Here is a 144,179-nt window from a genome sequence, read left to right on the forward strand (position 1 = left end):
ATCTTAATGTAGGGGATAATGTCAGTTTGTAATTACAAAAAAAAGAGAGAAAAAACGGGGGCCGGATTGGATTTGTGCACTTTCTGCCAGAGAGCCCCGTACAAGCCAATCAATACTGTGAACATTAACAACGCTCTCCAAATGCTCGCTCGGAGATGTTCAATTAACATCGAATGGAAGACAGATTTTTGTGGCCGCAAACTTGGTGAGGATTTGTACCTCCAAATTAGTTTTTACTTTTTTTTTTAATTACATCCATCACTTGTGAATAAAGGAGTGTGTTTGCCAGCACAACGTTACAGCAGTACATCAATTTATTTTTCCATTAGAAGTCATAAAGTCAAGGCAATGTTTTTTGTTTTTTTAATTCTCACCTGAAGTCATTAATGAAGATCCAAGTATCCTAAGGCAAAGGCATATATCCAATCTGCTGTGAACTGATATTGCAATGACTTTAATGTAGTGATAGATAAAAAAAAAAATCCATTGTTAAAATGTTCAGTCATATTTACAGGTTTGGAGAAGGTAGAGGAGGAAGTCGACAAAAAAAGACCATTAAATTGATTTTAGGCTGTAAATCTGCATCATCATGAGAGAAAATGATGCTGTTTGTGAGAGAATGAACAAAAAGAAGAAAAAAAGACTGAAATAATTACCTTATATAAAGTGTCACTGTTTGACATGTTCTCTGCGGTCCACACTGTGGAACACAAGAACAAGAGACTTTCACATGTTTCTTTTTTTACACAGAGAGAACATGCATGCTGGGCTTCAGCTGCAGACTCTCCACCAAATAGCAATGTCTCTCAGCATGAGGCGTGCAGCCCTCTGGTTGGATCCTTCCAGCACAGACCCAAGGTCACTTGAAGTACTACAGTAATGTCATATCCGTGCAAGAGGATTTACAGTTGGTTGGACTGCTCTCTGGTGGGGAAGCTCCTTCTCCATCACCTCTACATCATAAAGGAATGCTGACAGAGAGATCGCATAGCCTTCGCTATTATGCATGTAAAGCATTGCTCTCATTCTGACTGTTGTCCAGATACACGACTAATTACACCTATGGATGCCAGGATGCATTTTTGGCTCCTCTCCAAAAGATGGGTCTTACACCTCCACCTACTCATATTTTTCATCCTTCCATTCTTCAACAGTTTATAATCAGGGAAGTTTGACTCATGTTTTGCTTCCTCGTGGAAATTTATGCCCGAGATTTGAAATAGAATGATCACTCTGTGAGCAGGAATGCTAAAAAAAAAAAAAATGGTGGAGAGATCCACACAGAAGCGTTTCCCACAGATTATTGTGGAGGCATGTAAGCTTTGTTGTCATGACAATGAGACATTACATCAGATAAGAGCTTTCAGATAATCAAGCAATGGCAAAAAATACTTAAGATTTGTGGATACTGTAGAAAATAAATTAAAGTCTGTCGTATAATTAATTGCGTTATTGACATGTTGTCATTTTCTGGTCCTGCAGCCATGGCCAATTAGGATTACACAGTGTGGGATCTGGAGATTTGAATGATGCAGGCCTAACTGCTGCGTCTACCAGCTCAACAGCATCTCCACATTTGTCTGAAGAACCCAGGAGTACTTTACAGAGCCGATGATCCATTTTACTGCTTCTGCCAGGAGAGAAACTCTCTCCTTTGGGAGATGTTGTTATTTCAAAAATGTGTCCAATTATAATATGCTCAGAGGGGCAGTGCATGTACCGGTATGTGACTGTGCGTGCATGTGCATGCAAATCATTCAGGTTTACTGCGCTGGCTCGAGTGCAGGACACCCGAGTGCCCGGGATGTAATAAAGAGGAGTAAGTGTTTGCAGTCTGTGGAGAAATAGTTGGAGAGCTCTGTGGCTGCTGAGGAGAGAGGAGAAGAGGTTTCTGAGCGGGGTGTCGGGAATCTGTCGTGTTGATGAAAAAAAAAAATCAAAAGCATGAAGAGTGCCGGGGTGAAGCCTGCAGAGTCCATTTAAAACAGCAAGAGCCGCGTCTTTGTGTCATCTTGTGAAAATTGATTCTGCGGCGCCCTCACATTTTGATCTCGGAGTAGTTTTTACGCCTGCTGTCGATTTGTCAAAGTGCCTCAGCATTGGACGACAGCGGATGAGTTATCGGCATGGCGTGACACTTACTACGTCTTTGCCTCTCTGAGTCCCGATCGGGCGTGTAGCGGTGCCTTATTGTTTACAGCAGAGAGCAAAGTTCACAGAGACAATGTCAAACTGAAGCAAGAGGAAACGTCTGGCTAACAGAGGCAGCGGCGCCTAAACCAGATTAGGAGTATGAGCAGCATGGGTTCATCAAAATCAAAAGGATTGATCCCCTGGGAGCATGAACGCAATCATAAAACGTCATGATAATCTGCCAGGTTAGATTTAGAAGGCAATTTCTTGTATGGGGGGATATTTATAAATTATAAATTATGGTGGTGCTAAGAGAGAGCTAATGATTGTTTATTATCCCTCAAAGGTCGCAGGTGGTGGTGAGGTAAACCTGATAAATGCAGCAATGGAAATGATAGCATGATGTAGAGCTAGTTAATTCCTGCTAGCTAAACACAGACATTGGTGTTTGAGATACTCCAAGTCACCTTCTTGAATTAGTGATGGCATAAGAAAAAGAGGAGAATCACTTTAAATGATCTCATTCCAACCCACTGGGAGGATGAATTTCACCAGATGTGGCGATCCGGTAGGGGTGCTGTTGGAGGGACGGCAGGATCAGGAGGTAATTAAATCTGTGGATCATTAATATAGAAAATGTCACAGGAACTTATCTCATAGTGTGTTGAGATATTTCAGGCCGGAGCAAAGTAGAAGGACCAACCAATCTGTTTAGCCTCCATTCTTTATAAGATTAAAAAATGAATAATTAATTCATCCTTGGTACGTGACGGGGGGGGGGGGGGGGGGACTTGGGAATCGCTGCTGAGATGTAGAATGGGCTGTTGCAAGAAAAACACGGTCTGCTACTAATTGGGTTGCATTTAGGCAGCAGATATTCCTGTTTTATCATAAGAGCCAAACAAGATTATGATTCGTCTGTCATGACAAAAAAAAATATTTAAAAAAATGTGTGAAGGTATGATGACTTACAGTATCATTTATCTTTTTAGGTTCTTCTAAGAAATTAGATAAATGTGTTGAAGGTCATTCCGAGTATAGGCTGCATCTTGGCATATTATTTTTCCAGATAACATTTTAGTTACCTAAAGACTGGATGCATGTATTTGCTCAAACCTATGGTCAGTATATAACTGATCTCTATGGGTCTCTATTCCATTGCATGATATATTTGGGCAAAGGCGATGCTAGTTAATTGAAATGATGCGTCTTCATTTCAAACATTAAGACTTGTTGAACTCAGGTTTGTTTGTCTTCTGTTGTAATTACGATACAATATTCACACAAATCAGTGTATATTCTAATTATGATTGCTTTGCTGACATCAATCAATGACAAAGCCTATAAAACCTCTTCCTGCCAGCAAATATTCTCAAACTGTACCCTCAGAAGGAAAGCGGTTTCACATGCATTTCTGGCTCCCCTGTTTGATTTAGCTCGTTCTGCATTTGTGAAAGCCGGTAATGATGTGTCAGGATGTTCTGTCTTTTAATTGTGTGCCTTTCTCCACGCAGGAGGTTCACGAGGCCTTTAAAGAGCAACATCCCAGAAAACCTTCAGGACCTGATTTAATTGCTTACAGTACTGACTTGTCAAATCAAAACTTGGATTTGATGTGATAGAATGCAGATCTGTGAATAAAGTCATTTAACGTACATTCTTAAATGAATAACTCTTCAGTAGCTTATATTCATTTTCCAACGCTTTCTCGGCGGATCAGGGAAGTTGCCAGAGTCCGTTTCAGGGGAGAGGCGGAGCTCTTTACAGCAGACCTCTCTCTCTGTCGGCATGCCGACGCAGACGCCACAGAAACACCAAACACATGACCAATTCTCGAGTTGTCCCGGCGATTCTCATCTCCATTTTCATCTCTGGCTTCTTCCTCACGCCTTCGCTGACGCTGTGGTTCAGACTGAAACGGCTGAACGTAGTAGAAGTACATTCTTGTGTTTTTAGACCGATTTGTCAAAGCCAGGGATCGTTTTAACTGACAAATGTCATTTTTATTATACTAAATATATAATCAAATAAATGAAATATCAATAAATCGAATGATCAGAATCAACGTCTCCTTTGTAGCAGCCTAGATTTGCTGTCCTGCCTTTGTGGAAACGGCGCTGTCATTACCACTGAGGTCATTTCTTCTGATCATTGCCAGATTTGATATGAAATGAAATATCTGAAACTGATTTTCCATCCTATGCATTTCTACACTATGTAGAAAGACCAAATAAAGCATTTTATGTCTCCCACCGGCTTGATGCGAACTTCCATGTGATGAACTACAGTTACCTCCGTTATTGTTATTACAGCAAACAGAATGCAGCGTCCAAGAAGCTCACTGTGACAGAAGAGAACCGCACAAAAAACAACACTGTGGGGATCCCGAGTCGAGATGCCCTCAACTAACCTCCATCCCCCCCAGCCTACTTTCCTTTCACATGCTCAACTTTCCCCATCAGAGCACACTGGTTTTGCTGCGGTACTATCGGCCGGGCTCTTTTTATTTGCAGCTTGCCAAGAACTTCAAAGTGTGTTCAACATGCACACTTGGGATCCCAACACTCGAAGCAAGCGTGTCTCACACTGAGTCCAGAGGGTGCTTCTTAAAAGCTCTACACTATTAACATTCAAAGAAGCTTGCACTTTTGCTGACTGTTACACGGTCCCTTTGAATTAAATGTGTGTCATCTGTCACTGCAGCTCCTGTGATATACTGAGACTTAAACTGCAGCTTCTGACTGATGAGAACTATTCAGACAAAGCCTGTGTGTTTTAAATATCAATCAAGGAGCTTGTTCTGCCATATAATTTGGCATTTGACTCACCAGAGGCGACTTCCTGTCATCGTTGTCATGTTTTTTTTTATGATTTGAATTTCAGCTTCTTTTGAGAGAACCATTAAGAGAGCTTTAAAGTGGACTGTCCTTTCCGTAGTGTTAATTTGACATGTCTGTAAAAAGCATAATTGCATATATCGATGTGAATACATGCTTCACTGTCTTCTAAAAAGGTGCTGAGGAATTTTAAATACTAGATGGAAATGTAGTAAAATTCAGCATCTGCACATAAACATGTTTTCTCACCATGATAAAATAAAATAAAAAAGGATCTGTGGAGTGTTTTTGAGAACTTCAGAGGTAACAGAGCTTTCTCGTCTGACACCTTCCCGCTTTATCCGCTTGCCATTAGTTCTCATGCTCCTCAGCCGACTGATCGCTGCAGGGAAAATGGTCATCGGATCGTTCCACTTGATCCTCCTTTCAAACACCACCTGCAGTCTTGAATTTCAATGTGGATCTGCAGCAGATATCAGCAGGTGACGGTCATCATGTTATTTGCACATTGAGCAAAAACATGATTAATTCCTTGCAGGAAGAATCCCTTCAGTCTTACATGCAAAAACAAATGCTGAGGCAATGCAGTTTTGGTATGTATTTTATTCATAGAGTCACACTCTTGTTGTTGACACTTGTTTATACCTTTAGCACAAGATTTCAATAGAAGCTAATGCTTTGTGCATCATTTGGTCATAATAGCAGAGCAGAGAGGATTGAGCTTAACCTGACGGCTGCTGATCATAATGAGTTTTGAAACACGACCACATCCCAGCTAACTAAATCTGAAAACCCAGCGGGTGGAAACGCACGAAGTCCCCTCACCACGGGAGAACTATTCTACACCACAGAAATATTATCACGACACAGGGCGGGGTCCGTGTGACATTTTTGAAAAGGACAAGATTGCCATTAAAATCTCATTAGTCTTCCAGCACCCCTCTGTTAGTCACTGACTCTTTCTAAAAACAATGGAAGACAAAGATTTCAACCACTTTTTTTTAAAGATTTTTGTATTCAGTTGAAACCAGTGACCTTAAAGAAGCATAGGAAATAAAGTATGTTCTGCCTTTGAGTTTTACACAAACGCTGTTGACAACATTAACATTTAATTTAATTAGATAATTTGGACAAGTTCGGCGGGCCGGTTCAAAAAGACCAAAGGGCCGTATATGGCCCCCGGGCCGTAGTTTGCCCATGCCTGCTTTAAACATTTAGGGGTCCGGGTGGAAGATTCCATCAATGTTTTATTCAGACCTGGATAGAACGGTGCAGCACAAGTCATTATTAAAGACAAGACAGACACGTGAAACTGAAAAAAGGTTATATAATTGCTCTATTCAAATTACATGTGTAAAACTTGGCCCATTATTTTTCATAATGATGGCAAAATATATAAAAGCCGCAAACTCATAAGGTTAAAGAGACTGAAGAGGGAATTCCGGAATTACATTAATTTCTGGAAAAGATCGGTCAGCTCTTTGGTCAACTCAAATTAAATGCAAAATAAATACTGAAATATTGTTTTTGCTGCTCCCTCACTGTGCAGATTTTTAACCTCAATGTTGACTGTTTAAAAATGGAGAAACTCCCACAATCCCACGCTGCGTTGCGACAAGGCTCGACTATGGGGCTTGTTTTTATTACGATTTTTTGGCAGAAATGATGTTTAATTGAATGTTTTTCAAGACAGACAATATAAAACAAATCATATTTGATCAATGCTAATTTCTCCTGAGAGCTCGGCTGACTTCAGAGCTGCTTCCATTCTCTAGGAAATGTTCAAGAGTTACTTTGGAACTCACTTTGGAAGCATCTTCTCTCTCTCTCTTTTTTTTTAAACACAGTTACAGCGTTACAGTAATTAGAACAGGCTTTGGGAGAATTCAAGGCAGTTCCTCCTCAGATTCCCCTTTCATGAGAATGTCCATTACCCATTAGTGGTAATTTGATTATTTCTGTTTATCTCTTAATTCCCCACATCTGTAGTTGGGGGGGGGGGGGGGGGGGCAGTAGATTAGATGAAGGAGAATGAAGCATGGGATCTCACCATGGGTTTATGGGCGGACATCGCTGCCTGACAGCCTCAAGGGAGCCGGCACTGAACTAGCGTAGAAGAGGCAAGGCATGGGCTTATCCATCCTAAATTATACACCGCAAAGCAGAGACAACATTTAATGTGACTACTTTATCCCCTCTGACAAACACAGAGGCGATCAGACAGCAGCTTGTTAAGATCTGAGCGGAGATTCTTGTTTTTTACAGCTCAAGCATGAGGCAGCAGATCAATACAGCGAACGCTACGAGAGAATTCAATTCGATGCCATCGATTGCTCTCAAGATTGCTTGGATCCAACAGGCTAGCGTTGCCGTGTTAGCATTCATTACTTTCATTCTGTTTATTTATCTTAACGTCATTTCTTAAGGGGACAAAGACGGAGTCCTCTTCCTCGTCGTCCCTTTGCGTGCCTTCAGATTTCAGCTTCGAGGTACATGGGTGTGAAATGCAATCCCCTCGAACCGTGTAATGTTGTCACGCTGCTTGACTTCCACTTTCTTTTTTACTGGAAGAAGGCTTTGAAGCAAGACTTGCTTGCAAATAAATCATGGCTTCAGGATGAAAAACGTTTGTCCCAGAAAAATACATTTACCCTCTGCAGACCCGATGCTCACCTTGCTTCTCTATTTGATTGGAGTTGCTTCTATAAATTATTTGTCTCTCCGTTAAAATTTCCTCCGGTGCATCAATACTGCTGATTAATTATGCATCTGTACACAACTGCAGAAGCAGCCTCGACATTGCAATAATGAATTAATGATCTGTATTCGCAGATTGTCATGTATGACCTACATTTTTCCTCGTGATTGCTTCTTTCTACTTAAAGCTTGCTGAAATAAATATGTTCCTTTGTCTGCTCTTATAATAAATGCATTACTTGATAATCAATCGTTGATGTGATACACTACGAGCCGGCAGCAGCATCACTCTGAGACAAAAAAAAAGAAATCAACTCAGGGCTTGTTGCAAAACCCTCACAACAATTTACACCCAGTAGTGCTTTTGTCTGTCGACATCCTCTGCTGGCATCTCCCATCCATTTCATTACTTATCCTGATGTAATTGTCTGTTATAAAGGAGATCAAAATCAGTCATCACTTGGTGGCCTTTTTGCAAAGTGTGCAACGTGTGTGACAAATGAAATGCTGCATGATTTCTGCATGCAGCGCCGGTCTGCCCTTTTCTATCGGTGAATTTAAAGGAGCTTGCAAGGTTACGCAGAACGTCGGGGCGCAACAAAGAGGGGCGTCTTACATCAGATAAATCTTTCGCTTTCAACCTTGCCAGACCTTGAAGTGCTTATTCCCCGCTATGACTGGCAGCAAGAAAATTATCTTTGGTTTAGGATGACACCCTGAAGGAGTTGTGAATGGGTGGGCTTGTAATTCTCCAAGTACTATTTTTGCACAGTAAAGTAAAGCCTTGTGAGACTCAGGAAAGAAATAAAGTTTTTATTCAGTCTACAAACTAAAGTGATACATATATATATATATATATAACATTTCTCTCTCTCTCTCTCGCTCATCCACAACTGTCTCCATTGCCACTTTCACTTTGTGATCGTACTAATTCAACACCCAGAGCTGATTTTAGGATTTTGTTTCCCCACCTGATGAAATCTCATCAGCTATGAAAACCCTCAATAAACAATGTGAAACTTAACCCTGTACGATTCAGCGTGTGACCTTTGCTGAAGATAGAGCACCTCTCTATCTGCAGCACCGCTGGAATAACTGTATGTTGCCTACACACCCAGGGCCGTCACCATATCCGATTCTCTCTATATTGTGTGCTAGTGTGAATGAGATCGATTATAGTAAATATGACAGCATTGTCTAATAAAAATGAATTTCACAGTAATTTTTCTCCATGTGTGGACTTTGTCATCTTTTCGATCATGTACAGTATTTATAAATATAAATCACAACGACTTGCATAAATCCCTCTTCAAACTGTCCGCAGATGTCAGAGTGAAATCAGACTGTTTCACATTTATTCATTAGGAGGTGATAAATACCGGCGCTGAGAAGGGTTTTCAAAAAAGACAATTTGCTGCATCGCAGGACGAGGAATTCTTCCTTGTGTGCTGTGAGCCCGCTCCCGTTTGTGAATCCCATGTATTTTTCACTTCAGGGAGAAGGAACCTGAGATGCAATTTACAGACAGGATAGAACGCCAACACAGATGTCAGGATTGGAAAAATAGTTTCAATTGACACGTGAAAGCAGTTTCCGGTGTTGGACTCTGATGGTTCTGGCAGGTGGGCTTCTGTGCCTGCCACAGCTGGAAATCTTGCAGCCCGAGATTGTTTACTGTGAGATTTTCTTTTTCTTGGCTCTTGAAAATCCTGCAGTCCAACAGGTTGGAGGGACATGAGGAATAATGGATGTGTGGCATGTGCATAATTTATCACGATCAGAGCCGTCCCTGCCGTGCTGTTTTCCACTGCGCCGTTATAGGCAATGCATCTTCTGCCTGTAACTGCAGATTACGGGACTGACGCCGTCACGTTTAAAATTCCCTGGTATTCAAGGATATTGCATAATCAGCGCTTGCCCAGCAGGAAATGAAGAACAAGGCGTTTTCATTTCTGTGGAACCAAACAGGTCGTAAATGATTTCCATAAATGAATCAAACATCCTGAAGTATTCAGTCCTCCATCTGTCACATTCTATAATCTATTTGTTTATTTCTAATCTCCCTTGTTAGCCATCATTTTAACCCCCCCCCCCCCCCCCCCCCCCTCCATAGTGGGACATGTTTACCACGCTTAGTTACTCATTCACCTGAGAACGGTAGCAAGAAGCATCAAGTGCTGCTGCAAGTAATACATAATGATGAAGTAGCAAGGGTGACTTTCGAGGGCAAAGTAATTTCAGACACAGAAAATATCCCATCATTTCATGATGATTCTCTTGGAAAAATCCACACACAAAAAAAGAGAGAGCATGCACTTGTTTAACACAAACCTATTTTAATGGCTTCTCTCACACCAATAAATGCAGGAGAAGGTGACAGAATTCCAGTCATAAAAAATAAAGAAATAATTTTGGTTATAGTGGTGATGCATTTGTGTCAGATCTCTGGGAGCCGTTTCCTCGTCTCTGCTGTGGATTTGCTGTAATAAAAGTATTTTTCACTCCTCGCTTCCTCGTACAGTATGTTTACCTCCTCCACGCCGTTCATTTGTCTGTTTTTTGTTTGCAAGATTATGGAAAAACTGCTGAATGAAACATGATGAGAAAAATCTGAAGATGGGTCTTGGTCTAACTTCGAGCCCATTAAATTTTGAGAGCGATCGAGATACATAAAAAATCTGGATTTTCCTATTTAGTTTTCAATGTCTGCATTTAAGGTCAGAGTTAACAAGGCCCTTTATAATCATATGCTACAAAGGCAATGTGAAAATAGCATCACAATCACTTTCATTGTTAGAGTCAAAGATGCTTATAAGCCACAAAGAACCTTTTTACGCACTTACTTTTTCTGCGTACATTTATATATGTCTTATTCGTTGCATATAAGAAATTGAATTAAATAGTAACATTGTAGCCTGATGAAGTGCAATATTGGCTCTCCTTTTTTTTTGCTTCATCTCTCCTCCATAATTACACCGCTGCATGTTCTAATCACTTCATCAGCAACAAACGTCTATATTTTCCGTTCCTGGACAGGTATCGGAAAAATGGGTTCTTCAGAGCGTTTTGGTGAAGAAGCTGCTTCCTGCAGCTGTAAAAAGGATTTATAACAGCTGAGGTTGTAGCTCTTATTGTACAAACCTAGCCCTATTTTCTAGGTAAGTTTTATAATGCATCGACATCGTCTACATGCAGTGTTCTGTTCATATTTAAGATCTTCATTCAGTGCCTGCGGGGCTTCTAATGATCTCATTCTGCTTTATTTTGCACTAATGTTTTGCATTAGTTTATGGTCGTATCTATGATTAGTAATATGTGCTGCTAAATATTCTGGACTCCTGTCCTGCATTCCGTGACGTGCAGCACTGCTCTGTGATTGTCTGGTTCTGGGGTGTGTGTGTCTGTGTTCTCTGCCCTGCCTTGTCTCTAGCAGGGTGCATCATGTATCGTGAATTCTTCTTGTGGATCATGTAGCTTCTCTGTCACCTTATCAGTGATCTACTGACATAGCTCCGCGTTATCGGATGTCTTCATCCTGCCTCTATCTCACCCCGGCGCCTCTACTAGGCCTCGATCTCCCCTCAATGACTCCTTATTTTATGTGCAGCATTGCTCTTCGATTAGGTAACTAATTTTGGGGTTCGTGTGTAGGTGTTCTGCATTTACATCTTGATACTCGTGAGCATGTTGGCCTAAGGTCAATTCCAGCTGTCAGGTTCCAGTGGGACCGAGAGGGCCCTTCTCTGTCCCACTCCACCGCAAGCCGAAGGTGTAAATTTAGGTGTAGTGTGTGTGTGTGTGTGTGCTTGCTCTTTCTTACACAGGTTACGGCTCAAGAGATTTTGAACCACCCATCTGAAACATTTGAACTCCCTCACAATCTTTGCCAATTTATCCATTTTCAGTTCCAAGCCGAAAGTTAATTTTTGATTTATTTTCAATTTAATCATTTAGTTTTAGACATTGCTGCATGCATCAAGTAGTTGGTGTTTCACCGTTATCAATTTCACCAGATATGTGTGTGTGTAAACGGGCCTGCTAGCCCCCCCGATCACCTTTTTACTAAAGTAAATCTTTTAGCATCTTATCATATTTTGCAAGTTCACATATTATTCCTCCCCATGTAGATGATGGAGAGTTGGCGGCCGCCATTCTATGAATTTCAACCTTTTTAGATGCCATTTGGATTTTAACATGCCCAAACTATTTCAATAACAGAATCAGGTTTTCTTAGTTAGTCTGTTCTTTATTTATCTATTTATGCAGTTACGATTTTTTCTGGATTTTATATTTTAACCGGTTGTTTGCCCTGTCTACACTAGTTTCATAGACGTCTTTCCTTTCGGACCCCACTTTTTCCTTTATGTAAGCTCACTCCTTTGGTCCCGGGACTCAAAACCCCTAGTGACGCTTTCAGACCAAAGGTGGCCAAAATCACCCCAGAGCCAGGGATTTTAACCTGTTGCTGTCGACCCATCCGGATATGGTCTTTTTGCTCGTGAGGCCAAATTATTTGCTCACCTGAGCCCAGGGAGACAGAAAACCCTTTTATGTCCTCTTTTTTGGGCTCTGCGATATAGCAGTCCAAATTAGGATGACTGAACCTGGGACTCCAAACCCTTTTCTGATGCTTATGTGGTTCAGTGGATTAAAAGCCGATTAAATTTGTTACGTGAGCTGGCCGAAACTTGGTCTGGAGGGATTCCCAGGAGACCCTTTGCATTTCTGGCATTTACCAGACCGTTTATGTCTCGCATGGGGTCTGCCACCCAATCCAGTGCAGTTTTCGGCTGGACCGGACCGTGCCGTCAACCAACCGGACGTCACCGCTGGCCAACGCTGCCTGCACAGGCCGCGAACAGACCGCGTCTTCAAATGCTCTCTTTTTGTGCGGAGTGGGGTCGCCTTATCACCATTTCATCTTCTATTTATATAGCGCTTTCCTTATCAGTATTCAGTACATGGCAGTTCTGACCACTGTTCTCGTATCACAAAGCTGAGATGCTCAGAGCAAGTGCATATTGTTGTCTTTTTGACAATGTGACATGGGTTAGGGTTAGGGTTAGGGTTAGTGTGGCCGCCTCCCACTACCTGCGATCACACACCTGGACACGGATTGATGCCTCTACCTTGAGATCACAAACACCTGAGAACGGACCGATGCCTCCGCCTTGAGATCACAAACACCTGAACCCGGACCGATGCCCCGCCTTGAGATCACAAACATCTGGACACTGATCAGGAGCCCAGATCAAGGTTTATAGCTCAGAAAGTCACGCAAGAACTCAGGTGCGAATCAAGGTTTATAGCTCACAAAGTCACACAAGAGAGCAGGTGCGAATCAAGGTTTATAGCTCACAAAACCACACAAGAGCCCAGGTGCGAATCAAGGTTTATAGCTCACAAAGTCATACAAGAGCACAGGTGCGAATCAAGGTTTATAGCTCACAAAACCACACAAGAGCCCAGGTGCGAATCAAGGCTCTCCCACGACTCAGGCTCCACACACACACGCATTTATCTTATTCCCTGTTCCTTTCCAGCTTTTAGGACAACAATACATGTCTTACATGCCTATAGCTCTGGTACCATTCTTAAACAGTTCACTCTTTATACAGACCCACATGCTGAACCAGGCAAGCATCCGGCAGAAATTTTAGTCAAAGGTTTCTGCTTACCTTTTAGATGCGCATTACAGATGTTGCCTGGCCCAGCACGGGAACTGCCACCTCCATTGAGATCCGGGTCATGGCACCAGCTGTTAGATTTCTCCTTTTTCCCCGGTTCTTTTATTATATCTTGTGTTGGAGGTGTTTATTCAATAATGAGTCAGGATTATAAAACAAATCAAGTTTACTGAAGGTTTTCAGTAAGTACAAAGCTGGTAAGGAAACACAGCGCTGGACTCTTCAACAGACGCGGGAGCGGGACTCTGTAGAAGAGTCCCGAATGTTCTACGGCAGTGATCTTTATCGTGGGCATGAAAACACCCTCCTCCCAGGGGGTGCTTACACCCTCCTCCTGGGATGGGCCGTTAGGGCCCTAACTCATTCACATCGTGTATCAGTTAACAATGTGATGCTTTATATGTGATTAATCTATGTGTGTGATTATTACCACAAAGTATGTAGCAGAAGTCTGTATGCAAACTTTAATTGTATCAAAGAATACTTGAGTCAATTTAAAAAAACATTTAAAATAATTACAATATCAGAAACATGGATTAATGAAGATAGAGGCATGGATTTTGAATTGGATGGATATGAATTTAACTGTGCAAACAGGAAGAACAAGGGTGGAGGAGGAGTGGCTGTGTATGTGGATAAAAACTTGAATTATAAAGTAGTAGAACATATGACAACTGTGATTGATAACTTACTAGAATGTATAACTATTGAGATATGTGAAGAAAGAACCAAAAATGTAATAATCAGCTGTGTGTACAGAGCACCAGGCTCTAGCATTGAGCCATTCAAGGACTGGATGGGAGAAATGTTTTCCAGTACTAATCAAAAAGTTGTTTTTGTCTGTGGTGACCTAAATATTGATCTACTCAATCCATATAAGAACAAAAATATTGATGAATTTCTTGACACAATGTACAGCATGAGTTTATATCCAAAAATCACTAGACCTAGTAGAATCACATCTCATAGTGCCACCTTAATCGATAACATATTCACCAATGACATAGTAAATAGTCCTATAAGCGGAATATTAATCAACGATATCAGTGACCACTTACCAGTTTTTACAATTTATAACAGCAACTATCATCAGGGAAATCAGCCAGAGACAAGAACTAAATATAAACGAGTTAGGACAGATGAAAATATGAATAGATTAAAGAATGATTTGCTGGCACAAAATTGGGGAAAGGTGTGTGAAGACAGTGATCTCGACAGTGCATATGAGACATTTTTAAGAATATTCTCATCACTGTATGACAAGAATTGTCCAATAAAACAATACTTCAGGAAACAAAAATATAAAGATCGCCCTTGGTTCACGAAGGGGTTACAAAATGCCTGCAAAAAGAAAAATACTCTATACAGAGAATTCTTAAAACAAAGGACTAAAGAGGCAGAAATTAAATACAAAAAATACAAAAATAAGTTAACCTATATTATAAGAGTATGTAGAAAGGAATACTATAGTAAAATACTGTTTAATAACAAAAACAATATTAGAGGACTTTGGGACATATTAAATAGTATTATTAAAAATAGTGCGAAACAACAGAGCTATCCTCAATATTTCATTGAAAATAATATTAAACAGGAAAACATGGATGATGTGGTAAACAGCTTTAATAGTTTTTTTGTAAATGTTGGGCCAAACCTGGCAGGAAAAATTCCTGATTCCTTGTGTAAAGATATGACTGATAGTCTTATACTAAGAAATCCTAGTTCAATGTTCCTCACAGCAGTTGAAGATAATGAAATAACGGATATTGTAAATAAATGTAAATACAAAACATCCATTGATTCAAATGGAATTGATATGAATCTCATAAAAAAGGTCATTGATGGGATTTCTGAACCTTTAACATACATCTGTAACTTATCATTCCAAACTGGTAAATTTCCCAACAATATGAAAATAGCTAAAGTTGTGCCGCTGTATAAATCTGGAAATAGACACCACTTCACAAATTACAGGCCGATTTCTTTACTTCCACAATTCTCCAAAATTCTAGAAAAACTATTCAATATCAGATTAGACAAGTTTATAAACAAATATAAATTACTTTCTGACAGCCAATACGGGTTTAGAGCAAATCATTCAACATCACTAGCATTGACAGAATCAATTGAGGGGATTACAACTGCTATAGATCAAAAACTGCATTCAGTGGGAGTATTCATAGACCTTAAGAAAGCCTTTGACACAATCAATCACAACATATTAATCAATAAACTTGAACGGTATGGGATCAGGGGGATAGTATTGCACTGGGTGAAAAGTTATCTAAGCAACAGGAAACAATTTGTGAAGTTGGGTGAATATTCGTCGTCATGCTTGGACATTGCTTGTGGTGTCCCACAGGGGTCAGTGTTAGGTCCAAAACTGTTTATAATCTACATAAATGATATTTGCAAAGTCTCAGAAAATGTAAAATTAATATTATTTGCAGATGACACGAATATTTTTTGTTCTGGAGAGGACTTACAGGAATTAGTGGGGAGGATTTCTACTGAAATGGGAAAACTTAAAATGTGGTTTGACAGAAACAAATTATCAATAAACTTAAGTAAAACTAAATTCATGTTATTCAGTAATTGTAATAAAAAAAAAACAGGTTCAGGTACAAGTAGATGGGGTCAATATTGAAAGAGTGTATCAAAATAAGTTTCTTGGGGTAATTATTGATGATAAAATAAACTGGAAGTTGCATATAAAACATGTACAAAGCAAACTGTCAAGAAGCATTTCAGTTCTGAGCAAAGTAAAACATATTCTGGATCGCAAATCACTCCACATTCTTTATTGTTCATTTATTTTACCATATTTAAATTACTGTGCAGAGGTTTGGGGCAATACATACAAATGTACAACACAATCACTATATAAACTCCAAAAAAGAGCTATAAGGATAATTCACAATACCGGTTATAGAGAACACACAAATTCATTATTTTTACAATCAAAACTATTAAAATTCACTGAATGAAACAGTACAAATCATGCATAAAGCTATAAACAATCGACTTCCGGAAAATATTCAAAAGTTATTCTTTACTAGAGTTGCGGGTTATAACTTGAGGGGTGAGCACTACTTCAAACATCAGCGGGCACGTACAACATTAAAAGGTTTCTGTGTTTCTGTTTGTGGAGTCAGGTTGTGGAATGGGTTGGGTGCGGAGCTCAAGCAGTGTCCAAGCATGACCCAGTTTAAAAAGCAGTACAAACACGAGGTTTTCATGAAATACAGTGAGGGAGAAGGGCTTTAATGATCAGGTGTTTTCACGAGTGATTTATGAATTAGTTATTTACACCTTTTGACTCTATTTTTTGAAAGTATATTTGTTGTTTAATTTATTTTCTATCTTGTGGATATATCGGGTTCATTTTCTAATTATTTTCTAGCAAAATTAAATAAATAAATAATAATAAATATGTAAAATATATGTTTGTTTATAATTGCAATTTTTTATTTACTTATTTTTTGTATTCAATGTATGTATTTTAGAGGAATGGCTTGTTGAGTAGTGGAGAGGGGGTAGGTTCAAAAAAAGCTAATGCTTCATCCTACTCCTTTTCGGACATGTTTTGTTTGTATTATTATTGTTAATTTGACTTTGTTATTGTTGGTTTGACTATTATCATTTTTTTTTTTTTTCGGTTTGTTGTTTTCTATTTGTCTTTTAATTTGCATGTTCGAAATAAAGCATTCAAATCAAATCAAATCAAAACTAAGAGTGTTTGCGCAACCTGTGTATTGTGAGCGTGCATGCATAACTCAAATATCTGACAAAAGCAAATCATTCCGTGAGTCGTATTCTTTCCTGATCCTGCCGATCACAGGCTTCAATATTTATTAAATTGATTTGTTTTGTTTCTATTGCCAGTGCCATTGACGTCTAAAGACGTTTTTCTTTTCAACCCAAACATTCATTGTCAACCCTGACATTGAAATCTGCCTCTCTTCTACGGCCAATAACTCCAGAATGAAAAATGGTCGGAACACACTTTTTTTTCTGATGAAAGAGGAGACGTTAATCTTTCATTCGGAGTTTGCATAGTCATAGCAAAGAATATTCTGTGGGGCTTGGACAGGAAGTCAAAGGCACAACAGTTTGAGAGTGACAAGAGAAACCTGGAGTCGATGAGGAATGAGGGGAAATAGGGGACAATATACAGCCTCAGGAGAGCTGACTCGCCTCATATTTAGCATTTTTACTGCTTATTTCAGAAGTCCTTAGATTGTAAATACAGTTTGAAGGGTAGGGGAAACAATACAAACCATTGAATATGTAATCTTCAATTGGAAGTCAAATATGCTGTCATTGTCTCTTCAAGAACTCTTAAAGGCAGAAGAAGTGCTTCAGGAAGCAACTATTTCACGAGTAGAAGACAAGGACAAGAGGAGCCTTGAGCCGACGGAGCTGTTCGAACCAAACAAATGCGCCACTCTCTCGCCTAGACAATCAAGACAATGTCAACGATGCAACAAAAACTGCATAGACGATGTAAAACGACAGATTCACAGGTTGTGCATGTTAGGATAGTGTTTTACATTCATTCATTCATCTTTTGAACATTTAATGGGCATTATGTAAGTTTGTCCTGTTGGCTCACAGCAGGAAGGTCATGGGATCAAATCCTCCTGAGACCTTTATTTGTGGAGTTTAAATGTCCACGTGTCTGCATGGCTCAGTGAACGTGAAGGTAAACACAGTGTGTATTAATACAATAAACATTTTTGCATACATTGTGTGCCAAACAACAGAGAGATCATTAATTAAGCTTTGAACCAAACATCACTCTGGGATTCTGTGTGATTCCTTCAGCTGTTCACCGGAGTTTATTTTTATTAATTGTTTTAAACAGAAAACATATTTCAAGTTGGTAGAATCTGTTCCACTGATAATGACTACTTCTGCACCCAAGTACCGGTAAGTAGGTTAATATCTTTCATCTTTGACTTCTGCAGAATCAGCAAAGAAATCCAGGCGCAATGAAGCTCGTGTCAAACCAGAGTGAACGCAAGGGGAAAAAAAGGAAGATCCGGCACTGGAGCAGAAAGGCACACCAAGAAAGGCACCATCTGAAATATCATTTGGATGATATGCGACTATTAATTCGAGAGGTGAGGTTATAAATAATAGGGATACACTGATGCTGGAGTGCTTTAAATGTCCCCCGAGCGACAAGGCACATCCATAAATACTGATTTCATCACAAATGAAATGATCATTTGTGATGTACTGTGGAACAATATGTCAAAACTACTTGGCTAAATGCAAAAGTAAAGGTCCTCCTGTCACTTGAATGAGACTTTTTAGATGGGTGTTGTTCTTCATTATCTGATGCCTCTCCAATCCTTTTCTTATTGAATATCTGCGTTACACTTGCAGCTAAATGTGCATGCACGTGTTCATCAGTCCAAAATAAATTGATGAATAGAACTTCCTGCCATCAGTCTTAACATGTCTTTGCAGGGAATTGAAGTCAGATACAAAAAAACAGAACTAGGGAATAAGGGACAACACACAGAACAGGAGAGCCTGAAAATACCGATGGAACAGAGAGGAGATCCTGTCCAGAGAGGCAGGTCTAAAGAAGCAGGAGCTGATTAGGTGAGATGTGTAACAGGTGCGTCTCATTCAGTTCAATGATGCCTCCGCAGCTGTGCAGGGGCAGAAATCAACCTGCAGCAACAGTCACCATAGCAACCCTCACAAACAGGGTTTTTAATGTTAAAATGTAACATTCTTTGCTGACCTCATTCTGGATCAGATCCAGAGGACATTTTACATGATAGTGCATCGGGCCCCTTTGTGACTGAGACTTTTGTTGAGTGAATTGAATGCATATTTTAGATAGGATCTCGATCTAGCACGCTACCGGAACATTACCACAAAAAATAAACATTATCCACCCTGTTCTTCTTCTTCGACTCATGCAGGGGACAGAGGGAGAGCTGGACCTGCGGGAGAGTGTCCCTACACACACACACACACACACACACACGCACCCACACACACACACACACACACGGCGCAACAACGCGATTAATCTCTGGATGTAATAAACATGTTTTGAATCATGAAGCCTTTATTTTACACTTCTCCATCATCAACATTTAACACAAAGACAAATATCTTACAGCTCTGAGCTAATAGAGGCTCCATGGATTCTGATACTACAGCTAAGCTACAACAGGTAACATAGGTGGAGAGGCTCCCTTGATTGTTCACAGGCTCCCTTGATTGCTTCTTTGATTGTCCCGTTTATAAAACAGGAAGCAGGCCTCAAGATTTTCATGTCTTTTTTTTTCTGTTTCTTCTTGTCATCACTTTGACTACAAAAAAAAAACACCTCCCCATTAATGTGATGAGTTCCTGACTGCTATTTAATTAAATGCGACCGTGTTTTATCTCAAGACCTGCAATTTAAATGGCAATAATAAAAGTTACAGTGCTTTCTAATTCTCAGACAAGACTATCAGAGCTGCTTCACACGACTTTAATTAGAAAATTAACTCATTACCTGCTGCATACTGGTCGCAATTTACGCAGACATCAAGCTAAAGTATATATTGGAACATCCATTAGTGATGTTTTCAGGCATTGGCCCAAATGTGCATGTCGGGAAGACTTTTTTGTGTGTGTGACTAATGATGATTAAGGACTTAATAACAAAGGCAAGAAAGGCGATGGGAGAAATTGTGAAAATCTGAATAAATTAAACATGTTCTATTCCTCATTATCTATGTAAATTATAGGACGTTAAATCCTCAAAGGCACACACAATGTTTTTGTTTTATTTTACAAATCAATTGTTTTCTTCTATGTATCACACACACACCAATGTTCCTATGCTGCCTCCAGTGTTAAAGTTGGAATGAGAGAATCTACTTAAAAACATTCCCGAAAGTTTGTTTTTCAGCGAATGATGCTCAATTGCGCTCATCCACTACAGAGTGTAAATTATGTGATTGGGCGACATTAGGAATGCAAATATGCTGTAAAATAACAAACATCTTTCATGTGCATCCCGACTCACAAGTGAAAAGCCACTGATTATTGCAGATGCAAGAATAAATTAGTGAAGGAAAATGCCAAACTTGGAAAGATTTTATTCCCTGTCTTTTAAACCAGCGCTGAAAGGGAACAACAAGACAGAGTGAAGCTGTGGGACAATAAAAAAAAAAAGATTTAATGGTGTATTATAAGCAATATTTATCGATCAATCTATCATCCTTACAAGGGTAAAAATATAAAGCTGTGCTGCTATGCTCAGTATTAGCCCGCGTCTAGGTTGTCTAATTTAAAGAATAATTAATTCCCTGAACAAAGCATTGCAGGAAGACCCATAAAGACGAGGATTATCCAACTTCCTGCAGGGAAATGTCATTTCAATTTAGCTTTATGATATTTTTTTTTACGATAATGGGTGTAATTTTGTCACTTCATACAGATTATAATTTGTTACGTTAAATGTTCATAACATTTAATGAACTGATTTTACCCAAAGTCTAATTTCCCCAAGTAACTAATGTCTGTCATCCTTTATAACATTTGGTTATGGAAATTGGGGTAAAGAAAAATCTTTATATTATATTTTATGGCAAATAACTTTTATAAATTAGGTGTACCAGTACATTCCACTTTCCATGCTGACAAACGAGCCGCCCAGTGGAGACAAGTTCAGTCTTGTTGCATTTATATTGTTTAGCAACCCTGTGTTGGTATTACATAAGATAACGACACCTCTGCCTTCATTTAATCAGTTTATGACAGCAAACCAGGAGAACCTGAAGCCGTCACGTTATCGGTTTATCTCCGAGGACAGAATGACAGACTGACTCAGCAGGTAAACACCGTGGGGATGCTGCAGACTAAGCGGTTTGGAGCCAAACTGATGTTTGTCCACGTTCAAAGGTCATTTATTTCACACACATATATAGGATTGGATAAGGATTCACAGGCACGGTTCGTACAATAATTAATCTGCGATCAATTTCGCTACTTCGCAGTCATAGGAAAGACTTTTTATCTAAATGTCGTGCTAATTTTATGACTAATTATTTGTTAACGGTGAGTGACAAGACGTTGTGATCCATCCTGCATTCTTTTTTTTAGCACAGAGAAAGTTAATCACAGGGCAATTATTGCCGCAAATGGACTTTGCTGGGGTTTGAGCAATTAGCAATGATTTCAATAGCTTGACTCATGCTGCCTAATTCTTCATCCACTGAGAGCGCTACTGGTGAAGCATTAGAATTTTTGAAGCAATCATAAGCCTTTTCATTTAATTAGTAACTGCTCAACAATTATTTCTTCATTCGGTCTCATTTTTGCTCTTATTTATGGAGCAGTAATCAAAACTGCATGCTGCTGAGCTAAGAATTGGGCGAAAATTGGAACATATTCGAATCCCAAGGGCACAGTGTAATAACCTGAGCAAATAACACTTATCTAGAAAAACAAGAGATCACTCTCTCCCGTGTTCAGGGTCCGTCTCACTCCGTCCTCCCCATGCAGCCCGGCCAACGCCCTTAGAGGGAACACTAGACGGGGAAACAATGGAGCAGCACATCCACGGGGCCGTGTCCAGTCCCAGCTGCCACCTTTCAGAGCCACAGATGAGCTAGCACAAGATCGTTCCTGTCTGTCCTGATGAAGAAACAATCATTAGCTTCATTCAACACAAGGAGAGCCGCAGAGTGTGACTGTGTCGTCTAGTGATTGTTCTCATTCTCATGCGAGGGATTTGAGAGGAAGAGTTCCAGTTCATTGTGGTTCACGCCAAAGTATTTTCCCCTCATGACTGAAAATATTGAAATGCTCCATAGAGGCGCTATTGTGTAAGCTGCGGCACCGATTCATACGAGGTCTCATCTTTAACCAGCTCTGTCGCTCACATGAACTCACCTCCGCTGCATTCAAGGGCATCTGGTCTCCTCAGAGTGTTTCAATTTGAAAAGATTACTCACACACTGATTGCTAGATAGGAAGGACCCCTCTTGACCTTCCAAACATGATACATAACTCCAAAAAATAATAAGGTAATCATCATGTGCACTTAGCAAGGTAGTAAAAAAATGACTTGGCTTTGTCTGGGCTCTGTTCTGATTGCATCCCATAGATCAGATAGACAGGTCTGGAGCCAGAACTAAGCGAGCAAGGCCAGTTCTCCTCCATGACTGATGTGTAAATAAAAAACAAAACAATTGATGGAACCCCCCCCCCCCCCCCCCCCCCCACTACTACTAAACCTCCCACCAAACTAGTGTGATTGTCTCTGTACTGGGATCCTTGAGTAAAAACCGTGGGAAACCTGTTTATCACCTAATAAAAAGTTGTCATTGTGTGCCTGTGAGGAATGGGCTCTGCTCCGGAGGCCTGACAGGTGGCTGGCTGCGTTCACTAAAACCACGGTGACAACTCCATCAGTCATATACGATTGCATCGCCATCCATAGTGAACAGTTACTTCATCATTCATCACTTTCGCCTGATAAACTATATTACTCCACCCAAGTGTTGGAGAGGAGGGGAGAAGCCGTCTCATCCTTGACCAGGGTAGCCGTGATGTGCGAGCAGATTCTGCAACCGATTTGGTCTGTAATAAACTTTGGATGTGCGGGTTGTAAAGTAATAATGGATGTCCCCGAGAGTATATAAGGTTAGTCATTTTCAAATTTAACTCTCTCACGACTTGTAGCATTTTTTTTAACCAAATAATTGATGACAGCATCAAACTTGTGTTACATTTGCTTACCAAGCATTAAAAAAATTAGACTAGCCACTGTCTTAAAGAGATTAAATATTAAAGGTCAATCCTAGGATTGGATTATTATTTTTATTAACACCACCAGTTCAGGGAAGAGAGAAACTCGACATGGTTTGCTGTGAAGAAAATCAGCTTTCTCTGGCTCCACCTAGAGGCAATGAGAGGATTTGCATGCATCGACTGTGCTCTGATAACACAGGTCCAGAGTCAGGAGGAGTCTCTTGTGGATAGTTTCAGTATCTGCGATCTGCAGCATCATAAGGAGCTTTACCAACACAAAGCCAATCGTTGCTTTCAGGACTTAACACCTGTGAGAATCCAAACGGTGCTTCAAAAAGTGGCAAGGGAATGATGAATCACAAGAGGAACCACTTTTGATGGAGGGGGGGGGGGGGGCAGTGGTGCCTTTCTGCATTCCCTGGCACAAAGGCAAGAATCTCCAATTTCCTTTTTCCGCATTATTGGAGGTCAGTGAAGCAGTTCGGCTTCGACCCACCTGGCGCAATCGGATCCTCTGTTCCGTCCCCCCCCCCCCCCCCCCCCCCTCACTGTCTGGGCAGTTGAAAAGGTCACGACGGAGTCGCAGCCGTTTCTGGGGGGGACTGGGGTCCTCTGCCCCCCGCGGGGGGCCCCGAAGCACCACAGCAGCATCTTGGAGAAATTGCCACAAAGAAGATGGAAAGTTGTGTGGACGGTCTCAATCTAACTGGACATTTTTAATGTCGCACTAAAGACTGAAAGTCTGTTTAAGAGTCCTCATATTCTCAGACTGTGTAGGAAGGTGTCTCTACGAGTAATATTTGGATCTGCTGTTTGAGTCTCCAGGATGAAAAAGGACACAGGTCCTCAAATAGCAGCACTTTGCTGACATCTAGTGGTGATCTTAAGGTATAAAGTCATGGCTTTACACCTTACAAAACAGAAACAGAGCAGGGTCAGACTTTGACTGAGTTCACTGCACATTAATTTTAAATCATCTAAGAGGAAAAAAAACAACAGTTTCAAACCCTGTCAAAATGAAAAATGGTGTTTAGCATAGTCTTTATTTAAAACTAATACATATTTTTAATACTGTGTTGTTTACAGCTACAGTTTAATGCCATTACTAGTGTAATTAAAAACAATTGGCCATTTATCAAATAAAGGCCCACGACAATATTTTTATTGCAGAGGTATGAAAGAAAGGCACGTACACAGATATCTTGCACGATATCTTCAATCAATCCAACTGAGAACAAGCCTTTGGGGTTACGATCCTGTGACACTTGACCTTGACGTGGATGCCCTTCACTCAGATCGCTTCATTCCAAAGTGCCACTTCCAGCCAGTCCAAGTAAACAACCTTCTCTCAGCCGCTGCTGCAGCCGATTACAGCTGAGTGTAGGATGTTTACATGAACTGAGGCTGAACGACTGATACTGGGGTTACGGGCCCCAAAAACTCTAAGTCACACTTCAAACACGAGCTATCTTTGCAATCAATTACGTTTAAAAAATAACAGTTTGACAAATGAACACAAATCATTGCACAAAAGCGGCCCTGTCGTCTGGTCGGAGGAGGAGGAGGAGGCAGCAGTCGGCAGCAGTAAACATCAGACTGAAAGCTCTGCTGAGAGACAAGCTTCCAGTCGGGGATGTTTACAGCCTCAAACTACCTTCAGCGCTTGGACACCAAGTGGGCAACTCTAAAATGCACAGTGAGAGACAAGAGTTTAAATTGTTGACAAGCTTTTTCTAGATAGAATGATTAAGAACACCTCACCTTTTTCTACATTTTGATTTTTCTATTCCAGTATGCTAGAACTGTGCAGGAAGCAGCCATATGGCCGGTGGAACACACCGACCGGCACTGTGTGATGGTGTCTGAGGCTAATCCAGATTCCAGTGTCGGGAGCCATTATGGTCTGCGGACTCATTTACATTACGCTAATGCAGAGGACGACATATGTTAAAGTTAATGATTTATGAGCGACTTCTGAGGCTCCGCGTGAACTACGGGTCCTTCAGAAAACTTTATCTTCACTCGTCGCCCCGTTTCGTGAAGCGTAACAAGCTAGCTCATTAACATGCACCAATGTCATTAGCTAGCACTGCGGTTAAAGACCAGCCTGCTGCTGTCAGTGAAGTTCCACAGCCAGTAAATATTCACTGTTTCAAGGCCATGGTACTGTGCCCTTTCCCTAACAGTGAAAAAGCTAACGTGAATAACGTTTTAACCTTTAATAACGGGAGCCACGATCTGCTATAATTGAACCGACTTCGCCAGCGATCCGCTTAAAGTAACTTTGGCTTGTCCGGGCAGCCTTCCAAAGTAAACAGCGTTTATGTGCTAACTGTTAGCACTAGCTCCGGTTAGCCAACGACCTAGGCTAGCTAGCTCGCTAGCTTGTGCTAGCTTGCCTGTGACCCTAACCTTCTGCTGTCTGACGTTTGCTTACCGCCGAATAAGACGATGATTTCCAGCCAACATGAGGTCGACACCCACCGCAACGCTCTCGTTTGAAGTTCGAGTCGATCCGGTAACGCTCCGTCCTATTCTCGTCAGCCTGTTAAGTTTCCTTCCGTCTTCATTCACTTGTCTTTATTTTGACCTTTGGTTACCCGACACCAACATTGACGTCATTGTCATAGCAACAGAATCCCGCCCACCGCGAGCTCGGACAAATGGAAAAATGACATTTACATTTTACACCGGACATTTATTCACAAACAGCGTCTTACGCGTAATTCGAAGGTTTTATGCCAAAAGACAAATTACTATCGAACGAAAAGACAAAGCTGTCAAACTGATAGCAAATAAAAAATATATAAATGCAACAATTAAAGGGATACTCAGTTTTAAGAATACGTTTGGCTTTCAAACTGTAGTGCCCGACTGCAGAACTTTGAAAAAGCTTTGTTTTGTCTTTGCTTTTACTTCATTTTATATTCATATATTGCATTGTTATTTCTTCTTTCAATTCTTCTATTTTTTTTAAATTTAAAACCCATTTTACCTTATGTTATACCTATTATCATTCTTCTTTGTACACATTTCCACTAATAACAACATCAAGGGTCCATGTGTTTTTTTTTTATTCCTGTTTAAATACCCTTTATATTTTTGCTTTGTTGCTAAACACTTTTAGCTGTATTTTCTGTATGGTGTTACAGTTTGCTCATTTATCACATTCCTTGTTTATTAAAAAAAACTACAACAAACGTGCAGTGGTTTGCAAACACATATGTAGGAGGAGTTAAGTCCAAATAAAAACGGTGATTAAAATCAAAGAGGAAATAATAAATAAAATAGGTGCCCAGGTCTAATAGTAAAGATAATCTATAGAAACTATTGTGATTAGCTGGTGCTAGCCTGGTCAGATAGAGGATTGGAATTCATGTAAAATTTACATTTCTATTTACATTGTAAATAGATTGTTCGCTTTGGTGATAACCTCGAGCCGATCCCTGGCCCCTCATGGCAGCGACGTCTCATTCGAATGTCGGCCTTATCAACTTTTGATGGTACTGATTTGTTGAATTATCAGTGAGCGATCACTGCAGACATTTTGACTCTTTTTTAACTTTTGCATTTGTTTAGGTCGAGCTACTGCACATCACAATATTCTGAGCTTTTCGGTGACATTATGGATTGTGCTCACATTAATGCCTTGCTCAAGAACATATTGGCAGAGCAGAGCCTGAGCGATGACCTTCTATCACCACCAGAAAAACAAGCTAAACATGCATTTATCCTGACATGGCCCCTTTTTTTGTAAACTGCTTTGCACAGCGTGCTCCACAGGAGGTCAGGCTGGATCCGTCTGATTGCCATTGTTTGTTCACTGGAACCAATTTCACTGTAAACCCTTGTGATGGATGATGGGGTATTTATCATTATTTAAAAGTCAGTGTGCGTGAATATGTTGGCAGATTATTTAAGTACCCAAAGCTTTTGGTTTGATTTCTAAAGCAAGATCAGCAGATGCAAATTTTTCAAATTGTCTTTGAATATATACTAATTAGAATTAATTAATTCCAATTAATACGGTTTCAGGAAGGTGGAGTTCTTCGATTACGCCACGCTGCTTAGTATTTCTTAATAATTTATACAGAATATATCACTTATGTCTCATTAAAAGACCAATATAAAAAATAAAAATTCCATCCGTAACCTAACCAGGAAAATTGATTCCCTTGTCAGTCTGTGTGGTCTGAAATTGCTGCAGGCTATTATCAGAGAGACTGATTTTCTCTATGCAGTGGAGTGGAACATTTTCTCCTTGCAGAGCTTTTTTTTTTTTTTGCAAGATGTGAAGACATTCGTAAACAACAGTGCTGTTAAAGAGCTATGCTGTCATGTGCCCTCGACCAGATACCCTTAACATGGTCAAAAGCTTTTCAGCACGTTTTAAATTAAATGACTCTGAGATGAGTGTTTTCAGGGAAAAGTCCAGTTAAAGTCTTTTTAAGGAAATTGTATGTGAAGGAAACTATGCACAGCAAATCCACCATGCCTCTTAACTGTAGAAATACACTGGCAACAGTATTGACACGTGCATTTGGAAGCAAACCATCTCGGTCTAGCGCTATCCTGCCGTGCTGACCATTGTCGTATTTTTCAGGCCACAGCGTGAAAACAACATGAACATGTTTTAGGCGCTCTATGAAGCTCTGCAATCACGCCCCAAAGGACCATGGGAGCTCTTCATACAATGGACACGTCCATCCATTAAATTTGATCATTTCACATTCATGCCCGCCGTTATGCTCATTCCCTTAGCTTCTGGTCTCTTGGACTCTCCTTCAAAGAAAGTGGGTTAGGGTCGGAGAACAGGCAGCTAGAGTAGTCACTCCCAGTATAACCACACACAATCTGCTGTACAAGCCAGTCGAGGTAACAGTGCACAGAGGTAGGTGTTCAGTGAAGCACAGTCTAAGTGTAACTCTCTCTGCTTTGTCTATTGAAGTTCTTGTTGGAAAATGCACATCCTTCACCCTGTGTCTGACCTTTTAACTTTTACCTTCTCACACCTATTTATTTTGCATATTGCCGAGCTGTAGCGCCTCAAACTTTTCACAAACTTGTCAGGGAAATATTTGAAGTGCTAAATGATCTGCTCTTTTTTACAAAGCTGGTTTTGTCTGTCTGCCTTTTAGTGACAGGCAGCTTGTGTACAGCTGCCTGTCACTAAAAAAAAGCACTGATGATTAAACTAAATAAAAAAGGGAACAATGTTAAAACGCAGAGAGCGATGCTGCAGTGTCAGGTGATAACTGTAGCTCCATCCTCTGATGTACTCTCAGTGCTACAGTGATCTTCATGAGTCATATGTGATTCTGCGTGGAGGAAAATCCAAGTGCTGGGATTTATCCTGGTCTCTTCCTTTTTCTTCTCAAAGTTAAAAGTGGATCATTCTTATAAGTCATGTCAGAACAAACCAAATCCTGTCCTTAGACAGCATTTGTGTAACACTGTGGCAGTACTCACAAAGGATCACCCCAAGTTTGACTGTCTCATGACTGACTAGGTCATGTTTTTATCATCACTATGGAATCATGTCTGCTAAGAATCACAAACAATAAATAAAACACACAGCTATTAAGTGAAGGTTCTATCTTCAGACAGTTTCATCCATCCAGTAAAACAGCTATTTTCTGCTCTCGCTACGCTTCCTCCTCGCTCCCCTTCAGCCCATCTCTGGTATTTTCTACTTAGCTTTTCGGCCGTTATGCAGCATTTATTTGTCGTATACCTCTGGTTTACTGGATAAGTAATGTGCAGATCAATAGGCTAGACTTCTTATGAGACTGCATCTGGTTTTATTCACTAGAATTAAATAAATATATCACCACTTCACTAAAAGCTTGGAGTAACTCGCTGCTCATATACCACTTCTCCTCAAAGGCCTTGGAGGATTTATGTTTTGTGTTAAGTAAGGCTGAAGCTACTCATGTTATCTCACCCCATCAATAGCAAATACATTAACAATATCTAGTCGGCGCAGGCACACTATTAATTTACCACGTCCTGTCCCTACAGGGACAGAATGATTGTTGGAGGCAACGAGGTGTATCTGCTTACCCTTCCCGGGGACACAGTGTCGCTGCTGGGGGGGGGGGGGGGGATCAATGTCCATTGCGTTTGGAGGAAGATGGGCAGGAGGCAGGCAGGCAGGCAGGCAGGCAGCCAAGCAACCTTTTGGAGGAAGCCCTCAAACTCAGCTCGAGTGACGCTGTCACCCAAGAGGTCCCAGCAGGCCCTGCAGAGACAGAGAAGGACGTGCCACCTGACGCTGGAGCCATGTCCTCTCACGCAGAAACACGGGCCATCATTTCTCAGAGGTTGAAGAGGACAGAGGTAATGGATATTGCAACCTCCGGTTCATGACAGGAAAAAAACCCAGACTGCCATTTACAGTTAGTCTAATTATTAGTCAGACATATTGACATTTATCACTCGGAGAAGTGCAGTACGCATGTAGGGAAAAGGTGAATCCATATACATAAATTGCAATGCACGTGACACATGTTGATAGGAGCAGTCATATTCACCCTGATTTCATGGTAGTAAACTGATTCTTTCATCTTTTCTTATTTAGCCGTTTCAAACCAAAATAGTCCCGAACGTCAAACGTTCTCTATGAAAAGTCACAATTCCCTCTGAAGGGCCTCTGATGGTGTTGTCTTTGTCTTCCCCATTGCTCTGGAAAGGATTGGAATTCCTTGAAATTATAGTTGCAGTGATTAAAGAGAGTCTTTCAGTGGAGCTGACAGTTCTCAGGGAGAGGAGACACTGTTCATCCAAACTAATAGACTGACATGCCTCTCAATCGGGAATGGAGGAGTGCAGAAACACGTCCATTGCAGAGAAGCATATGGTCTCTGATTTAATTAACAGCAGGTTATTGTTATATGTTTATTGTATGATAGGAGAGAGATAAGTCAAGCCAGAACAGAAGGAACACAGAAAACACAGAGGTTACACAAACTCTGGAAATCTCATTCCACCGGCACACAGCACAGGCCAGTGATCAACATCTGGATTATCTTGCATCACTAAACCAGTCATCTTTATCAGCTGCTGGTTCTATAATGCTGAGAAAAGACCCAGCAGTCTCTAAATGGGATGGCATGTTGTTTGGTTGAACACACCAATTCAACAGTCATGTCTTATACCTGAAAGTATAGTACATGCACGGTATGCTATACTGGCTTAGATACTAAATGTAAAAGGTAACAGATCCTTGGTCTGTATGAAAGTATGTCTCTGAACTCTGTTGATTGGCTGGTCCTTACTTCGGGCAGATTTTTTCCTGTTTTCTGTGATTACCTCTGGATGGGAAATAAATTAATTTCATGTGAAAAAACCAGAAGGCGTCTGTGCCCCCTGATATTCTCTTCTATTAACAGTTCCTGGGAACATTTCCAATGGTTATTCTATAAATTGCTCTTCCTTCTTATCACTGACTGTAAAACCGTTTGATCTTGTGATCGTTCGCTCCCTCTCTCTCTCTCCACTTGTGTTTGACATTATAATGGCCGAATTCGGATTGATGGAACTGCTACAGGCATATCAGAACGAAAAAGCTACATGATCGTTCTTCCATGTGTAAAATCTTGTTTACACAAATAAGATAATACTTTGGAATTCATCAAAGTCATGCACATCAGAAAAGCTCTTCATTTGCATCGTTACTAATTCATCTCACATTCACTTTCTCATTGAACTCATTCATCACCAAAAGACTCAAGAAACAGACGGTTTTATACAGAGGTCACACAACAGTGCTCTTTTCTGTGACACATTATTTTTGTCACAATGATTCTGCCATGTCCCCAGTTTGAAGATTTTTTAATATGACATGCTTCTTCTTGAAGCTAGCGGCATTTTAAATAAACAATTGCTGTAATTATTGTCATATCTTCTCTTTCTTCATTTCATTTTGACCGCTCTTGATGTTGCAGGGACACAAATCAAATTATGGGTCAAGTGCAGGAGCCCAAATGCACTGATTTGAGAACAGTGAAGGTCACGCGACCTCAAATGAAGAGAAATGACCGTCTTTAAATGATTGTGTGACAAATCAAATCGGAGGAGCCCATCGACTTCAGAGACGCTTTTAACCCTTTCTCGTAAGAGCAACTCTATTCTTTGGTTTATTTTTAGTTTTCGAATTTATGAAACACACTATGTATTATTTAAACAGCTTTAAGGTGGGGAAAGTATATTAATTTTAATAACTCACTATACATGAAACCTAAGAAACCACCACTTGGACACAAACACACACACTTGGACAGGAGGAAGGAGTAAAAATATTTAAATAATGAATATTTCCATTGGAAGTAACTTGAGATACTTAAACCTACGAACTCCTCATACCTCCGTGCTGCTGAATAATGAATTATGGGTAATGATTTTCCTTCCCCTGAAGTGATTATATAGCATTACAAATACAAATAGCATTGCAGAATCGGACATTTTACAGTAAGTGGCCCCTTTATCTATTTAGACCTACAGTGAGTGAAGTTTAGTGTTGATGGCTATTGACATTTGTGGATCTCGACCCGCTAGCCTTCCTTTTCCCTCTTGGCTTCACATCAACCTCTTGAACTACTAGACCTCAATGACACTGAAAGAAACCTTAGTGGAGGCTATTCCATTGCATCTCTGCCCCCCTGCTGAGTTTTTTCTGCCTCGGTTTTAACTCATTTATACAACGGAAATTGTATAAATGAGTTATTCTTTCTGTGCGGCCCGGTAACAAATGCCTCAAGGACCGGTACCGGACTGTGGCACGGTGGTTGCGGACCACTGCACTAAAACAATGCAGCATTTAGAGCTAAGAGGACAATGTGTCATTTTGGATACTTAAAACCAAATACAAGTCAGTGTTATGGACATGTTGTGTCCATGTTCCTATCATTTGTAGGGAGATAACTGTGTGTGTGTGTGTGGGGGGGGGGGGGGGGTATTATTTAAAATAGATAAAATACATATTTGAAGGGGGCACACAGAGGGGAGAGGTGGAGACATACAGGATACTGCAAAGCCTCTGGACTAGCTGTGAGAATTATCCCAGGATTAGGTATTTGAAAGCCTGGACATTTTCTTCTGTTCTGTAGCTGTGGTAGCATTGTAGAAATATATACAGAGTATATATTTTAGATTTTGTCTTCAACTATGTGACAAATTAACACAGACTACTGCGTGTTAAAAAAATCCATGCAAAGGAGGGTGGGAGAGAGTCATGATAATTTATTAATGAAGGCAAGCAGAAAAGACTCAGACAACCTGAACACAACAGGAGAGTTAATCCATGCAAAGCAATATTTAGAGAACATCGGAGAATATTTAGAAGTGCCTCCGGCCATGGCGTGGCTGCTGATGCCATCACAGTATCATTGTGCTTGTGCTTAATCGCTGTGTCTAATGGCAGGAAACGAAATCACCCGCTGAAGACCAACATGCTTTCACGCAGAATAATTACTGATGTTGACCTTGTGCCTCTCTCTGCTATGTGTGACGCTCGCCACACACGTAGTCGCTGCATGTCGTTCGGCAGACAATCAAAAAAACACCAAAACTGGGCTTTGCGCTTTGTGTCGCGTTCTGAGCTTCGATTCATGAAAGGATCTGTGCGACAAAGCTGTGACGACAAACCACGCCGTCTATCGGACTGTCTTGTCAAGTTACAATATGCGTGCAGGCAAGTGTGATAGTCTGTCACAGCACGGGGCTTAATGGAACATGTCAGTGTATTCATGTTTCTGAATTCCCTCATTTCCTCATTCTTTTATATTCCTTGTCATAATTTTTTATTTAACTGCATTTTTCTGTTCTTGTTTTCTGACTAAAAGCCTGATTTTGCAAGCTGTTTCCTCACATATTCATGTCCACATACATTGCTATATTCTAGCAAACGTGAGCATGAATGGTAAATAGACTGCACTTATATAGCACTTTACAATTTGGCCTCACATTCACCCATTCACGCACTCATTTACACTCCAGTGGGCAACTGCTGCCACTCAAGACCCTCTGGGAGCAATTTGGGGTCCGGTGTCCTGCCCAAGGACTCTGAGAGACGTGGACTGAGCCGCAGCCGCCCCAATACACATACCTGAGAGATTGTCCAGCCAATTTGTGAAAATATAAAAGCATGTTCACTCAAGGTCAACGCTTCTTAAGATTTTAAGATTCAAGATTTCCTTTAATCATTTTTTTTTTAAATAACTGGGGTTGGGTCCAGAGACTGAGGAAAGCATTTCCTCTCCCGAGCAGCTCTTTCCAGCTTCCTCTCGGGGGGGGGGGGGGGGGGGGGGGGGGGGTCGTCAGACATTCCCAGTCTAGATTAGATAACCCCTGCAGTGATTTACGGGTCTTGCCGGTTGGGTGTGTGCAGAAATCTGACAATCCTATCCAGATGCTTGAAATACTTCAATTTATTGGTCTTTTGCAGACCCTTAATTTGGAATTAAAATTACATCCAAGATAACTTTATTCCAAGCTAACTTTATTGACAGGAAATGAAGAGTTTCAGTAAAGTGAGCTAAAAGTGATAGCTGATATTTTCATTTCTCGGAAATAAAGCAAACACATACATTTCCCCCGATGTATTTATGATGACCTTAACCAGGGTGAAATAATCCCACTTGAGCCCTGTTTTTCTGATGAAAGCCTACTCTTTACACCGGAGAAGCCTTGACTACAGGAGGGTTTATGCTTATGTGTCTGAGCGTGTGCGTATAGTGTGCGTGTGGCTCGACCTTGGGAGCACTGCTGCTGGGTGCCATTGATTTGTTTACCTGTGCGCTACTGACAGTTTCTCATTAGGTTTCTTTCGCACAACACTTCCAGAAGAGGAGACCAGGGCCTGCAACTTCCCAGCCGACAATACATGATCAATGCACCTGATAGATTGGCGCTGGCAATATAATTCTGCTGAATGGCTGTTTAATGGATGTGAGCGCTCCATTTCGTAGCCACAATAAGGTGCCTTTTGTGGCTGAAGCAGCATTGTGCGGCCATATGAGGAGGAGAACAATGCTTTGAGAGGAGAGCTTTGTTAACATCACTTTAGAAGACAAGTGAGACTGGGATTGTTTTATCATTTAGTATTTTTATTGGAAAGTGTTAAAGAATAAGAAGACAGTATAAATTAGTATCAATATTGCTGTATAGCATTATTCTTTTAGACAAGGTACTCAGTGTTTGTGGAACTTTTACACACACACACACACACACACACACGTGAACAGAGGATAAATCAAGAAAAAAAGAGGCAACACAATGACAATTTAATCTGCATTCTTCGGGGGCTTTTTTTTATTTTACTCTTATTGTGAACCTTTTAAACTATTTCATCCAAATCCCTTTATATTTTGGAAATAAAGACTGGACCTTTGGCTTTCTGTGATAATGGTTCTACCAGCAACGGTGATATGAATCGGAGTTTCAGATAACTTTAGCCAACGGTATCATTTGTTGCAAATCTTCATTTTCTCTTTCTGGCTCCAGGGATATTTTACTTGTCACTGATTTTATTCCCTTTAGTGTCTGACTTATGGAAAAGCTCCAAATCCAAAGCATTGTTTCTCCCTTGAGCTGCTCGCGTCTCACTAAATAATTAGACACGGTCACAAGGAGGCACTGTTGTCACTCTCCTAGCAATCCTTCTGCCATCAATGGCAATGTGGTGATGGAGGGAATTCACTTATTTAAGGTGTTAAAAATGCTCCTGCTATGCAGCTTTTATTGCTATTTGTCTCACAGGCCAAAAACAAAGTGGGAACACAGTGAAACCGCATTGCTCTGTAATTCCAATTCATGTTCTCTCTGTGAGGTAAAGTGATGCAGCGATCAACTTAAGGTCACATCAAGGACTAATTACTCCTCAGGTGACAAGTCACCACGTGACACTCCTTGGCTGAAACATGATTTTATAAATATTGAAAATTAGACCAAAACGTACTTCCACTTAAATCAGTCGGAATTTATTTGCGGTCAAAGGACAGACGAATACAGCTCTGATCCGAGCCCATCCTCTACTTATGATAAGGTGAAATACTGACTTTAAAAATGAAAGAGTGAATAAATAATCATAATAACAGGAGTGCACGACGCCCTGCAGTGCTCTGCAGGCTTTCTAGATCTATATGTGGTCAACATCATATTCAGCAGGCTGGGACAGGTTGAGGGACAAGAATAAGTGGGTGGGGGGGGCAGACATTTTCTAATGATCAAAACAGCACTTTGTCAGTGCGATAGCCCGCTGTTCCTCATTCCTTGTACCCACCTGACAGAACATTTCTCAAACCTTTGTTTACAGCAGGGCTGCCGCCCTTGTGCTACCCTGTGACATGAATAAAAAATGTTGCCCAGGATCAATTTTCACTGCAATTGATGTATTGCAATCACTTGGTAAAATTCTTTGAGAAAACAAGCATCTCAAGGAAGATGCATCGGTCTGTGAGTTTGATCCAAACACCAGCAACAATGTGAGGCTTTGCTGATGAAGATGCGGAGCAACAGATGGCAAGCATATCTATAAATAAGTCACTCCCCCGAATAGGAGATTAGTGCATTTGAGCCGGTTTTTAATGGTCTCCGGGAGAGATTAAAAAGTAAGCTGGTTCATATTTGCATTTCTCTTTGCAGTGAGTTACTCATAAACAACACACCAAGTCAGACAAAACTTGTGTGTCTTTAGCATGCATGATCTATTCTCACATTGCATCTGGACTGCTGGAACTCTTTACAGTCTCTTGGAGAAATATGCAAGTTTTCCACCCATTTATTTAAAATAAATATATAAATGATCACTAGTGCCTGCAGCAGTTATTCTTGAACCAAACTTGAGTCACAAAAGAAAAATAACCAATAGCTTCTTCTAAACTTCATGGCGGATTTAATGTTGATAAATATACATAAGCCTGTCTTGGTTTTAGCCTCCGGGTCACATTTTATTCAAGTTATTGAAATAGAATGAAGAAGAAGAAAAAAAAGCCCCTCAATGATATAACCAGTGCTGATCTGCTTACAGATAGCCGCCCACCTGAGGCTACCTCAGCATCCTCCACAAATATTGACAGATTTATTATCTTTTTTTTCTCCTTATTTTCAGGCAAATGTGATGCTTCTTTATAAATCCATTTTTTTTCATGCATGAAATTCCTCACAAAGACACTGTTAGCTTTCCTGTATAATTCCAGGAACTCTTGGGCTCAGGATGTCTGATAAAATTGATTTTGCAAGTCTGTGTTTTTAGATATGTGCATGCTGTCAGGATAAGTTCTACATCTGTCTATTAATATCACGAGTGTCACTGTTTCGCATCAGTTAAAAAAAACAGATAACCACCACGTGTACCTCAAGGACTTTATGCAGCAGTTTTCTGTACAACCGATTTTTTCTGATTTAATTAATTCATAAACATGGCCGGGAGAAAGGCGTGTTTGACCTATGAGAAGGTGATTGGATTTTGCTAAGATCTATTGACAGGCTGTCCTAACAAGTAAAAGCAACCTAAGGAGTCATGCAGTCCAATTGATGACAATTATGTAGCCTCCTGAGTCTCAACTGTAATATTCCTACCTGAATAGAAAAACAACATCATTTCAAGTGCAGCTAGAGTACATTCGCATGCATGATCTGAACAAAGCCTTTTTTTAAATAATAGTAATAATTTAATAACATTTGTGCATCAAAATTTTATTTCCCACAACATTGTCACATTTGCATATTTTGGGTCCATTAATTCCTTTTAAACTGGCCTTCACTTTGTATTTCTATACCTAATTAAAAACCATCTCAACAAGATGCTTTGCAACCTATCGTGTCTCCTTCACTCATGAAGGAGGTCTGAGACATTAAAGTTAATGGTACTTTACTTATCCAGTGTTTAGAGACATATGGTACTCCCAAAGGTATTCCACCATAGTGCCATCTACATCATTATCTCAGGCCCTCTTAAAAAATATTGTTTAAAAGATGAGACACAAGGACAAATTAATAGGATTTTAAAAATAAGATTGAGGATCTATTAAATTGTTGTCATCATGACAGTTTTTTTTTCTAGCACAAAATCAGCAGGTTTACTATGAGTCGCTTTTTCACAATTTGATTCTTAAATATATTTGGCACCTTGACATGAAAATAGAAAATGACTTGACATTACTATGTTTTGTTAAGATATAGTTCCTCGCGAGGTATACTTCTCTGAGCGATGAATGAAACCCATGTTACCATCACCTGGATAGAAATATCCAGGCAATGGAAACTCATTTTCAGGTATTCACAGATCGATTTTCATTTGAAAGTAATCCAAGAATTTAAACAGCTATTTTAATTTATTTTTTACTGACATGTATTGAATGACAGTACAAAGGGACTATAGAGCCACCCACTGCCATCATTGTGTATCTGAGATAATGCAGATTCGGATTCAATTAAGATTAATCCAGGATTATGTGTCATGTCCTGACATAAAGACAATTAAAAAATGCCATTTTTTGTTCATCACTCAAAAACTGTTGGTGAAAAACCCATGACTCCAGGAGCATGTTTACCAAGAAGCACATCTGAGTAAAGTGACATTATTGGGTTAGCAGCAATACATGGCGTTTATAAACAAAGGATTTAAAAGCATGTAATGTGTTTTAACAATATCTCATTTACAAATAAAAATGTTACGAGGGCAGTAACCACTGAACGCAGAATTTTGTGTTAAATTTCAAAGAATAAACTAATTCTCTTAAAGTGAGCTATTCAAATTGCTCTAATTTGATTGGTTAATCCAGACTGCTGATAACCTAACCAACAATAAAATAAATGTTTTCCAGTTATAGAAAGCTTTGCTGAAGATATCTGATGAGATTAGTCTTCGTGCCAACATGATGCGCGTCACGGTCACGGTGGGGACTCAGCACCCGCGGACAAGCGCCGGCGTGTTGCCCCGCCCCCTTGCGTGTCGCGCGCGGGGTCCAATCGCTGCCGCCGCCTCGGCTCTGCTCTGGATCAAACGGAGCCAGCTTCAAAACGCCCGAGTGCCGAGAGAGGAGAGGAGAGGAGCGGAGAGGAGAGGATACCTCACTGCGGCTCTTCTGGTTCAGCAACACCTGGATGGGATAAAACCTCCCGCCCACATTTAAAGCGTTTTGTTCTTGTGTGCCGCGCGCGCGCGCACAGAAAAATGCTCTTGTAGCGCGAGCACAGCTGATATCACCGCTGCATAAAAAAAAAATATATAATATAAAAAAAAAAATCTGGAACTAACCTGGAACCTTTTGGGCAAGTTTTTTTCTTCTTCTTCTTTTTCTTAGCGTAGAATACATTTCCAGGTGAAATGGAGAGCGAGAAGTACTTGCCGGAGCTTCTGGCGGAGAAGGACACGCTGGACGCGTCTTTCCAGCATTCCCTGAGGCTGCTGGATCAAGGTAAGCGTCACAGCGCGCAATGCTGTGGGCTTAATGCTGGTGCTGCAGGCTGCACGACTCCTCCAGCCCGCCTACTTCAAGTTATAAATAAGATGTTTTGTGGGTCTACTCACAATTTCATACTAAAATAGTATTTAACATTGCCAAGGCTGTTTAGCAGCTGAGGCTCCAGAGACATCTTCAATGTCAGAGCAGGTTGAGCTGAATACTGGATTTAACTTGCATTAACTTTTTCATTTGTCCTGGACACTCATTATCTCCGATACATGATGTAATCCCAGTTGCACCTTTGCATGAGATGCATAGCTTTCATCTCGAACAAACGTTATGCATGGATGATTTTTAAAGTTAATATTTATTCAGAATAATGCACACATTTCAACGTAAAAGAGGGAAGCGGCAGCTGTGGAAAAAGCCATAGACGTCCCACTTTGCAGGCTGCAGTCATCTCATCATCTCATCCCATGCTGACATATGTAAGCTGTAGGAGCGGAGAACATCACAGACTTATTTAAATGTACATGCATTTCTTCCTTTGAAGATGGGAACGTGACTGAAATGGAATTTCAGCAGCCACAGCAGCAGCATCGTTAGACACTTTTAATCAATCCTTTGCACCCCCCGCTTTACACACTTCTTCAGCCCCATGGAGCTCCTCATGTGGGAAGTGCTGTAGCATCCAAGTGTACCCTTCAAGTACCACTCATAAGGCTTCGTCAAGTGTCTAGCAGTGTTGTCGGTGTTAAATCTAATACAGTACTATTCTACACACTAGTTCTGTTGGAATTCCCGGATGCATCTCCTGCAGGACGCTTGTTGTTATTCACACAGTCATGTCCTCTGTTCTTCCTACTTCCCAAACTTGGGATCCTTTTGCAGCTCCAACGGGGCCCCTATCAAAGGCAGGCATGGTTTAATTTTAATATTGTTTAGTATAGCACCAAACAGAATGACTTTTCCGTGTCACCCTCTACCATCTGAATATGTACATAGGCTGCAACTGATGTTTAGTTCCATTATTGTTTGGTCTGACACGTTTATTATTAAATATGACTTCTAGTCAGAAAATAATTACCCTCACAACTTCCCAAAGCAAGATGGGAATAATAATAATAATAATAAAAGTGATCTAGCAGGCCAAATAATAATCCGTGTATCGTGTGACAGAGAGATACATTGTTTAGCTTTCACCAAGGATCGATCACATAGCTCACATGAAAGATAACATAAAAAACAATCAAAAGATTGGATTATTTCTGTCTATCAACTTTGATCAATTGGCTGTTGATCACATTTACGGGATAATTTATTCTCCATGTTGCTTTCTCTCGTTGTAAATGCAAACATCTTCCTCTCTAATGGGATTTATCTGCATATGCATATGCATATTGAAATGATTCTGGTTCACGTTTTTCCTTTGGTTCTTCTCTGCTTGCCACCAGCATCCTCAGGTTTGTGACTAATAAATTAATAATAAAGTCTTCTTTAAAGAATGCAGCATACTATACTCTAAAGCAGGGGTGGGCAATTATTTTTTCCATGGGGCCACATGAGAAACAGAAAATATTCTGGGGGGCCGGGCAAAAAGGCTGAACTCAATTCTGCACAATATAAATTGTATTTCTTTATATAAAAAAAGCAGTAAATAGCATTGTTTTGACAAGCTTGTAAGAGTATATGTTATAATTAAGCAATGAATAATTGATGTTGCCTTACAAAAAAAATTCATTTATTCAATTAAATTGCTTAAAACAATGGTAAAATAAATGTGAATGTTTTTATTTTGTAATTTCCAATTAACCTTACACGGGCCGGTCAGAGTCAACCAAAGGGCCAAATGTGGCCCTGGGGCTGTACGATGCCCAGGCCTGCTCTAAAGAAAGGACATGCATTTCTTTCCAGTCTTAATGTTTATACATTATATTTTAACAGAGTGATGTTTTAAATGAAATCCCACTATATAAGATCAACTGTTCTGCTAGTTTACACTGGAATGTATGATGGAATGTAGAGTAACTAAGTAAAATACCAAGTATTATTATTAATTCTATTGTCTGCTACTTTGCATTTCCACTCCAGTACCTTTTACAGGTACAGGTAATATATATTACCGCTGCCATAAACACAAACACTGATCAGATGAATGGTCTGGCCTCCTCTCCTTGTAAATTCACTGTCCTCTACTCATTAAGAGAATGCTGGAGTAATGGATTTAACGGTGTGTCTATCGATGCAGCTTTGAGTCCTCTTTGACAGCACGTACTTCCGTTTTCAGTTAGCGGATTCATGTGCAATGAGGTCAATTCATTCCTGGCTGTGCAGAAGATAAGGCTTTCTTTTACTCAGCACCTGCTGTTATCAGATCCTGTTGTTATTCACATCTGGGCTAGTCTTTTTCCTTCTAAGAACACATATACTCCTCACCAAGACGGGAGCTCTAAATACTTAATGCCTCTTCCTTGACACTTTCTCTTAGACTACTATATCCTGTATTGACAGAATGATGCGATAAATATTGGCGATTTCCCAAGATCAAGTAAAAATAATGGAATTCGCAGAACTAGAGATCAGAACGAGACAAAATAGAATTATAGTGTAAATGTTCCCCGGGGTTTTTAAAGCATCCAAATAGTTGTTGTAGTTCTTGATGTTTCAATAATGCTATATTGTGATATGCCTGGCAGGGGCAAAGAATGCAATTGGACACCATCATAAGTGCTAGAGTTAATCCGTGACATTTCATGAAGTAAGCAGAACAAGATTTGGCTGAAAACAGTTTTCCACAACTCCAGAACTGTAAATACTGTTATCTCTCTCTTACACAGCAGATGGAACACGATGCGGCTTAATAGAGCACTTCTACTGCCATATTGCTGATGAGCTTTGGACTTGATTATGCAATTGGCATGGGAGGCAGAGAACTGAGCTGGAGTTACTGCATGCAAGCCTCGAATATAAGATTACTCCTAGTCTGGAGAGACTTCCATTCAGGAGAAATTAGGGGAGCATTGTGCTGGAAGCTCGGGGACAGGGTAGCCTGCTTTGATAAGTTTGGTTCCTCGCAGAGCTCTATTCCCAAAAGACCTTGTCTCTGCCTCTGCGACAAGCTTCTCACAGCAAGCAGCAGACAGCAAGCAGGTGCCGGGGAAATATCTGACGCCAAAATAAGAGAGAAGCAGGACCGGTGACTCACAAGGAAAGAAAAATCCTCAGAAGCATACTAATGACGAGCTGGTACAGTACCTAGAGTCTAGGTCCTAGACATATTGGATGGCATGAGGTTCAACTTAAATAAGTGCTACCCTGTAGCACATGGAACATAAATGGTTAAAGGCAACACTTGGGTGTAAAAGTGCACTAAGGGCCAATGGAGACTAGTTTGACAGAAAACAAATTAACTTGAATGCTGAAATTCGATTATTTGAAATTGTAACCAACATTCTAACAGAGGAAATGATCTGAAAGGTCTGACCCGTCGCCTGCCCTGTTGTCTTCAGGAAATGACATGAGCAAATTATGACAACAGAGCATCTGCGTGGGGCTGTCACAACCGTGAACGTTTAGCTAATGCTCAGAAATGCAATTTTGAATGACAATATAATTGTCTTCTTCTCCTGCTTATATTTATTCCATAATTTAGAATGTTTGTCTAATCACATTTTAATAACACAAATACTCTTCACGCAGAAGAGCCATTTCTTGACATTGCCACATTTATCTTTAGACTTCAGTCTGAAAACTTATTAAGACCCAAACTGTGATAGATCTTTGCTTATTTTTGACTCAATTCTAAAATGACCGGCCTCTTTTTGTCCGCTCTTTTGGCTTCAAACCAGATTGTGTGGATTTCATAGAACGTTTTGTTCCAATGTAAACTTATTCCCCTGCAAGCAGCAGATACTTTCTGTTCGGTCAGTGTGAGGATGTGCAGCAGTGAACAGCTCACCTCTGTCCCTCATTGGGCATCCTAACCTCAGCAAAAAACGCCTTATCTGGTGCCTTTTAATTGTATATTCCAATACAGGATCACATAACAGTGTTTAGATTAAATCAGCAGCTTTATAGAATGTACTAGCAAAGAAAAGCTAGGAAATCATTTTCTGAGGCGGTGTGGGAATGTATTATCGTCATGACAGCCTGTTGTTTGTGTCATATATTTGCAGCTCATCTCAAAACAGAGGATATATTTAGCTGTGCTTGAGCTTAGCCCTGGGTGAGAGCAGTTCCAAGGTTAGGATGCCCAGCAGTGAGCGAAAATAAACTTTGTCAGAGGATCAAAGGCAGATATATCGTTTTGTTGGGGTGGGAAGCATTGCTTGATAGCGATAATAATCTGTGGATCTGCGGCTGGCCGACGCGCCGAGCCACACAGATGCGGCGCTGGACCAGCCTGAGGCTGAGAGCTGACTGGTGATTTCACTCATGGATACATTGAACTCGCGAATGAACTGTAAGAGGGCAAACAGAGGAGCACCGGCAACCTGTTTTACATTCAGACGTGCCGTGGCAGCCTGTTTTCAGAGCTCGTAGCCTGCTTTGATACGGATCCCACAGGGACAGCTGTAGGCCAGGACCGACAAAGACAGACCCCCAGCTATTAGACCGAATGGCACCTCATTTACATGATGTAACGAGTCACATGGTTGCATTGATGCCATTGCTAACGTAGGACGCATTTTTTGACTTATTACAGACCCGTAACGCTGTGATTCAGGCTCAGTCCCCGCTCCGATACGTCACATGAGGATTGTAATACCTTGAAATGTCCAATTCATTTTGAGAAGTTGTCAAATATATCAGACATGTAGAAAAGTCCAAGGTGAACATTTTATTTGCACCAATGAGAGGATGAGGAGATTTAGAAACCACCAACATTCGTGTGTTTTTCAGCAACATATCTCAGAAAGTCATGAATGGATGCAATTTAGTTGTCCGGTTGATCTTTGGTCAGGAAGAGGTTTGAAGTTGATCTGCACACAATTGCAGATTGTGGACCGTCTTGTCCACGTTCTCCGACATTGTGAGATATGTGAAGATTTAGCTGAGAAAATAAAACAAATATGACGATTACAAAAATACTTGGGCATGGACACTTCTCCACTACTCACAGTAAGTTCCAATTCAATTTATTAGTTTATTGATCTTATAAATTGCACTTAATTGTCTCCAGGTGCTGGTTCAGTGGCTTTTCCTTGCAGCTCTGCAGCTTCTCCATAATATTCAGTTCAATACCATCCCCGTATTGCAAAGGATACAGACCTGCACCTGGTGCAAACTCGCCTTGGGCTCAGCTTGTTGATTTAATGCTTGGACTGTCAAATTTCCATGTTCAACATGCTGTTTTGGTTTAAATACCGCAGTCGTATTTCAAATACCACAAAGACCTCCTCCTCCTTCGCCTCCATGCATGCATATTGCTGAGGGCCCCGCCTTGAGCTGTCTCCTAGGACGTCTGTCCAGTGTCCAAGAGGGGACTCTCAATTATGGTGGCTAGCCGAGACAGTTTAAATAATGCAACCTGCACTTGTTTAGGAGAGATTTTTGCTGAAAGCTGATATTTTGTCACAGATGAAACTGTGACAAAACAGCGGTTCTACTTTACAGTCAGCAAAAAACATTATTTTTAAATCAAATAGTTCTGTGTATTAATTGATTTAAACTGAAATTAAAATTTTAATTTGTGCAAGTTTCTGTCTTCTGATAAACCGATGCTCAGGAGACGTTTACTTCAGGTTTTGTTGTGGCCAGGCAGAGCTTTACTAGCAGGAAGGATATTCAGAGGAGCCCTTGTCCATCTTCTCTGCATCAATTACAGAACCATTAATAACCATTTCATTGGATGATAATGCACTCTGCAGTCCTGCCCAAGACAGGATGCAGACAGGCCAGGATTACGCTGGATTAGTCTGAAAAGCAGACGAAGCCCTCAGACTGTATCAATCTGTTTACTGAGCCTGAGGCTGAGAGACAATGGGAAATGGGGATGGAAAAGAAAGTGTGTTGGCACGGCTGTAGCAAAAGTAAGAGCCTCTCTCCCCAGGGAATGGTTATTTGTGTGTGTGTGTGTGGGGGGGGGGGGGGGGGGGATTGTACCAAAGTCAGTTATAAAAGGGAAAATGCAATCTGGAGGGACCGAAGGGGACAAAATGGAGGAGCGAGATGGAACGGTAGTTGAAATTGAAGCGAAAAAGCAGTTCTTGCCGTGGTGTCGTGTGTCAGTGATAAATAAGGAACGTTGTGTTTTTAAAGAAAACCTAGAAACTCCCAGTCTGGGTTCATACCGTATACCTCGATCTCCTCCTCGATGAACGCACTCGCTCTGAGTGTGTGTATTAGAGGTGGAGAACTCGAAGGAGTGGTACATCTTACCCGTGACTAAATCCCTGGTATTGATGCTGCGATGAAAGGCAAGTGTGATTTCCCACTTCCTCAAAGAAAAGGAGTTATTTAAATTCTTTGCTTATTCAAGTCTGACACAATGGAAGCTTTCCAACGACACTTTGCTGCACATGTGCACAAACATCCTTTTAGGATGAAAGTGTTTTATATTTGTGTCAAATTCAGCTTTAATTGAAAGGTACTTTCAACACAGCTCCTTATTTTCGGCACTAAACTGCATTATCAGAGTGAATATTTGACATTGCAGCTTTTTTCTTTATTTTGAAAGGCTCCCTTTTACCCTAGCCTTGATCTCGCCGTGACAGCCCTTGCTTCCTTTTCCACTCTTTTTTTATTTATTTATGTAGTTTTGTGTGGCTGGCACCTCAATAGAGTGGATTGCACTGGATTAGCTTCTCCGCCTTCCCGGCTGATCCGATCCATTTTGTGTAATCCGACTCAATTTAATTATGTTTATCGTTCCACCTCGCTGGTGCAGAGGAGCAGCAGCACACCTCTACCAAGATAAGCCGGGGGACCTTGTGCCTTTTTTTGCTGGCAGGGTGTCTGAGCTTGTTGCTTTATAAACAGATGGTGTAAGTCACCTACACTCTCAGTAAATACTGTGTTGTGTACAATATTATGAGTCACATCTACCCTTAAACATCACCGTGACACGGGAGAAAATCGGCAAGGTTGAAGAACATTATCTTTTATTTAAGGGAAAATGGTCATTTGTGTAGTCTAGCTGACTCTCCCGCCTGCCCCCCCTCAGATATTAAAAGAAATAATATGCCCACGATATACACAGTTTTCTTGAATACATCTCTGAGTCTTTGGCATTTTCAGCATTTCAAAAGCTCACAATAAAAGCATGAAGGATGTTTGTCCAAGCAATCAGTGGGCACAGATTAAGAACTCATGGCTATGTGCCAAATCGTTTTTAGTTTTTTAATTTTCCTTTCAGAATATAGCCGGCAACATTTTGTTGCAGGGTAAATCATGTATTCTTGCCACTGAGGACTGCGATCAGAATTTCTCGATGGGCGAGACATGCCTCCAATCCAGACTCAGTCGCTTGCATCCTGAATGCTCCTCGGTCCTGCACTGCCTCTGTAAAAGCCCTGCTTCATAACCCTGGGACTAATCTACTATTTTAGACATTCTATTATCAGGAAGGGTCTGTTTTCTGTTGTACTTTTCTATTATTTTCTATTCCGTGTTATAATCAGGGATGTGCAGAATAGCTTTGTTTTCCAAAGGATACTTGCACACAAAGGAAGCTACTTTATGTTGAACCTGCACATTGCAGGTTCTAAACATCACCTTTGCTTCATAAGCAGCGGTTCAGAGCAGACTAAATATTTTTGGATGTCTTTGATCACATTTAGTCATCCCTTTTGGAGTCAAAAATAATGTCATGGTGACGGCCAGCATCGGATGTGTGTTTAATGTTTAGACGATAGATGTGACTTTGTGGGCTCTTATGCTGTATAATATGTTGTCAGTCCTTCTGCTCTGCCTGAAAGGAGACTGATGTCTCTGTTTTATACAAGAAGTGATTCGTTTTACCAAGTAATATCAAAGGTAACGAGACGTATGGAGCCGATTTCCACAATCTTGCAAAATGTATTTGGACTTTATCCAGCGTTCTGACAAAGCGCTGCAGACAGTCTTTGGTTTTTCGAGCAGGAAATGTTTTCCCACAAGGAGACTGTGGAGAGACGGCCGCTCATTCACCCGCTGCCATGAGACGTTTCCTTCCATCCTGCTGTCTTGTTTTTGCGTCGTCCAACCTTTCTATTTTAAGCGTCTGATATCAATGCCTAATTGTGTTTGCAGGTTCCGTCCGCTTCTCCTGCTTGTCATTTGTGTCAGGGCATGCCAAGAAAACCATTAAAATAACAATTGGAAGCAAAGCGTGTGATCCTTTGCACAAACTGACGGATCTCAGAGCCTCGTTCCCATTAATAAAGCGCAGTGTCCAGATGGGCCGCGTTCTGTACATTGGTATTTGTCAGCCTGTTAATGTGCCACTGTGGTTGAAATTGGCCATAACATATTAATTATAGCCTTATAGACGGGGCATAAACAATGGGTCAAACAAGGATATATCGCCCTCATAACGAGCACATGTTTGCTGCCCTCTGACAACCCGGCTGATAGCCCATATGTGCTCCTTCGTTTGGCAGCGCTTCTTGTTAAAGTTTGACCTCGGATTGGCCAATAAGAGGCTTGTTAAAATTTGACCTGGAAGTGTCTGCCTGCTTGTTAAACCTCTGTCTCTCTCTGAGGCCATCATTAGACTGCAGAAAGTATCTGGTGCTTATACGGGGTCTATCGGCAAAGCAAAGTCCCTGCTGTGAGGGGCTAATGGCTCTCGCAAAGCAACAGATTTTAGTTTATGGTAAATTATAAAAGGCTTTTAAAAAAAATATGGGACAGATGTTTTGCAAGCGAAAATTGTGTGGGCTGAGAGCTTTCCTTTTATTTATATTGTCTACTGGTGGAAACAAATATTCTTCTTGAAAAATCTACATTTTGCATGTTCCAAATCTTTCTAGCAAATGCACTTTGAACAAGACATATTTGGAAATCATTAATTGGAACTCAATATGAAGACCTTTTGACTCACTTGTTGTTTTGGTGACATTTGTAAACATTTTAAATTTGACCAAAAATACTCGAGTGGAAATCAACTAGTGTTAGAGTGTATCAAACAGTATCGTGAGTGTCTATGACAGAGGATGTGGAACCACTGAACATTAAAAAAAAGACCATTGGATTACTACTACCGGTATGTTAATTACGTTATTTACTCTTAGTAAATCCTATTTAAAGAAGTAATCTAATATTTTTGTTTTTCCCTCAATAAATTCTGACTCGCCTGTCTTTATAGCACTCAGCTGCAGCGCCCGTTGTTTTCAACTGAAGGCACAAACCTATGAAATCAAGAAGCCGAAATGGGCCATATCACCAGCCTATGGAGCGGTTTCTCTCCTCGGGCTAGGAGGGTTCTAAATCCAGCCTCCAAACACCTTCACAAAAACTCATTTCAGTCTTCAGAACTGGATTATTTATTGATCCATTCATATAATTCTGTTTTTATGAGGGGGAATAAAAACATGACAGGTTTTTTTTCTCTAAGCAAAGCTCAATAGTTTCCTAAAGATGCTGCTTTAAGTAGACATAATGAAAAGAGCAACATGACTGATTTCAAGTCACACACAGTGTGTGTCTGTTCAGGGTAATGCAGAAACATGTCACAAAGATGTCGCTTACTGGTATCTTTTTAATAGGATTCTAAAAACAATATACAGTATATGTAGACCAAACTTGATTATGACTTCATGGATGGTTTTGTTTTTTTCATGGGGTTTGTTTGTAAAAAGCAGTTTTTTCCTATAAGTATCTTCAATAAAGGAGCTCACATTTTTTTTTAGACTAGTTGGTGACACAACATGTTTTATTCTTTGCAATAGCCAGCAGCTCTTTCACAGGGGTATTTATAGAGCGGGCGCTATCTAGTCGACAGCTCATTCATTAGCGATGGGATCACAAGTACCACCGCTCAATTCTTCCATGTCATGTGCAATACAACTCCGGCAAAGATGATTGTAATTATAGTGAGACCGCAGTCTACACAGTCAACACGTCCCTGAGCTGATGCATCGATGGGAGGCTGCGAGAGGTGAAGGGATAAAAATCAAGTTTATAGATCTGTGGTTCACACGCATCCAACCCTCCACTGGAGGGCCGGGGTTTTAATTGCTGTCTGACCAGCGCCGGTCTTCTGTGAAGATGTGCCACACTGATATGAGAAGGAGGTTTTTTTTCTTTCTCTCTCTCTGTGGTTGTTGTATTGACAGCTTCTCATCCTGTTGGAGCTGATAAGAACACAGGATTGAGGGGGGGGGGGGGGGAGAAGTGGATTGCATTTCAAGACTGGAATCTATAGCTATATTTTGGGGTCCCGTGTCACATCCAGCATCTTCCCTTTATTACAGTGAGAAAACACCAGAGCAGCTGGCATACTTGAGTAACGGGCCTATAACCTTGTGCAGGAAATGTAACAGCTGCATGCGAGAGGAGCATCATTTTCAAAATCAATGAGGGAAAGTGCATTGATTTATAAAAGAAAGCACAAACACAGGGGACCTTGCCACCCGCTTTGTGCTAGACCACTGTTTCAGCATCGCTTTATTTAACGGAACCTCTGCCCTGACAGACAAGGAACAGAAACAAACACACACACCCCTCCCTGTTTGTTTGTTAACCGTTTGCATTGCTGCACTTCATTAAGCAAGTGCTGAAAGGGATTATAAGACTTTTACATAAAGGTATAACTCATAACAGTTCATAAATTATACCCCTACAAGGGCCGTTGAAGGCTGACCTCAATAATCTTTCATTATTCCTGCTGGCGGCTGGAATATTGTGGGATTGTTTTATCTTTCAGAGCTTTTTTTTTTTTTTTAAAGATTTACAAATCTTTCCCCAATTGTGCCAAAAAATTAACACGTGTTGAATTATCAGTTGCATTCATTTGGTTGTGGACTAGGAAGACTTTGTAAAACTCAGATCAACAGAAAGTATTTTATGGAATCGTTTAGGTTTAGAACACAGTTCATCTGATTCATCTCTCATCTGGTCTCTATGAGTAGGATCACATCATTGATCAATATGACATATCGGGGTACAATAATACACGAGTCTATTCTTGTGTTAAGTGACTTCACTGCTAACCCTTGACTTATTGCTCTCTTTACTCCTCTTTTACACAATACCTTTGCGGCCACAGTGCCGTAAGACAAATCGCACTAGATGTGCCATAGATTTCACTGTCAGAAATACATAACCCCCCCCCCCCCCCCCCCCGAGCTCCTCAGGTCACCCAGTGAGTTATAATTGTGACCCCTGCTGAGAGGGGAAGAGTCCAACTTACAGGAACCCCCCATCAGTTCATCAGTGTACTTCATAATTAGACTGGGAGACTGAGATTTCCAATTCGGTTTCCCCGTGGTCATTGAAATTCACATCGTGCAGAAATTAAGGTATAGGATCCACAGAGGAATCGGAAACGTTAATGTCTTCTTCTGTACCTTATGGTACTTTGAATTATATCCCAGCTGTCAGCTGCATTGTCTGCAGTCGCATTGTTTATAGTAAACTGAAGTGCTTTTGGGAAAAAAGATTGATTTTTGAAGACAGCCTGATTAAATTAATCACATTTCCTCATATGTAGCTCAATACCACAATGGAAATGATGTTCTTTATAATTGCAATGATTGCCTATTACAGACTGCTACACCCGAGTAAGACAAGTGTGCCAATAGATTATGGTGTACTATTTGAATGATTATGGCCCATATACGTCTTCCCATCTATCCATCCATCTTCTTGTAGATGAGACGGTTGTCTCATCTCCAGCTGCTTCTCCACCTTATGTGTCACTGGTGTTGCTGGAGCCCATCCCAGCTGTCTACAGGTGAGAGGCGGGACAACCCGAATGCATCGCACCCTCTTGCTGTGAGGCAAAAGCACTACCCACGTTGCCACCATGTGGCCCATATTTATTAAACTAAATGAGATTTTCATTACTTACACCCTATCCATAGACGATAGTGTCAGATCCCATTGTTTGCATTCTTAGGGTAGATTCCTTAACTTCTGACGACAAAAAAAAAAAAAAACACACTGTGTACATGACTGCTAAAGATACGTCAGAAGCCGTCATGTTATCAAGCCCTTTGTTTCACTCAGCGTAAAATGTACTGGGTTGGTATGGACTTTATTTTCCTAATTCACACTCCTCACTTTGTACAGATTAAATTGTTGCATGTTAAGTACAATCACTCCCATGCTCACAGAAGAAACACATTTTCTCCTTAGCCGAGATGACTTTCCACCCTCGCTCTTCCACTCCACCTACAGTTCCCTCAGCATAACACAAATAACCCCCCTCGGTGGTGTCTGCCTCATTATCATATTTATTTAAAGTATCGTATGACCCATTTCATTCCAACATTGGTTCTCTTCGTCATGATTGAGTAGTTCCATATTTAAGGGTAGTCTCCAGAGATGCTGCTGTGCATAATGAGAGCATTACTTTTAAGTATAGTCACAGATCTGTCCTTGTCATTGAAATGGAAAGAGAAATACTTTTTAAGATGCTAACTAAGCTTTGTTTTAGATTACAATAAATGCATTATTAGAAATACATTGAAGAACGGCAGACAAAAAATGAGCCCTGGATCTTCTTTTATTGATGGAAAGATGGAAATCCAACTCATTCGATCAATGATCTGTCATGTAAGCAATACGAGATGAAATACGGAATATGTTGGCCGCTGGCTATAGTGATATAGTATATAGAGTCATGATGGAGAAAGGAAAGGGCTGCGGTGACGCCCTTTGTAATGTGACCACTCTAATGGACCACATCTGATGAATGGTCATGATGGCCCCAATAATAAAAGAAGAAGTCTGTACGATTGCAGGGTATACACATCGGTGAACGCTTGAACGGTCAAATCTGTCACTAAACGGCTTGAGCGCGGGCACGACGGCCGCTGTCCTGTGACTCGTAATGGAAAATTAATAGCAGGCTCCTGGGCCATCTCTGATGGGAGTTATTGAATGATTTCCCTTGGATACTTCTCTCAGGACTTGGTCACGTCTAGGCAGTATTGATCTGCTGCTTGCAAATTTATGGTTATGTTTCTTCAATTGGCACAGAGGCAAAAACAATGCTGTTTCGGCCGCGCCAGTGATTGACTTTCTGCAGATGTGGCTGCGACAGCAGTTCTCGGCCGTGCCGCTCCTGTCCCAGGGGGTCGAATCCTCTCCATTTGTGTTAGCCTGAATGTCATCGCTGTTACTTTATCCATGCAATTGACTGTGACCTTTGCAGTGCTTTCGTTTAGGAAGGTTTATTAATAAGGGCACTCCAGTGTTTTGACTATGTGCGCATGTGCATGGAGGGTGCAGGTATGCTGAATGATGAAGCCAATATGAGCTACATAATGTCCAGACTGCAACGCTTGAGTTTTGAGGCTGACTTTCTTGGAGATTTATAGAATTTTGGATGCCGTGCAATGTTTTCTTTTGAAAACATAGCCTAACCCACTGGGCTTGACGCCCCCAAACTTCAGTGTCAAATCGATTTAACCTCAAATTCAGATTTAACTCTCTTAGCCTGGCAAACCATGCTTCAAATTTTGTCCCCATGCTGTCTCGATTAGCTTCAATGCACAGGGTTTCATTACCGCTGCCTTGGTCATATGACTGGAAGCTCTGGACTGACATTTTAACTGAGATGTAATTAATGAGATGTGTGTGTCTCATTTTCTCTCCTAATAGAAATCTGCTGGGAACTAGTATGGGATTTAAGAGCAGCAGGTAAATGAACACAGATAAGGAAAAAAAACGCCATTTCACCTAAAGTTGCATGTTTGTGGAGGTGGAAGCCAGAGAACCCGGAGGGAACCCACTGCACCACCGTGCTGCCTGTTAAGACTATCAGCGACTGCTTAATATTCCCTGTTGTTTGCAACTTCTTGTGGCCTTGAATCCTACTGGTGTTTTCGAGAGTGAAGTATCACGTCAGTGACTGACAACATGCTGTAAAATATCAGCAACATGTTTCACTTCAATTTCCTCTCTGTCAATCAGTGCAACTGCGCTGTCTTTTTCTTATTTCTTATTTCTCTGCTCGGCTGACAGCCGTGATAGATCTGGCTTTCGGTTACTGGTAAAAAAATATGTGATTGCACAGAAGAGAATTCAAATGCATGCATGTATGGCCGTATCACCACGTCTGTGCAGACCAACACTGCAACAAACAAGACTGTCAACGAATCTTCAGATTTTGATTATATATTTTCTTATTATATAATAAATCTAGAAAGAAATGGCATACATCAAATGTTGTCTTTGATTATGTAACAAACCACACAATGGAGAAACAAATATTATTTGTGTGTGTGTGTGTGGTTTAAGAGAATATCACAAGGGTTATTAATCACAAACGGTAGAAAAGCACCTCAGCATCAGGTCTGCTTTATCCAGAGAAGAGAAACACAGGCTTATCTTTATCTGCCATGTTGTCTCCTCAGCAGCTCTTGCTCATTGTCATTTTTTCCATTTAATTGCTATGAAATTCACAAGCTACATGTTTCAACCACCGGTTTACGACAAATCCCGTGTACTCTTCATGTTGGTTTGGAATTCCGGACAGAGCCAGCTGTTGGCTGTATTTAGAGGTCAACAACTTAAAATAGAATGTAAATCAACAAGCACATTTATTTATTTATTTATTTACAGGATGACTGAACTCACTTAAATGCTGGTGTTGCCAACAAACTCGATGTGACTTTCTCATTTAAGATGTGTTTGTCACATTTATTTCAGTTGAATCATCTCTTGTTACAAAGGAAAAGTACGAATAACCGAATCCTGATGACAGCAGAGGATTCATAACAATAGAAGCTTGCAGCAGATGAGCAATTTAACAAGTTGGGTCAGTAAAATGTAACACTGTAGGATCTCAAGAAAAAAGCTTCATATAAGCAGCCATCAGCCCACCAGCCCACTGCTGGCAACCTCAGGACTAACCCGAGTTGGCAGACGAAGATCTGTGTGGTGTCAATTGAAAAACAAAAACCAGATGTAAATAGACAGCATAAGTATATTAGGTAAGTAATCTAATTCATCAGCTACATAACACCAGGGCAGCATTTGGGAAATCCAATGAAAGCACTGAACACAGCTTTTGACTTGCTAACCTTTGCCGTGTATGAAAAGCAGGATTCATGATTTCTGTCAACATGGTGGTTCCAAATAAACTCTCTGTAAATACATTTATGTTTAACAGTAAATCCTTCCCAATCTGACCAATGAGGTGGTGACTTCTCGGGCCTTCCTACGTGCCTGCTGTTGCCTCAGAGCGATTGTCATAATAATGGTGCGTCCTGGAAAGACAGCCGCCAGCATTGCTGAGTCGACAGCCCCACTGTGTCCTGGAGTAGTCCATTAGCTCTACCTGCCCCTTTTCTCCGCAGGATCCCCACAGCACTAAATGAAGCCAGGGATATTTTCATCTTCCTGACAGCCTGGCTGCAGCCATGGGAGATGGATATATGTGCCAGTTCATACACACTGTTAGCAGTGTTGTCTCTGATACCGATGCGCAGACACCTTTACAATTCATGCAGGACTTACAGATTTCATTACGGTGTAGAATGGGGGGGGTGTGTGCTTTGGTCATTTTAAATTCATCATAGCCTAAACGTTCCCTGATCCATATCCTGCAGCTACCGTATCCAGGCAACATAAGAAATGCAGAAATAATGTTCTACCGAACAGAGATATTGAGGAACAAATTTTGAAGCTCCATTGACTGCAACTTTCAAAGTGATCCATAATCCAGGATCTCTTCTGGATCGTCACCAAAATGGAATCATCTGTTCCTGGTCACATTCCCAACATGTCCAGAAGATTTCATCCAGATCTGTCCAGAACCTTTTGAGTTATCTTGCTTAACATATGGACGGACAGACACACAGACGGGTACGCAGACAGACAGACAAGCAATCGGTGGCGATTACATATAAGGTAATCACATTGAAAATCCACATGTATAAAAACTACATATATGCTGCTTTAGTAGTTCTGCATACTGTACATACTACTACGAAGCATTTTCACAACAAAAGGAAGACAAAGAATAAAGAACAACTTTCTGCACAATTTCTTTATAGATAACAGGATGTTGTAGCAGATAAACGCATCAGTGGAATTTGAGAAAAGGTTTACTTCATGCTCACCGCGAAGGAAGTTATTACAGTTTTACACTTGCTCCACTGCGTACATTTCATGAACAAATGAAAATCACAAATCATTGCATTTTTAATATGATCAAAGTTCATTCACTGGCATTTAGGTTTGTGTCTCATCTGCCTCTCTGACAGCATTATTCTCAGCTCTGCACAATGGGAGTTAACTGAGCCATCTGCTTCCACGCTAACTCTACCTCTCAAAAATGTTTGTGGAACAAAAACTCCAATCAGCAGGATGAACGCTACCCCAGTGCAAAGGCTGTGCCTGGAGTATTTACGTGCGCTTTACAGCAGCTGCTCGGGGGAGAAAGCTTCCGGAGATGTGGAGGAGTTGGAGCAGCGGCAAAGTCTTAAACCACGGTGGCCTCTACAAAGCTAGCCGCCCACTCGTGTTAAATATATATTGAAATATGTCTGCCAAAAGTGAGCCAGTGAAAAGAAAAGAATAGACACTCAAGAGCCGTACATTCACTCTTTAGTGCAGTGAATAAACCAACAGCCCACTACGGAAAGTACACTGGAGTGCTTTCACTAATAACTGAATTTATTTTCTCTCATCAAAATGTGCTAATGATCTTTCCCAACCGTGCATCTACATGCACGGTTTTTATTCTCTTTGTTTCGTTCAGTTGTGAATGAAACATTGTTCAGAGGGTAACAACTGCCACCCCGCTCAGCATTCAAGCTGCCATTGAATAGAGTTCAATCAAGCACTGCAGTTATCGCCTTTGCTGCCCTGCCTCTCTCAGTTACAGCTCCAATTTCCTCTATCATGATACCGTTCGGAGTCACGGCAAAGTTTAGCGCGGCTGTTGTGGACGCCAGGTGCCGAGAGTCAAAGCGTCGTCCCCTCTGGTGTGCGGTCGATAATGAGACGGGGAGATTGGTATGAATAACTCCAGGGAGCCTGTTTCATTTCCTTAATCCCTGCCCACAGGCCAGGCCAGTAACACTGAGTCATTATTTTCCGTCCGTTCGCCTGCTACTTGATCACATGTATCGCCTCCTGTGGGCCAGGATAAAGACGGGAAGACAAATCCACCGCACAAATGAAAAACTCTGTAATTCCATATCTTTCATAAAGACGATGAACAAATCTCCTTGTTAAGCTCCATGTAGGATTATTAATTGCAGATTTATTTGCAACTTCAAACCCACGACCAGCTTGTGACCGCCAGACCATAGAGGTAAAAGTAGCTAAGGGACAGGCGCTCCCTTCGTTTCGGGGTTTTGGCCAAGCACAAGGAGCCTCACAATGCACATTTTTTTTGCTTTTCTTTCTCGTTGTCTTTCTCTTGAACTTGTCATAGAGCTGACTCCCCATCATGGTTCTCTGCAGTATATTCTTTCACCGTGTTTGATGTGCTTCCTGTGGATTTTTGTAAGTGCTTGGCCGTGCATGTCGGGTGACTCGGCAAACATGGATTCAGCAGGTCAACACTGTCGCTCCAGAAGCAAGAGCCCGAAGCGAGGCGAAGCACTCACAATTGATGTAATCACTTAGAATAGGAGCAGAATAGAGAGAGAGTCTGTTCATGTATCCTTCCGCTTCTAGAATCTTGGCTACGTCGAAAAGGTTAATCAGATAATGCAAGGTTCATTTTCGAAAGGGACTGCAGATTAATCACTCAATAAGGGCATCCACTGGGTTGCTTAAGCACAGCAATATGCTATCTTTAGCTTCTTCAAGTGGTGTGTAAAAGAACATAAGACAGAACCAAAGAATGTCTTAATAAAAAAAAAGGTTTAATATTCTAAATAGGGAAATTAAACTCATTAATGTTCCAATTGACTGAAATGTGTGATACTGTATGGAATGACTGGGACTATGTCAGACGTCAGTGCTGTTGATGATCATGATGACTATACAGTGAATTACTAGTTGAATATGAAGCCGCCTTTGAATGAGTTATGCTGTTTTGTTTCACCTTCGCTGCTCTCATGGTGTTAACAGTGAGCAGAGTTTTGTTGTATCAATGAATTTGAATGCATTTTGTTAAAATGCAAGAGCTAACCTGAACCATGACATTTTCAAATCTTGTCTGTCAGACCAAATGGGGGAATTCTTCTGGAGGACTTGTTCCATTTCTGTTCTTTGTTTCTGTTAGAACGTAACTTTGCTCTCTTTTAATCATAATCAAATTAATCTTTGTCAGTGATTTGTTCCACTCATACGTCCTTTGTTGGGAATCTTTATTACGTTTTTCTTCTTTTTGGTAAAATGGTTTCACTATTGATTAAAGAGACTTTTGTTGTAATGTTCCAATATTCAGTGTTAATGAGCAGCCATTTGGAGTATTTTTCATGAAAATGGTCTATTATCCAGCTGTTACGCAAATTATGTTACAATTATTTACAGCCAGAATTGTATCATCCTTAATTTTCCCCTCTTTTACTTCAAGACATGCTTTTTATTAGTAAATCTCTGAAATGAACATTTATTGAGTGATTTTTGTTTTGAAGTTTATTTTATTTGTTTATATCTTGCTGTAATCTAAGCCTTTAACTGTTAACAGGATCACCATTCCTATGATTGAATTACTGATTCAATCTAGCGGTGGGAAGCATTGAGGCGGGGCCAGGCTGGGGGAATTTCCTCGCCTCAACGCTCTGTGAAGCACTCTGGAAAATGTTGAGGGCTGTAACTGAGGAATCACTTCGATGCTTTAAGACAAAAATGTATATGTGTGTGTTTGTGTTTAGATGGGTGGCGGTGGTAGTCGTTGGGATCAAGTGGCACTGCTTTTCTCCTGCACGTTCCCAATTCCTCATTATTTATTTAATCAGATTATACTCTTAAACAAGACGACCTTTTAGCACGGGCCTGTTGGAAGCAGCCTGAGTAGATATCAGCAGGCCTTAAAATGCTTCATTCATCCTAGCAGAGGTATAATGATGATCCACAGTGTCATAACCTGTAAAACAACATGCCGAGCCGTGGCTGAGCACACGACTGCAGCTGACAGTGAGATAGGATACAGGTCGGAAAACAATATGGGCTCCTTTTCCCGGCAATTAGTCTTGACTGAATCGATGAAGGGCTGGATTGTCTTGTTTTTCCAGCATTGGTCTTTGCCCGCTGATACTATTGGTATTTTCATATCTGTGAAAATGATATCAGATTTGTTTATCAAAAAATATTTTGCGGGAGATTGGGGGGGGGGGTCTCTCGAACACGCTGCTTGTGGTCAGAAGCGTAGCCTCTTAGATTAAGTGGCTCAGCTGCATGTTCACCTCCATCTTTGCAGACGTTTCAATGCCGATACAGGCTGAGACATTGCTAAAAGGGGAGGGGTGGCGATGTCCGTTTACCCAGGAGAGAGCAGGTGTAATCCATCAGCCTGGCCGCTGCCCTTTCAGCACAGCCGGCCCTCGGCTGCCTGCAGCTAACCAGCACTCCTCCTCGCCCTCTCGCTTCACTCCGTCCCCTTTTATCAACGTCTCTCTGTCCGCCATTCTTCGCCTCTTCACACTGGCTGCGGAGCGACGCTGCAGACTCGAAAAGCTTCCAATTTATCATAACTGATAATCTGCAGCAACCCGACCACTAACAGCAGCCTAAACAAAGAGGCCACACAAATATTGAATGTTAAGCAATTTATTATAAACCATACGCTGTCAAGCAGTAAAAAAAAAACCCTACATACTCGGCTTGGGTCGTATCAGGGTATTACAGAATACTGCGTTTCTACTTTTATTATGGTGCTATGCCAATGATGCGTTTGAGGTGATGTTTTGCAGGGCACAACACGAGCCACTAGAGAACAGGGATTACAGGAAGTGTAAGCAAACATTTTCACCTGGTAACCTTCAGGGCTGAAAGGCGTTTTTGTGTGTGCATGCTGCGTTGTATTAGTTGCTGTCTGCTGATGCAGCCAACAAGTTATTCCAAGATAGCACTGGATCATGAACAACAGATTGCCTTACACTTACAGAGTAGTTGCCTACTGCTCTCTGTCTCTCTCTCTCTCTCTCTCGATATATATATATAATGCACACGTACACATATAAGCACACACTACTTTACACATTTGTTTTTAAGCACCTTTTTGTGCCACGGAAGGTGTGAAAGTGTAAAACAAAAAATGTATTGATCATGTCCAATCCCAACAAGGAGAGTATCACTATGTTCCCCTTAAATGACTACATTTCTCATTGGAGAAGGTAATTTTCCCATCAACCAGAGGAAGCTATTGTAACATTAGAATGCAGATTCTCAGAATAATGTTTGAAGTCTTCGGATATTGATTAAAATGAGAACTTGGAGTGCATATTTGCAAGTAAAACAAGCCAAAGTCATTTAAATGAGGCTGCCGAAGTGCATGAAGTAATTAGTGCTACTGTAATTCCACTCTAGAATTAATGATTCATGGGTGAATGTTAAGCATCCTGATGTAGCATCCCTATATTCCTTGGATATAATCTTCCGCTTTCCAGCGATAGCCAACCACCACAGTGCCTTCTGCTAGATTTAACACCTGTGTGCCATTTTTTAGTAGCTTCGGTTTCAAAGTGAAAGGTGCAGAGAAAAGTAAACGATGCTTTCAGTGTGTGCCTGGAATAATAGAGCAGTGTGTATCAGTTTCTTGTCCATTCAAGAATATCACTTACTGTAACTCTATATGCTGTCATGGGACACTGAGTAGGCGCTGAAGTACTTTCCACTGCTGTCCAAACTGTGTCTAAAGCTATGAGGAGTAGACGTAAGGAATAATATGATGTTCTCATAAACTATCTCAGTTGGATCGATTATTCTTCAGTAAAGAGCAAAATATGGTGGCGAACGGTAGAGGGGAGCGCCGAACTGTACTGAGCAATTCAAACTTTATACAAAAGCTTCACCTTGAGAAAGTCATGCCGGATCGCTCTCTGAGGTCAAATGTCCAACATATTTTTTTTTTAAATAATGTAGCGAGAAAAAAAATCAAGTCAAGATATTATTAAAAAATGTGAGGGCCAAGAGAAATGATCACACTGGCTATATTAATATTTGATCATTGCGAAATCATTTTCATCCTCTTTTGTAATTAAACTTTTGACAGTATTTAATGGAGGTTCAGTGAATGAAATGTGGAAAATCTCGCGTAACTATTTAATTAATTCTCAAACTCATTCGAATTTCTTTTTTTTGCATATGCATTGGCTATAAATCTGATACTGAAGTGACATGTTGGGTCATTTAAATATTCAGTTTAGCTATCCCTGAGGTGTCGAACTTCAATAATTAGGTACTTATAAATAATTGTATGTCAATTTCAAGCAAATCCCCCCCAATTTAATTTTTTCCTTTTTTTTAAATGCCTACATTTACAGTTAGCAGCTTTTTCCCCCTCTCCCTGAGTCTTGAGCGTCTTGTCTCAGTCTCAGTAGAGGCAACCTGTCACAGGGCAACAGGGTAAGAAATGGAGTGTATTCAACAAACACAAAATAGAGCTGTTGGACTTCCCTCCCCTGCAGAGTTGAGTTCACGGTCAAACCATTTTCTTTCAGTAAGCATCTTTACAGTATAGTCCTGAGATTTGCCCCTCTGTGCATCCAAGGGACTCATGTCAACCTCCACATTGGAGTTATGAAATGTTTTATTTGTGGCCCTTGCTTCACCCTGAGAGACTAAAACGAAATACGTTTTACCTTTGCTGCCTTTACATAGTCATATAACCATAAAGCAATCATGCAAGTGCCAACTGGAGCAAATATCTCTGCAGGAGAAGGGATTTTCATCTCATAGGAGGCACATGATGTGTGCAACTGGTGTAAGTGACTCTGTTAAGGCAGTAGAACGTCTCTCTTCCATTCTCAGAGCCCTCAGAGCCCCATTATGACCTCCCTCATAACTGTTAGACTGCACAGACACAGTCTGCTTCCCGAGCTGCAAGCATTCATTTTCATTACACCTAAAACATTCTGACCCCATTTTTTCTTTTATATTATTATATTTATATGTCTTTTTTTATTTGCTTGCATATTACTTGCTTCCCAGAAGATGCTCTCTGTACCCGAGTAGGTCAAATATATATAAAAAAAAAAGAGAGATTTAAAGTAGAACTTTGTTGGGAGTGCTTATGAATTATTTACAATCCATTACAAAAATCTTCTTATCCACAGCTGCACACTTGTGTAAAACGTTGGGTGCTGTACTGAGAATGTGAGCAGATAAATTCACGTTAACTCTAACGGCCATCGTTAGTGTCACGAGCTACATTCGTGCACAGGTCAGAAATATTTGATGCAGACAGAGTGGGAGCGAGACTTTAAATAAATATTCAATTCATGGCTAGTTAGCCTATTGTTGTCATTTTCATTTGTTTAATACAAATGATGGTGTTTTAATTAGCCTATCGGTCTGAACAGACCCATGAAAACATGACAAATTCCTGAATAGAAAATGCTCTCAGACCATAACCACGGAGGCAATCACTGCTGAATGCAAAACCCACAATTCAGCTCATAATAAATGCATCCTTATTGGGACAAATAATTGCATTATTTCATCTCAAAAAAGCAAATAAAAAAACACTAGTCCAGCAGTCGTCCAATGAAAATAAACTGTGGGAAATATGGCCCCGGGTCCCTGCAGCAGGTCTCAGCTGCTCCTATCAGCGTCTCACAAAATCCTGCATCATCTATGACTGTTATTTTTAACTGTAAGTAAAGATATGAATCCATTTTGGAAGCAATATTTCATCATTCCCCATATAAAATTAATGTTAATGTTAATTCTTCTCTCATCTGAAAAAACGATCTCTAAAAAAAATACCAATCGTGAATACTGTACCAGTTAATCTCCCGTGAATCATCTGTGCACCTGTGAGAAGTCAGTAGATCCATATCTGTCCCTGTCTAGAAATTAGGGTACTCGCTGGAGAATATCAAGTGCCTTATTTCATTTTACAATATTGATTGTTTTCCTTCCTGAATCATTTGATGCTCCCTACTATGGAAAGATGACAAGTTGCAAGCTAGCTGATTTGGGCTACTGTACATTTTATGCATGCGATCACATCAGATTTCTCATGCACACTTTAAGTCTTGCTTAATTCTTAGGGTGGAAAACCATTTGTGTGTTTGCTAGAATTTGACATGCAGATGAGTGCAGATCCAAACCAGCATTCGATGCTTTTAAGAGGCACTTTCATGCTCTAAAAAGCATTTATCTGTGGTTTTAATTGACATACATAAAAATGAAGGTATTCTAGTCATTATTAGATATGATGATTCAGTGCATTTTGAGAATGCAGCCTCAAACGAGTACCAGATAATGATGTACATTAAGCTGCGCATTTTTTTTCCCGTTCTCCTCTTACAGTCTGATGGCATCTTTATGGGAAAGCAAAGGGATGTTTGAAACCAGTGAATATTAGTCACTGTTAATTTTGGGACAAAGTGGCCGAGCTGTGGCCCTTCCACGGCGAAGTCCAGGACGAATAAATAGTTGTGTTTAAGGTGCAACCAGAGCGATGACTTGTTATTAATGAAGGTATGATTTGTCCCTTTCAGCTCCATCCCTTTCTATCCCTCCCCTTTTTGTTCTTTCGGATGTAGATCAGCTGGCTCTGTGTTGTGTTGCATCCGAATAGCTTAATGAAGAGGAAGCGTTGCAGGCTGCACCAGTGCCCTGAATGACGACGCAAACCTTTAGTCTGAGCCCAGAGCAGTAAACAGCAGGTTATAGTGAGATTGTGTTTATCGGTCTGATGATACAATCACACAACTATAACCTGCAGCAGCGTATTCTCTTTGCGTGTGCTACGTATTCACTTAATGTTCATCAACCTGGTAAAAGCATTTCCTCTTTGTCAGCTTTACAGAGCCTGCAGGTGAAGTCGGTTGCCCCGCGTTATGCCTGTGATCGCTCCTTTGTTCACAAAGCTGACTGTCTGCACTTCTGATGTTATTCCCTGTTGAGTGAATTTCCATCTTCCTGTTTTGTGTGCACCTTCATCGTTGGCTGAGGTGAAAGAGAGGTTGTCAGTAGATAAGACTGGACACAGATCGGGTGAATAAGTTGTGAAACACATGTAAACGCACGTGGTGGTAGATGAATACACAAGTGTGTCCAACCCTCCTGAAATTAAGGGTACAAACATTAAAGATGTATTTCCCCGAAATGTTTTAATTCACTTGGCTCCCGTAAAATGTGTGTGTGTGTCTCTAGACCCATTCATGAAAATATTGCTCATAGTGCCAAACAGGAAATCTTAAATTTGTGCTTCCATTCATTTGTGAAGTCTATGTTGACAGTAGCAAAGTGTGTTTTTTTATCTTCACTATTCTTAAAGATCCCGTATTATACTCTTTTCCCACAAGCTAACACAGTTCCCAGACAAAATAGCAAACAGGTGCTGCAGGACAGCGTCCGTCATGTCTGTCAAACAGCTCTGTCAGAAACGCCTCTGAAAACGAAAACAAAACTTGCATGTGCACGCACATCTTGTGCACGTTTTTGTACTGTGACGTCGCTGTAAGAGATATTTCTTCCAGAAGCGTTTCTGTACTTGATTACAGAACTACGCAAACTACGCAGGATTGCCTGGATGGTTTATTTTGCTGTTTTTGAGTTGGTAATGACACAAACCCACCATAATAGTGTAGAAACATGGGGAAAGTGAATTTTTTTATTATATGGGACCTTTAATATCCATTTTGCATTTCTTTCCTCGTGGTTTTGCTGGATTTTGAAGGTCACATGTAAACTTCAGCCTCATTTTCCTCGTTCCAATGTAGCTTCCTGCTTTGTAATAGTGGCGGCCTCTGTGTACTATAATACAGTATGTCAGTTAGACATCTGTATTTCAACCGATATAATTATGACATGTCTTTAGCTTCTCCAATGGATCCACACTCACAAATGCACATGTTTGTTAGGGCTTGGAATCACCTCCCTGCATCCAGAAGCAGTTTGGTGTTTTCTTATCTATTGTGTGAACATTGAATATTTTATGATGAGGGATAATTTGAATTATGTATGAGGGAATATCATTAACCTATATGAGATGTTTGAGGATCAAACTTGTTCCTCATTCAGCATTTTTTTAGGCCGCAGTTTTAAATGTTCTATAGATTTACTGTGGAATTTAGCAGAGTCAGCAAGTCGTGCAGTGTGTTTTATTATAATATTCATAGACACACTGAGCACTTATGTAGTGAGTCCTATGTGATGACAAGGTCATTTAGACAGATCTATTAAGCACTTAAAGTTTATTTTATGATCAGAAGTCTTCACTTTGTCTGGTAAATAATTCATGAAGAGCATTTTTTGTCTAGATTCTTAGAAGCTCTGCGAAAATGTCCCCATCGGCCAAGAAGTCAGAATTTTCTATGAAAAGTCACTTGATTCAAGATACTGTAACTTCTATGCCTTTGGGTCCAAAGACCTGTGACATATTTATCATCTGAGGAGCAGGAGGTGGGTACTAGCTGAAAAATGATGCCCACACAAACATCCCTTTGTCTTTTATTCTGCTGAACCTCACTGCGTCTTCCTTGATGGATTGCAGATGGAGGAAGATGAAACCGAGAAGCATCTTAGAAGGAAAAAAGAAACCACATGAATTTTGATAAATGTTATTGCTGCCTTTCTAATTATCACAAACACGTTCGTTTCTCTTTGATTCATTCATAAATAATTGCTTATTTAATTTTGTTTTAACCCACACATGATGTCATGCAACAAATACAGCTCCTGCAAAATCTTGCAAGACACTCCCCAATATCTTTGTTCCATAAAATCATTTTATTGCGTCTTACTCTTTAATGCAGCCGCTCATGTTTTCATGAGTGGGGGAGGGGGGCAGATTTCTAAACCAACATCCTCTGGTGGGTTGAGAACGCTTTGATAATCTCTCCATGCAATTCATAAATGTAGCAGGTGCCAAGACAAATGCGCCCCACAACTATCTTAATGATGAGCGACTAACACAGGCCTCGAGCCTCGCTGTTGCACGGGAATGACGCACACAGCGGTTCTGGCATCGTTCAGGTGGTTTAAACCTAAAAGCTTGTGCACTTTGAACAACCCTCATCACCCAGGGGTTCTTTAGGGAACTTTAATATTCTTAGAAAACCATTTTAAGTACGTGCCTCACCCTGAGGATGACAAGAGCATTCCTGATGATGCCATGATTTTTTTTCTGCAGTGAAAACGTTATTTTGTATTTGTCTCAGGCTCAAACTATTAGCACAGAGTTTGGCGGATTAAGATCATATGAGTTTGACTTCCACAGAAATCCATGGAATCGAGTCTCCGACGAGCTGGATGTATTTATGATGTTCCACAGGCCAGATACCGACATGAAAGAGGCACCACTCGAGGGGCCCTCTGTCTTAATCCGTGGACATTATCTCTATACTGTAAGCGGGTCTTGGCTCGTTACTTCGCAGTAGAGAGCCAGGCTGGCAGGGTTGCAGCGAGAGAGGCAGAATGAGAAAGGGAATGGGGGGGGGGGGGGGGGGGGCTTGCCCAGCCGCCGAGAATGTAATCTCCAGATTAGGGGGCGAGACGAATTCCTGCTGCCAGCCTGACCTTGTCAAGGCAATGGAGAAGCCAGAGTGAAATTGAGATTTCAGGACAGGGGTGACTTCCCCCCCCCCCCACACACACACACAGACTCTCTCTTTCTTCAGTGTTTCTCTTTCAAGGGTCACCGGCTTGACACCAGGATTCATATTAAATCTGTGTGGTCACACTGGCAACAAACATAAAGTGCGTGTGGGGAAAACCGGTTCTGGCACTGACCATACTGCCTCAAATGGTCGTCATGGCATCAATGTTGCATACAGTTCTAATTTATAGAGACGTGCAAATAATACATAGAATATACATTTAGAAGTAATCTTTAAAGGCCAATAGATAATTCAGAGCCTAAACCCAGTAAAAGTGAACAGACAGAAAGGTAACTTGGCTGACGGAGGAATGAAAAAGCTTGGCTCAGAACCCGAGTTTGTTGTCTGGGCATGTGTGTTCTCAAAAGAAATGTCGTGCACTTGTAAGTACATTACAAAATAAATCAATAAATAATGAAAAATAAAAAATAAAAATCCAAATTAAGTCTAAAATATATATCTCGTAAATAAAGTCATGTGATTTTTGGACTTTGGCGAGGATGTCAGCCCAGCGCTGTGTTGTCGGCAAGCTGGCCGTTTGTATGAACTCAAAGTCAGGCAGCTGAAAAAAAGCGAGACTCAAACTGCCAGTTGCAGTTTCATATGACAGTGTCGTAGATTTAACCCTCACATGTCAGGACAGTTTGGATTTTAGATGAATGAGAACTGAGATGAGTTGACAATAACAACGGAGTTCAATGAATTTTCTGATGTTAAGAAATGTGTCCGTTGGTTAAACTCTAATATATAGATTGGTATTTAACTACAGATTAGTGTCTTGACTTAATCTTCATAATGTTAAAGTAAACTCATAAAGGTTCATGATTTACAGCCTTGAAATGTGTAAACATGTTTGCATTCTATTAACAGGTTTCCATCCTGAATGTTCTCATATTGGAGGGGCCTCTGCTTTACTCGATTGGGTTTATGCAAACATGCTTTGGTGGATAGAAACTGCAGAATGAGAATAACGATGCACCGTGTTTATCTGAGCATCTCATTCATTTGACCCATAATTGTAAAACAATAAAATAATGAGTTTGTCTGCCACAAATTGAAGCACATAGCATCACTTGCGTGAAGGAAGTGGCGGCTTGCTGCAGATGAATGACTTTTGTGCTATTTAGACAAGATTTATTATTATTGCTTCAGACGATTTCTGGAGCAGAAGAGAAAATAACCATCTTAGAATCTTCAATTCAATTATTTACACAATCAATTATACCAGGGGTGGGCAAACTTTTTGACTCGCGGGCCACAATAGGTTCTAAAATTTGACAGAGGGGCCGGACCAAGAACAGATGGATGGAGTATTTGTGTGAGCTAATATAAATGACACAAGAAAGCTATTGCATTAAAGGATTTGGCCTTTTACAGGTAGCATTACAGGGATTAGGTCAAATGAATGGGGTTTAATTATAATACAATTATATTTAATGATATAATTTGGACAAGTTTGGCGGGCCGGATTAAAAAGACCAACGGGCCGCATATGGCCCCCGGGCCTGGGTTTGCCCATGCCTGAATTATACTCAGAGGTCAGCTTTCGAACCCAGGCTGTGCCACGCTTGAAACAAAGAGCAGTGCAAATATGAATAACCTTGAGGAGTTCCGAATTGTCAGTTGTGGTGGTATATGATGTTAGAAGCAATACATTTTACACTATTTATAATAATGAGGGATCCGATCACGTGATCAGAAATCGGGCACCGATCGCGTGCTTGCAAACCTCGATCTGAATTGGACACTTAAATGCTGATCAAGACCCGGATATGTATGGATATTGATTGTCAGATTTACATACATATAAATTAGATGTTCAATAGTTTTTGCATTATTTTATTACATTTTGGCTACTAATCACAATGGCCTAAATAAAACTGCACCAAATCTTTTCTTTTTCAGATTTCAAAAGTTGGCATTGTTGAAGAAGAGAAGTTCAACACCGTCACATCTTTGAGCCCACTGCCTGTGTTGTGCTTCTCAAATGAGAATACCATACTATTCACCATGCGTTTGCAGCTAGAAGAGCAGTTCACGTGGGGGGGGGGCAGGCACATTATGCTTGTATCAGAGACCCATGTTTTAATCTGTCTTTGGAACGCTTGTTAATGACCCGTAAACTGCGGCACAAACAAGATCTTTTGAAGGAGCTGTGGTTAGTTAATTTGCACGGACTGATTCTTTGTTCAAAGAGTGAGTTCATTTGAAGCTGCAGTTTGGCTGCTTATTACGCCTGCTGATTGATTGCCGTGCCCTGCTGGGGTTCATTTGGACTTGAACTGCAAAAAAAAAAAGAAGGAGGAAAGAGAAACTTCAGAGTTGAAACACAGTCTTCGCCACAATCTCCCAACACATCAGAGTCTGCGTGTTTTCAAGACAACGCCTGCTGGAAGGAGGAAACTCCGTCTTGGCATGTTGCTAGGCGATGTATTAATATTAATGTTATCTTCTCTCAGAACGTGTGCACTCTTTCCCCCCCCCCCCTTGGGATAAACTGCAGCTTAAAGGTATCTCCATCGCACTGGCACTCATTTCATCCTCGTTAAAACTCATATCAAGGGTTTTAATTCCCCCCTGCAAATGTAACGCTGCAGAGCTTTGTTGAGAAACTGCGATTGTCTGTTTTATAGTGCAGATATGCCCAGCTAATGTCTGATTTAGTGTAATTGAAAAATGGGTATGTGCTATATCTGGCTGTGCCGTGTTTGAACATTTAATGCCTTTAAAATTTTTCATGTCCCACGTAGGACCCCAGCCTATATTTCCTGGATCTGATCTGTGCCACCTTTAGAAATCTCTATTATAATGTATACTTTAAAGATAAAGGATCATATCCATGGATTCCAATGACATACAAAAAATCTTTTGGAACATAATATGAATTTGGTGGAGATAACTGTATGCCCGCCCCCCCTGATATGCTTCTTGCTGAGGGGCTTTGTCATTCTCTCCTTGCATCGCTTTGCTGCCCTTTTTGCAAAACCGTTTTCCTGCCACTGACATGCAGATGCCATCCATCTGATTAAACGTTCCAGGTTACATCTGAAAATGCATCCGAGGCTACCCCCTCCCTAAACAGGAAGTGTGACAGCTATTATGCTTGCTCGCCCGAAGGCACTTTGCCACAGTTGTCTAATTTTTCTTTCTATGCATTTCGTCAAGTTCAGCCGGTGGGTGAGCAAAATAAGGCTTCAAGGATTTAGCATTCTTTCTCAATTGCAACAGTATTGATACCTTTTGTTCTCAATGCGAACAACACACTCAAAATGCTAAGTCAGTTAAGAGAAAAATCCATATTCATCATAGTTGGATAGCGATTCATCAATCAGGTCGACAACATCACTTGCCATACTTTTAATAGACAGATTGATTATTTTTCTTCCTTTTAATTTAGAGGTAAACTATATGACAATTTCAAATTTATCAATTAACAATTTGAAAACAACTATAATTGTTTTTATTGTATTTGTTTTAACTATTATTTCATTATTACTTTTTAATTATACATATATATATATATTTTTTTTACCCAATGAAATTACCCTTATTTCAGTTCAATTTCATTGCTGCTCTCTTCTAAGGCTCAAAGTAATAAGTAAATCATTTCAACAGGGCTCCTTAGGGGGGAAAGTACAAACACGTCATGCGTCTGACATCTCCTCGAGTCTGCATTGTATTCATTCAACTAACCATTTATTATTAAACCTTAAAATATTCACTTAAATACAGGGAGAGACAAGAAGAAGTTGTAACTCCTGAGAAATCAACCAAAGAGATTTTGCTTAATAATATTTAAAACCAACTACCATGCACACACGAGCAGCACGCTGAACTAATCAGTTTAGCTTTGTCAAATATTTCAATATCTCTTCGTCATGTCGTCACTTTTGCGAGAATAAAAATGACAATATTTTCATTGGGTGTAGATAAGTGATACTTGGTGAGCCTAAACCACAGGCTGCACCCAGCAATAAAGCAAAGACAGTGCGAAAGAATAGTTGAGGGATGGAAAAATTATATTCACACAAAATTGTTGCAGCACATATTATTATGACCCGCTTTCTGAAGTCTTGTTTTTAATTCTAAGGCAGCCTATGTTCTGACTGCGGCTCTGTAGACCAAACACAAAGTGTGTCATCTCCTGCAAAAGAAAGAAAGTGTAGTTCCCGAAATGGTGAAATATTCCTTTGATCGATAAAGGAGATATTCATTAGTTGCAGTCCCCCCCGCAACCGTTTTTCAATCTTGTGTTTATTTGCTGCTTGTCAACACCAACTGATTACTTTTCTTCTCTCGTCTTTCTAGAAATTGAAAAAATTCAAAAAGATGAGGGGAAGGAAGAGGAGAAGTTCATCGACGTCGTCGTCAACAAGAACATGAAACTGGGCCAGAAAGTTTTAATACCAGTCAAGCAGTTTCCAAAAGTAAGTGCTGTAGTACAACCACCAGAGATGCATCCAAAATGTGATGTGCACAGATAGAGCATTTCAAATGGTGTTATTTATAGATAATAAAGGCAACTACAGTTACTCTAGTTCAGATCTAAAGTCCTCACTTGACACTTTTTGTTGACGTTTTATGTTATTAGATGTAGCAAATCTTGTCGATGACGTACAGGCAGGGCGGGTTGACATAACTGGGGTGGAACTATATCAGGGATGTTACTTTCAGTCTGCAGAACTGTTTGAGTGTTTGAAATGCTGCAGCCATAATTCTCTCACTCCTCCCACATACACGCCTCTCTCTATTAGGCTGACCTTGGTCGATGATGCTTTGACGCCTCAGTGTATTAATTTGTCAATTGATATTTATGAATACCTAATTCACAGGAATCACGTCACAGTGGATGCAATTTTATCGAGTGTCCAGCAGATTTCTAAAGACGCATGCTCTTTCACGGTCGTTATTAATGTCTCGGGTGACATTACTATTGCTGAGCAACAACATATGCCACATATAGAGTCCTATAGGTTGATAAGGCTCATGATGACCTGTGCATGAAGCCGTTTTGAGCGATAGCACTGCTGCCACGTTTGGAGAGCTCTCGAGCCTCTCCCACCAAGTTGGATCCTTCACCGAGAAAGAACATTTATTGGACACTCGCTGCACGGTAGGGATTTCCCACTGGGAGCTCGGTGGGGGAAGCTGGTGTAAAAGTGTGAGAGATGCTCTTAGACGGGGGGACATCACTCAAGGTTTCACCTCAGCCCTTCAGGGGGAAGGACAACAGTAACCTGCAGTAAGGAAACACAGCACAGGAGTTTACACTGAAACAAAGAACCTTCTAGGAGCAGTTTAGTTTATAGTCTCTAATTTGAATGGCATGCACAGTAAAATACTGTCAGTCTCAAGTTAAAATACAAGGTGTGGAAAAAGTCAACTTTATATGAGGTTTTATATTAGTCCACACCCAGAATGCAATTTACTACTTAATGATAGCTTCAAAGTCCCATCATAGCGCAGTGACAGCACATTAGGTTACACGCTTCACTTTAAAATGATTGTCCCTGAAGGGCAAACCTTGTAAGGATTGGGCAGTATTTGTTAGGGTTAGAAAGGAGGAAGCAATCAAAAGGGCAACAATAGATTTTTCCTCTCCAGAAATAAAATTATAATAAAATTAATCAAACTATCCCTTTTGAGACCAGAAGCTTTGAGTTAAGTCTGACGTCAGCATGATGACGTGCTCATTACATGTGCATTTTATTGTCTTAATTTTAAATAACAATATATTCTCTAGCACAGCTGTAAGTTTGGAATGCCATTAAGTATTTTGTCATGAAAGTATTGCAACCATCAGACAAAGTTGGAATGAACATGGACTGACCACTTTAAATGTATGGCGGAGATTTCATTTGACGTCTCTCATATTAGAATTTCAGGATGGGTGCTTATTTTTTTAAGGTAACTAAGTTAAGTATGGAGCACAAAAAGCAAAGGTGTATGCACTTTTTCGTTCTTACTCATTCTCATCAGCAATGACATGCACTCTAATGAAGAGTTCACATGTGCTGTGCTGTGCACATATGTTTGTCATGTCATCTGACTGATCTGACTCTTCTAGGTTCACGGCTGTTTGCTTTGACAGCTTTGATAAGTAGAGCCACTAATGCTCCGTTTAGAGCCCAACAAGCTGCAGAAGGAAGACAAATTCAATTTGTTCCATCTGACAGGTAGGAATGGAAAGAGTGATTGGTCCAACTCAAACGGGTTTCCTCCGGAGCTACAAGCATCACCTTTTGGCTTCTGGCATTGAGGTGGCGCCGGCATTTTCCAAATAGCCATTTAAGAGCACACGGAGAGAGGTTAACTTCTTCCTCCGCAAACACAGCTTTTTATCAAAAATGAAGGGGCCAAGGACGCCACGTGGCAGGTTCCAAGCCTTTCCTCAGTGATGATTTAAAATATCCAAACGATGACAAAGTGTTAGTTTCAACGATGCTGGGGAAAGTGATGCTCCTATGGCATTTTTTCAGTGTCGCCTTCTCGTGGAATGGAAACTCGGGCCCAGCAGCAAACTGGGTCTCATAGCAGTCCACATGATGCATGTTATCCCTCTGACATACTATGGTAATATCGAGTGTTGCTCAACCAACCTTTTCATTCAAATCAACCATAATTAGTATTTCAAGATGGTGTCAATTTAACTTTTGCGCAATTTCATTTCTTTCAACTTGGTAATACATCACACTCTTCATATCAATATGTCTTTCATGCAAATTTATTTTTTGTACCTGTTTTGTAGGGTTCTGGGGTACTAGTTCACCTTCAAATTACATGCAATTTAAATGTTGTTAATAAAATCAGAGAGGACCTTACATCGTGATTTAATCAGTGTGACACAAGATACTCAAGAACCAAAAATAGCCAATCTTTTAAAGCACTATCAGCGTTCATCTGTACGTTTGTTGGATCCATCTAAGCCAGCATCTTTTGGCAGGCAGCACCACAGACCATTAGCGAGGCATAAGGACCCCTACTGGTTTTGTTCCAGTTCAGACTGTGGCTTTTCTGTGTTCAGAGCAGTCATTTATCCTTTTGCCGTCGCTCCTGTCCTGCTGTCCTCAGCACAATCCTTCTACACTGGGTCTCTGTCAGCACACCTTTCACCGGGCTAGCGGGATTACATTCAGCAAATGATGAAAAGATCTCAGATGTGCCGACCCTCTACCTACCCCCCCCCCCCCACCCACATCCTCTTCAAGCTGATCATACATACTTTCCCTACTTGCGCCTTTCAGTAATCCACGTGACACATTTTTATTTTTTGGCTTCAGATGAATATCGTGCAACAAACCAATTCCTGCGTTTCTATATTTTCAGGAGGTGCTCGTTTTTGTGCTTTACTTGTATTTTTACTGCCGCATATATCACAACAGTGCGCTCTGCAACAACCTGTGATTAAACACACCAGCTTTTCTCCTGGTGATCACAGGCAAAAGCACAATCCGCTCAAACAGTCTAATGGCATCAACCAGTAGAGGAGCTCAGGCAGTTTTTATTTTTTATTTTTTGGTAAATCACATAATCCCTTGTGATAACTTAAATATGAGCAAAACCACAATCACAGCAGGAGTCAGATGGGTTTTGATTTCTGATACTCAGCATGGATTACATTTATGAGTTCCGTGCTGGAGGTGCTTGTGCCTCTGTAAGTGTCAACTGCGTGTTAATATGTTGAAATGTCCATGGTAAGCCTTTGACATTTACTGGTATTCGGCAAAGTAAATCCTCATGATCACTTTTTAAATACTCAGAAATGTATAACAGACACAAATACCATCACATCATATAGTATGCATTATCTATAATATTGTCTGGTTTGGTAGAAGACAGTTTGAGAACAAGATATCGACACAAACAAGACCAGATTAACTGACTTCCGGGCTATATTCACCTTTTGTTCTGTTTTCTCATGCTGAAATGTCACATGATATAAGCTTTGCAGTGCGCTTATATGAGTCGATAAAGTCATTTATGAATATCTAAGCGCAATGAGTCGTAATAATGAAGGCGTAAACGAGATATAAATCTTGACATGCCGAACATTTCAGAATTTAGGCACTAACAGACTGGAGCGTTTAGTATAAAGCTACCTGAAACATGATTTTGTTTCCTATGTGATGACTGTTCACACGGTTATAGCTGTCTCACATATTACCGGGTGGTAATTAAATTTAAGAAAGAGGACTATAATCTTACCAATAAACTTTATATTATGCACTTTACCATAACTATTAAACAAGTATTACGCCAATATCTACTCACCATTAGTTGTGGCCTCAATAATTGCTTCTGTCCTTCATGTTCCCGTTTTTTGTTTAATAATTTCCACATTCTTGTCTTTTAATCCAGGGTTCTTGTTTTTTAATCCAGGGTTCTTGTTTTTTAATCCAGGGTAATTGATCTCTATGTGCAGAATCAGTTTTGAACTGTCCATTGCTCGTTAACGAAGCCAGTCAGCGGTTGATAAACCCGTGACTCCTGGTTTGTCTGTTAAAATAATTTTTCTTTTCTTGGAGGTCGTCGGCTCCTCTTCTTCTTCCTCAGTTGGACTTTTACCATTAGCAAAGAAGCTCTCCAAAGACAGATTTTTTTTCCATTAATTTTTGCTAGTTCATGGCTTATTTTTAGTGAAGTATCACGTGACCAAGAAAATGCACAGGCGAATGAAACGTTGGAGAAAATCATGTCATTTTTCCAAAATAAAACACCTTTTAGACGCTAATAATAGATACAACGGAAATTGTATACATTTGTTTTTCTTTCTGTGCCCTGTAACAATGCCTCACGGACCGGTACTGTTTTTATTTGTCCATGTGTAGAACATAGTTGGTGAACTAAGGACCGGGATATTCATACGAACATCCTGGACACCATGTCCAACACACAACCTGTCAGAAAGGTGAAATGGGTGCACAAATCTGTAGTAATGCTGAGGGAAGTCAGCTGTGTGATCTGGCATCTACAAATCATTTTTCAAGAGGTAGTACAGCTCAGTGATCACGGCTCTATTCAGGTGGAAATGATGGATGTTCCCAGAAACTTTTAAACTCGGCACATTTAAAACATTTCCTGACATCCTCTGTTCACCACGGTTATAGCTGTCTCATTCGGTGATCCTTTGTAAACTTGAATACATTAGAGGTAAGATTAATCTTGTTTGCTGAGATAACTTTAAAGGTAATTTCCCCGACCCAACAGTTTATGACCATCTCAGCACATTTAGAGTTAATTAGTGTGCAGATTTTGCAGGAGCTATTGAAATGTTTCCGATCAAGTACAAAGCGTAAAATGGACCAACATTAGCACACACTCTACTGCTAAGGTGGGGCTTTTACATCTTCATCAAGTCAGTCATAGATTTGCAGGAGGCTACATACTATATTATCTTTTGCAAGTGCAGAGTTGGGATTAGTGCCGTGGGCATTAAGTTAGGGGCAAGTGCTGAAAGGGGTCCTGTACGGTCGTAGGACTTGAGGTAATTATAAAAGTTGAATGAAAATACAGTAGGTGAGAAGTGCTGGAGTTCAGCCTGATGGGAATAAAACCCATCAGTCAGGTTCTGCATTAGAGCGAATCTCTGAAGCTTCCGTCTCAAATTCCTCACACAGGAATTGGTGGAAGCCTCCTCATAAACCCTCGCTTTCTGAACAAAAGGCAAGAGCGAGGCAGGTGAGCTGGGCAACCAAGGTGGTTATTTTGTTTTGGACCTCCTCCGAGTTAATTGATGACCTAGACGGTTGAGGGTGACAAGTGTATAACTCACTGTAAAAGGAAAACAGAGAGAAGAAGAAAAAGCCACTCTTCCTTTGTGTACTTGGCCATCTCCAGCTGCTAGTGGATTTGTGTTTAACCTGCGTAAAGGTTGCATGAATTAGGTGGGTGTCACACAGCGTATCCTTTATGCTAATGGATCATTCCTTGTGAAGGAATCTAAGTCAGAGAGCTTTTGATAGATGGAAAAATGCCAAAGGTGGTGAAGTTCAATGTTAACTCGAACCAGCACATTATGATGATGTTTCACATTGACAAAGGGGATGTGGAAACAGTCAGGAATATGCAGTTCAGCAGGATCTAAAAATGCTTTGAACCGATTTCAGTAAAAATATAATTGTGCAAAGGCTAAACACAATATTTCCTCTCCCCTATTGAGTAATTTCTAATCTTTTTCATAAAAAAAAAATAGTGACGGTTGGAAATGTAGAACTTGGTGGCACTTGGAACTTAATTTGTTGGCTGACCTGCTTTTTTTCCATCTGCTGAACTGATTTTATTTTTTTGTTATCATTTTGATTTAATATTGCATTGTGGAAAGAGTATGGAAGCTTGACCTCGGACTAAAACTGATGACATCTTGGTTTTTGCTGCATTGGATTTTATATTTTTTGACACGTAATGTACCAATAAGATTTTACTTAATTGTGAAATGCATGCCTAAAATATCTTCAGCCGGTGTTTTAGTTATTTAGAAAAATGAGCACAAGAAACCACCAACTTGCCCTTCCTACAATGAACTTCTCATTTTTGAGTTTTTAACCCTTGTGTCTTGACTTTAAGGTACAGCACATTAACATTAAGGTACAGTCCATTAACCAATGTTCCCAAATTTTGTTTTCCTTCATCACTCTTCTGTCTAAATCTCATCTGCCATCTCATTAGTTATGGACACTTAATATTATTCGAATAAAATACAAAACAGCAGTAGCAATGAAGTCAAGGAGATTTAGATTTTATATGGTTATTGGATTTCATTCTAATCCTATTTTCTCAATCTAATTTTCATGTCATTATTTCTTATAAATGTTGGAGGTTGCTCCATAAGAATTTCACTGTCTCTCTTCCCTGCACTGGACCCTAAAGCTATCTTTAGTTGGGGAAAAAACGGGAACATCATTCATCATTTATACTCTGTGAATGGGTGAACAGTTGATTCAGAATGGCACCAAAATGTCCATTAATTCATGATAATAGACGCCTAGTAAGTAGTTGCAGTGAACTGTTTAATCACTTCTAAATTAATGTGCTGGCTGTGGACTCCTTGACATTAGAAATAAATTCCCTGAAAAAACCTTGAGCGCCGTCTTCAGGGTCTGAGAGTCTGAACAAGACAAGCTGCAAGCAACTCACTCAGAATTATCTGATTCTTTATCACCACATAAGCATCTCGTCTAACATTTTATTCTATATTCAACTCACTACTTCATGACCTGGTGAACAGTTCACATGGGCTATCATTTGTTGATGAATGTTAGTGCATCAATTTTGAGCAATCACATATAATACATTTATTATCATAATGGGAAACACAAAAAAAATCCCAATAACAATTCTATTATAAAATGTGTTTTGATAAAGATGGAAATTTACTTATTTAAATGCAGGAAAGGCCATTCACGTTGGAGGAAGAATAAACTCTAATTCTTAGTCTCAATGCACCTGTGAAAAGGGGACAAAGTGAACATCCCAAAAAACATTCTCATAGTCATATTCCCATACATGCAGGGTAAAGACTGCCGATTAATGAGCTTTCACAAGGTTTATTTGATGTCAACCCACATCTGTTTGATCCCATGCTCGTGTTCTCTGTTGCAGTTTAACTTTGTCGGCAAACTCCTCGGGCCGCGTGGGAACTCGCTAAAGAGGCTACAGGAGGACACGCTCACAAAGATGTCAATACTTGGAAAAGGATCCATGAGAGACAAAGAAAAGGTAACACTCCAGTCCATTGGCTGGTCTTGACCTTTAAATTAAGAAAAACATTGATAGATAGTTGATGTCATGCCTTTTTGTCCTCAAAATATTCAATTGTTTGGTGAATAAAATGTCACATATATTGAAAAATTCCCATAAAAATGTTATTGATCCAAAGATAATAGGTAATTGATGAATTAATAAAAAATAAAATGTTTTTTAACGTATTTATTTGTTTATTTTGTTTATTTTCGATCATACTTGATAAGGCATCCAAGAAGCATAAGATGAGCAATAAGCTCGACCGAAAATAAAATGTTTAGGCTGAATCAAAAAGCTTTTAGATGCCTAACCCTTACTTGTTGTCAGGTTTCGACAACAAACAAACAAAGATATAAAATATCAAACAAACAAAAAACATAAACGACGACACCCAATAGGTGAATCTAAAATGGCAAACCTTTTAAGTCAGTTTCTACACAGCCATTAATCGATTCATCAAACAATATATACATGTTTTAGGTATCTTAACATTCAATCCAGCCTGTATTTCTGACACAAAGTTCTTTAACTTTTTCTAAAATTGTCCAACATTTATACTTTGTTTGATCCCCTCAGGCAAATCGTTCCACAGCTTCACCCCACAGACAGAAACACACATGCTTTACAGAGTGGTTTGTACACTCGGTTGTTCCAATTGCCCCTGAAGTCATATCATCCGCCTCTATCCCTGAACATTTATTCTATATTGCCAGGAAGTAAATTATTTCATGCTTCATATATTATTTGTGCTGTTTTAAATTCTACTAAGTGCATGAAGTTCAATGTCTGCAACTTTAAAAACAGTGCATTTGTGTGATCATAATACCCTACATTATTTACTTCTTGAATTGCCCTTTTTGCATTGTGCATAATCTCTGTAGAGTGCTTTTTTAAGTATTTCCCCACACCTCCACACAATAAGTCAAACAGGGTAGTATAAGTGTATACTACCCTAGTGTATACTACAGAGTGTAAAGTGATTTCTGGTTCAGGATATGTCTTGTTTTAACAAGAATACCACTACTTTTTGCTAATTTAGATACTTTAAATAACATTTAATTTGTGTAATTGATTAATTGATTAATCTCATCAATGCAATTTGTGCTAAGCTAAATTGTATCATTCACATACGGTAGTTTAGGGCAATTAGAAATTAAACAGTCTAAGAAACTTTTTGTTGTAACTTCTCCAAGACATGGAGCAGCCTTTGTTGTTTGCATATTTTTTTCTTCCCACAGTGAACGCACCTTCATATTTAAATTTATATGCCTCAATTTAAATTAGATGTGAACAGATCCCCTCGGTAACTCGTTCTTCTTTTGAGTGACAGCTACGTCACGTGGACTCCACACAGTTTTGAAAAATAGCTTCATCTTGAAAGCAAGTTTCAAAAGTTTATGGAAATGGGAATGATCTCAAGGATCACCAAATCCGGGTGACATCTCAGGTTTGGCTCTCTCATAAACAGAACACACACACATACTACACACCACAGCAGTGTATCTATCCATCTTTTTTTTTTTTTATCTAAACTGTCAAGATATACAGATTATATTTCTAATTATTTGGACATATACGTGTGGATAAAAAAAAGGGATCCCTAGAAAAGGCTCAACTTCATATTTCAGACATTATCCACGTAAGAAACTTTAATCAGCCATTTACATCTGGGTGGATAAAGAGAGGGTTTAAATGAATTGATTGCACACTGAACTGGTCAACAGGGAATAAATCAACACACTTGGCAAGGGTGATTTTTTTTAGTGACGATGATCCTATCGTGCAACACATTCTTTGTGATTACTGTGATCAATAACGTTTGATGGTCAACTGCTCTGGAGCACCCGGAAAACAATCTCTCATGAAGATGCGCTGACCTCAGCAACATTTACCTGTCTGCACAAACCCATCACAAGTTTTCTCTTTTTTTTAAGGGAGGAAGAGTGGTCCACCCTAGCTATAAAACTACCTAATGTTCAACTGGCCGCCGACTTCCTGTTTCCAGCAGCGCAACATGTGATATTCCTTGTCTAAGTTCGGGAGCTTGAACACTGCAACGCAAAAGAGATTAATTTAGGCTACTCGGAGAGCACAATGCAGCAGATATGCTGGGAGATGAAACAGAGCAGTTGCATTTTAAGCTCTTTACAAGTGGTGTGAGAAGATGCCGTGAGAAGCCTTGATGGTTGCTCAGATTGCTGCCGCAGGACGTTGACCTTGCGTTGACAACAATGGAAGTGAAGACAGGTCGGAAGGCACCGATCTGTCGAAGTCAGCGTCTCCTCGCCGGTTATGGCACCACGGCTCTCCTGTGCTGTCACAGCAGGATGATGCAAAGGCATCCGTGTTCCGTGCCCCGTTTGTTCTCGTTACCGATGCGATTAACTCATCCATTTTCCTCTCTGGGACTTGTACTCCCTCTTTAATTTCCCTAACAATCAAAACAATCACACTGTCTTTGTTTCACGTTTGAGTAAATATCCTGTGTTTGCTTTAATTGCAAGCTGTTGAGAGAAATACTTTTATTGTTTGTAAGATTGGGTGAGAGCTGTCCTACACTAGAAATTTAACCTAGTAAAAATTATCCATCGCCATTTGATGATCTTGGGATAGTATAATTAAAATCACATTAACAAGCATAGGAATTATGGAAGATAAGGTTCAGACTGACAGCGTTTGCAACAAACATTTCATTGTTCGCACCCTCTTACAGCCAGTTGACATTGTTATGCCGTGTGCTGATTGCACAGCAGTCGCTCAGTTTGAGCTTTGTAGTTGTTTTTTTCATGTCATTGTGATGTTCTGTTGCCGTGTTGAATCTCTTTCACGACTCTGCCCCATCACTTTCAACATGCTTCTCTTTATACCTTTGGTGATATTAAGTAGATTTGCCAACATTGTTGTAAAGTAGCATAAGTTAATAAAATATTTATTTTGTGCATTATTTTTGTGTAATTTATTTTTGTTACAAGAACATCAAGTTAGGGCTGCAATAATAGGCTTGTCCAATACTGACTTTAATACGTGACAACATTATTTATGACAATGGAGCCAGTCAATCCAGTGTGAGCTCTATTCATAGAGGAGCTGCGTTGGCAGCTGGTAAATGGATTAAATCAAAAGCATAACAGCGAAACACAGCGGGGCCAAGGAACATAAAATGGTGTTAACATTAGTAGTTAATATTATAAAACAACTAAAGAATTACCATTTACCTCATACCTCACAAAAAGTTTACCAAAAAAAAAAAAGTACAATTGAGTTTTGAGCAAGAATCAGCAAACTACCTAGACCACCGCTGGGAATGAGCGCGGCACTACAATATGATAATGCAACACAATGTATGCACTCCTGTCCCGGAGCTGCTGACCGTGTCTCTGCATCGCTTCCCATCTCCCCCTGGAATATCCCACTGCTGTTGTCAGCAATGTTTATGTTCCCGTCATGACAAACCTCCAAGGTTCTTGGCCCGGACTGAGCGTTAAAACAAATACAGTACCGGTACTTCACAATAACAGCGTCTCTGTCCTCATGAATGATATGTCTATAAAAACCGGTGATCATCATCCTAAACAACCAGATCATGGTTATAAAACTAGGAGTTTCTAAGACTTGATTAAGACACTACGAGCTCGTGGCTGTTTAAAACAGCAGGAATTATTATTTAGGACAGAGCAATAAGGAACTCATGTACACGATGGCATTTCACACACTAAGATGATGTGACTTGATGCATCTGTAATTGTTTTCAGACAACGAGCTTTAATGGTTCAAATAAAGTTATAACACGCTATCGACTTTCTTCTTCGTTTTTTCCCATATAATTTGACTCAAGATTTTTAATATCTGAAGGACTTTGAGGCCATTTTTTTATGTAATGATGGTTATAAATTCCATACGATGTCTCAAATGACAGATTTGCATAGAATTTTAGAACATGAACCAGCTTTCACTTTGGGTCCTTAATTGTATTTAAATGCAAATGCTGGCAGCTTTAAATCATTCTTTACTTCTGAGCTTTGTCTGCCGGAGTTCAGAGCAATGTTGCCGTCTGCTATTGGCAGATTTACAGGAGGGGGGGGATTGTAAACAGGAGGAAAAAGCTGCCAATAGATATGAAAAACCGACAGACTGCAATCTCCCACCTTTAGCTATGATGGCTGGACGCTTTGCTGGATCGCCAGAGCTTCTTATCAGTCCTGGGTGAGTTGCCCCCATTGGTGAAAGCTGCTGCGATGTCCACAATATCATATGAGAGTGATGTGGTCACATATAAGGACTGTTATACCAAATGAGGTCTCATCCTTATATAGCATCGACATATATCGACTTCTTAAATTGACCATATTGATATAAATACAAAATAAATCCATGGATACAGTCCACAGATGACACAAGCCAACGTTATTAACGCATGACTTGAACGTAGTTATGGTTACATGAGATAACGATTACTTTTCATCCCGTTTCACATGGAAATACATCAAGGAGCACTTTAAAAGGAAGGAGATGGACAGATCTGACATGCCGACACTCCCTGCTCAACGGCAGCACTGGCGCCATGCGCAAATGAGCCTTTTGCTCGTAAGGCACAGATTTATGAGGGGAAATTAACATATCATTAACATACCACAGGCACTTTTGAAAGAAGGTTATTTATAATTAGGTGACATCAGAGACACTTGCTTGCCTGCTACTGGAGAGAAATAAGTGAAATAGGAAGTTACTGCCTTTGGAATTGCCCCGGCAAATACGTTTTTCTCTTCTTTTTTTTAAAGCAAAAACTGGGACGCCAAACCTGTTATTTCCTTTGTGTAATGTGGAGGGAGACATTTGGGGGTTTTGGCTGTCCTATTTCTCACCATCAATAACATTATACTGGCCTGTTTCTGTCGGGCCGGGATGGCCCATGCAGCCCCTTGTTGTTTACAGTCGACATAGACGGAGGGGGAGAGAACTCAGTCTGCTCCATTTTCAGATATTTAAGCAACAAACAAGCAAATTAAGTACATTTTCTTTTATGCCTGTACATCTGCCTACAGATAAATCTGAAGCAATGTACACATTGGCATCCTCTGTAGTAGCGACGGGTGAATGTTAAACTCCAGAACCACTGAGAAACGTAGGATTTTTACTGCAATTCATGCAAATAAGATGCTATGACAAAAATAATTCTGGTGCAGCAGTTGTTTGGCAGTGTCAAGGACAATGTTAGATAATCAGGGTTTTGTAGTGGACGTCACGTTTCGACTGCAAGATGGCGATACAACGCCACCATACGGAGGAATGTGTGTTCTTCTATTGAATGCAATTTAGTGTATTAAATATATATTATATATATATATGGATACTGTAGATCAGTTCTAAAGACTACAGTCATGTTTAAATTGATTTGGATTAACAATTACAATAGTCTTCCTTTTGTTTTGTTTTTACAAAGAAGGGACCGAAACCATCAAGGCAATCAGACTCCCCAGGATGATTAGCATTTCCTTTCTGAATGCTAATGCTCCCTGGCAGTCATTACTCCAACAAGAGTATATGTCTTTAAATACAAAAAAAAAAAACAGATATGATGAAGCAGAGAACAGGACATGCTTCATCTGTGGATTTGTTACGATGACAGGCAAATGTTGGGAAAATAAATGAATCAGGAGAAGCTGGCAGCCGACAGTAGAAGAGCTCATCATGATGATCTGTTCACAAGAACCTTCATGAGTATGGCCTTTTTTTTAAATTTATTTACTCATTTCACGAAACCTTGCAACAATATATCAAATAAAATAAACATCCCTTGTTGTGACAGCAAACCCATGCACATTCCTCTGATCGTTGATGGCTGATTTTTTTCTTTTCATCAGGAAGAAGAGCTACGGCAGAGCGGCGAATCCAAATATCACCACCTGAACGAAGATCTTCACGTCCTCATCGAGGTGTTCGCCCCACCAGCTGAAGCCTACGCCAGAATGGGCCACGCTCTGGAGGAGATCAAAAAGTTTCTCATCCCGGTATGTCCCCCTCCTTGTATACGCTCAACAGCCTCACACACTCTGGTTCTCCTTTATCTCCTCCTGAATCTCACCTTGGCTGCTCTATGGTCCCAGGTCAGCTCATTTAAAGCCTGTCCAGAGTGAAGAGAGTAACTGCAGAGACAAACCTCTCCTTCACTTCAGGGCCACCTGATTGTGTGGAAAACATCTGTGTGTGATCCATGGTGGGGGGGTCATGAGTAAAACAGGACTAAAATAGTGTTGTTGAAACCCTCTTTGGCAGCAGCACTGTGCTTACTTCGTTATAGGCGATCTCTCTGATGCTCAGAACTGTGATGATTTACATCTCACCAGTAACTATTGGCAGGCCCCGCCCCCTTTTCCTCACTTTTGCTATTAAACATATTTATTTATAGATGGGACACATAGCAAAAAACATCAAACATTTTATTATTAAAGACGTATTTCCATTTTAATTATGTAATTTAAATTAATGCTAAAAAAAAGCAACAACTGCTTAAGGAGATAAAGGCAAATGAGTTCCTGAGAATTTATCAGTGGGAGATCTGAATTTTTTTGCAACCTCAGGAACAGCGGTCACAGCTGTACTGTAAAGTACACTGATTAGATATCCCCTGGGGCTGTAGCCCCAGAGATAAAGGGCGACATTTAATACAGTGTAATTGAAAGCAAGTCTATCGCTGTCTGAGTCTGCTTGTATGTGCTGCAGGATTACAATGATGAGATCAGACAGGCCCAGCTACAGGAGCTCACATACCTGAATGGTGGCTCGGAGGACGCCAAGGTGCCGTCGGTGAGAGGCAAGTCAGCCGTTCGTGGACGGGGGACACCTGCTGCAGGTCCTCCCAGGTAACCAGCTTCCTAGTGTGCACGTTGTTCCATATACATGCACTTTAGTTAGCCAGGGCATTATTGACATTACAGTCATGGAGCCACTGGGAAGGTTAAATTAGATGCATACCTCACACTGTTGTACTGTCAGAGTTAATACTTCAGCCTTTTCTGGGTTTTTTTTATTTTTCCAATAAATTTAAGGGGACATTTTTATACTTTATTTTTTGACAGTTAATTCCATTTCCCTGCTGTATGGACCAATGAGATTCATTCAGACATGCAAAACTGTCTAAAAAAATTGTGCCAGAATTTATTACAGCGGCAGCTATGCGTCAAATGTTAGCTTGAGTTCTCTGTACCTTGTACACATGGGGGTGATTCACTTCAGGAACATTATGCTGTATTCAATGGTTTTATGTTTTGTTTTTTTAAATGAAGCCACATGTTTAAAAAATGAAGAGCATTTGCCTCAAACTGACCTGAAAGCCTCCAACAACATTGTTCTCTGATGAAGAGGCTGCTGTAACACTTAACCGTTTTTTTTCTTAAGTTCAACCACATCGTCTCTGAATATGAGTCTCTCATCTTTCCTTCCTATTTACTGTGCAGATTTGTCACCCCACTTGTTGAGTCAAGATGCATAATATTGTGTTCTTTAAATTGGATTACGTGCTTTATTGTTGTTGTTTTTTAATACCATGCTCAAGTCGGCAATCTGAATCCTGCAGACCACTACCAGTACAAGTAATTCAAGTATTTAAATAACTAAAGACTGCTTTTTAAAACTTTCAAAGTGATGTTCAGTGGGTATGATATTGTTACCTCTGCCGAGGCGAGGCAGGTGGGTTATGTATTTGTCGGGGTTTGTCCATCCGTCCGTTAGCAAGATAATAATTAGGAGGGGAATGAGCTGCTCGGCGGAGGTCTGGGCTCTCTGAGTGCTTTTATCGTATCAGTTGGTTTTTATTTTTTATTTCCTGGCAATGCAATTGATTATCAGCCTTTGGACATTTGACCTCGGGAAAAAAAAGTGGGCTTTTTTGTCAGTCCTTGATGTGGCTAGTGTCTTCTGATTAAAATGCTTTTAGGAGACATATTAAAAAGGAAATATGCAGCATTTGGGGCAAATGAAGTCTCTCTGCTGTTCTTTTGAACCACACTCTGAGCTGGTACTGTGTACATTTGGTAAATGTAAGTGTTTGCTAAATACTGTCTAGTAGTACACGGTGATGCAGTGTCTGGTGTCTTTAAACATGAGCCAAGCAAAGCCAGATTTGCATAAAGCCTTTATATGCAAATAAACTCCAGTAGATGCTTGCCTCCCTTCTATCCTTGTGAACCCACATTAATTCAAGCTCCGCTGAGACCTCACGCGACTTCAAGTAAAAATACTCGTGGCCATTAGAACACTATTAAAAAACAAACACAAAGTGTTCTAATGTTTATGTTTTTGTGTTTAGAAAAGAAAGCATGCTTCTTTCATGTGCTTTTTAGAAAAACAAGGTCACAGAGAAAGGGTTTTTTTTGTGTTTCTCAAAGTCAGATATATATTTGGCTGTGTTTTAATTTGTAGTGCATGTAGAGTTTTCTAGTCTAACTTCAGTCTGATAACAGAGGGTCCAAAGGCTCCTAAATATGAAATGCATTGTTCCATACCAAAACTCAGTAGCTTTTAAGTATGGCTCTGTCGGTGGTAAAGGGCACTCGCCTGCCTTAGGGTGGTAAAATATGCATCAAATAAACATTTGATTTTTCTTTTGGATAGAAAACTAGAGGAAGTTTTTCTTCACTCTGCCCCAGATCTGAGAAGTCTGACCTATATGCTGCACAGTTGAAATGGAATACACTGAAAGAGAATGACCCAGAGAGCAACCTTTGTGGGTTTTTTTCCCACTGCTGCTTCAAATCTGCTCTTAAAATAAAGCTCAGTCCTTATAAAAAGCTCAAACAACATGTTACAAAACCACAAGGTCACACTACCTTTGATTTCCTACAAAGGACTTTGACTTTTCTTCCATTGTGATTATACTGCCGTGCCGTTTTGACTTTATTCTATCACAGTGGCTATATTCTTATTTATAATATAGTTTATTCTAAACCTTTATTTCAAGACTGCATATTTAAAATCAACAAATGCACAAGAAAACAGTATCTGTCAAGTACATGAGTGTTTTCACTTTTCTTACACAGTAATTGACCAAAAAGTAATTCAGCAACACGTCATGCTGCGTTGCGTCTAATGAGACAGACGTAAAACGTATTTGACGTAAAGCTAGATTTTTGTGTCTCGTGTCAGGAGTCGAGGAGGAGTCCCTCCCTTGCACGCAGCCGTACCCCGTGGAGCAGCACCCAGAGGGGCTCCGCCCAGCAGAGCTCCGTCTTCCAGAGGGAGAGGGGTTCAAAGAGCCAGAGGAGCCCCCCCAACTGCCGGCTACCGACCAGCTCCTCCCATTGTTCAGGACACATATGGCGAATATGTGAGTAAATTAAAGTGCTGTGCTGGAAAAGTGCCGAGACCAAATTACATTGGCTATAATTGTGTTTGCAATTGTCATTGGACTGAATACTTCTTTTATTATTTTCTAATAATTTGAAGTGTTTGATCAAAAACATTAGCATGTCAGTTTCTAATTATTAATAAAATAGCAGGTGCATTCTAGTTTCCGAAAGTTAGTTCGGCCAGCTCTCAAACTTTCAGCTACTGCAGCAGCAGGACTGGCTGTGACACGTAGCTCATCTGCTTTCCTTTTGAACTCTTTTCATTGGCAACCAAAAAGAAGAACTTCTGTACTTCATCATTTGACCACAGCATGAGTTTCCCTGCTGTCATTAAATGTTTGAAAAAAAAAATCTGGGTCAGAAAATGACCAAAAATGAGGTTCCTATTTTCGGATGTTGCTGAATGTCCATGCTGTGTATGTGGTTAATTTCTCGTACCAGTCTGTGGTGTTTATGCTACACGAAGTATGTGCCACACAGATAACATGCAACTGTGAATTACTGAACCAAACGTTTGAGTCAACGGGCCCTTTAACGAGTGCTTTGCAGGAAAAAGAATGTGCATCTGCTTCAGGAGCAACTACTACACCTGTTTATTATACGTTTACCAGGTAGTTAGTGAACTTGGCAAAGTCGCAGAGCCTGAATGAGTTGAACTCAAGCATCCTGAGTGCTGAACAATCCACACTTCTGGGTTTTTATGCTTTACTTTAGCATACACTATTTGCATTTGTTATTGTGGTCATTTGTGATTTGAGTCTTGTAGCATACCTGCGCAGCCTTTTGGGAATCTAACTGGACTATCATTGGGCAGCAGATATGAATATATTAGGCTCAGAGTCAAAGCCTTTGTGCATATGCCAAGAGAGTCTCCTGTTGCACTGTCAAGGCAAGTCCCTCAGGGACTCGGGCATCAACATTGCATATTTAACAGATTGAAGAAGAGAGGTGGTGGCCCACGTTGGAGAATTGCCCCAGCAGCCCATACCTAACCGCGTGTGGCAGGTTTATTGAGAGGTTGCAATTCAAATGTGTGGAGGTCATAGAGAATGACTCCTCAACCAGCTGTTTCCCATCATTGCCACTGTTGTAAGCCGCATCCCCCAACACTCACACCTGCGGAGGGAAAATAAAAAAAACACCCTAAACATCTGTCGGATGATAAATCCAACTTCACCACAGCAAATTAGAGGCTGAATGAAGTTGACTTGATCTGAATGTATCACAATAACAGGGCAAGTGTTCACGGTCGGGCGCTGACAAATAGACTCTTGTATTTATCAATGAGATGGCAAAGGCAAGTTTCATGTTCACATGTGTTGCCTTCATGTATCACTGTGTTCTCATCATTCTCATTCTCTGGTGCTGCATCGTCACAGGCAACACATTTGATCTGCCCGAGGCATTTATTTTTTCTTCTCTCTCTCGTGGAGACAAACTGCACCAGACCTTGGTGACCTTATGGCCATATTGTCCCCAAAGACACATGGTTGTACAACATATTCAGTGTCGGGATAGTTTATACAGTCCATTCGTAGTAAAACTGCATTTTGTAATCTTATTATTGCAAACAAAATCACATAAATGATATTATACCTTGATTCAGTTTTGGCAGCTCAATCAGTCTTGAATAGTTACAATGACTGCAGCCAAATCTCATTTCATGTACTTCATTAGTTGGCATTGAGATACTGTATGTCTTACCTGTGTTATAATAAATGATAATCCCTTGCAGCAGCTACATCACAGCAAAAAATACAATAAAAAATATATAATTTGAACTCACTGATATGCCATGTCATGCTGTGTTTTAGAATTTTTGAACAGTGCAAGTATCTCCTGGCATTCAGACTTTGGTCAAAAGATGCCAAGGTTGGCTTATTGATTACTATGCTGCCCCCTCCCTCTTGCACAAGGAGAATGTGCATAGGATCCAGTGAATTTTCCTCATACTAATTGACATATGAGAATGAGCTTTGGAGACAAAAATGTGCTAAAGTAAAATAGAAAGAATGACATCATTGTGTAACACAGGGTAGTTATATTTCAACTTGATGCATGGGACAGCTATTTGACACCATCAATCTGATATGTTCAGAATGATTTCTATTTAAGCAGAGGAAAGGTTTCAGTAAATTCCAGGCTCTACAGCTTTATGAAATATTCTGGCAGGAAGCGCTGAATAAATGACAGATGACCTGTATTGTTCTGAAAGGCCCAAGCATAGTTTTTTTTTTTGCATACATCACAGGGTGCTATTTTCCTTTTATTGTGTAGAAGTTAAGAGCAGTATGTGGCACAGCTCTGTGCAGTATTTTTCATTGAGCAGATGGCAGTGCACTAAAGTCGTCTGGGTAGAACGAGGCTTTTCTTTTGATTTGCTTAATTTCTTCCTTTGTTGTTTGGATTGGCGACACTTTGGGGCTTTAGGATAGGCCATGCAGCGCGTGCCGTTCAGCAAAGTTCATAGTGTGACGACGGTCTGTCGCTGAACTCATTTGGATTTAGTGCAGTGCGCAGGGAGCAAATCCAACTTCTGAAAGCCCTGCTGTGGGTGTCAGCGGCATTCTATCTGTTATAGTGTTATTGTAGAGCACAGTGGAGCGCCGGTGATACTGCTGTTCAGTGGCCTCAGAGGCCAGTCCTTATCTTTTAACAACACGCCTCTCAGCCATCCACTGGCATACAAATGAAAGGCTCACTTAGAAACGGCTCTCGCTCGACTGTCTGTCTATTCCCCAACATCTCACTGCTACACTAATCCGTTTTGCTGTTAGAAACTGTCTCTATATAAATTGTTATGCTCTCTCAGATAGTTTAAGTAAATGGCGTATCTATTCAGACGCATCAGATGCTCTATTATAATAGCTTAAAGCGCACTATCACCACGGCGGCGTTTGATTTTAAAGTCATTTTTCCACTTGTCAGACGGCAAAGAAAAGAATACATTTTACAGCTGAATGTAATTTGTAAACCAAGCCTGTTTCTCCTCTCAGCCTGCTTGTAACTCGGTTAGAGAGAGCATCTACTCTAACAAAATGCAATAACATGTCATTGTTAAAGTTTAATATGGTCTTTAATACATGCACTGCTGTCCAATGGAAGTGGACAGGCCTTGTATAGAGTTACAGCCAAGATAAGTGGATGACTCATTTCACAATAATGGTTCATGGGATGCCCTGAAACCTGTTCTGCTCAAACTTGAAAGGTCGGCATAAAAGTAGTAAACAGAAATTATGGTAATGTATTATAGTGACGTGTTTTGAATGATATCTCCTATATATATATGTATATTCTGTCTTTTGCTTTCTGTTGATAGTGTGCCTGTAAAAATAGCGATGCTGGTTGGGTTGTTGAGTTTGTTTCAAATGTGCCGAGATAGCTCGATTCACTTGCTCCCTGGAAATCTGGATTGTTCCCTAAGAATTTAATGCTGGAATTGCAAGATTTCTGGATGACATTTCTACTTCATTTGTTTACTACTTCCTTACCTTTTGATTTTACGTGGGATCAGTTCCCAACCATACACATATCTGACACAGGTACGTGTGGTCACCACATGGGACCTGTGCAGGGGGGTTAGGAGTGATAGATATGAAGGAGATGTTATGGGGGCTGGGTGTCTGAATAGGTAGGGGAGCTGGAAGGGGGTAAGACGTTTTGTTCAACTCATTGGCTCTGTACCGGTTCCCTGCTGCCTGCCTGCCTCCCTTTTCACACCTGGTGATCTTTTTCATCCCCGACATTATGTCGCTCACGTTGTTGCTAGAGTTTGTTCTCTCTAACTTCAACCTGTCTACAAAGTGGCATAAATATGTGATACTGAATTGTTTTGATTTTGATATAGAACAAATCTAATCAGTTTATCTTTAAATGTCAAGAACTCTGAGCAGATGGTATGGAGTCAAAATGTAGAGGCACAGACTGACGGTCAGAAGGGTTTAATCCAGAAAAAAATGTTTGGTAAACAGAAAACAGTCCACGCTGGCAAAGGAATCCACATCGTTAGGCAAAAGGCAATGTCAAAATCAGGCAAAGGTTCAGGAACGAGGCTACGGCTTTGGCTACGTTGTGAGAAACAAGGCTGGAATGTGACTGTGCGGTTCAGCTAACTGGCGGAGGACTGAAGACAGAGGGAGGGAGATAAGCATGCAGGGTGACGAAGGGAACGAGGAGCAGGTGAGACAAACAGAGCAGGTGTGACAACGAGAGGGAAAGAGGTCAGACACAGAACACAGGAAGTGATGCAACACATAAAGGCAGGGCATGGAAGCATAAAATAATACAAGGAAAAAACAACAACCATGACACTATATAAACAGCCCTCCTCTATAAGTGTATGGACACCTCTCAAGTAGTTTTAAATTCATATGAACTCATAGAACATCCCCTGCTGCTTTCTTAGAGTAATATAATAATGTATGTAAAAAATGGAAATTGAATTCATTAAGTTAGTTTAGAAACACATGGATCCCAAACGATGAACTAAAAGTTGTAGCACTGATCTGAAATAACTTTGTATTAAATATTATGATGTCAGTATTAGAACTGATATTAGAACTGGTACAGCCCCCACCCTTTCAGTTATCCGGGTGAAGCCATCACTCTTCGATTTCCAGTTTTGACAAGCTCTTTTTCCATTCCTTACTTGAACGACTCATGCAGTAGAAACCCATGCAGCATGAATAAGCGTCATAGTCTTTTAATGTAATTACGCAACAAGCGAGGACAAAAGACATGATCAGAAAACCTTTGACTCATTGTTGTGTACACAAATAAAGTATTTAAATGCCTTCACAATCGCATTTATAGTTTTGCTTTTTATCTTCCTGCAGAGATGCTCATCGTTCAATAGCTATTACGAATCTTTATTCCAGCCTGAACTGTATATCAAAGACAGCTTTGAATATATTGAAAGGAATGAAGTATATCAGATCAGATTGTATTAGCATTCCAGAAACATCCCTCAGACTCAATCTTCGGGTTGTCACATTTTAGGCTTTTGATTTTAGTCAGTGTATATTGCATAGTTTGTTTTTGGTTTATTTTTGTTTGCTTAAGTATCTACAGTACATATTTATATGTGTAACAGTATATTTTCATTGACAGACTGCAGGTCATTGATACTTCAAACCTATACATGTGAAGGGAAAAATGTGTTGCCATTTAATGCAATGCAAACAGTTAAAGCTTAATATAAATGCTTTATCTTTTTGTCTTGCCATTATTTCTGGCATCAGAAACCCCTTTTCTATGACCAGCTAAAATCTACTTGGTTAGTAAAATGGCAGCGTTGGCCTAAAGGTTAGAAAAGCAAGCTTGTGATTAGATACCAACCCAATTCCCCCTTACCAGCAGGGTGAAAAGAAAAAAAAATGAGTGCTTGGCTCTCCCTCATTACCACCACTGAGCTGGCCTTAAGCAAGACCCTTAACTGGAACTCCTCCAGTGGAGCTGGCTCAGTCAAGAGCAGATCACACTGTGGTTGAACTGGGCTGTTTCCAGGTGTGAATGTGAGCGTTCTGCTCCCGGAAAAAGTGTGTATTGCTCTCAGGAAGTGAAACTTCCTTAAAAATGTAAAGGTCAACTGAAATAAAACACACCCCGTATCCAAAGCAGAAGATGAAAATAATGTTGTGACAGATAATGAGGACATGAGGTTGTTTGACTCGCTTTACACTCTTCAGTATAGCAATCCCATACATATTCATCACTGGGGTGAGCTTTTCCTGTAAGATCGGTCCTAAGAATAAAACTGATGAATATCCATCACTCCAGTTCACGAATTCTTCAGAGCATTTAAACCTGACTGCTGTCGAGTCAACAGGATGTAATCATTCTCAGGGCCCATTTGCTAAGGGGCTTTTCATCTATTGTCTGAGAGGCAATAAGAATGCCTGTAACATGAACTTGCTGTTAAGCTGCTGAAGGAACTTATCTATATTCAGGTTCAGTCCCCATAGCATTCCCGTTAGGATGGACAGTACTTACTGGAAATTAAATATGATTCACTATCATCTTAAGTTGAATGAACATCTAACTCAACAAAAGTTTAGTATTATAAACTTCACCTTCGTCTTTCAATGAGTTGATTGAATCAAAAATGTGCAATTAAACGAGAAATTGAAAATCAAGACCAATGCACACAGCTTCTTGAGCGCACGTTATGTATTAGCAAAAAAAAAACTGTTCTAGAATTTGTGCAGGAGTTGTTGACTTTAAAAAAAATACTTGTAATGGCAGATTTACAAATATAAAGAAGGACACAAAAAACACCTCCCATTCATATGAAAGCATTAGAAACATCACAAATACATTTTGGATGTGACCCAGTGGGATGACTATGAGAGGTAAAAAAAAAAAATCTTGCTAAATTGCACCATTTGCAAGATCTTTACCCAGAAACAAGGAAGTATTGCTACATCTGGATCTCTTCTCTTTGGGATCGTTTCTTGTACGCCTTTTCTGGAGGATTAACGATCACAAGAATCAATTCAAATGCTGTCATTTGGCAAATGCATGTGTCTAATCAGGAATTAGGGCCTTAATAATAAAATGGATGTGATGAGCATTTTCTTGTGCTGCTAAATCTTACAGACATTTCATTTAAAGCATGCAAATCAGGGCCAGATGAAATTAGCCAAGACGTGCGTGGGGGATGAGAGAAGTGTCGCTAGGGGTCGACGCCTTTTGTGGAACATAAGACCCATTTATCCCAAATTAGGGCGGGTTCACTTTGAAGTTCATCTTTGTGGGGAAGTGGTTAGAGTGCTGGGGGTGGGGGGGGGGGATGCCAGAAGTGGCAGATTGCTGAAACACAAATAGATGTTCAAGGCTCGTATTTTGAGGTGGTGATGAAACATTGCAGCAGAGTCTTTACTTCCCACTGTCAGTTCACACTGAGATGCAGTTGCCACACCAACGGCTGGCTGTATGAAGAGGAGCAAATTGATTTAGTTGACCTATAGCTATACTAATTTGAAGATCTATGTGCATTGCATTTAAGATCAATGCATTTCCGGTAACTCATGGCATTTTGTCTCTTTTGCCTAAGGAATATGATGACGGCTATGGAACATCTTATGATGACCAGGGATATGAATCGTATGACAACAACTACAGTAATCAAGGACAAAAGTAAGTGTATTTTATTTTTAGCACTTACGCCTGGGCATTGGGTTCTTGGTTATACAGCACAAGTTACAAAATTAGCACCACAATTCTCCACCTATGTCATAAAAACATATATATGTTATAAAAGAAAACACGGCTCTTGCATAATGCACTTCGCATTATTGGAATTTTTACCAATATTTCAATCAATTGTTCATCTGTTCAGATTGGAAATCTCTGCTGGACACACTTCACACCAGAGTCCATCATGGTATGGTGGAAAACCAGTAGAGGATGAAGCCTTGCATCTTTTACAGATTTTTTTTTTTTTGTGGATAAGATTGTGTTTGCATTGTCTCTCAAAATGTACATTTATGAGCATTATCTGATGACAGGGAGTCCTAGCTGGAGTCATGTTAAATGTTAATCTTCGAGTGCTTGAGGTAAATTTGAATTTTTGAAGTGTCTTGGCTTTAGAACAGCTGGATGCATGTTCATTAATAGTTGCTAGTTCTCCACCCAAAACGTATGTGTTCTAAACAGGATTAGAATATGTGAAACAATCTGATTCCTTGTAGACTCTCAAGTTCAAGAGTTCTGTTTATACATTTTATTGTTTTACCAATTTCTGTAGAATCAGTGGAGGGCTGATTGGACGTTACTTTCCAATTCATTGCTGCTTATTAGGTAAAAGGTGCATTTCTCATCTCAATTTAACAGTGGATCCTGCACAGCTGAATGCACATTGATTTTGATTTTGATTTTCTTACATCCAGAAAGCTATTACACCCCGCAAGCCACACAAGGTTAGCTTTTGCGTTGGCATGATGGTGTGCCACTGCATTTCATCAACACACAGCGTGCTACATGTGTGTATGCCTGCTTAATGACACTTCAACGAAGAACAATTGTTGCTACATTTAGTGTGTCAAAAATCAGATTGTATTGACAGCTGCTGAAAAGAAAGGAAAAGCAGACCGCAAAAAAAAAGAACATTACTCTGTCCCCTGGCTTTTGTGAGCACGGGTGGTCGATGTTTCCTTTTGTGAAGGTGATATATGTCACCGAGGCTTCATCCATCTTTTGTGCTACATCTTATTTTTTTTATTTTTTTTCTGGCCAGCTTGCACTCCCACACAAATACATCCTCTCTAACACTCAGAGGGATGTACCTTGAAGTGTTGCTAGTGTAGTATAGGGGGGGGGGCACAGGTCCGCCTCAGGAATCTGGAGCTATTTATTTTAAAAGCTGCCTCGTGAATAATGGTGGGAGTGTTTCAGTGACAATGGGAGCTGGGGCGAAGGGGGGGTTAGGGACGGCAGCGAAGAAAAATGGAGTGCATCATTTCGAGGCTGGAGGCTGGGTCTGCTCAAAGAGATTTTCATGTATGTAATCGGTTGGATACAAAGCACTATTAGAGCACAGACATTGAAGTCTGTGCTTCCAGAGACAGCTGATTCACTTACTCTTTGTCTTGTTTATGTGTCCTCAATTTGGTTGAGCATTGACTCTTACTGCAGGCTGACATTGCCCATGCACACGGCATTAAGCTCGTCGGATTGACTTGATTTGTGCATGAAGATAAAGTATATTGTGTGCCATGTTTTTGTTTTGTTTTTCCCTTTGGGTGGATGCTCATGTTTATCAATATAAAACATTGTTATTCTATCAAAAAAAGCCACTGGTATTTTGCAGCCAAACAATTTTATATGCACAACCTTTAATAATTGCATTCCACTTATTGCTTTATAACTGTATTTCTGAGTTGCGTGGTGCAATGTAATATTGTCCTCGCATAGCCTCCTCCTCACAGCCGCAATCCTGCTTAGCTTTGTGATGGACAAAAGTGCTTTATTTTCACCCCGAGCCTGAGGAAAACCAGCAGGTCCCAGCTGCACCAGCTCCTCCAAGGGAGTGTGTCCATGTATGTGGCTTTTATGGGTGTGTGTGTGCATGTGGATGACAAGTCTCCTAACAATGTTTCTCAAAGCCCAAGGAGCTCCCAGTCACCAATGTGAGCTCTGACTGTGTGCCAGGATTTCAGTTGCCGGAAGATAACAAGCAGAACAATTTACAATCTCTCTGTCGTGGTATTACCCCGATGGCTTCTGCGTGAAAACAGCCCTGGCATTTGTGAACATAAAGGAAAAGAAAGCGAGTGGTTTTGAAGGGCTGCTGTTCTTCAAAGAGTGTAAGGCTCCGTCAGTGGATTGACTGATACCTCCATTCTCTTGAAATATGAAATGCATTCCAAAAGTGCATTCAGCATGAAATGTTAATGTCAGCTTTAGGTGGCTAACAGAGTGTTGCTTGTCACTCAGATGATTTGCATATTCTAACTGCTATTATTTGATATATGTTTAAATTTTGAAGAAGAATTCACATTCTTCAACAGAGAAATGTGTTGGATTTAAGACAATATATTAACAATTTATTAATTTATTAATTGTTTTAGACATTTGTAAACCAAAAACTAACATCCCCTAATTCCATCATATGAATGTTAAGATTCACCACTCTTTTATCCTTCTAACTTATTTATTTGCATACAAATAATAAATAGACTACTGGCTGGCTTTCAATGCTATTTCCTGCCTTTGTTGGTGCATTATTAGCATGCTAATGTCACAGGCCATGAAATCAAATTATTTGCACACACAAGACACAAACAAAGCAAAACACACTTCTACTAAAGTAACTAAACTATTAAAAAATTAAAGACTTATGAAGATGAATTATTAATTTCATCCCAATATACATTGTTTTGTGTGACACTAAGATCTTCTCCTTCAGTGAGAGCACAGTAATGTTCTATGTGATTTCATCGTTTCACTGTGAGTAATTGCATTAATTCACAGCTGGCTAATTATATCTTTATTAGTGAATCAGATTTCATGTGCTAATTCTATGCCTTGCATTGTATGCTTTGCAATGTAATGCACATTAAACACTATTTGTATCAAACACCTGCTAGCCTAACCAATGCCAAATTTGATGACAACCTGTGTAACTATACTCTAGGAGTGTGTATTTAACTTTATTAGCAAAGAAAATGAGATGCCGCTTCAGGGAAATGGGAGGTATGTCAGAAGTGACACAGAGTTTAGTGTCGATGTGGGATTGCAGCAGGGAAAAGCTCTGAGCCCCTTTTTGTCCACCATGGTGATGGATAGGCTAATGGACATGAGGTGAGACAGGAAGCTCCTTGGAATATGATGTTTGCAGATGATCAGCAGGGAGCAGGTAGAGGATAATTTAGAGAAGTGGAGGTCTGCTCTAGGAAAGAGAGGAATGAAGGTGAGCAGGCGTAAACAGAGTACATACTTCATGTAGTTAGGGTCAACAGTGCAGAGTGATGGAGAATGTGGAAAGGAAGTGAATAACCGTGTGCAGGCAGGCTGGAATGGGTGGATGAAAGTATCTGCAGTGGTGAGGCCAGCCATGATGGACGGCTTAGAGACAGTGGCTCTGAGGAAAAGACAGGAGGCGGAGCTAGAAGTGGCAGAGATGAAGATGCTGAGGTTCTCCCTGGGAGTGACCAGTTTGGATAGGATTAAAAATTAGGCAATACAAGGGACAGTGAAGGTTAGATGTTTTGGAGACAAGGTCAGAGAGACCAGACTTCGATGGTTTGGACATGTCCAGAGGACAGACGGGGACTATATCGGTAGAAGGATGCTGAGGATGGAACTGCCAGGGAACAGGGCTAGAGGTCGACCCAGGAGAAGATACATGGACGTAGTGAGGGAGGACATGAGAGTGGCTGGTGTTGGAGAGGACGATGCAAAGGACAGGGTGAAGTGGAGACCATTGATTTGATGTGACAACTTCTGGCGGGACAAGTCCAAAGGAAAAGAAGAAGACACAGCCCAGACTAGATACTGCAACAGGCCTTGGCGAGACTGGCTCTCTCAGCTCGGCTGTGATCAAAGCACTATTTCATACTTGACACCTCAGAGACTGCAAGCTGTTGACACCTTGCCCCTTCCCTTGCATTTTGCTTTGGTACGCTACATCTTAGACTCCATCCGGGGGCTGGAGGGCGAGAGTATAGCTGTGTGACAGTGTTTTAAAGGGCAGACTCATCCCTGAGGAACAACTGTAAATTTTATTACAAGAGATGGAGGCGAAGGAGAAGAAGAGAGGAGAGTAGCTGCAGCCTAATGGTGCAACAGCCTAGAATTAATTGCTTGAAAGAGCTCCGAAACTGCTGAAAACAAGTATCATTATCAAACACACACACCATAGCATCTTCCTTGAGGCCAACTGAGATATGGACATTTGATATGCGACGCATGGGGAAGATTTGCATTGGGAGATGTGAGACAACGGCCACCAGCTAGAGCTGCCTCAACATTCAAGTCACAGAAAGGAATGCTACTGAACATGCTGTTGTCCGTGAATCATTGAGTTCCCAGCTAAGAGGTGGGCTGAAAATGCAGACAAAGGAACAATTTACGGTCTAGATGTGTTATAACTACGTGGTGCTGCAAATGGTGAGATGTGTTGTAGTCACTATGGGAACAACAGGTTAAGTAAACGTGCAATCTTGCATACCGTATTAAACAGGAATCCATTTATCAGCTCCAATGAGGCGATGCGGCTCTTTATTTAGACGGTATAATGTGCACAGCATGATTCACCCACAAACAACCATGAATTTTTAAAACACATAGTTCTTAGTCTGCAATGCTCTGGCGACACATTAGGGGTGTACCCCACCTCTCACCCATAGCCAGCTGGGATAGGCTCCAGCAAGTCCTGTGACCCGCAAAGCATAAAAGGTGGCTGTAGGTGTGACAATGATCTCATCTATAAGTACATTGTTTAGATTATTATTTTAATGAATTGATCACAAAAAACGAACAGGTTGACAATAGCGTCCCTATAGCCTAGCTTGCAGATGACATGTCTAACAATGGTAATTCAACAATGTCCCAGCAAATTCTACATTTTACTCCTTTGCAATGTTGCAGTTCTTTAGATTACATTTACAAAGTGGTCCTTTGCCTGCCATCTAAAAAAAAAGGCCATATATAAATGTCTGTTGTCACTTCAGCTGCTTTCTTTGCATTGTTTCTACTCGCCCGTAATGCAATGCATTTGACCAGCCTGGTTTTGTCAGTGCTACTTATTTGATGTCTCCTTCTTTTGTCATGGCCCTCAGGCAGACAACACCCGTTTAGTACAATGGGAATTTAAGCATTGTGTTTTTTTTTTTTCTTGATACAGATTGCCTGTGTTAGCTGCCTGTTTCTGGAATGCCTGCAGTGCTTCGCAGATGCACCTCGATGCTATTTTCTAGGTAGACAGTTGTCAAGATGAATGACAACCGCCGTGTCGGGAATAAGGTTGTTTGAGCAGAAGGCAGGCAGGATTTATGCCACTGTTTCTGTCTTGGAACAAAACGAGGCAGAGCTTGTAGTGTAAATGTAATGTCCCTCGATTAGAAAGGTTCTTATTGTGATAACTATGGAGAAGAAAATGACAAACTGTGGATTCTAAGATCACTTATTTGTAAGATGGAATGTATGCCAAAGGTCGTTTTGTCCTTTGTGGTTCTATGGTACGGGTCGACATTGCAGGTAGTCATCACACTAAGAAATCACAAGGAGCGTTTCTCTTTTAAATTCTGAGTTTCATTTTAAATAAATTGTTTAAAACAAAAAAAGTTTTTTTTTCAAATTTTCCTTGTATTCCTGACTGAAAATCACAAGTAAGCCAGTGTAGACAGATCATTCATAATGAGGCATGTTCACCTTTTCAGTCTTGTGCCAAGAATGCATGAAAAAAAAAGAAACATTAGCCCCATTACTGTGCATGAGGCCCATCAAGGACATATTTTGAATCATGAACAGTCAACACGTTCAATATACGCAGAATATGCTAACAGAAGGAATCAGCCTCTATCATCATCAAAACAGACACTGTTACCTCGGCAACCCCATGTAATGTCCTACTAGATTTCTTCTAATTTATCACAGAGGACTGGAAGAGTAATGGTGATGTAGGAACACAAAGTCCACTAGGGACGTGTACTACATCATTCAGATTTAACACCACCATCTGTTTCAGGGCGCCCAGGACTGGCAACATCAGTGCTTAAGACGGAACATTTTTAGAGATGACAGATGCTCTGGAGAGACGGGGTGTTTACCTGTGGAGAAGGAGGCTTGGAATCAGATGCCTGATGAAAGAGACATACTTATCTAATAAGTGTTGTATTTGCACCTGCCTTATTTTATGTATTCTTTATTTCCTTTTCTTTTATTTATTGGCCAGTGGATGCCTTCTACAGTCGAAAGGCACATCAAAAGCTATCCTATTTAGAAAGTCAAAGCCCTTTCACACCTATGAGGCACCTCACTTCATGTTTGTGTTCATGCAGCCAGCTTCACTCCTGAAAAGGCAAAGTTGTGATTTCTGATCAGTAATGATAAATGTAGAATGTACAACGCAGTGGAGATGAGTGCTCATCAACTTCAGTTTCATTGTTTTTTTTTAACTATTTATTATTAATTATGTTTTTGGCCTCACATGATGCCTCCAGTTACTTCCAGTAAGGCAACATCATCAGCTTATTTGACTGAATGTTTCCTCCGTATGATGATATTTTTTTTTTAGATAAGCTGAATGTTGAACTATGCATTATATTCTATATAAATCTATTTGTTTAATTAGGTGTTTTATTGTTGAGGATGACAACCTCTCCCAATTTGCCTCTACATTTTAGCATAATGTGAACTGTAATTATTTAGTATGTTGTCGGCTCTGGTTTCGAAGAACACGCCATGCTGAGCCAGAACTTGTATTCAGTTGTCTCTCTGTCTCCCGCTCTTCTCCCTCCTTCCAAAGAGTGGTGTCAAGGATACTGCAGCGACTTGGCATCTGTGGCAGATGTATGGTGGCACCTCTGTCACCGGGGCTGACTGGAAACCTGCGCTCAGAGCGACGACAGCTGTCCTCGCCACCTGGAGGGAGACTATTTTAGTGTGTGTGTGTGGGGAGGGGGGGCTGACTCGCCACTGCTGGCTTGATATTGTTTGTGGTTGAATGATGAACTGTGTAAAATGTATGCTAAGCCTGACTTAAGGCGCAAGCCTCTGTGGAGAGCTGTCTCATGTCTCATTTAGCTGCCATAGTGCTCTTGAGGAGAATCCATCTGTTGGCCACAATTGGTCATGTACTCATGTTGTCTTGCTTATCCTTACCAGGAAACTGTTTCCAAGAAGCCACTGAGTTTGTCATGTTGCAGCTGTTTAGAAGCAATATAAGTAAAGGGGGCGGCTGCCTATTCCTCAGATATGTCTTGCATTGTGGAACATTTTACAGTTGCATCGACAACGTTTTGGTATTTCTGCTCCGTTGGTGAAGGGTGAACACATTATGTTTGCTACGATCGCACGAAAGAACAGTTTAATCCAAATATAGGTTTTGGTCAAACTGCTGCCAATGTATTTAATACACTAGAAACAGTCCAAATAAAAGTGCTTTATAATACATTTTTGACAATGTTTCAAACATTCAAATCAGCAGGAAGCACTTTTCATCAGCAAAATGTTGCTAATGAAATATATTATCTAGATATAAATATTTTAAAATGTAAATGAATAACATTAAACATATTATAACCCTATATGTAATGGGAAATATAAGAATAAAGTAAGTAAGGAGAAGCTGGTATATTGTAAATATTCTACAGAAATGTTTTAAACGTTTGTTTCCAAATTTTGTAGAATTTTAGTAAAATACATGAAGTAAATGGCAAAAGTATCTTAATTATGTAACTAAATTGTAGCACTTGACAATGAGTCAAACAGCGTGGATGGTGCCTTCAGCGCTCTAATCTGGCGAGCAGAGAGGTGTTGCTGTCAGGGTCTGACAGGCAGCAGGAGAGGACCCAGCTGTGATGGCTGGTGCCGACACAATGGCAGCTTTATGATGAATTGCCTCTCTTGAATGATGGTGCGGTTACTGAACGATACAGACGCAGGATTGTGCTGTCAGCATCGGCGATTGCAAATAAATAAATAAATAAGCGAGAAATGTGCAACTTGGCTCCCAACCCCCCCCCCCCCCCCCCGTTGTTTTTTTTCATTAAAGTTGCCACCCCGCATAGGTCTCTATATGCAGTTGTGTGAAACTGAAGCTTTGTGAGGAGCATCGGAGGAAATTTCCTCGTGGAACAACAAATGTGACCAAAGCTCCTCTTCTTTGTTTTCCTTCTTTTTTTATTGTATTTGCTTTATTATCACTGCATAACTCGTATGTAAATTCATTATTATTTCCTGGAAGCTGTTCTAGAACTGCCGTGCAGTAAATACATAATATTTCTTCTGTTCACAGCTCAGACGACTACTATGAGTACGGACACAGCGGCGAATCATACGACTCTTACGGTGAGTTCAACAAAACTTTTACTTCAATGATTTTTGATTACGAGTTCTTGGCTGCAAAAAACAAAAGTTGCGTCTTCAGCACTGATGAATCCGGTGACTGCGGAGAAGTGTCAAAAGCAAGCTGCAGAATCATTTAAGAGCTGCATTCCTCCTCTTTTACGTCAATCAAAGCTGCTTAAACCACACGTGAAAAAGAGTCATCCCTTCATTTGATCCATAGCTAGTGTGCTCGCACCTACCCGCAACAAACGTTCACACAGAGGGAGCAACTCTGCTGTTTAGCGTTTTTGTGTGTTAACAAGCCAGATTCAATGAGGTGCCAGATAATAGCCAGAAGTTTATTATCAGAGCAATGCATTTTAGCTGAAAATGACCCTGTGATGTTCTTTATCACGTTTCCCGCGAGCAACATACCTAACATCCAACTTAACACGCTCTCATCTCACCAAGGAGCCTTTTTATTCAAGCGCTGTTTTCAAAGCAAATGAATGTTGTTGGCTGTGTTTTGTGCCGCGGCGTGCGGCTCTGCAGCTGAACGAAAGCGACAGAAGTTAGTTTCATGACTGATTTCAGATCCAGGCTGTGTCTAAAAGAAGCTACGTATAGCTCCGGCATTCGGACTATCTTAACGCCACTGAGGTACCTTTGAGCAGCGCTGAGTCAGTGGTCTTTGACAGCATTTAGAGAAAAGTGGGCCAAGGTCATTTTGCACTTGAGTGATAGTAGAGCAATTATAAAGTTGTCCATGCTGCTGTACAGCTGAATGCGGATACTTGTCTGTCCAAGCATGTGTATGAAAGTAGCTGCTATGCATCATTATTTAAATGATTACAGGATTACTCACATTTTTATTCATTACAAGTAAATATTTTGCCATTTTAAGATCCTGATGCAATTATCACTGACGCTGTGGTGCTGGGATTTGCGCTATAATCTCTCTTCCAGAGGTTCTGGGTTTAAATCCCGATGTGCAGAGTTTGTGAGTTATTACGACCTCAACCTTGCGGGTCACAGGTGTTGCTAGAGCCTATCCCAGCTGACTATGGGTGAGAGGCTGGGTACACCCCGGGCACGTCGCCAAGATTGCGGGACCACACAAAGACAGACAACCACTCATACCTACGGACAATTTGGAATGATCGATTGATCTAAATTACAATGTTTGTGGAGGTGGGAGGAAACCGAAGAACCCGGAGAAAATCCATGCAGTCACGGGGAGAACATACAAAATTCACACAGATAGGAGTCGAACCTGGACCCTTCTTGCTGTGAGGCAAAAGTGCTAACCACTGTGCCACCACGCTGCCGACTGTATCACGGCTATTTGAAGTATTTGCCATGGTTATGACAGAGAAAAGACCTAAAAGCACATATGAATACAAATGTCACTTTCAGTTCAATTCATCGAACAGCTCAGAGCGGAAAGGATGATCTGTCTCTCTGAGATGAAATGGAGAGTAGTTTAAGGCCCATCCAACGCCATAAGGATTAGATATAGCAAATGAGTGGATGGTTTCTTGATATGTTTTTCATTAAAATGTAAATATATGTGCTCCCAATGGGCAAACTAATAAATATGATACATATTTTATCATCCGGAGGATATAATATATTGAAGACATGCATGCGTTTGTTTTATTCTGTAGGGATTTTTAATGTGTTTTTTTTGGAAGGAAAAGCTAATAAAAACTTCCCCAACTTTTCTGACCATATAAATAGAAGTATACACCTTCAACTCATTAATGTGCTGTGAAGCGCCGCGTAAAATAAAAACCGCTGCCGCTTGGGTCACAGAAACAAAAAGGCAGCAGCTCAAAGAAAAACAGATAAACAGTGCTGATGTGCCTCCTTGCTCTTGAAACACAAGGTTACCTTGGTCTATTTCTTCAAAGTGACTGTTAGTGATGGGGTGACAGGTTTAATTAAGGGGTATTGGCTATGTGCTTGCAACAGAAGGCCTGTACACAGGGAAAAAACAAAAACAACCCTTTGTGAGTCTCAGCTCAAGGGAAGTCTCAGCGCTTGCTGGAGATCAGACAAACGGTGCCATCGATAGTGGCACTTTCACACTGAGAAGTGCCAGGGGGTGAAGAGGGGCTGATTTGGACTCATGGTAATTGTGACCTTTCTTGCTTAGAGCCCCTAAACGGGGCCTTTTCAAGTAGCTATTTTATCCTTTCATTCAATTATCTGAGATGCGTCCTTCCAGGAGAGCTCTTGTATGATTCAATGGCGTGAAACTGGGCTTTTGTTCCGAGATGAGCAGCATCGATTCCAGACACTCACAAAGTTGTTTTTTGCTGCATTATTTATATCGAAGACCGGCATATTTGTGATATTTACATGGTGCTTGAAAGACTCTAACAATGTTTAAATGAATGAATGGATATGACGCCTCTGTATTGACTCTGCATCTGTTTCTGTTTCTTTCGTCTCCAGGCCTGGACGAGTGGGCAAACAACCGCGGCAAAGCACCGTCAGCACGAACAACCAAGGGAGCGTACAGAGAGCAGCCGTACTCCAGATATTGAACTGTTTATACAACCAACACCTGAGTCCTCATGGCTGTTTCAACCCAAGTAATGGATTTTTTTATGGACGCTCCCACGTTTTTAGAATTGAGAACTAAACCGCAAATGAAACAAATGAAATTGAGACACAGAAGGAGTTAGGAGTAAGGAACTGCCCAGGCCTTTAGATTAAGAAAGACTGCATAGCACATTAAGTTTCTCTCTCAGCTACGTGATTGTGAAGAATGACATTGTATCAAGCAACTTTTCGCGGGAATGATTAGTGACTCACAATAAGCCGCTGATACAATCGTTCTGCAGAGCTGCCGGCGCAACTGAATTTATCACTCTCAATTCTTCAAACCTTGAACTGCGTATTGTAGTAGCTTAGTTCTAGGAAAGTGCAGTACTGTAGATATCTTTTCTGAGGGGTACTCGGTAAAGTTGTCTCCCTTGTATATGAAACATTTACAAATTGAAAATGAGAATTCATATTGTATACATATTGCTGTTTCTTCCTTTTTTGTAAGATAAAAGGTATTTAGTGTTAAAGGGCTTATAAAAGCATGGTGTGCAACTGTGGATAACGTCAACTGTTTAATTCTGAAGAAGCCCATGTGGTTGTGTTCATGATTCTCGCCCTATAACACACACACTAATAATATTATAACAGCCACTCATAATTTCTGTACAGACCAAAACAGTCCAGGAGCTTTTTTGTATGTGTGTTTTTTTTTTTTTAACTTTTGATTTAAATGAGTCATTTTGATGTCATTGTTTGATTTAATACGATACAAATACCTTTCTGACCTTGTAGGGATAACAATACTAAAGTACATACTATATTAATTTTTAGCTCATGTAAGCCCTTTAATATTTTCTTCTTTGTTGATGCTAAATAAACATTTTGAAAGAAAACACTTGTGTTGAAGAGAATAATTATGGCCTCATTAAAAAGCCTTATAATTTAAACTAACAAACCCCAAGTGAAAAGGATAAATTTGGAGCATCCATCAGATGAAGGTCTGTTAATTTAAACACAATGCAGAGTTGTATTGAGTTAGAAACAAAATAAAACAACATATGCATGCGCACAAAGCTTCAGATGCTTCCAATATGCTCAAAGTGCAAGCAGCATGTCTGTGACCTCGTAAATGACCTTAGCAATCTGATAAAAAAAAAAAAGATTTCCTATTTATATTTGAACCCCATGTGATGCATTTTATAGGAAATCGCTCCGACTGAGATTTGTTGAATTTGGCGATAACGGCAATGCGTCTCTTGAAACTCTCTCCTCTCTGTTTGTTCGTATAATTCAATGTGAAGCGAACGCTGATCACGTCAAGCATCATCCGTAAACACACATTAATGCTACGAGTGTTTACCCTGGCACAAACGGCGCCAAGGCCTTGACCTCAAAGTCGCGTTCGCTTCAGTACAGGTGGGGGGGGGGATTGCTCTCTTCTTGTTTTGCTCTTTCTGTTCTCCACCGGTCACGTGACCTTCTCCCAGTCGTTTAAAGAGCCTGCCTTTGTCCCGTCCCGTTAAAGCGACTCTAAATGACCCCCAGCTGACCTCCGCAGAGAGAGGATGGCAGTAGCTGTTTAAAAAGACCTCCACCCCGCAAGGTAAACAACCTGATCCAGTTTAACCTCTCCCCTAACATAGTTGAACATAAAACCTCTCTAAACTTAAATGCAATATGGTTTCCTGTCTCTGTTAAGTCACACAGCTGGGAATAATTAGATTTATGTAACTAAAAACTGTAAACAAGTATGATAAATAGCAGTAATATTTCAAATGACTGTGAAATAACGTTATCCTAAGACTTTGATCAAATGTATCCTCTGTTACAATCATTGAACCATGTCTTGGCATTTGTTTTCTCAATGCGAGTGATCAATGATGCTTGTTATCAACTTTCATGCTCATGTTTTTGTTTATACTCTATTGTAGGTCGAACTCCCGGCTGCACCAGGCCTCCCACCAGACTCTCATCGGTGCCGCTAAGGTATGCCGTTTCCTATCTTAAATATTAGACGTCTGTGATAAAGCAAAATACATGATAACTGAACAAAAACATAGCGGGTCAATAAGGGTAAAAATATTGAAAACATTGTGTTCAGAATTACAGAAAGTTGGGATATTCTTGAAAAGACTCCACAGAGTTTGTTCTTATAATATGCTTTCATTCACCATTTTTAAAACAAAACGATTGTAATCGTCTTGCGTTCAGCCTATCTGAACCTGGGTCACATGCTACGCTGGAGCCAATCCCAGCTTGGGAAATCCTTCAAAATAGCCCCCCTTGTTTGGAGCTGGACCACCAGCTCTCCTGTGACACCCTTCCACAATCTCCTCCCGGGGATTCCTGTCCTCTGCCTCGACTTTCCACCTTTATGCAATTAGTATAGAAGAGCACTCTGTGTTGTACGAACCGCACCAGAGTCCGTATTGCTGTAGTTTGAAATAGCCTTGTGCTTGCATTAAGTAGAGAAACAGATACCAGACGGTGATGAGGACCGTCCTAAAATATCCTTTGGGTGTTTATGTGGCGCTCATAATGTTTGTCTTTGTCTTCTTTTCTCTCTCAATAGACTTGTCCAACTCCACATGAGCTGCCCTCCAAGCATTCAAGTCAAACCAAATCCCAAATAAGGTCACGCAACTTCAAAGAGTCTACCGCTGGCCAACCGGTGGATTTTCAAAATCAAATTTTAACACTCCAGACTGCAGTTGAATCCTGCTGGTGACAAGATGGAGAGACACATTTAGATGCAGGGGAAAATAGGAGGGAGAGAGATATAATATATGTATAACAGATCATCATTCAACAAAGACAGGAAGGGAGAGAGAGAGAGAGGAAATCCAGGCAAATGGAGTTCCTCGTCCTCTGGGATGATGTGTCGGAGTGTATTTGCTTCAGAGCTGCAGCAGCTCTGTATGCATTTTACATGCACATTGGGTGCTCTGAACTGACCGTGAACCTTTCCCGAGTCTCTGTCCATTCAAGCTGTTGTCTACAACAACAAACATGAGACATTAATGCTGTCCTAAGGAGGACGAATACATAAATGGTGCAATATGCAAAGGGATAATACTGTAATTCCTAGCAGAGACACCTCTAGCTTCATATCGCTGTGCTCATTATCCCACGTCCAATCCACTACAATGAATAAATAATTTGCAAAGTGCCTTGTTGTTGCATTCTTATGACAGTTCTTGATGTTTAGGCCCATTAAATCCTGTTAAATATGAGGTAGCGTGATAGAGTAGGTACCTATTGTTTCCTCTTTAATGCTATTTTTTGGTTATCTGTATGCATTCCCACACTGCCAGCGAGCACCAGCCAGCCGCACACCAGAATATAGTCTACTCCAGATGTATTGCTTAATCAGAATTGACTTGAGTGGATATTACAATTCCAAAATAGCCTTCAATTGAAGAGAGACCCCCATTCTGTCTTGTGCATAAGTCCAGATGGGCTGATCTGTATTCTACACACTTGCGTGTCCTCAGTGGCAGACAATAGTTTTCCATTAGAGGACGTGATTCTCTCTGGAACCTCGGGCCAAGCGCCGCACAGTAACACAGAGGCGTAGCGCATGCATCCCGGGCTCCTGGAGTCAAGTCTCATCAGCTCTGGGGTCTGGTTCACCCACTGAGGTCTCTTTAAAAAGACGGGGTTATCTGAAGGAAGCTTGCACAGGTTAAAAAAGTAAGAAGAGCTTATTTTAGTCAGAAAACATTTAAAAGTGAACTGTCAATATACTGATCGAACGGTGTGTTGATTCACAACACTGGAGGTGCTTTTCAAAACAGGCTTCAGAAGATTGAGAGAAACATCATAAATGAATTAGAGGCTGCAAAATGTTCTCAATCGCTGAGAGCTCATTGAGAAAATTAATATCTGATAAATACATGTTTGGAACTGGATCCAGTATGTTCTGTGTAAAGTTTAGTGTTAAGACTAGATACATAGGAAATGTGCTAGCAATGGTCTGTGTATTAAGAAAAAAAAAGCATCTGATCATGTTTTTAATTTAATTTATTGTTCTGTTTTTTTACATTGGTGCTCCTATGCTCTCTGTTTTCCCACAATCTCAAGTTGGTATGCGATGCTAAGCTACACTACCAGCTACATAAATCCAGTAGCTTTGGATTCCATCTGAACATTGACTTTGAATCACTTTGGGTTTTTTTTTTTGGTCTTGATGATTTAAATGCCTTCAACTTCAACTTAATTAGATTATATGTGATTATTGTGATGGTTTAAGTTTCATGCGTTAATGAGATGACAAAATGTGGCATACTCTGTATTCCATTTATCCCTGTACTGTGGTACTTGGTGTGGTACTACTCAGTGTTGCATGTTGCCTTTTTATATATGCCAGTTTTGGCTGTCATCATAAATATGGACAAAAAAAACCAATGTAAAGGTCCAATATGTGTGTCCTTTTTGTCTTACCTTTCTGATTCCGTGACGCGTGTTCACTGACTCGCAGTCCTCTTAATCATGTTGAGGATCTAAAGTGGTTGCCTCCTTTTGTTCCGTAATTAACTGCAGGGCTCTTCATTTCACCATTAAAAAAAACCCCACCCTGATCAGAGTGTCCCTCTGTCTCTTTGAGCTAACGCCAGTGTGACCACCGGTCAGCGTGAGACGCCTGTGAAAGCTCTAACTGAGGAAGATCGATCTTAATGGCTTCGAGTGAAAACGCAGCTATAATTCAGATGATGCATTTATTTCTTTCCATCAACATCCATCAATTATAATATGAAAGTAAAAAAAAGAATTTGAAGAAGGGCAAATAATCTCAAACAAAGTGATTTTTTTTTGTTCATTAACACGACTGTGTTTTCTATGTTCACTGTCGAGGAAACTACCCAGAACAGCAGTTCCACTGTCCTCACTGTGGCATGCCGGAACTCCATAATGAATATATTGTTTTATTAACTCCGAGGCAGAAGCTCAAGATGTGTTTTGGCAGCGTGCATATTTTTCTAACATCAAGACACCACTGCAGGGATATTATTTGCTTTGATACGCCCTTGAAATAATAGTTGCAGATCAAAAAAATTAGTGTTGCAAAGGCTGTCTTGGTTTCCTCTCTTTAAAATATTCTACGTTCCCCAGCTGCCTCGGATGCATCTCTCTCCCGGCGTAAACGCCTCTGTTCTTTATTTGTTTTGTTGTCGTTGTTGTTTTTTAACCCTGTTTCCTTCAGATTTCTCCATTTTGAAGGTGTTTTGCAATTGTGCGAGACTAAAGTTCATCTGCTCGTGCTTCACCTTCTGTCAATACATATGGATGTAAACCAAAACAACTGGACATCGGGAGGCGTTTCTAATAGGTTAAAGGCAAAGACTGTGACGTTGTGATTGGGTCAGAACAGGACAGTTGAGTGACAGCTTTCAGCCCAACTGGATCAATTACACAGGCCATTTCAGAATATTAATTTCTCGTCGTATTTTTATTTAATTATCAGGGCAAAGAAAAGGCCAGAATCTTTTCAGGGTCTCTGCTCTCCCCTGGTTCCACAAAGGAATGTCTAGGCTTGCATTAAAACTTCTGTTTCTTTCGTCGGCGAATGCCACCATGCTATATTCTCCCAAGAGGCTGCAGCATTTTTGTTGCCTTTTTCCTTGGTCAGCCTGGTTAATAAAACGATGCATTCAGGTGATATCCAGTCCCACCTCTGCTGTATTGTTTGCTTTTCATTCCAGCTGCTTGCAGCGGCGGCGGTGAGGCAAAGCCCTCAGCGTCGCTGGAGCAGGGAGATTAAAACAATTGTTTACACTTGGAGTGCATACGAGGAGATATATGCAGTATAAACAGAAGGAGGTGACAGGAATTACGCTGTGACATTGCACGATCCACGTGAGTGGACTTGCAGGGTGAGAGGAAAGACACCATTATGTTGAAAGTTGAAAGTGTTTGCCTGAACACCTATTTCCACTCATGGAACATTGACCTTCCAAATGACATTTGCCTCCTGTGAAGCTGAGCGTGTCTCGCATTTAGGATGTACTTATTCAGCCCGTACGTCTCGACTCTTCCCAGAAACATGGAAAACTATAACAAAAAAGGAGAAATAGGCGTACCTGTCATTAGAATTAAAAAATATCACTTTGCTTTAATTGTAGCATGAAGTCATTCTTCATATTGGTTTTGGTAAAATATTACATGTAGGAAATTGCAGCCTTGTAATTTAAGTCCCATTTCTATTGATGGAGTCATCCTGTAGCGCTGACTTTACATTCCCACCGGGACAAGCCTCCTCAGCAAGTCCGGACTGGAGACACGTCCTGGCTGCTGCATGGAAAGGGTGCATGCTGGGTAGAATTCAAAAGCACTTTGAGCAGTCATTCTGACTAGAAGAGAGTAAATAAGTACAGTCCGCTACCATTTTTATAATTCCAGAGAGTATTATTGTGTGTTTTATTCCATTAGATTTATTTTACAGGTATAATGTGGCACAAAACTTACAATTAGTTTATGACACAATGCTCTGTTGCAATGACTCGTCATATTTTAGGGTATGCCTTCTCACTGCTCCACCTAATGTGGGCGTAACCTGCAGCTTTCTTCATCGTGGGCGTGGCGCTTTAAGAGTCCCGTAAAGGACTGCTGTGGTGCCAGCGGGCCAGATGGCGACATTTGTGCTGCGTGTCATTACGAGTCCTCTGAAGAAAAGCCAATCCCTGCTGCTCAATGTTGGCTCTAACCTTTGTCTTCTGCTTCTGCTGCATGCTGGTGTCTGAAATTCAAGAAGTCGTTGCTTCCGTTTTGCCCTCGTTGAGCAATGAACATTTGTTTAATCCTAAATAAACCTTTTATTTTGGCTGCAGTTGTTGCTCTTGGCTTGGTTTGTTGGTCCCCTCATCCCCCTGACCATTCAGGGAGGTCAAATGGAAGTTGTTTATTTATGCATTGGTTCTATTGTAGATGGGACAGTGGAACACAGACCGGTGGCAGGACCTCAACATAACGTCACTCTGCAGGCATAGCTTTCAATATCCGAGCAGCAGAAGCTCTGTGTCTTGCTCTGGAGTGCAAATACGGAGACGCCAGCTAAGATTGTGTCTTTGTTGTTGTTTGTATCCCTCAGGTTTGCTGCAATGAAACATCAGGAATACATTTCCACTAATACATGATTCACGACATCATCATCCCTCACTGGCTTCACATTCGCAGGCTTTTTTTTGTTTAGCATTTTAGCAGAGCAACATCTTTCTTGTTGTTATTCTTACAGATACTTTTCTTTAACTTTGTGTTATTTAATCAATTATATGAATATATATATTTTTTGGTCTGATTTATAATTTTATTTGTTTTTAAAGGCGATATACAAATAGGTGCAAAAATGCAAAATTATCGCTTTTTTGTCATTACTATTGTTGTTGTTAATATTATTGTTGTTGCTGTCTACATAGAAGGACTGAACCAGGGTTTGTGTATTTTACACACGTGCTTCTTTAAAAGTATCTTCGAATTTTTTCCCTGCACCACAAATCTTAATTTTGTCAGAGAGATTTTAGCAGTGGGTCTAAAATCTTCCAGACGTCTGCACCGAAGCAGAAAGAAAACAAATCTCACACTGTTTCTAAAAATCCCCTTTGGAATTCTTCATAGCACCTTTAAGAGGACACTCTCATGAGAAAGTATGTGGCTCTTGTGATATGGTTTGTGTTGTACTTGAATGTAACCCTCAGGGCTGATCCCTTTATAATCTGTCCATGAAAAGAAACGAGTATGTGGATTAAACGCCATCACACTGGAGCTTGCTTGATGTTTCCTTTACATCCACAGACTTAAACTTCCTGCAGACTGAGAACCTTCACATGGCTGCTCACTCTGAGAGATCACTGCATGTTGGTTCGGTCACATATAGGGCAAACACATTGAGGTAATTTGGATTTAGATGAAATGAAATGGCCCTATTTAACGTTGGAGCTGTCAGAATGGTCCGGGCAGTCGTCTGTGACAGAGGTAAAATGCCATAAATCAGCAATACAGAAGTTTTCCTCCCTGCCTCCAGAAACAAGAAGCCGTGTTTGATGTTAATTTGTCTCTTTTCCCGAGGGAAAATGATGGCAGCCCCCCCACCGTAATCATGGCACCTCCACTGTTCTACAGCCAACCCCCTTTAATAAATCACATGGTAGGGGAAAAATATATAATCTCTGGGGGACCTTTAGACAAGAAATCCTCCCCTGGAATTCCAGCAGGGTCATGTAGGTAGAAGAGCTGGTGGAAGTGAGAATGTCTTTGGTCTTCATACAAGCATTTCCTTTTACAAGGAGGGACAGCTCTATCCTAATTTCAGCTTCTGCTGCTATCTTTCTTTCTTTTTCTCCCCTAGTCATTTGTAAGACATCATTTCCATGCCCTTTGGAATAAAAGACACCTGAACTTTTCTGAATTTCTTGGGCGTGATTGCAACATGACTTCGACTGCAATTAGTACAGATGATCCATTGCTGGTTCCACAACATGAGATTATTTTTCAGTTTGCAATTCAAGATCACCAAAGGAGATGTGACAGATCATCTTTCCGTCCCTCGCTGCCTCTCTGATTTCTTTTTCTACGTTTTTTTTTTAGCGATTATTATTAAAATAACCCTCAATTGCCAATAATTCTCTGGTTACTTCATCCGAGTCAACAGACAAAAAGACATGTTGGTTTCACGCCTGAGCCCAGAGTCAGTTATTATTTCAGAGTCATGATGGTTGTCTCGGCAACAGTTTATTCATAGGTGTCCGAGCTGGTTGTTGCCCGTCTTGTCTTTTCACAAATACTTAATCAGATTTATAATGTCACAAAGTCAATGTATAAAATCCATCAAACACTGTGAATGACATCACAATTATATGCAGAGACACAAGTGACTTATATAGAAATGAAATTTGTCATGACAAAAAGAGAAAAATCACAACTGAACAAATCACTGGAGGGGGGGGTGAAACCCACCAGAGAGGTTTGCTTCAGCCGGTCTGGTGGAATTTGATATGACCGTACTCTCAATCCTTAATGAAAGCTTTGTCTTCTTCACATGCACATGTGTGGGGGGACGGCTTTAGAGGAGATCAAATTAAACCCCCCAGTCTGTCAAAGCCAGGAAATGAACCAGAATGCTGATGACTGTTTAAAGGGACACAGAGCCGATCTATGTTTAACATGATTAAGCAGGAAAGACGTTGCCAGGTGTTTAGTCCAGAGCTCCACGATGCAGAGCGTCGCGGTTGGTTCATCCGAGCAGGACGACAACAGAAACGTTCGCTGAGGAGCAAACATGTCGGCGGGTGAAATGCTGTGACAGCAGTGCAGCTGCGTTAGTCAGCTTCACTTCGGAACCTTGCTGGCTTCTGGAAGGCCGTTTGGCTGCTTCTCACGCTGTTCTGCATGATTTTGAAAGTGTTGCATTTGTGTGTGAGCAGCGGGAGTTGTGTGAGCTTAGGAGGGAGGCCAGAACGTTCGGCTCCAAGTAACAACCCATTTCTGAGTCATTTCGTATTGATCAGAAAGCTTGGGTGGACACATTAAACATGTTTTTCATGCGTTCTTAGTGAAATAAGCCTTGAAGCAACTGCCTCTTGTGGCGTTTAGCTCAGGTTGAGGAAAGAATTTATTAAAGAGACTAAATTTGGTCAAGGGGCAGCTACAAGTTGTCCCTACCGCCGGGCTACTTTCACTTTGGATAATTGACAGCACACATTCTCACGCCTTGGCACTGCCAGCCTGCTGGCCACCAGTCAGCATTCAACAGAATCTCATCAGCATCAGTCAGGAAGCTGCTGTCAGCCAGGGGACGTCGACATTCTGAACACTGGTGTGAACGTGCGAGTGTGTAAGAGACAGACAGACAGACAGACAGAGATAGATAGATAGATAATTGCATGGCATGTGCATAAATATGCTTGAAATGCCTTTGACTAAAATCCATGCATCAAATAATTCACATAAAGGAAGACACACGAAACATAATAAGATCAGTAATTGAGTGCCTTCATTCCTACGACAAGAATAATATAAACTCATCCAGCAGTTGTCTTTTTTTTTAATGAAGCGCAGCAAATTTAGCATTTTGCATGACCTTTTTGGTGAAACGACAAGCTTCACCTCCTCCCAGCTCCCATTCTGCTCCTTCTGTCATTGTCATACTGTATCAGTTTTGTGCTACGTTGTCTCCCTGAAGGAGCCGCTGAAATATGAGCTGTGTATGCGTGTACAGATAGAAGCACCCCAGAAGCACCAGTCAGTTGCTATGGCACCATGAAATCAAGAAAGTTTGACAAGGGTAGCATCCATATTTTTTTTAGTCGCTTATTGGCATTGCCTCAAAGGTAGCACCTCGTGCTGCCCTCCCCTTCAGCTGCTGTACCGACGCATCAGTGTCATGAGTCAGCTCCCTGGTGGAGGGATGCCGCTGCGGGCCAGCTGTGACTCCGGAGTCTAATTGGGGCCCTAGGATTCCTCCCTCTGCCGCTACAGCTGTGCTGCCGCTGGCCAGCGCCAGGATCAAAGCCCTGTGACGAGCCAGGGGTCAGAGGTCACCTGGTGGCTGCTTAACATGCGGACTTAGAGCAGGGCTGTCCTGGGGTCCGCACAAACTGCCACTGAAAGGAAAATGCAAAGAGAAATGATTTAGATGCACAAGTTAAAAATTGCTCACGGATGGAGGTACTTGCTTAAACTACTGTCTTTCTCTCGTAATAAACCAGTGAGCCAGAACAAGACACACACTGGGAACATATATTAGCATAAATTTAGAGCAATAAGCCCACACAGGTTTCTAAGGAGGACTTCCAAATGCTAATTAGACAGACTGATGAATATTGGACAACATTTGTTAAACACCTGTTTAACTCCCAACCCCCCGCCTCATTATTACTGGGGTATGTAGGTGTTTCTAGTCACTAGAAACACATTCCTGGGGAGACAAGAGGTGCAATTCATCCAATGTCTTCTGGGTTGCCACTGGGGGTCTTGTCCAATTTGGACATTCCCGTAAAACGTGGAAAATGATCAGGCGACACCTAGAATGTGATATATATATATATACACAGTATATACAGTATAAGCTCCAAGGACTTTATGCTTCTCACAACGTCCTTCGAGCTTATACACATTATGTTATAAAGAATGTATTCATTGTTTGAGTACTGGATTATTATTAGCACTTGTTAAAATAAAGAGATACTAAATGTAAAAAAAAATGAAAGTGGTTTGTCCAGAGGTTCATCCAGTGATTGGTGTATTGATTATTGAGTTTACAGATCAGGGTTGTTCTGGATCAATACATACCAGTGATCGCATACATCATAATCTTGCTCACCTTTCAAAAAGACTAATCTCTCGTCGTTTCAGCCAATCATACAGTTACTGGCAAACATTCGTCTTTGTAATCCAAACGGACCCAACAAAACCGACAATCGATCAGAGATATAGCTGAAAAAAGACATTTCAGCCAAACGAAAATTAATTTACCGGCGTGCTTAACAACCACGGCTTTCCATGGAGTCAGCGAAGTTTTTCACTTACGGTGCCTGATTATTGTATTCTGTTCCTGCAAAAGAGGCCAGATGATTTATTTGTGTTTATTCAAATCAACAGTGTCAGCGCAGCGGTCTATGACAAACGCTCAGTTGAATTGCTACTCTGGTAAACAAGTTACTGCTCAATGAGGCTGGGAAAACAAATGTGAGCTGCTCTGACTTTATTTCCATACCAAAGGTAAGAATGAACTTACAATCACCCCAACTATGCTTTCTCAGTCCATTGTGGAGTGAATCCATCATTTTAAAGAATGAAATGATCAAACCTGTGGTCTATTATCGTATACATCAATTACGACTCCTGTAAATGCATTTCTCACAGAGTAAATCAAATAACTCAGTGTTATGATCACATTTGTCATAGTTTACCAATAACCATAAAAAAAAACAGAGCAAAAATGCCTTCAAAAGTGTTCCCACTCTTCTGACTCATCTGATATTTGCATATTTCCCAATTATAGATTCTCCTGACCGATGGGCAAAGTCTGTAAACTCTGAAAAAAAAATCCTTTAATCTATTTTTGGTAAATTGTCATACTTGTCCAGAATTAATCCAGGATTAAACCAAATAGCAGGGAACAAGGATTTTGCTGTGGGATGTTTTAGACTATATATTTAATTGATCAACTGTGCAACAACATCTAGCTTCCCCTGTAAGAGAAGACACCTCTAGATTCTGTAAAATGTCTCTATGTTGTAAAGTTGATTTGATATATTTTTCCCTTTTCATCTCCAAAAAAAGAGCATGGAGGCCGACTACTACTACTGCAGTGTCGGCTTGTCCCATCACGGGTCACAACAGCAAATCAACATTCTCCACTTCACCCTGTCCTTTGTATCGTCCTCCCAGATCCGGCTACCGGCCAGAGACATGGACATTTCCACTGATTTTTTTTATTATTATTAACAAGCCACTAGTGTCCACCTGATGACTGAGTCAAAGTCCAGGAAACAGGAAAAATATGTGAAAAGTCAAACTCCGAGTAAACGTACAACGGACATGAAGAAACCATGCGATGATCATCAGCATCAACTTTGAGCAGAAAGACACCAAATTAAAGGCAGGAATCACAAATCAAAACTACTAACATTGAGAAAAAGACAGGACATAATGTAAATATTATCGGCTGGGAAAAGGAGTCAGCATTTGTAGGCCACATCTTAAGGAGTGTCTGAACTGGGAGACACTCATTGCTCTTGAAATTCAGCCAAAAGATATGATTCATAAAGTCAGACCCATCTTCTATCGCTGCACAACTCTGTAATAAAACCCTGACAAAGTCACTGACCTCTGATTAACTGTGACTACAAGGTCAGGATAGTGTTCAGGATCATCAAAACACGTGTGACCTAAATTATCCTGCATTTTAAGCATCAAATTAATCTGTTTGGTTCAGGTCAAAGATTTATAATCTTTGCTGAGCAGACCAGCATGATGTCACCAAATCACATTTGCATATTTATATAATTTCACATTGTCACAAAGCATTTATAACTTTTTAAGTGTTATCCAACCAGCAGGGTAAATATATATATATTGTCATGTTAATCCATTTTTTAAAAACCTTTTTCAGCTCATTAGCTCACAGGATGCGGCAGCCCCCACCGGTGCATTGTTGCTCCATCCTTGTGTCATTCAGTGTGGACAAAGGAAAGTTGTTGTGAACTTTAATACTGCACAGATGCGTTTTTATTCTCATCTCATTCTTGTCTCATCCACTCCCACACAGAAGGCCTTCTATTTAGCTGCCATGGCATTAAATGTTGGATTTGGATATACATGATGGTGATGATGAGTCGGGGACACTGGGATTGACTGACAACGTTGCCTAGAAAGCTGAAGACATTAAATCTGTGACTAATTCCAGTCTGAATCCATGACTTGGCAAAATGTCTGAATTTGAATGAGTCAGACACACTTCTGTGCTGATTTGCTGTTTATATCAACTACTTCCTGTCACACCTTCTTTTGTCCTGCACTACTTACCTTTACTACTTACTCCTGAAGACAAATCCACTTCAGCTCCTGCAGCAGCTTAATGACAGAGCAAGCAGACATCCGAGAGGAGACATTATCATCCAGGAGGACGAAAATGCTATTATAAACTGATTAGGTGGAGGAGAGCTGGATCGAAATCTTTTTTTTTTTGCTGCCATTAATTAGTGGTTCTGCCAGTGCGGTTCATTCTGCAGGGACGACTAATGTGTGGCGCTCTCCCACTGCTCTTCATGACCAGTTTGTACATTGCTGTCACATTTGCATATGTAGCTCTGACAGCAAAGAAAAATCCCCCTGCCTATTAAAGTAGCTGCCGTTCTGGGAGCAGTCTGTGTATTCTAGTCCAGACTTTCCACTTCTCTACCCGAAACAAGACAACATGAAAGCGACAAGATAGCGGCATCGCATCAGTAATTGGACGACTGTAACATCACTTTGTGGTAAGTTGTGTGACTGTAACAATGGTGCCTCGTACGAGCACATCCATGTGTGCCCGTGCCACCACGCTCACACGTGCTGCATGTTGTTTGGGACTCTGTTTACACTCACTGTAAGGTTGAAACACAATCTGCCTAAGCGTCTCTGAGAGCCCAGCATGCCCTTTTGGACCCCGTTAGGTACGTTACAAGTCTGTGAGGACCTATAAGACGGTGCTTAGAGCCCTGAGAACATTGGTTAATAATCGCATTTATACCTTGCAGACGGAAGGTTCTTTTGCCTTTTATTGACTTTGCACCCCCCCCCCCATGTCAGCATGGGCTCCCCTCATTTAAATATTCTAATGAAAGAACCTGATCCAATGAATGCTGTCTAATGTATTTGAAAGGTATCTCTCGTAGTATAAAACCCACGGGGCTCAGCTAAGTGTTTCTGAAGCATTTCACCCTGCTTCAGCACATCTCTGAATTTACGACCCCCAGACTTCTGTTTCCTGTAAGCACTTGTGTCAGTTCCAGCAACAAGCAGCTGCTTGGAGTGACGGAAACGATGATAAACCCACTGAACATTACCGGCTCATTACTAACCAGCCGGTGAACCAAATGAGCAAGTAAGCGTAGCAGAGCATTCTGCAGGTAAAGAATGAAATATCACAGTCAAGATCCACAGCCATCGTCTGTACCTGCTCTTTTGGACACGAGCTTGACTGCTGGTTTTGTAGAAACAGTTGGTGGTGTTGGGTGTAGGGTAGCAAAAATGCTACCGTATACAATGCAATTAATAATAAAGAATAGGGGTAAATAAAATGGATGTTTGACCGTAACTGAACATGTGGGTAAATTAATTCAAGCGTCCCAATCTGGTATTGGCTGTACCTGATGTTTATAGTAACAAATGTCACAGTTTGTGCTGGACATCTGGACATGTCTAAATGTCCAGCACTGTTGTCCCACCTGTGAGGAGACAGATACTACTCCGTCCCCACAGGGATGGCTTTATTACTTTACAGAGCGCTGTTGAAAGAAAAACGCTACGGCTTCGTGTGCCGGCTTTCCTGACAGCCGGAAAAATGAAACATGTTGCCGGGATCTTTACAATACGGCAAATCCCAACGACACCTCTGGTTTAATATGTAAGGCATACGCTGTAATACATCTGTGATGCTATGGTGGTAAAAAGAGATTTATGACACACAACAAGCTATTAAGGAGCTGTATGTGGTGGGGTAATCAGCGGAGGAAATGGTCTGGAAATTCTCTTCTTCATGCCACATTGATTCATCCTTCAGTGAGAGAAACCTCCCCATTATGCACACCTCATCTAAAAGGGCCCGAGGATGATCATTGCAGACCCACAGTACACTGATCCCAGGTCTGCTGTGAGGTCAACGGAGGTCGTCCCTGCAGCATCTGGACGCTCAGGAGGCTGCCGCAACTACTTGATTCATGGAGTGTTGATAATTCCGCTGCATGAGCAGAGAGCGTGAGGTGCGGCAGCGTGCATCATGTCTGTGTGAGCCGAGGAAATCTTTCCCACAATGCAAGGCTTTCGTATGATTTTGTAATGAATAAGATTGGTTCTCATACAAAGTGTATTTAATGTTCAGTGTTAAGTAAAATATTTGCACAAAATAGCCTAAATTTCGTTGAATGTGGTTCACGACTATCACCATGTTACTCAGTGTCATAGAATATTTTTTTTAATACAGAATACTACTACTACAAATAATATTATTAATAATAACAACAACAATAATAATAATCTTGATTTAAGATACTTCCATTCGCCTGCCTCTCCAGGCTGGATTTTACCTTCTTCAGAAGCAGCTTTCAGGTAGTTAAGATAACAAACACGACTGCCTAAATAATAACTACACAAACCTGAGCTTGGGTGGCAGGTTGCAAATTGTGGTGCCACCACATTTAGGAAATTACTGTCAAATTGATGGGGGTTCATGTAAAACGTTAGGCTTGATTAGAGAAACTGTCAAAGCGGGTGCAAAGCGCAGCAGCTTGCACATTTCACATGTTCCCCAGTTCTGATCAAGCTTTGGCATGGTAATAAAAAAAAACAGGATGTGCTTCCTGTGCAGGTAGACAATAGGAAGACACTGTGATACCCATAATAGTTACTATAAATTATTTCAACAGGAAATCATTTGATAAGCAAGCAGTTGAATTGTACAGGTTAATTTTCAATAATGCAGAGGATAAACCTTCTTCCTTTTCTAACTTCGCTGAATTCCTTCTGCACGGATGGAACATTTACTTTTAGATATTTGCTATTTCAAGATTCATACAAGTATCAATGCTGGTGCATGCCGGGTCTCTTCTCCCTCAGTAATAATGCTTTTGTCCAAAAATGAACACACGAGTTCATTCATGTTTGATGTCTTCATTCAGCGCCAAGCGCGATGTCTCTCCTCACAGGATGAAGCAAAGTGTCAATTCAATTCATTCAGTATTTTGTGGATCTGATACAGAGAATAGCCACATGTAAGCCCTGTGGTTCATACCATTATCTGTCTTCTCTTTGATTTGACATGTCATTTTCTTATTGCTCGCCACTGGGCTGGCTGCTCTGCGGTGGCAGGACGGCATGGAGGCGTAATCCTGACACAACGCGGCCCTGGAGTCCATCAATGGCCCAGACTCAAAGCCCAGCAGCCGCCGCGGTCAAGGTTACGATGCAATGAAAGCCATTTGCCTCATGTTGCCGGGCTTTAGGCCACTGTGGGACAATTCCATTGTGGTGCTGCTTTGTCCTGTACCCCTGTCATGTCATTTAAATTGTCACTGTCAAAGCAGAGAGGTTGAAACTGCATTACAGGACTAAACTGATAAATTCCGCTGAGCAGAATGTCAATTCCCCATCAGTTCAGGAGAAAAATGCATGTTCTGATTCTGATCTACTGTTGTTTTGTTCGTCGAGTTTAGAGCCCTTTACAGCTTCAAAGTTTCTAATTAACCAGATACGGAACAGTAAAAAAAACAGTATTCCAAGTCTTTAATTAATTCTGGTGAATTAGGAGAGAGAGAGAGACCCGGAGCTTTATCGATCTTTCACCCGTTTTAATTAACTAAGTGACTTATTTTAGCTGCTGTGTCGCATTCTTTGAAGAAGCTTATTTTTGCCATAAAACCTGACGCAAGTCTTGTTTTCAAGTTTAGTTTCATTCCTGATGAAGGTCAAAAGTGTTTCTGAAAAAGTTATCTTGTTCACAGTGTGTTTTTTATCTTAATGATTACACACTGGAAAAATAAACATTTTCTTCAAATCTTATTCGTATTTATGCTCTTTTCACTGTCAGAATTTTGGCAAGGGTTTGTATTTTTTAGACCTTAAAAAGACATTTATAACAAAAGGTTCTGCAGATCCTCTTAACTCACAGAGCCTCGGAGATCGATTATCAGTATTTATCGGGTAATTCTCATCTAATCCCTAAATTCCAAAGAACTGTAAAACAAATTAATATTAAGCTTGTATGAATTTCTAAGTACACCAGATATTAGTTTAAGGCTGGTTTTATCTTGTATTTTTCAAACTGGAAACAAATCTTTATTTTGTGGTTCATTACAGCAAATAGACAACAATGCATATATTTTTTTAAATATAGTTTGTATTAATAGCTATAGAAAGGTTTTTATCAATATAATTTTGTTTGTTAAACTATGAGTGGCTCATATATTTGCAGCACTGGTTTCATAGAGCAAATGTAAACAAGCTGTTAAGAAAAACACGTTTACAATATCACATGATTTGTCCTACAGCTTTAAACACATCCAGGCAGAGTTTCTTCAGATTAGCATCATGCATGAGTTCATTGAATGGGAAAGGTGTGATTTCCAAAGGAAAGGTCATTGTCAGCTTTTTTAGCGGTTCATGTGACACGCAGGGGCTGCGCTGAACCACCCCAGCATTCTGCTGATGTTGAAAACACCAATTAGGAAACAGAACTTGTATTTCTGGTCACATTTATTCTGATGCTGCTCCTGCAGGGATCTTCCCTTCTGCGTTCGGAGCTGACCTGCTGAGACATTTGTTAAACAGCTCGACTCTGAGGGGTGTATTGCCAAGCTGGAGCGACACCGCTGACGAGTTCAGGTCTGCTGAGCTTCCATTGAGAATAACTGCAGGCATCAGGTCAAACGTTTGTAATATGAATATCAGAAACAAATATTTTTGGATTTCTAGTGTACTTTCACAGACCCCAAACAAGAATGGCCTCGTGTAAAGAAACAATGATGTAACAATTAAAAAGTATTCAATCTATTTTAGGCACATAAAACACTGATTAATGTTGGTAATCTAAGATGAGGGAAATCTAAATGAATTAATCCTGAAACATTTTGATTAGAATTTCAGTTTTCTAATCAAAATGTTTCAGGATTAATTCATTTAGATTTGCCAAATGATGGATCCTGAATCAAATTCTAGCTGCAACATCTGTGATTAAGACAATCTGCCTCATTTGTCTTACTCTTCTCCTGTATGAGAAAACAAAGTGACAGTATTCTGACTGGGATAAACATTCATGCAATGCAGTTGTTTTACATGCAGGGGTAAACAGTGACCAGGCAAATAAGATGCACAAACATTATTGGGGTTGTTTAATTATTGATTCGTACTGTATCGTAATGGGTAATCTGATTTATAAAGCCAGCTCATTCAGCTCAGAAAGAAACACGCTATTCTATTGTATAAAAATGTTCAACGTCCTTTTATTTATTATTGTTTTTTAGATATTCTGTGACTGGGTATGCAAATGTTGAGTCGTGGAGGCTCGTGCGTTTGGTGCACCAAACCACGTCTGGCTGGTAACCGTGTTTTTACTTCAGATTTGTCTAGTTCTTTATTTAGTTTTGTTTGTCTGCACAATTGCTCACAATACAATCAAACAATGCATCATCATGTTTCATACTGCACGATTGCACCAATAAAATGTCCTAGTTTGTGAATCCTTTCACTGACAATGACAAAGGAATTGATTCTGATTCTGATCATTGCTGAAAAACAACAGCGACAGATTAATTTGATCGCCTCTTTTGCATTCACCACTGAACCAGCTTTACAAGCACGCCGCTTTGTCTTGTTAAATTTGCACATAAAGATAAATAAAAATTTACAACGTGTAACTCTGAAGAGCTGCTGTGGCCTTTTTGAGATACAGATCAGACCTCCCAACTAGAAAATGTAATTCACCCCATTTAGTATTTTACATGTGTTCTGCTGCACGTGACTCACGCTTAGCCTTGGCCCGCTTATTAATACACTCAACACTGCAGTATCAGTTCCGTAAAACGACCAAGTATGCAATAAATATTCAGTACAAAATGTATCATAATTATTATTATTTTTTATTCATTTTGAAGAGGAATATTTATGAATAGCGTGACAATACTACAGTTGAGCAATATACTATAAAACGTGTTGAAGTATCTGTTCAGCCAATAAATAGCTACATTAACATTCATCACTCTCAGACCTCTATACACTCGGTAGTCAGAGCCGACAACAGTATTACTCTTTATCTTACTTCATAATACTATTACAAATATTGCTTTCAGGAATAATACTTGTGCATTTGTTGTATCTGAATAAAATAAAATTTCCTGTATTGTAATGAAACTCCTTTCTCAAGCGCAATCCGTAAAATAAGCAATCCATTGTGAAGCCCCTGCAACAAACAGGGGGGTCCTCAATTACATGTGTTGAGGTACAGTATATGATAACCTCTCCTGTTCAACCTGACCCTCTGTGCTCCCTAGATTGGTTATTGATCTCATTTTATTCAAGCATATTGCCACATTCACTTTTTCCCTGAGCCCGCAGTCTTTTATGTGGACGTGGTTCAGTCATTGAACGGTGTCTCGTTGCATGAAAAATGCTGATAAGGACGAGCCGTGCCATCCCCTCCACTTCGGCCCGCTGTAAATTATACGATAGTTTCAGAAATCCATCAATTTAGCTTTGTAGAGCAATATTTTCAGAACCCATTTATTTTTCCAATTCGATGGATCCTCGTATTTCATTACCTGGAGCAGCGAGACATGCAGCTGTAATCCACGGTACACAGGAACCCAATCGATAGACATGATAAAGAGACTCAAATCAATCAACACCACTTTTTGCCTGCATCAATCAAATCATTGGTGTGGTGTATTTAAGATTTAGTAGTTCTTCTTCTTAAATATGATGTAATATCATCCGTTCCAGAAGTTCTCCAGTAAATGCGACATTTCTTTACCCTCTGATGAAAGGGGACATAAAAGGTCTCGCGGTTCCAACTTTAATTATGCCACAGTATCCTTTATTATCATCCCACATCCGTTATCTACAGCCCTGACCTTTAATGGAAAGTGGCTCTATTGTGCTTTCTTTCTCTAATGATAGTGCAAAGTCAAATATCACTCAGTTGCACTGGAGTCACAGTTTCCATTTAAGTAAGGGAGGGCCTGGGGTTTTATTTTGAAGAGGCTCATTCTCAGGCAGGTTGAATTTAAGATCTGATGTTACTGCCGAAGCGTTCTGTAGTTTGTAGTAGTTTGAACAAAAAAATATTCCTAATCTGAAATTAATGTCGGATGATTGCTCAGCGGCTGAGGCAGCATTCATACTTTAACTTCCCTGTAGTGGTTTCTCAGAGGAGAAAGAAAGAATTAAAGCAGAAATGTGCAGATAATATATTATACAAGCTCTGTTTTTGACCGAACAAAGACGCGAGTGAAGCCACGTACCGTGCACCTTCCAAATGTGGGCGGTTTTTGGTTAGTTTTGAGCGATGGCACTCGTATATCATTCTGCTGTCCTCTCTGACAAGCAGCCAGCTGTGTCCATGTCAGTTATCTGACAGAACAGCGGTTCTCTTCAATCAATCACCTCATTGCCCGTCCCAATACTTCGTAGAAGAAAACAACGCAGCGGATTAGATCGGAATCGGTCGCTCTGGTCAAATTAGTCGCCGCTAAAGGTCCCAGAGGACTCTGGCATCACTTTACTTATTACAGAAACATAATTGGGATGTTGTGACACTTCCCAGTGGTGCGCGCCCCCCCCCCCCCCCAATTCTATTTGTTGGCATCTCCAACTGCCCGCGATGCAAAAAGCCTTTCCTTTTGTCTTTCGCTGATGTACAATAAAATCAATGATTCGTAAATGGCGCTCGGTGACCCGTGACGCAGCAGTTAGATCCGGGACCTCAGGAAAGGCAGCCTCGCCTTTGTGTTCGCTGTGATTACACACAGCTAAATGAACAGCGAAGGCATTCACTTCAATGAGAATGCTTGACATCTACAGCCTCAGTGGTGTTCAGCAATTAGTTGATCTCCCAGATCAGAGCGTTTGGTAACACGCAGGCGGTGAGCCTCCCAGACAACCAATGGGTTTACAGCTCAGTATGGGGCGCAATGCTAAGCCCCTTCACGTGTCCCAGTTTTCCCAAATTGACAGACCTCTGAACAGATACAAAACCATATCCTCTGCTTCTAAGACTCTGCAGAAGCAGGGGTCTCTGCCAAACGAGGCTGTATGCTGAAAGGGATTAAAAACACTTTAAGTGCTCAATATGACTCCTTCGTGTCAGGATCAGCATTAGCCTCAGGGCTGCAGTTGGATGCTTTTTGTGTTTTCTAGAACTTCAAGGACTGGTTGAAAGAACTTCATTTTTTTTGTCTTGCATTTCCTCGGCATCCAACATGAGGTGAAGAACCAAGTTTTGAAAAGCGAGAAGACCTCCTGCTGCTCCTATCTTTCTGCTGTTTGCTATAATTTTGACTTTTTTTTCCCCTCTGTAACTCTGTAATATTGTTAAGACTATTTTATAATGTGGAGTTTCGACATTATAAATCTTCCTTGTTTTTGTGCAATCAGGGGAAAGTTTCATCTTTTTTTTTTTTGGCTTAACAGCCTGAAATAATAGCCAGGAGGCTGAATGTTCCTCTGTTCTCTGACAGAATAAAGTATGTCAAGAATGAAAGAAAAACATCTAATCTGGCAACTGCACAATGAAAAATGTATTTTGACTGCAGCTCTCTGGCCGACATCTCGCTCAAATCAATTGATTATATGTGCACCATGAAAACCTATTTGTTTGCCCTCCCTCTAATGGCCCTACCCGCTCTTTCCACCCCTGTAATCACCAACTTCTATTTCATACATGGCTCTCTGCTGCAGCACAGGTTGCACGAATAGCACGGGTCAGACACATCCCATTCAGCGTTTCATTATTCATTGTTCTCATTCTCCGTGAGACATTCATTTCTTTCAGGAAGTCATCTAGAAAGCAGTGAATGCCTGTTTCCTGCCGGCTGGTGTGAGGAGAGGCTGTGGGAAAGGCAAAGGAGGGCATATGGAAATTTTACAAATAGAGCCGAGTAAAAAATAAAAAAAATAAAAAAATGCTTGCCTCTACACAAACTGCCTGCATTTTCTATTGATGGGGAAACACAGCATATTTTTGTTGACCACGGTTGTTCATTTATACATGTGAAGATAAATCTGCCCATGCTAATACCTGAGTTACTTCATTCCCCTTCACATTCAGCCGCAAGAAAAACATATATTTCTATGAAAAGAACCCAGCGAGCTGGTAACAATATATTGGCTTGGTCAGCATGCTTATTTTCTGATTGCCTCTCGATAGCTGAAACGTCTTTGGCTGAGTTGCCACTTGTGTGTGTGTGTGTGTATACGCAGTTTGGTTGAAAAGACAGGAATACATCAACATGCAGCAATGCACCCTAATAAATACGAGCTGCACTCGCGCTGCTGCTGCTGCTGCCGCTGCCTAATTAATTGAAGTAGCTTGCAGGTAGAAGGAGCTGCATTCATATAATACTTCTCCAATATGTGCTCTTATTCTCCCAAGCACCCCCTATTTCCAGAATCCACCCGTCTCTCTCCTTCAATCTTCTTCTTGCTTCGGTGTCCGAAATGTAGGTACCAGGTGCTTCTACCTGGAAAATGGAAAACCAAGAATGGCAAGAACAGTAAATTCGTGTTGATAACCTGACTGCAGCGAGACTCAACACACTGCGCACAATAATAGTGGCACACTTTTGGAATTCTATTGTCCATAATGGAATAAAATGACTTTTCTTTCAGTCAATTGTCATGGCTCTCATGATTCCTGCTCCTCCTTTCAAATATTCTAATCACATGAAAGTGTAGTTGAGGCAAAGTGAACGCGGTGTAACTGATACTCCTGAAGAGCCAGCCTCTGGTCTGGACACTAGACAACAGCGTGGCTCTGATATCAATCAAAGTCACATTGAAAACAATCAGCTGATATAATAGATCCCACAGAAGACCGCAAGAGAGATCGGCGGAAGAAGCTACTGACGTGGTTTGGAACCCATTATCGCATCTCCCCTTCAGAGGACGCCACCTGCCAGTTTACACTATTCAAGGTATTGATCATTTTGCGCCACATTTAGAGGAAATTCCATACAAGGTGACATTAGAAAACACCAGAGAGGGTAAGACTTCATCTCCTCCTCCTCCAAATGAGCTATTAGATGAGTTAATTTAATCCCTGGACTAAGCAAATTAGAGTTCGGATGTATCATGTTCTCTGCCAAGTCCTAATGGCCTCTTTGTTTCCGAAACACCATGTGAGAACGGGAGAGTCCCTGAGCACTGCCTCATAAAATGCATCCACCAAAGACAGGTAAGTCACTCTCTCATCCATTAGTCACACGGCCCTCTCTAATGGAAACACTATTAATAGACAGGAATTACTGGCAGACAGTATCTAACAGTAAACACCCTTGATTATTGCTTATCTAAAGCGCAGCAACATTAGGATGGCTTTTTTTAAACTAATCAATAAATTGCATTATTTTTCTGGTTCATTTTAGAGAAATGAACCAGCCAAAGAGGCTGCAAATAGTTTTGTACGGTTAAGTGTGAGTGCAGAATAATTGAAAATGTGCACACCTCAACCAATAAGGTTAAGCTTTCAACAATATCTGCTTTTGATTGGTTTGTTTGACTTGTAACAAATGCAAATAATCTGATTTGCATGAAATTTGGTGGAGGAGATGAGCTTGGGTGAGTTAAGAACCTATTAAATGTTACTCTGGTTTAAAATGACAAGACAGCTGGACGCTTGATTTCTTATTTTTCATCCTTCATCTTCAGCCACCAGTTCACCCTTCCTCCCAGGCTGCAGTGGCCGACTGACTGACAAAGGGATTGAAGACAGGATGCCACGCTAAACACAACGAAACCGTGAATCAGAAGTTATTTTCCGACTGTTTCACATTGGTTGTGTTCGAAAGCAAATTGCTGGATTTTTGTGCAAGCCCAGCTGAAGACCTCATCAAATGCACACATATACCTGCAGTGTTAAGAAAGAAATGAAGTAATACATTTTTTTTTTTTTTATGAAACATGTTTATCTGTTTTACAGCTACTCCTTTGAATATATGTCAGCTCAAATCCGTCTTTTGTCAGCACTGCCTACTCAAGACACACGTGTCATCGGTTGGAGACACACCCTCAGGACAGGAAAGTTAAGTTGATGGTACACTCACATTATGTCAAGCAAATTCAGCACATGCGAGGGCAAGGAAATGTCCCATGCAGCACATGCATTTTTTTACATTCTACTGGTATCATCTACATTTTTACATGAGCACAGTTTGGGAAGAGGGATACAAATCGCAGGCAGTCGTCGACTTACGACCACAATTGGTTCCGAGGGATCGGTCGTAAGATAATTTGGTTGTAATGCGGCCCATGTTAAATTAACATAAGTGTAACGGAGTAAATCATGTTATGTGTAGAAATAGACGATTTCCTCTTGGTAGACATTGTGGGTGAGAAACTGTCATAGGCCTTCACTTGATGTAATAATATAGAATATCCATGTGAAAATGTTGTTTTCAGGAGCAAGTCAAAAAACCAGGCCATTACAAAATGAGATGTAGGATTAAAAATATGAATTAAGATTGAGCCTCAGTTTTCAGGCTGATCTGACTCGAGTGACATCACTGAATGCAATTTGACACCTCTTCCTACGGTGTAAAGAAAAGCTTTTATTTCAAAAGCAGTGGAGTCATGGCCTATCCTCCCTAACAGCTGTAACTTTTTAGTTTTAATTATTTATTTTCTATTCATCATAAAGAACATCTTCCTTAGGATTTCACCAAGCTGGTGCCGTTCACGTGGCCGGAGCAGCATGTTATCCTGCTCCATGAGGAAAAAGCTTCATTTTGTGCTATATAAAAGAGGCCAAAAGCTCTTGAGAGCTCTCAGAAACAGCTTGAATCGCCTCAAATCACAGAAAACTGCTTCCCGATACATTTTAGTTCTCAAAAGCAATTCCAAAATTATCTATTTAAAGTTCTCACAGTAAATAGTAATACTCAGTCTGGAAAGTTTAGCCACAATATCTAAACTGATCTGTTGTGGAAGTACAACAGCTCCGAGTTCAGAGAAAGGCTTCAGCAGGATGTGTGTTTCCAAGAAAATCGTAGTAGATTTCTGAAAAATAAATGTAAAAGAATGCTACCTAGGCACATTTAAAAAAGCCATTTTAGAGCGAGTTATTTTGGCCATACAAAGTGGACTTTTGTCCGACAGTGGAAGAACATACTGCATTACTCACGGCTGCAAGAAATGGTGAAGTCAAGGTCATGCACAGAAAAAAAAAAAAAAAAAAAACTTGAAGAAAGAAACACATTTACCTCTGTCATTTTACGAGGTAATGAGGGGACTGTACATCTGGAGTGTTCAGTCTTATGGGTATATAAAGCAGGATGACGGTGAAAAAAATAGAACACGTTTTCCACATCCCAAAATTTGAACTGACTTTTTATTGAATAAAGCAAAAAAAGATGCCTCAAGCAAGCCCAACAAAGTGTTCACATTGTACAACTAATGGATGCAAAATATTCATAATCTGAGGAGGACAAGCTGCCCGTTAGCTTGGAGTGCACCATCAGTTAACAGCAGTACAGGGATCTGGTCAGAAAGAGGGTTGCAGAGTGTGTTTGTGTTGACGGCCGGTAAATGAACTGAATAAGGAATCACCAGGCTGTGTGAACAATGATTTTGATGTGTATTTCTAGTGGCTTTTGATGACAACAAATAGAGGTGCTGACTGATGATTCAGTACCAAAAAAGTACCATGTTGGAAAAACTAAACCATTTTAATGATTCCTGTATGGTCTGATAAGTAATAAAAATAGCTTCTGGTATGTTTAGAGAAAGCAGAGTTTTCATTCATGCTTGCATGATTAAAACTTTCTTTAGTGTGGGCGGTTCTCCCTTGGTGTCTCAGGATCTTGTTCTGATCTGAAGTTCAGTATGGACAGATGGGTTGGAAAGAAATAAAAAAAAACTATGAAATATGGCGTATAAGGTGGCTGGACTCAATCGTAGAGGCAGCGTGAGGAGCTTGGTCTGGATCGGAATAACTCTTCTTCCTTTGGAGGTTTTGTGAGCGCATCCAGAAAGGAGGCGGCCTTGCTGATGCGAGGATTTTTCTCATCTGGCCTGGGAACACCTTGGGATCCCGCAGGAGGAGCTGGAAAACAAACTGATATGGCAAGGAACTCCTTTAAAATACCCGGATAATTCAGCTGCCACCAAAACCTGACCCTGGATAAGTGGAAGGAAATGGATGGGCGATTTTGTGAACTCCATTATCAGTGTTAGCTGTTACATGTCTGTGCTCATTTCCTGCTATCTGTAAAAGCTGTCTAGTCTGCCTGCTTTCTTGAGAGGAATTCCACCAGTCATGTTGGTTCATCTGATCAGTCAGACTAGGATTTTTTTCCCCCACACCAAGACAAGTGTAAATTAATTAACTGATTAAATTGATAATAAGCCGACAGTGCTCTACTGTGATGGTCAAAAATTGTAAATGGATCTGTAGAACATATAAATAAAGAACACGGTGCAAAATGCTTGAAAGATAAAGCAATAATGCAGACAATCTCAATAGTAGATCAGAGGGAGCAAAGAGTTGTTTGATTATTTGTCTCCAAGCGGATGAGTTTATTATTGGTTTAAATGCTGAAATACATGGAGATAGTCAGACTGAGCAGAGATCAGGTAGCAGAACATGTTCTTGAGGTTTCTGACTGAAGTACAACTTCCAGTCTTCTTGGATGGAAATAAGATTCTGTGCTGGAAAAATGTTATGCAGTTCACTCTCACTCTGGAACACATTTGCATTTTAAGAAGTTGGTTCTCATTTTTAATACTGCTTATATTTGGTAAATGTGAAGTGAGATTAAATATTATAGCAATCCAGAGCACAAGATGTAAAGTCCTTCCCTGCACCTTTACCCTTAGGCAAGAATTCACAAATAGGCACTTCACACCTCATCACGCCTCAAGATATTGTCACCTGACAACTTTAAGCAGCTTTCCCAGTTTGTCTTTCTTTTTGGAACCAAGCTGACACCTGCCATCTTCATTTAAGAAATAAATCAGCTTCTCATATTCTAAAAATATGCAGAATGAACAAAACTACTGCTTCTCAATATCTCTAATTAATGTGGTCACAACCAGCATGGGGAGAGACAATCTGATGCTCCACTGTCCTCTCCTCCCATTCCCCACCTCCATTCTCGCACCCGAGTAGTCCCCGCGAGAACAAAGCATAAGCTGTCAAAGCATGAATATAACTGCAGTATCAAAACTTTCAAATCTCTGCTGTTACTGTTCTGACAGCTTCCTGCATTAATTACCCATCAAATGTGTTCCCTCCTCCATCAACGGCTACCAGCAGCTCGGTATAACCGCTGCTGTCGGAGCATGTTTGCACTGCATAGCTTTACAATAGGAAAGATACAGGTAATGGCAAGAAAAAAATAGAGTGACGCAAATATAGAGAACCGCATTTGGAAGTATGGAACGAGCAAAGCAAGGATGATCAGTGGTTTCAGACTAAATGATTCCATGTCTATTGGGCTTTTATGGCAACACCGAACACTTTCTGTAGATTATAAATGGTCAAATTACTGTAAATTGCAGTGCTTTATTCATTTGGCAGGTAGAAGAAATCTCTGTCATTTGTCACTGATGACAAACGTGGAATGTTTAGACCGGACATGCGGGAGAAACTGAGAGTCAACCTCTTTTACTCTGGGCTTGAAATCATCTCTGATGGGGTACAGGTGGTGATTCACCTAACTCGATTTGCTCATTAAAACCTTCTGATGGCCTGAACACCAGTCAATTCCTGGGGCCGGGGGGGAGGGGCTTCCTGTACCCTGCACATCACCCTCCGAGACCTCTCGTCTTAAGAACTGTCACTTTCTATTAATACAGCCAGCAGACAATCTGATCAATTATGTAAATTGTGAATCGTTTATTTAATTCTGCATAGATTTCTCACAAGTGTGCCACGTTCAGAGAGGGGGTCCTTCTGTGGCTGCTTGCAATGATCAAAAGCTAATTGAAGTATTTAGAGACCCACCTTTGATACCACCTGTGTAGTCCAGGATGACTGTCAGGAGTCATAACACACATTTCACGTTTCCCTGCCGGGGGGGGAGAGAGACACACGTCCTGTACAGACAGCACAATATTTCCACTCAGCAAATTTACCTTTATGAATAATAAAAACCAGAACTAAAACGCTTTATTCAGGTGTGATAGAATGTAATATCCAGTGGTGGTTCATTCATTTATTCATTTTACTGACAGCTTTATCCGAAATCCGGTTTGCGGGCATTTGTGGAGCCTCCCCCCGCAGTCTATACGAGTGGAGAGGCACCATTTCGTCGCAGGGCAGTGGGGGTTCAAGTATAGTAAAATAGAAAGACTCACATACGTGTAAAACTAAGTATCCTGACATGATTACATGGGAAAAGGTTAAAGAGGACAAGAAAAAACTATTTGTGGGTTTGGTTCATTACCAACCCCAAAAACTGTGAAATTAAACCACCCAGTCAATCCTGCGTAGTGTGTGCAGTTCTGTAATCAACCATAAGTGAGAGTGAAGATCTTCAGGTGTATTTTTTCAGGAGTTGTTACTCCAGGTTCTTTGGGTGGAGCTGATTGCTCACCCTCACTCAACTTTGTGTGGCCCTGGACCTGACCTACTGGAGTACGCAATAGACTGTGGATGTGAGGGACATGTCGACCACTTCAGAGGCAGACAGTAATTAATTTTATTTTAATTTCTCAACTCATCTCAGTGTTTTTTTTAAATAAAAACAGTTTTATCTTTCATTTTAAAATGCCAGACAAACACAAAACAATAAACTAGAAAAGCACAGAGTGCAGACCTTTGCCGAGCACCGCAGACTCCCTATATTGTGATCGACACCAACAATAACGGCTCTACATTTAAAATTGTTTTGTTGTGGAAATTTACCCTGATTTCAACTGGATCTGTTTCCTCAGGTATTAAAGACAGAACTAGGGAATACAGGACGACACATAGAATGGGAGAGCCTGAAAATACTGAGGGAACAGAGAGGATGTTCTGTTAGAGAACTGTCCAGGGAGGCAGGAGCTGATCAGGTGAGATGTGTAACAGGTGCGCCTCATTCAACTCGATGCCTCCGCAGCTGTGCATGGGCAGAAATCAACCTGCAGCAACAGTCACCATAGCAACCCTCACAAACAGTGTTTTCAATGTTAAAATGTTATATTCTTTCCTGACCTCATTCATGCATGATATGTGCATATCGGACCATTTATGGCTGTGATTTTTGGTGAGGGAATTGAATGGATATTTTATTATATGATTTGGAAGTCTCCATTATGAGTAAGTGGGGAAATCAGTATCCGGATCTGATCCAGATGAAATTAGTCAGATTTCCAATATTTCCTGAAAATTTCAACAAACCTGTTGAGTTATCTTTCTAACATTCAGACAAATAAACAGAAGGATGAACAAACCAATGGGGGCAAAAGCACAACCTCTTCGGCGGAGATGAAGATGATCATTACAAAAAGTTTACTGTTGCATCAAAACTATTGTGCTTTGCCCTTTGGGATACATTTGAGAAGATACGGAGGTTTGGCAGAGCGCTCGTGCTTCGTAAGGACAAAGGTTTAAAACATGATTCAAAAGTCAATGAGCCCAGACTTACTCTGTTTTATAACTTCAGAAGGATTCTCTACAAACAGAGAGACGGCTGACTCACGAATGGATCCAAGGCTTCCTGGCAGCACCACATTAGATAGACTAATATGTCTCATATCATTATATTGGTCATGGATCACCACTCTCCACATCCTGGCACTGTCTCAATTCGCCATAGGAAACAGGAACAGAGGAATCATTGAGGATTGGAAGTTTAAGAATGATGACCACACAGAAGCTGGTACAGGCATTGCATTGTTTATTCTTAATGGAAAAATCATCAACACCTGATAAAATTGTTTTTATTTGAATATAATGTCTTGTGATTTCTCTTTGTTTATGCGCAGGAAATGTGGGAGGAGTGACAAACACAAACGCACAACCTGAGCAAGAAGGCCATTAAAAATAAAACAAAATGTGTACATGATCAATTAATTTGCTCAGAGCATGCGCAACATTTAGACCAGAGACAACAATCATGTAGAACTAACCCATCCATCCCAAATAACGAGGATAAATATATATATTTTAAAGTTTTGTCTACAATTAATATAGAAGAAAAAAAATGTTTAACTTTCTATAAAGTAAAAGACAACTTTTATTGTCTTGCTGGAAGTCTGTTTCTGTTGAAACACTCATTGCAGCATGTTGAGATAAATGTTAAAAGTCAATTTAGCGCAAGACTTCTAAACAAGATGATTTTTCCTTTGAAGACAATTAAAATGGCAATATTCAACATGAATGAACAATGTATCTGTAGCTAAATACAGTAATATGTAAGGCATCTCACTCGACAGAGTTTCAGAAAAGGTTTTAAAGGTGATTTAACAGACACATTTAGTGTCAGTAAAACTTCCAAATTGAAAGGCACGGCCAAAATCACGTCTGCTCGCCCAGATATCATGTATTAAAATGTTTCCACATCCAATCTGTGCTTGCATGTAAATACTCTTAAAAATACGATATTAGGACTGCTAGATATTAGGCGCACTACTGAAAATGTCCCACAATAATGCTAAGCACCAGGACTTGGTTTTACTTGGGTTCCCTGTCTGCAGCTAGACCTGCATATCAAAGGCAAACTGAAAACAGGTTTTATAGATCCATGAAAAATGTTTACTATTAACGTTTCCCTCAAGACCGTCCTTTCTGCCCTAACGTCCCGCAGAAGCTCTTTCTAAAACATGCACATGTCCAGGACGACCTCCCCAGTGGAAATGTGTCCCTAAGTGGTCCACTCGGTGTTATCTGATGCCTTTTATTATAGCTGCTCAGTTTTGTTTTTTTGCCGTTTGCTGGCTGTGCACCAGCTCTCTCTTTCATGATGTCAGTGCAATTAATGGAGGGTGAGTCAGTGTCCCCCCTGGGCCCTCTATTATTGTCATACATGGCCTCCCAGGCTTCATGCTTTTATACTTGGCACATTACAATGTGTTGACAAATCAATTTATGAGCGCTTAATGGCACACAACAAGGTAATGTCACACATTACAATAATGTCATGTCAAAAAAAAAACCATCCCACCAAAAATAGAAGTTCCCGGAAGCTTGCTTTAAAATGTATGTTCTGTTAAACAAAGAGACTCATAATAGAAACAGAAACATCTTGCTTAATTGTATTTAAATCAAAAAAAATTAGGGATGCTAAAGCTGCAAGGAGGGAGAATATTTAATTTACTGTTCATTTATCAGACAACATGTGACTTCAGTTCGGTGTTGATGTATGGATGAATCATCCCATTTCCAGATCCAGCAGACACAGAGCTCGTGGTCAGCCACCTGACAAATGCAATATCTAACATCTAATATTCATTTGGATTCAGTCTCCACCAACCACCTGAGAAAAAAGCCCGGCTCATGTATCCATCCACCCATTTTCTTCAGCTTATTGGTTTGGGTGATTGCAGGAGGAGGCTCAGCAGGGCATCCTGACTATAGTAGCGATAAAAATAAAAATAAAAATCCCTCCGCAGATTCCTGTATCTACCCTGGGGTCTCCCCTTAAAACCTCAAGTGGAGTCGCCCTGGAGGCTTCCTCACCAGCTGCCAAAAGCACCCCAACTAACTTCTTTTAACAACAGACCAGCGGCTGCACTCCTCGTCTCTCCCTGCCTGAGCTGTTGGTGTCTGTATCCATATGCCCAGCTTGTTAGAGGTCAAATGCTCCACTTGTTCTGCAGCTAACTGCTCACTTTGTTGGCCTGCTGATGGGCGATGGACAGGTAGTACAAACAAATCCTCAGCCATCCTCCGGGGTCTCAGACAGGGGCGGCGGGAGGGAGAACGTTAGCGGAAATACATCAAAATGCTGCCGAGTTGTGCGCCTCAGCAAGCAGCATCTTCAAATTTAATGTGCAGAAGCTCTTACATTTTAACCTTTTTAAAATCACACGAGCACCACGTTATATTTTTATACCATTTCATTTTTCCTGAGACTTGTACAAAAGCTGACATTTAATATCCAATGCAATCTCAATTATACATTGGGTTAACTGTAAGCTGCAAATGGAGCCAAATAGAGAAAGTACATATTCCGCCTTGCAGCAGCGACTCTTACGGCACATTTGTTGAGAGAGTTCTGGCTGCACAACTAGGATACTAATGAAGGCAGTCTGCAGTGGAAGGTTCTCAAGAGATCATGTTCTGCAGCCAAGTCTCAATATTGTGCACGTAGTTCCATTCCAGCGGTTTTCACTGCAGCTTTAATGAGATTACCGCGCATGCAGGCTTAGCCATTGGCAGGCCAGCACGGAAATACACATTCTGCTTATTTACAGGTACACCAACACAAATAAGATAAATCTGGATATGGAATGTTGTTATGGAGCTGCAGGCAATTTGCCATGGCTTTAAAGGAAATATTTCCTTAAGTAGAGTTATATATAAAAACTGCACATTCTCCTTGAATGACTGATGAGACTCTGGTGGTGATTTGTCAAATACTTAGTTGTGATGTCATTGTGAGACCGTCACCCTCAGAACTTATTATGCAGCTTTAACAATATTCAGCGATGACATCTGGACATCCAAAACTATCACAGATTACAAAATTCAAGCAACAAACTTAATGAATAAATGACATTGCTATTAGGTTAGGTTAGGTTTGCCACAACAACAAGGCTAAAAAAAATAAAGGGTGAAACTGTGGTTCGGATTAAAATGGAAAAAGTCAACATTACTCTTTGCGAGCATGAATTCTGTGTGTGAACATGTGAGTCATTTTTATGTGAGTCCTTTTTATTCTGTTTGACATTTATCCTCGTATTCAGCAATCCGGAAAAGGTGCAGGGAGGAACTACTTCACTGTGAATGCAATTCTGACAGCATAATGGGGCTTTTGAGAAAATAGATGCCATCACTTCCAGACGTGAGATGACATGCGCTCGTTTGCTTCAGAGGTGAGAAACACTCGGGATCAGGGTGCTGAATGACCTTGGCAGTTATGTCCTCAGGGGGACATAAGCAAATAGCTGACCTTTAGATTATATCCTCTACGTCTTTCCCTTTGTTTTTCCAGGCAAGTGTTAATATGGTTCACCCACTGGGAAGTGCAATTACTGACATGGCTGTTCTACCTTTCTACACCTCACAATTTTACACTAAAATAATCCTTGGATCCGTCTGAAGCTCTACAAATATTTATTCTATTTTTGCTCCACCTGTTCAGAGTATTTTGGGGAGATTTGCTCTGTGATTTTTGTGTAATCTGCTAAAAAATCAAGCAAGCAAACAAACTGACAGTGGTGAAAAACGGACCTCTTTGTCAGAGGCAAAAATGGGAGAAAAACATCCGATGAGAGTCTCAAGGACACATAATCCAAAACAATCTGTTAGATGCCGAGCTATTTCCTGGAATATATAAACAGTGTCACCGGCTACTGGAGCTACAAGAAAGGTCAGCCAACACCAAAGTAATTCAGATTAATTGTCCATGGCTACCTGTGTCCGGTTTTATGACTGTTTTGGACATTTTGTGGACGATTTGAGACTGTCCCGAACTTCAGATCATCTGTTTACTGTCTGATCATGAGGTAAAACTCACCGCAGGTCAAACTGTATCTTGCACAAACAGTATATGGATAATGAATGTAGCTCTGTTTATAGACGATAAAACAATGCCTCATTTTATCATCATTTTAGCCTCCAGCCTGTTTATTTATCGAGATCATGAGGTCATGCTAGAAGTTGCTATTTGCTGTGTTATTTGAAAATAAAATGAAAACACATTTATTGACATTACTGTGGGAAGGATTCACTGGAGAGAATGGATTCAAAGCTGATGTTTTTTTTAAATTGGCGGACTTCTTGCCTGGTGTGGCATTTGTTTTAATTTGTTTGAAAAAAAATAGGGTTGATGTGTTCAGAGCTTAATCCAGAAATCCCTAGTTGTTACGTTTCTGAAAGTCCCATTTCATCTTTTTTTGACTTTCCCGTTTTCAGAAAGTCGACCTCCACCCATAATGCCCCTGTCAGTCACCGTATTGGTTCAGTTTTCTCTCATTTCCCAATGTCAGGCTGCCAAAGGCCAAAGGATCAAATCAGCCCACTGAAAAAAGTGAACAATTTTCAAGAAAGAATATCAAGACTCTTTGGCATTCTAACATTGTGCAAAAATCGCATCATGTTCAGCGATCCAGGTAATTTGCTTTTACCAACAAGAGCTCACTGAGAATCTTAGTGACAGGGTTAATCTGGCTCAATTTGTTTGTGCAACGATAACGTCATGAAACAAAGGCACGGGAAACACGGAGGGCTGAGAGCTAAGGTGAAAACCGTACCGGCTGTCATTACCCGCCATTCTCCTCACCAGTGTGCGGACTTCGGTGAACAAAAAAATCACCCACAACAAAAAACGAATGTAATGTCAGACAGAACAGCAGATGACTCCGGTAAGACCATCTTGGTACACAGACTCTGTGAAACAAGCGACACCATCGTTCTTCAGCTATATTACTATCGTCTTCTGTGTGATTTAGAGCATCCTGTTGTATCACTCTCTAGTAAAGGAACTGATCTGCCATCAGACAAACAAACAAGAACACCAATGCTGGCAAAAACACAACTTCCTCATTGACTCCAAGAGAAGGAGGGAAAACACTTTTGATAGTCCTGAAACATATTAAACATGATAATAAATAATGGCGAAACCGAGGGTATTACTGTAATTCAGAAGCCATTATGTGGTTAGACCACATACACAGTATATGAAAATTATGATGACCTGTAATGTGTTCCATGAACTTAGAAAAATAGGCAGTGATTTTTCAACAATTTAAAGTGTGAGGGCCTCACGAACAAGCAGCCCTCTGTAATTAGAGTCACTGGTATCAATCAGCCTGCAGTGGCAGGCTAATTTTTCCATCATCAATTACCTTGAGCATTTTAGACGCCGATCAGATGAGACTTGTCTTAAACCCACTGCTGGGCTGTCATTGATGCTAATGGAATTTTAAATTGTCCCTCACAGTGGAGTTCTACTTAGGCGCAAGTTCCAATTATGGGGATGTAATTCAGCTAATCTCCTCGAAAAGCGACAATCAATATCAAAATATGTGACCTGCTTTGGATCAAGCAGTTTCCTTCCATTTGACACCGTGTTGCCCCATCAGACATTGATGCAAGTCACAGAAGGACAGCGCAGGAAGAGACCAAATCAACAATGTACTCATTTTGATCCTGTTTGTTTTGCCTTCGTTTCAAAGGGTAACTATGAATTCAGCTTTATATTGAATCACAAATGCCACGTCAGACAGAAAGTTACATGCTTCGATGTGGGTGTGACAATTCTCAGACCAGATTGAATTGAAAATCAAAAAGAATTGCAGTAACAAGGAAATCAAAAAACCAATGAACCTCTGGCCTAGCAACATAATCAAATCTCCCCTGATAAAAGACAGACACAAGGTGCTGCGTCTCACAACTAAATTAAGATTGATTTTTTTTTTTTTACAATATGGTCCCCATTCATTCCCAGAGAATGAATCCCACTCTCCTCCTTTGACCCAGTAAGCCTTTCTCGGAACTGCAGCTGAATATTTACGTTTGTCTGTCCGTCCGTGTGTCCGCTAGACATTTTCAGGAATTGCTGGGAATTTGACCATAAACAGATTCCTCAATTTTTGTGACGATCCACCGAATTTCATCCGGATCGGCTCCAATCCAATTAGGAGGGGAATGAGCTGCTTGGCTGAGGTCTGAACTCTGAGTGCTTTTCTGGTTCTACTTCTCAGACAGTAATCTGACACATTTAAGATCTTGGATCAATGATATTTGCAAAATTAAGTTATTACTAAATATTTATTTTCTTGCTCGGGGCTAATGTTACATCACTTTTGCTGCCAATAAAACCATTCTGTTGGCTTTCATTTTGCATTTAGCTAAATCTCCATTTGACTTTGCTCTGTATGCTCGAGAACTGATCCATTGGAATGCAATTAAAAGAAAGTTAAACTGTCAATGTGTGATTTCTTCCTTTAATACCATGGTACTTTCTATGACTTTTCCTCTCTGAATATCAAAAGGTTTGTTGTAATTATGTGTTGTATTTTGCTGCCTCTTGGCCAGGACTCCCTTGAAAAAGAGGTTTTTAATCTCAGTTGGATTATCCTGATTAAATAAAGGTTAAATTAAAAAAAAAACTTCTAAGGTCATATTATTTTCCAACTTTAAGCAGTAACATTGAATTGGTATGGTTGGTAAGCAGCTATTATAGTCCATATTTCTCAACATTTCAAGTAGTCTAGAGCTTCTATCTATAAATAGAAGCCAGATCATTTCTCATTCCTATTTCTGTTCATCTCATAAATTTAGCATCCGGTTCTTTTGATATGCATTTTGTAGTGACTCCTTATCTTTTGTTACATTTTGATATTTTCATGAATAAACTTCAGACAGTGCAGATACCTATGAATAGCCTCTGCTTCTGTTTGAGCCTTTAATGAGGCTCCAGACTAATTCTGCTGTGCCATGCTATATCCTGCTTTAAATGGTAGACATGTAGCCGGGTTGACGAGCTTCAGTAAAATTGCCTGTTGTCCAAAGCTTTATGGACATTCCTATGGCTGGAACCATAAATCTGCATATTTCCAGTAGCTTGCAGGCAATGGAAATGAAACATATCTTATTGTCGTCCAGGGGAGGGTAATTTTAGTGTTTTAACTATTGGTGTGACTCCAACTAAGGTCTTATTCAGCTAAAGCCACGTGTAATTTTATATAACCCGTTAAAGCACATATCTATTGCCATAAATGAAGCAATAAACAAAACATAACCCCTTTTCTTTATGGAAGGAAGGGGTCTATGACAGACTGTTGTTTACTGTGAAGGAAAATGTTGCTGCAGTGTGTCTGATTTTGTGGGAACAAGATTTTCATAATTGCTTGTGTAATTCATAAAACAATTTATTAATATGATGAAAAAAATATAATATATAAAAGATCTATACGGATTTATAATCATATAATCTTGAGTAGATCAAGCTGTCGTTGAATTGTAGCTGCAGATGAATTGCAGACAGCAATAATGAATTTTCTTCCACGCTGACTGAAACTCTGAGCATCAGACTTCATTCTTGATATTGTGATGTAATGGAAAGCTTAGTGGTGAGAAATGTTTGCTGTTTAAGAAATGCCTGAGTCCCAACAATCACAGCATTATGGGTACTAACACCTTAAAAATGCATGCTGTCCACCCCCCAAAAACATTTAATGTATTGGTGCCATTTTTCAGCTCTGTGCTACAACTATGAATCTATCTTACCTGCATCAGTTTCTGTATCGGATATGTCTTTGGAGCATTCGCTCCCCTTGCTGGTTTCACTCATAATGGATTGAAGGTACCAAAAACAATTCCTTAAATCTCAAAGAAGTAATTTTTACATTCCTGAAGCACGTTGTGAGAAACTAGGCCTATCAGCTGCTCTTTTGCTGTTAACAATGAGAGCAGACAGAAGAAGAGATGAAATTAAAGCTGTTCATGATAAAGTTGCCTGTTGTCTCTTTGTGCCTAGAAAGCTGAACATTGGAATCGCTGGAGACGGCTGTAAGACACACCTGCCTTACAGCTCAAATGCATAACTGAGCCATTTAATAGGACCCTGGGCTATAAATGAAATCTTACTGAAACCCCATTCATAGTTATGGGAGGTGCAACTCGTGCAGCAGACGGGCAGGAGGCAGAGAACAAGGCCTCTTCAGATTTGCCCGAGCTGGGATGTCTCACAAGTGGAATCCAGAGGGAAACGGTGAAGTCATCACTCTAAATGTGCCAAAGAGTTATTACACAATGCCTGCTATCATGATCTCCATTATACTATTAATGGAGACTTGAGCGGACTTCTGATTAAAGTGTCAGCGGTACAAAAGGCAAACCTCGCAGTGACCTCCCTGAATTTGAATTAACGAGATATTTTGACTGTGGTTTTCTTTCTCTGGTGCCTCAAGAGCCACGTGATTATCCTGAGCTGTGAAGTACATCTGCGTCTATTAATTTTCATCTGATGCTAAGTAGGCAGGCACAGCAGACATCCTGGTCACACACAGCAGAGCTTTGAACCTACACGGTTAGTTTGTTAAAGCCGAGGACTTCCTCAACTGATGACCACTTTGACTTTTCTGAACCCCAAGCACTACAGCTTCCAGCTGACACAATTAAAAAAAAAATGTCTTCAGCGGTCATGATTCTTACATAGTTCATGTACGACATAACTTCTTTAACATGCAGTAGCCCACATAGTGCAGCAGAATACTGAAAGGGGTCTGTGTTGAAATAAAAAATGGGTGCCATCATGTGACTCATCGAGAATGCCTCCCCGGCACTTACAAAAATCACAAATCAACTTAAACAGGCCCACCAGATGAAATGCATCACAAATGCCATCGTAAATTTATTCCCTGAGGGGTGTGACATCATTAACTCTTCCATTTGTCTTCCTGCGGTGGTCCACCTGCATAATAAGCCCCAAGAAAGCATTGAAATCAGGCTGAACGCAGCACACAGTACCACATCCTGAAGGTGCTTAATAATTCTGGGAACACAATGGAAATGTAATTGATAATTGTTCGTACGAGATTTATGAGTGAATGTTTCCCCAGATTGTGCACCAACAAGAAGATGATTTTGATACAAAAAGAGTTAGACTGAGGGGGAAAAAAAAAAAGATCTGGACACATTTAATAATTCAGCAGAAAGGAGCTCACAATGCAATGAAGAGCAAACGGGATGCCTGTTGGATACAAATTAAGGAGACATAATGTAATGAATGTGAAGAGAAAATTGGTTAAATCCAATGTGAAAGGTGACTCGTGGTGTTAAATGTGTAATTTGATTATTAATACTACATTGTAGTGAGGTATGTGGGAAATGTGCTAGAAAGCCATGTTGGCATTGTTTTACTGGAAGATATTTGTAGTGGAATAATAAAGTATGAGAGGAACTCAAAAATGCAATATACACAATAAAAACTGTTGAGTCAGTGCAACTCAAACAAACAGTCTGAGGAAACCTTATATCATGTAACATTTTAAATATTTGCTTTGAGTAGACAAAGTGCTTATTGAATAAAACAGTTAGATTAACTCAATTCAATCATGACATCTCTGTCAGTGCCAGGTGATTCTGCTGCAGGAAACTGGTGTCGGAATGCCACATGAATCT

At 40.5% G+C, this 144,179-nt stretch overlaps 1 protein-coding gene across 1 annotated transcript; it reads left to right on the plus strand.

The window, feature by feature from the left end:
- Positions 1-38,459: 38,459 nt before the first annotated feature.
- Positions 38,460-104,496, plus strand: khdrbs3 (KH domain containing, RNA binding, signal transduction associated 3). Its single transcript, XM_068747389.1, has 9 exons — positions 38,460-38,550; positions 69,678-69,796; positions 76,968-77,084; positions 82,970-83,116; positions 83,829-83,968; positions 86,250-86,430; positions 93,507-93,589; positions 101,913-101,965; positions 104,405-104,496. The coding sequence occupies exons 1-9, from the start codon at positions 38,460-38,462 to the stop codon at positions 104,494-104,496; spliced, it is 1,023 nt and encodes a 340-aa protein (XP_068603490.1).
- Positions 104,497-144,179: the final 39,683 nt, after the last annotated feature.

Source organism: Brachionichthys hirsutus, chromosome 13 (assembly GCF_040956055.1).
Source record: "Brachionichthys hirsutus isolate HB-005 chromosome 13, CSIRO-AGI_Bhir_v1, whole genome shotgun sequence".
Lineage (NCBI taxonomy): Eukaryota > Metazoa > Chordata > Actinopteri > Lophiiformes > Brachionichthyidae > Brachionichthys > Brachionichthys hirsutus.

Bases quoted from the DNA above. Each gene is read 5' to 3' on its own strand.
- khdrbs3 (XM_068747389.1), top strand. From the start codon at position 38,460: ATGGAGAGCGAGAAGTACTTGCCGGAGCTTCTGGCGGAGAAGGACACG. The intron at 83,117-83,828 runs GTATGTCCCCCT...TATGTGCTGCAG, and splicing joins TCAAAAAGTTTCTCATCCCG to GATTACAATGATGAGATCAG. The intron at 83,969-86,249 runs GTAACCAGCTTC...GTCTCGTGTCAG, and splicing joins CCTGCTGCAGGTCCTCCCAG to GAGTCGAGGAGGAGTCCCTC.